This window comes from Anguilla rostrata, chromosome 1 (genome assembly GCF_018555375.3).
Source record: "Anguilla rostrata isolate EN2019 chromosome 1, ASM1855537v3, whole genome shotgun sequence".
Classification (NCBI taxonomy): Eukaryota; Metazoa; Chordata; class Actinopteri; order Anguilliformes; family Anguillidae; genus Anguilla; species Anguilla rostrata.
In genome coordinates, this window is record NC_057933.1 from 24900253 (window position 1) to 25022236 (window position 121984).

The window sequence follows — 121984 nt, forward strand, 5'->3', positions numbered from 1 at the left end:
AATTGCAGCGAATGCAGACCGCGCTGAAGAGAATCTTCTGAAAAGCGTAAATCTGTCTCCGCGGATTAGCGTCCAAGCGCGTCTCAGCGTATGTCAATATTTTCCACCGTTAGTTTTCAGGCTTGTTTTTTTTTCGAATAACTTGCACCTTTGTGTAACTGTATCGCATGTAATCATATTCACGCCTCCAAAGAGACAGACATGGGGCTGTTTTCTGTGCCATGTAATTAGATGTTTGTCAATACAGCTAATGCTGAATGTCTTCTGCAAGGATCTTACAAGTACAGAAAGAGACGCCGGGGAGCTCTGTGCGGCGCTTCGTAAAAAGAAAACACGTCACAAAGAGCTGACACCAGTACATTTCAATAAAAACCCATAATTTGTCTCATGTTTATTACATTACATTACATTACAGGCATTTAGCAGACGCTCTTATCCAGAGCGACTTACACAACTTTTACATAGCATTTTTACATTGTATCCATTTATACAGCTGGATATATACTGAAGCAATGCAGGTTAAGTACCTTGCTCAAGGGTACAATGGTAGTGTCCTTACCCGGGAATCGAACCTGCGACCTTTCGGTTACAAGTCTAGTTCCTTACCCACTGTGCTACACTCCGTCCTCCGTTTATGTACAGTCCTACACACACATGGACCCAGTAAGTGACTCAAGTGCAATTCATGTATTGCTCAAAATGCACACGTATTCACCTCATTGTTTCCCTCACTATGTCATCCTTGGAAGTGCAAAGATTGTATTATGGTGGTGCCTGGTGAACTAACGATCTAGTCAGACCAGTGTTAACTTCTCTTCATATAAAACAATATTTAAGAGACCGATATAAGGAATAGTGTAAGTGGTGATCCCCATCACTTCCTCTTTTGACATGCATGATTTTTTTTTTTTTGTGTTCAGGTTCTGCCCTTGATGTTCACGTTTTCACGGATGATGCACTGAATAAGCAGATTTACATCCGAGCAGACTGTATCCTTCAGCAGTCCAATATATTGGAGCAACCAACTCCATAGAGAGACCTGTAGATCTGAGATAAAGCTAATACTTCTTTATTGGGCAATAGAGAAAGTCACCATACCAGAACAAGCTACCCAAACTGGATAATGCCCGAAGGCCATTCTCTTGGCTGAACAAAGAACTTACGGTTACCCCCCTTTCAAACACACCCACACACACACGGGCAATATTTCTAAAACATCACAATAGCAACCAAACAACACGAGGCAGAACACAATTAGAATTTTGGTGGTAAGCTACCTAATTTAGCTAGTCCCCGTTACATTATTCCCCCTCCTCTAAAAAAACTTAGAGGAAAACAAAAAACAAAAATTACCTTGTTGAAGACATTACCAATGGCGGGCCTCAACACCACTGGGGTGGTGGGGTGCATCATCCTGCATGGCGTAGCGGTAGTTCAGGAGACCAAGGGTAGGTACAAGTCCCAGTCTTGCTGGTGGCAAGAGGTCAGCAATGTTAGCTAGGTTAGCTAAGGACATATTAAACCTTTCCACCAGGCTGTCACTTCAAGGGTGGTGCAGGTCTTCTTGATGGAGAGGATGCAGCAGACCTCTGAGAAGACCTGGCTCTCAAAGTTCCTCCCCTGATTGTTATAGTCCTCATCTGGTAAGCCAAATCTGGAGAGCATCCCTGACAGCAAGTACCATTGGCACCTGGAAACAGGTCCAGGATGTCCACCACCTCCCTCTCCATGGGAGCCTCGCTGCATGACTGCTGGAGTTGCGTTCTCATCTGGCCCCCTGATCCCTTCTTAGCCATGCAGGCATCACAGTGGTGGTAGTGGCTGTCCATGTCCCACCTACTCTGGCCCCAGTAAAACCACTACTGGTGCCAGTCCAAGGTCTTGTTCACCCTGAAATGCCTAACCCCTGGAGCACAATGGATCATCTGCAGGACCCTGGACTGGAAGCTATGTGGCATGAGGAGCTGTAAGAGATCTCCGCCCACCCTGGATTCCCTCTATCTCTGGTGCAGCAACCCCTAGTGCATTGTCAAGCAGTCCCACCTGCTCATTAATGCCTTGGTACCAGTGGAGAGGGGAGAGAGAACTTTGGTTGGGGGTCTCCACCCAACTTTCACCCACTGGAAAACCCGGGCCAACATCTGGGTGTTCTCTGAGTACCTGCTGCAGCTGGGAGGGCTACAGATAATCTAGGACAGGAGTAAACTTACCTGTGGAGGTTTATATCCCATATTTGAACTGTGACACTACTGTTCCTGAAGCCTAGTCAGCCTCTTGCTGTGAGGAGGATTCCAGCCACAATCACCAGTCCAGCTGTTGGCCTGGATTTTGTTTATGATGATTGGGTTTGTACATCTGTACTTTTTTAAGGAACCTCAGCAACAAATAAACAAGTGACAACAAGTGACAACATTCTCCAGAAAGACACACTGGAGACTAAATATCAACAGAGAGGCCAGATGGGGTTTTGCCCAGTGCAAGCGGTGGTTACCCTCAATTGATTTAGGTTGCCTCACTGATTAACCTTACCATTGCCATGCCGAAGAGGAGTTTGCCTCGCTGATATCAAGGAGTGCCTGCAATGCTTTCCCTTCCAGGGATGTGGCCAGGTTGATGCCCTTCTCTTGCCAGCTCCAGCCTGCTACTTCTGCGATGAAGTTAAACTGCGTCAGGTACACCTTCCAGCTCCCTTTGCCAGTGAGCCACTTTATGTTCAGGCATAGTGGTAAACTCCCCCATGTAGTGCAAGCTTGCGGAGGGCTCCCCTGGCCCATTGAGTTGTAGCTACTAGCATCCCACTAGCAATCTCAGAGCTAGCAGCCTAGCCCTGCAGCTCAAGCTCACTAGCTGGGTAAGTGTGATCTGTCGGAGGGGTCCTACAAAGAGCAGAAGGTAGCGGAGGATGTCCTAGGCCCACTGCATTGCAGCCAGGGGATCTGCTAGAGTCCCAAAGGCTAACAGCTTGGCTCTGCATCCCAGGCTTGATAGCAAGGTAAGTAGGGACTGAAGAAGGGTCTTCCCAACCTGTTGGGTATTAGTCGGAAGCTCCGCTGGTCATTGCAGCCTGGACTTTCTAGAGGACGCTACAAGATGTAGCGGAGAATTCTCCCAGTGCTAGGAGCTAGGACTGAGAGCTCCACTACCATCCCTGGGAATAGCAGCTGGGCCCCGCACCCCAGACTCACTATTCCCCATGACAAAGTAGGCTGCAGCAGGCTGGGAGGAAATGAAGTGGCCGCCTGGTTTGTCCATCAGTGGAATTCTATGCTCTATAAAGCCTAACCGCAATACCTTTATCCCTGCCCAGTAGTTAGCCCTCTCTCACCGTGGGGTGGCTGCCTGCATCATTTCCACTGTCTTCTGGTTAATCATCCCCACTCGTCATCTTTCTCAAAGTCTCACAAGTTCTTCTTTGATATGAAGGCCTACTTCTGGCACCAGTGAAGGGATCAACTCCATAGAAAGACCATGTAGAACTGGAATAATACTCATGCTTCTTTACTGAGCAATAAAGCAAGTCATCAGACCAGAACACGCTACCCAAACAGTGGAGAATGCCTGAAGGCCAATCTGTAGACTAAACGAAGAACCCACGGTTACCCCCCTCACAAACACACACACAGCCATTTGGGTGATATTGCTGTGATGTCACAACAGCAACAAAACAACATGGCGCAGGACACAATTCTGAAAGAAACAACCAGAGAAACAAGCCGTCATATTTTAACCTCTCTGTGTGGGTTAACAGCTCTTTACATACTGTATATGTCTGTTCCCGTCATATGGATATGTAAGCCTTGCCTGTATCATGATCTTGAAGATGCTTATTAGAAACACTCCACTCAAGCTGAGCTCTTGTGCACAACGGCAATTCAAAGAGCTTATAACGGCGATTTGCTGAAAGCACGTTGTACAAGAAGACAAAAAAGGGTAAAAAAAAGTAACTTGGATCTCAGACAAATGTCGGAAGAGAGGTTTATTTCTCAAAAGGACAAAACTGGCCAAGGCCAACATTAAAGCATGTCACAATCTACCGAAGGGAGGTAGAGAACCAAGGGGAGGTGATTCCATATAGAATCGTGTCTTTCAAGGCCGCCAGGTCTGAACCAAAGATACTCGGTATGCGAGGAAGAAAGAGGTAGTTACAGCTACAAAAAAGCTTGAAGCAGGGCATTGTGAAGTGCTGAAAGAACCTATCTGCAGTTTGCAAGGCACTCCCGCCGTGCTGAAGAAAGACGGCCGCATAAATAAAAGCCAAGGGTGAACTCACAACTTTGCACGCATGAATAAAATAAGATAAATGTATTTCATTAAAATCACACACAAACACACACACACACACACGCAAACAGGCACACACACACACATTTTACATTAGTACCTATTTCAGGATAGCACAGTTTAATGTTTACTATTTTCACTAAGCGTTGGCAACAAATGATCAAGGACATCAAGGAAGCCTATTTTCTGTTGAGGTCAGTGTATTGGAGAAAGGATCAAGATTGTCCTATCTGTTATGTCATTAATGTGGTCTTCTGTGAATTTTAATAGAAGAGTAGATTTTGTGTGAAATAAAAAAATTTGTGTCGTCCAACTTAAATAGAATGTCGTCACGATAACGAATGAACGAGAGGGAATTTTTATCCAATCCCTGCTGAGACGCACCCATTACTCGATTTGCAGTGGACTTGTGTGTGTATATATAATTATTTTTAATGATCTATGGTGGCTAAGCAGAAGTCCACCACAAACGATACATTCGCTGCATCGTAGGCCTATAATGTGACGGGGCTGGAGGAGGCTGTCTGACCGGATCAGGTCCTTAAGACCAGGGGAGTGCGGTTGACAGCCAGCACCACCCCGACCGTGAACCGTCTGCACTCGAGCGCGGCACCACTCGAGCCGGAATGTTGTTTCATCCACTTTTTTTTGAGTGATTCTCAAGTTGAACAGGGCCGTAAGCTCTTCCCCAAACAATTCGCCGAGGGACCATCTGCCCTGCCGTCGGTGTATTTACTTTTGGCGCTGTCCATTAGCTGTTATTCGATGGCTCGCTGTGATTGGAGTGTCACAGCATTCGGCATTCCGCCTTGGATCTTTGGTTTAAAAAAATATCAACAATAGCGTCTTAAATGCATTGCTTAAATATAAGCTATCTGAGGTTGCATGGCCGCTGTCTGCGAAATGGGGTATAGGCTAGCTATGATGGTTAAAATGCATACGCGTCGGAGCTGGAGTCGCAAACAGTGCTTGACCTGGAATTCTTTCGAAAGTTTAAAGCAAATTGAAACCGGAATTCCTTCGGTTCTGTCGTTTGTCTCTTTATGTTTTTGGTCTTCAATAAATAAGCGCGAGATGAATCCCATGTTCTTACTTTTACCACTCTATCGACACGGGATGAATGATGGCCGACTGTCCTGTCAATACCACTTCGTTGTTGCCTTTCGTTTTATTGTGGATTTGAATGAAAGAACAAGGAAACGTCTTCGTGTACCAGTTTCAATAGACGAACGGCACTTCCTCCGGCTTCATCAGACTACTCACACCACGAGCCTCCCGTCGAGAAAAATAAAATAGCCGGTTTTCAAAACAGAAAGAGAGAAGAAAGGCGACAAGAACAGAACGTAAAGTGTGGGGTTTTTCCCGGTAAAGGTTTTTTTTTTCTTTTCTTTTTTTTTTTCCGCCGTAATGCCGTTTTGAAGGTTTTGAAATTGGCCCATGCGCCCCCACAAAGAAGGACGCTGGCGCTTAAAAACGCAGAAAATCCATACTCTCCAGACACCCGCTTTGCTCCGGAGAATCGTGAGATATTGACCTTCAATTCAGCCGGCATTCAGAGTTGATGAAAAGAGATAAGCACTCTAATCTGCCCGTCGTGTCGGGCTGCGCTTTATTGACTAACTGACACGCACTTATTTTAGCTTGGGCTAGAGGCCTAGGCCTATTGCAGCAACCCAGCAGATGCGATACATAAACGTAATAGATGTTTATTTGGAAGGGCTAATATGAAAATTGCCACTAAAGACATCCGAATCAATTTTCAAAAGCAAACATAATTGGATATTCCTGTACAGTTATTAAATCTGAATTGGACCCGGTCTTCTTCACTGACAGGGAAGAATTCTCCCCCCCCCACCCCCCCTCCATTGCGTGACATGTTATTATGCTGCTTTTCGTCTGTCAGGCGCGTTGATTTAACAGATAACTCTGCGAAGGGATGTTTTAGGATGTATTCTCAGGTCGATAGAGCTGTGTGTTTGACACGAGCTCGAGAAACCCTACAGTGACTTTGCGAGTTCACCGAACGGCTCGCCCTTTCAGCTGTGTCTTCGCCCCACTCGTGGGCGTGACACTTGTTAGACGAGTAGCGGTAATGCTGGGAAGGGCTCTTTAAGTGGCCAGGATACTCACCGATCACAAGCCCGAGCTCGGAGAGGGAGCGACGGCACCTCTGTTTGCATAGCCGGGCGGCATCCATGCCGGCCGCCGTCTGTCGCCCACGTGGCTAGGAAGACCGGGCACAAAACCTAGGCCCTACAGGCTATCGAGAGCCCACCATCGGAGGAGGTCCAGGTTATTTTATTATTACATTTTTTTTTGTAGAATACAGGCCCGTGCGGTCCGGGCAGGAGGGGACTAATATTTAAATTCAGACGAATCCGTAAATACCGCGCTCCGAGGAGAGCGCTGGTATACGAGTTTGAGTGACATTGTCTAAATTGAAGTTTGACACTCCTCACCACTCTAACCTTTATGCAAATGCAAAAACATCTAAATGTGATGGACAGAATTCAATTAACTGAGATGACAGAGAATAATCTACTGAACGGAATACATCAGGCAGTTGAAAGGTAACATAATCATCGGGGTAGGATGGGTGGTGGTGGTGGTGGTGGTGGTGGAGGTGGGGGGGGGGGTGAGGAGGGAGATATAACCCATTTCCACCCGTCTTATCTAATGGCAGAAGCTCTATTTCTCCAAAGCGTAGTCTACAGTCCAGTAAACTCTTGATCTCAAATGAGAGGCCTGAAACACTGTTGCTAAGCAATTAGGGGGCTTTATTGAGCAGCTGATTCCCCTGTGCTCAGTGTCCATCATTACAATTCAGCCTCACCTAATAGACTTCCATGCTGATGAACAGCGGCTCATGATTCAGGCGAAAATGGGTTTAGATCGGACTGCAAATTAAAGCACTGGCTTGCCCATTATTTTTTTTTGACAATGCTTCAGATGCGCATGGCCCAAAACAACTGTTGCACCGTTGGGGTGTTCATAGCACAGCATCACAACATTGTGGGTGGTGAATGCTGAGGGTGACACGAATGGTGATTTTACATTTTGCATTATACATTACACATTACTATATATACATATATATATATATGTGTGTGTGTGTGTGTGTGTGTGTGTCTGATATTTGGTCCTTTTCCATGAAGATTGCAATTGCCATAATCTTAGAAAACATTTTTTATGGGGATCATTTGACCATTTGGCTGGGTCTCTCTTTCTAAAGAGACATGAAATTTAAGACATATTTTTAATAAGCATTACGAAGGCGTAATAATGCGTTCTTCCTAATCTCCCTTTTATACATTTTCTTCAAATAGTGAATTGTATCAAACACTACAAGCACACTAGACATGCAAGAAGCCTAACACACATGCAATGCACCAGTGGCCAGGTGGGGGCAGCATTAACTAATTTTTGATGCACGCTCTCAAGCAGTATTTGTCTTTCACTGTTTTATAGGAGTTCCATAAAAATCTAAAATAATTTCAGAAACATTATCAATGAAATTTCCCCACATACATTTTATACCTTCATGGATTTTATACCTTTATAGTATTTTACACGATTAGGACAAGACATTTTTAAGGTCATTTTCAGCAACATTTGGGTCCCCTGGTCCCATCCACTGCTATCTTTATTACATTTGAAGAAAAATAGCATTATACAGTTCTAAATAACCTCCACATGCACATGGATGTGACATAATAAAAGAGGCATGACTGATACTTAAAGTGGCCTTTTTTTAAAGTGGACGCATGCAAGACGGCAAAATATAGTTTGCTTTGTCAACGGGGCCCTTTGTTTACAAAGGAAAGTTCAGTTGATCGTATGACGTGTTCTGCTTCGTTTTGTCCTTCTCAAACCTAACTGGATGCTCACTTTTCAGTGTGTGGTGGGTTGTGTGTGGAGGGCAGCACGCTGCATACCCGCATTCAAACACTAGGTGGCTCTGTGGTGACGCTTCAGGAATAAAGGCTCCTGGCTACAGTGTTTATCTTGTTTGCTACAGTGTGTCTGTATTCCCCCGTTGGTTTTTCTGGATAGGGGGAGAGCGAAATCCTAAATGTACAAAGCACAGACACTGGATACAGTTAACTCTTTGTAATTGCGTATTGGATAATTGCATGCGTTCCTTTATTGCAGTGTGCAGCTGGACCCATTTGAATCCCACTGACTTTACATTTCGCATTGCCGGTTAGCTGCATAATGTCTCAACAGTCCTAGGCATAGGCCTTAATCAGAGGCTGACTGTATGTTATTATACCGACATTGGATTAGTCCTGTTTGGAAAATATACAAACCTATTATTCACTGGGGTATGTATATACGACTTCCACCCCCCCCAGAGTGGTCCATGACCACGAAAACCTTATTATCATTTGTCCAGACCGCAATAGTCATTGTGACCTGAATGGGTAGAAAGTGCTGTAATCATAAGAAGAAAAGGACATTTTTCAAAAATGAGTGACAAAACGGTAATCTATTGAGCTCTGGTTCAAAAGCTGTGGCTTTGGTATTTCGTCAATATACTCATCACTGGTACCCTACTATACTGCATGTATCTGGTGGGTGCAATGACACCTGACGGGTCTTCAGGATTTAACACACAAGGAATCTGGGAAAGAATCTGAGTTTTGGAATTTCCCACTCACTTTCAATTGTGCTATTACATTTAACGTACTAGTTCCAGCAGATTCTGACACCTAAAGTCCAGCGACTGGCTACCTGCTCTGTAGACATGAGTACAATGCAGCGGTACATTCTGCCAAGCAGAATAAACAGATCACCTTATCTTCAGTGATCATTTGTGTTTGTGCATTCCACTTCAGTCCTGTTTTGTAAAGCACCAATTTAATCTGCCTTTTTGGGACTGTTCAATTCTTTTAAATGCAAAACAAAGAAACGGAGCAGTGAAATCATAGCCACGATGGATTGCTAAGTGATTCCTCACTATATCTGTTACCTATAATGCAAGTTCCATTAGCCTTCAGACTGGCTACTGTATAGCATTTAACTAAATATAGCCTTTCAAAGAAACCCATTGCAGGCAATTTAGAGTGTAGTACATTTGAAGCTTGTGTGAGGTTACCAGTGCTTTTAACCATTGCTTAGAGTGCATAGACTGTTAATTAACATATTTAGAATTAAGTAGATTTGCCATGCACTAATCATTCTCTAATTCAGTAAGAACTATACCCCCTTCAAACACTGGACAGTAATCACAGTCGCAAGAGCAGGCATATTACATAATCACTAATTATATTCTGCAAAATGAATAAAGTAAAAAATAAATAAATAAATTAGCAGTGCCTCCTCAATATGAATTGCTAATGGCTATTCTGGCCTGTTATCAGGCTATGTTGGGTGGGGTGAGACATAAGCAAACCTCATGACCCTTTTGTGCAATTTTCAAGGTAAAATGAGGGGGAGCAAACTATCAATGATGGGGTTCAGGCCCCAATGTTGCACAAGGTAGATGGGCAACCATCATTTTAGTGAAAGAAAATCTGGGTACGGTCAGCAACCTGGACGAACAGGTCCATGAAGGGTACCACTCGTGTATTGTATCATTATTTCGTACATAATTCTGATAAAGAGCAGAACTTTCCTGATTTTTAACAAACACTTATCATTTTCCCCTTCAGATTTGAGCTCAGTGAAAGACATGAAACCATCGACTCAAAGTTCACGCATTTAGTATTTTACAAGTTTTCAAAAACCGCAATGATACTGCTGTTTTTGCTTCTGCAAGGATCAGTATCATAGTGCCATTTTCTACAGCTTCTCTTCATGAACTGGGTCATCTGTTTCTATTGGTAGAAAGGCTCCAGGTCAAGGAGGAGTATAGCCAGAATGTGAAATATCACAAACTAGAAAAAAAACTTGGGTTTTAAAGGGTCTTGTTTTGATCTGGATCATGCTTAACCAAATACACCAACGTTGTCCTTGTACACAAACCTGAACACATGAGTATGTTTTTGGCAGCCCTCTCATTTGAGTTTTGAACTTTGAATACATATTGGGACTATGCTGGTGGTGCGAATTATGGCGGAATGCATTACTGCGTTTTGATGGACTAATTTGCTGCTCTTCCTGCTCTTCCACCATACAGGTGACCCACGGACACTGGTCTCAAACTACAATGCTGTGGGGCATTGTGACAGTGATTTTGTGAGTCTCTTCTACTTAGGGAAACAAAAAACAAAACAAAAAAACAAAAACAGCAAAAAACAGTTGCCATGAAAAGCTTCACGAATGCTGTGGAGCATTCAGTTTATATTTTAATTTTGGCTGTGAAAAGATGTTTTGATGTGAGGGTTCCCCAAAGAGTGTTAGAACGTATTAGCATACATGTACCAGCCATACCTGTAACAGATTATTGAACTGAGGCTAAGGTCTATAGCCCACTCTGCTCTGTGTGATGATGAAACCTTGGAACAGTAAATCACCCAGGTTCACTGTGCACAAAATGTGGGTTTGTAGGTATCATGGAAGGGAGGTGGGGTTTCAGTCAGCAGGAATTCTATGAACCCATAGAATTCCATGTCTGTTTGAGGCTAAGTGTGTGTTTTGGTTACTGGTTTACTTGTATCATAAATGCTGATGCCACCATACCAATTTTCTTTTCTGGTGTGGTGTTGGGGGCCATTCAACACTCTCACACAGGGTGCTGGGAAGCCTTTTGTAGCTCTTTGTACCACTAACTCAGGAGAACACATGAGGAGGGCTGGTAATACGCCCGCAAACAATGATCATCACGCCCACATCACACAAGACTACAACAATGATGGGCCAAACACATCACACAAGACTACAACAATGATGGGCCAAACACATCACACAAGACTACAACAATGATGGGCCAAACACATCACACAAGACTACAACAATGATGGGCCAAACACATCACACAAGACTACAACAATGATGGGCCAAACACATCACACAAGACTACAACAATGATGGGCCAAACACATATCACACAAGACTACAACAATGATGGGCCAAACACATATCACACAAGACTACAACAATGATGGCCCAAACACATCACACAAGACTACAACATTGATGGGCCAAACACATCATACAAGACTACAACAATGATGGCCCAAACACATCACACAAGACTACAACAATGATGGGCCAAACACATATCACACAAGACTACAACAATGATGGGCCAAACACATCACACAAGACTACAACAATGATGGCCCAAACACATCACACAAGACTACAACAATGATGGCCCAAACACATCACACAAGACTACAACAATGATGGGCCAAACACATCACACAAGACTACAACAATGATGGCTCAAACAGAAAATGAACGAGTGACATTTTTCATTGAAGCAACAGGTACAGAGAATAATGTAAGAATACTTACTTAATTCAACAAATTTTGTCAATACATTTATACAAATTCATAACAAGCTATTTGTCCCTGGGAAGTCTGCATTTCCTCTGTCGTGTACTGTTTGAAATTGTCTACCCAGTATATATTATTTTAGACAACACTTGCCCAGATATGTACCATGATACCACCCCCCTTTAAGTAGCCTACATGTCTCTTCATGAAGTACACTTTAAGTCAATCCTCACATCAACACCTCTTAAGCGACCTACTGTAAATCAACCCTCTTAATTAAACACATCAGCCCCCTTAATTAAGCATGTCAAATCCCATACCGGTCCTCCTCAATTATGTAGTATATGGTCAATCAAACCCTTAATTAAGCATGCCAGCCCCCCTTTAATTGAGTAGCCTACTGTATATCAAACCTTTAATTAAGCACATCAATCCCACCAAATTAAGCACATCAACCTCTATCTTAATCAAACAGATCAATCCCCCAAAGTTCGGCAGATCTCTCTCTAAGTTTATTAAGCCCAGTTTATTAATTGTACCATCACCTGTCACAACACATATATATATATATATATACACGGATCAGCCACAACATTAAAACCACCTGCCTAATATTGTGTAGGTCCCCCTCGTGCTGCCAAAACAGCTCTGACCCATCAAGGCATGGACTCCACCTCTGAAGGTGTCCTCTGGTATATTTGTATCTACTGTATATTTGTATCTGATATTTTGTATCTACTGTAAATTTGTATCTGATTGTGTTACTTTGTTGTCCTTGATGCTGCAACAGTTCAAATTCCCCCCGTTGATCAATGAAGTACACTACTACTACTGCTACTACTACTTATTACATTATTGGTTTTTATTACATAACAAATTTGAAATGGATTACATTATCGGGAGTTATTACACTATTGGTAGTTTATTACTACTCATAGCTACAGGGCTATGAAAAGCTAAGATATTGTCAGAGGGTGAATTATTTCCACATGATTTTAAAAACTCTCGACGGGTCAGAGCTGTTTTGGCAGCACGAGGGGGACCTACACAATATTAGGCAGGTGGTTTTAATGTTGTGGCTGATCGGTGTATATACTCCTTTCGTTATATTAATATGAATCACACTTAAACAAGTTTATGCAACACCTTTTACTTATCAATGCCTTTTCATTATATGTAACAACAAATAGCCTAATTAGTAATTCCACAGTGAAATGACTGTCCCTGATTGAACTGTAGCTATTGACATGAGGCAATCACTTCTCTCAGTGTGTTTTAGACCTGGCTAAAGAAGCACATTGCTCTGAGCCAGTGCTCCGATTGGCCAGACTGTTCGGGCAGGGCAAAGTCCCAATACCAAGCCTCGACTGTATGTCTTTGCCAATCCTAACAGATTAGGGGAATTTGGGAGGCCAATTTTGGCCTTTGGCAATTCTCCATGACTATGACATGATGCAACAACTAGGATGAAGAGGCAAAGTATTCTGAAGGTTGTACATTGGACCTGTGTATACACCTGCTACACAAGAACTACGACTGTACCCACAATGCCCAAAAGACCTGAAAAACAAATGTTTCTTAAATTTGTAAAAAAAAAATAATATAGTTTGTAGTAACACAGCATTACTGAACAGTTCTTCAGAATGTCACAGAACCTTTTCACAAGAATCAGTGTTTATAAGAGTTTAATATGCATTGCATCATTTTACCTTTAAAAAAAAAAAACATCCTTACAAAATACAGGCCTCGTTGTGGCTCGATTTGAATTTCTATGCTTTAGGTCCAAGGGTTGGTTTTTATTGTCTTCCTCATTTTGGTGGCCTTTTGGCAGCATGCTTTTACAACATATTTGCTGCCTTGCTGCCTTGTGGTTGGGAGGCAAAGGGGGGACAAAGTGAAGGTGGAAATCTCCCTGGGAGATGGGGGATAAAGTTAGAAATACACCCTGTCACTATAAATCGGGCCTGAGACTGCAGAGACAAAATGGGGTCTCTTTAGCCGGCCAGCTCGGGTGCCTTCGGTATGGATATATCTTCGGTGTGTCATGCCCTTTGGCAACATATGGTACACTTCAACGCAACAACCAATCACAAACTGAGAAGCACAATGGAAAGGCAACAAAGGCTGTGTTGTTTTCAAATAAAATGTTTAAATTTTTAAAAATTTATATGAGGCTTTAAAGTTTTTCTCTGTGAAGAAAGCCTTAGTCCAAGTACCCTTACCAGGGCAAACTGCTCCCAGGCTTAATATAATAGGAGACTGTGACGTATCTGCTTCCTGGGGCAGTAATAAATTTCCTAGCCATGGTTACAAAACGGACCTGCTTAGCTCAGGTCTGGCTCCAATAAATGGCCATGTCACAATCTGCCTTTTTTTAAGGTACTGTAACCCTGTCAGGCTGCAGTAAGTGGACGGGTCACAGCTTGTATTAACCCTGGTGTCAAACTGGAAGTAAGCAGCTTCATTTATTTACATTGAACTTCTATTTGGACTCCAATGAGTGGTTACATCACAGCCTGGTGTAACCCTACTTTATTAACTCCAATTGGTCTCCCAGGCTGTGGGCGGGGCATACGACTGATGTAATATCCAGGGATTAGAGGAATTACGAGTTGGACCTCACGTGACTACGCCGTGGCGTTTTCAATGCAGCGCAACAATTGTATGGACAGGTGGTATCATTTCCCTCTGCATCTAGATAAATCACAATTCTCCTGACTTCTACAGAAATCGCACGCACATACACAACAAACACACACTGATTATAGCAAATTACAGCCCAGAACAAGCAACAGAGCATCCTGGGCTCCAATACGCTGAGCTCCATTGCTACATCAACGTGCCATAAAAACAGATTGAAGCCTCTATGCTGTGAATTAGTGGCACAGGAAGCTCTAAATCTTCTGTTTTATTCATGAGCATGAATGACTATCTGGGCGACAGAAACCCCTGCGGTCTCTCCCGCCACATCAAGGTTACGCGTGACATCGACGGGAGATTCGGGAGGCCGTTCTCTTCGACACGCCGCAATAACACCACGTTAAAAAAAAAAAAAAAGCAGCCGGGATTAGCGGCCGAAGTAATTCGGAGATTGACAAACAAACTGTGTACAGTACGGCGCCCGTGGATGCTGCCCGCCACTGGGGCCCGGGCCTGCGTAATGAAAGATCCCGCATTCATCTCATGAATCGCTGCTTTAAAAAAATAAAAATAAATACGGGCCCAAGTTACATTTTCGGGAGAAAAGGGGAGATGGAAAGTTTGCACATCTGCTCGAGAAAGGCATTGTGGTTGATAATCCTTGGGAAATTGAAAGGGAGTGGGGGGGGTATGGGCGAGTGGAGTGGAGTCCTTAAGGGACGGCAATGCCGCCGACTCGGACTGCTCACATCAAGGCCGTCGCGTCGGCCGTCTTGACGGACAGCTTGAGAAAAGCGGTGGGGGGTACCGGGGGGCTGGAGACTCTGAAAAGGGGGCCGTGCAGATGTGTGGGTAAGAGGCCGCGATTCGGAGCCGATTCGTAACGTTCTGCTAAAAAGAAACGGTGTAGTTCTGCTTCCTGTTCATATAAAAGAATCGCACCTGTTCGTCTGATCAGAACTGCCTTGCAAGGAAAGTCTGTTAGTGCTTTAATTTGAGGTAATTTCCACAGTGCTTTGACAATTATCTTACTTTAAAACAGTGAACCCTAATGTGAAATAACAGGTATAGACAGTGAGTTTGGCATTGCACTGGCACACACATGGATGCACAAACATGTACACACACATACTCACATATGCACAAACAAAAAGACGTACACACGTTCACTCGCACAGACGCATGCACACACACACACACACACACACAGATGAAGATGTTAAAGCAGGTCTGACAAGCCTGAGACTCTTAATAAGCGGGGAGACAAACACAAATGAGTCACTTTGCCAGGGAGAGGTGAAATAATTGGTCTACTTCCCATTATGCTAATAAACAAGCAATAATGACAAACACAAGTCCTGGCGCAGATACAGTCTGCCCTCCTTGGTGGGGGGGGGAGCATTTCATTGCACTTTTTTCTTCTTTTTTTATTCCTTCGAAGTGATTAGATGCATTCCGCAATGCAAAAACAACAACAACAATTTCTGAGGTGTAAATCTGAGTTTCGGTTCTTCGGGGCAGGGGAGGGAAGGGGGGGGGGGCGCGATGGTGAGGGTGTCTGTAATTGCCTCAGGCGAATTTAGCGGGGCTTGGGGCTCCCGTCATTACACCGGCATTGAAGTCCTAATGAGTGGAATTGTTATCTGAAAGATGGCCTTTCCCCACCGCGAAACTGCATTAGATCCAGACGGCTCATTTCCATTCCCCCTGTCATCTCTCTGGAAATGACGCGCGGTGCTTGAAACTGTTTATTTCCAAATTCAGACCTCCTCCGCGGCAGCCATCGGCTTCAATTACCAGCTTTCCTGAGCGAAGCCATCATGCAGTCTGACACTGAGGTCCAACCTAATTCCCACCTTCTCCAAAGTCAAGAGCATAATGTGCAGATAAAAAAGGTGGAAAATAGCCTGGCCCTCATTAGCATGCAGAGACCGGCTGTTCATTTGCTTGCCGCGAATGAAAGTTCTGACACTCAGCGCCTTTTCCCCGCAATATAAGAACAGTCCTCTTCAGACTATACGATGTCCTTACTGCTTGGCAAAGGTCACCGGAAAAGCCAGACGGCAACCTTGCTACCTGCTCCTCTGCGGTTGAGGGGGGAAGGAGGGGGGGGGGGGGGGGCAGCGGTGGCGATGTTGATTCTAGGAACACCTCATTACCTTTGCTGAATCAACATATTATTGCCATGTTCGCCCCCGGCGATGAATTGTTTACAAGTGTCTTTACCGGGGGCGGGCAAAAGCCTCCGCCGGCAGGGCACGGCCGCACTCATTAGCCGCTGACCCGCCAATTACGTGTTATCCGATACGCGGCGATCCGGCTGGCTGGTGTGACCGGGTCCGCTGGCCTGCATGGGCCCGGGTGCATTACTTCCTCCCTCTCCCATTTCTCCCTCTGAATGCCTCCATTAGCCTTCCCATGTGTAAATTGTTGTCACCTGCGCGGCAAGCAGACCGGGGGGGGTGGGGGGGATGGGGGTTGGGGGAGGGGTGGGGAGGGAGTTGGTGCTGCAATGAGGAGGGTGTGGGGGTGTGGGGGTGTGGGGGGGGGGATTGGGTGGGGGAACCATCGTCTCCCTGATTTCCTATGCATGAGCTTTTCTAATCAGCCCGAGAGAAACGCGATTCCCTTGCTACCCTGCAAAAAAAAAAAAAAGAGGGAAAAAAAAAAACCCCACTCCCTGAAAATCTGCAATCAATATGCAGGCCGTATTATTATTGGAATATTGGAACTGGTGGCCACCGGGTTCATTATATAAGTGACTCGCCTTACACGACAGTAATGGCTTAATGCAGAAATATGTTTGGGGGGATGCGGAAAGGATCCCTATTCTTGCTCGGGCCCCACGGACCGGGGTTCAAAGTGTGAATTCCCCTTTTGATTTCGTGGCAGGATGATAATTTGACCTCTGAGACTAGACCCCAGCGAGTACGATTTCACGCGTCGGTGTCAGCTGAGTTTGACCCCCTGGCGCACCCCGCCCCTCGCCAGATGAAAAACGCGTTGACTGTCGCGCGCAAACAAATAAACCTTTCATGCTGCTTTCTTGCCATTTGACCCATGTATTTACTCTCCTTTTCCCTTTATCAATTTTTTTTTTTAGGACGGGGTGAAAATGTCAAATGGGCAGTGCTGAATTGGACAATTTAATTCAAATGTGCATTCAGGTTTGGGAATCAATGGATAAACAGTCTCAACAGGTCTAAATGCATGGAGGGAGAAAGCTAACAGAACCAAGGTTGGACATACACAGTATGATAGTAAAATGGATACAATTGCCAATAGCATACACCTGCCCCATTCTAATGAATAGTATGATCATGGATATTTGAGGAACATTAGACGCTGAGGGGTGTTGGTTTGCGTCCATCTACATGTTGAGGGGTGTTGGTTTGCATTCATCTAAAAGACACCTAACATTAGCTATAATATCAGCGATGACAGAAACAGCTACATATAAATGGCTTGCATTTTGAATGCATTTAGAGTACATGCAATTCTTATGGGTGCCACATTCCACGAAGAAGGAAGAATACCCACCATTTTCATGGCCACTGTCACCATTTTCATCATTATTTTCTTATGAATCATAATCGTAAACACAGGCCTCTTGTCAAGGCTTTGTTGACCTGTGCTTTGGGAACGAGAAATACATTTTTTTTTTTACAACCTGTTCTTCTTGATGCAGTGCTCTCTTCTCATAAAATATGAAGACAGGCCTTTCTGTGCCTCAGAGACAAAGCTAGCGAAGAGCTGCATGTGAGTCTGAGCGGGATGGAGCCGTTTCCGCTCGCTGCCAAACATCAATTCACTTTTCAGGGGAACCATCAGGCGACGCCGGCACACGCGCCCCGGCGTCGCGAGGCCAGATTTCTTTCCCTCACGCCGTCACCTCTTCCTGCTCCCCGACCAACCGGGGGCCGCCGTCTGCCGGCGGCGTCCATCGCCTCTGCTTCGGCGGGCCGGATTTCATCCGCTGGCCTCTGTTCCCGGCACGTCCCCCGCTCTCCACGCTGACGTCACCGTTGGCTGTCACGCGAAGCCCGGGCTCCGGCACCTGTCTGCGAAAGGTGACACTTCGCCCACCTCACACACAGACGCACATGGTGCGCCAAAGTTCAGCATATATCCCAGTTCTGATATGCCAGGGAAACTATGACATCTTTAAAACATTAAACAAGCCATTGTTTGGGTTTTGCTTTTTTGTTTTAAAAAACATGACCTTTTGCCCTCTGTGCCCTCTGGACAGCAACCCACGATGCAAGGTCCCTGTTGTTTATGATCAGTAGCAGGGGTGTAGCACAAAATTCTGGGCCTTATACATAAGCAGTCTCTGTGGTACCCCTTCCTCTCTTGATCCATGTCTCTCACACATCATTCCAGGCTTTTTGAGGGCCCTCCCCCCATTTGGGCCCTGGGACACTTTCCCCCCACTACAAATATGGGGTGCCTCAAATGTACCCTGGGCGAGGTGGTCTCTTGGGCATACATGCTAATGCCAATGTTGTAAAATAGTTTTTTCAGACAACGCACCGCTGTACTGAACAGTTCTGGATCATTATTTGAGTTACTTTTGCATATAGATGTTCAGAAGGCCAAACTACCATCTCTTTGCTTCTCTGACCTTAACCATAGACATCTCAGTGCATTTTTCCCCATCTTTGCTCAGAACATGTATTAAAGCACCAAGAGGTTCCTGGTTATGTACAGGTTAATTTAGTTCTGTGTACAATGCAAAATAAAATTCAAAATAAGCACACTTGGGTTATGTTCACAGAATAACCTATTAATATGCCTTTGCTTAACATCACATCTTTACTGACAATATAACATGAGAATGTGTGCAATAGTCCATGTTGGACTTCTCTTTCTAGAAAAGAACAGTCATTTTAAAAACATCCTATGATGAGTGAATGTGGGCAATTTTGAATAATCCACGTAGGGAGTAGGGGTTGGGGTGTACCCCCCTTAGGTTTTTGTACTCTTAAAACCAGCATCCTAAAACTAGAAATGCTGAAGGTACAGGAGCAAAGGGGAATGAGCAAGTAGTGGAGGAACAGTGGAAACAAATAAATGATAATTTGGGTCATCAGTATTACTTCGTGCCAAAACCAGGAGCCAATTTAATTCCCTCTATCCTATTAACATTATGATGGTTCTTTCATCATTATGGGTAGTGAATTAATGACAAGTAATGTATCTGATACGCTAGCTGACCAGTATATGGATTATTCTACATAAATGGTTCAAATTGCGTCCCCACATGGAAATTGACCCTTTAAGTACCTGCCGAAACTTTATTAAGGCTGCCATAAATTACAGCAAGAAAAAAATAAAAATAAAAATAAATTTCAGCAATGTATTCACTAAATTCAATTATGCAAATGAGCACAGCCATGCAATATTCCTTTACAAAGAAATAGGCCATTGCTGGGACTATTAAAAGTTGGTCTTGTGCACATGGTGTTCATAATAATGGACAGCACAAAACAATCTGTCCATTAATGATGACAATAATGTTTATGACAAGTGTTACAGCCATTATTTACAGGTGCTATAGGCATCACCCAGGGTTACTTAAAAAAAAGCATAATCAAAAAAACTGTGTGGATACATTTGTTATTTGCATTACATGGCAAACCATGAATAAAAATGCAACGAGTGATTTAAAAAAGCAAAAGCTCTGGTCATACAGAATAGTTTAGACCAGAATCATCCATGAGCAGTCAACCTGAAAGTATGGAGGCAGTTGCTTCTACTTTGATCATTTTGGTTTCATATCTTCCTTATCTGTTGTAGGGGATATGCGTCTTAATCTCAAGAAGTTTATGTTCTACTTTGCTGAAACCTGCACTACAAGGGACATTCAATAAAAATAAAATAAATAATATTTTTGAAAATGTTTTCACTGTAACATGTTTTCATTGTTGAAGACGATGAATTCTTTGTTGCTGGGTATCAGGAGGATATTGTGGCATTTTTCATGTCCAGCTCTGGAAAATCATGAAGTAAATCAAATGTCTTACTTGCTCAGGGCTACTTTATTTACCAGAAGGTTTAAAGCAGTTGCATTACTATGAATGGGGAAAAAATGCCTTTCTGTTTCATCTACAGCTGGCAATGTACAAAGCCCTTTGACAACTCACTCTGCACACAGAAGGTCACGGTATTCTGCATCTAGGTAACCATATGTACGGCTGGAAACCTAGTGATTTAAATGTAATTGATGTGTACACAGACAAATGCAAACACCATAGACACATGAATCCACAATGACAGGAAATAATTAAATCAGTGCCCACTCACACAGATTTTTAGCAAAACATGTTTTGCTATTAAAAAAAAAAAAAATCTTCATCTTGAATATTTATTTCCATATTTCCTTATTAATGGTCAGGTATGGGCCATTTCACACTTGAGCGTTACCAGGCAGAACTCCGAGATAGGCCACCTCCCTGCTTCACCCTATGCTTTTAACAGAGTACTCTCAATTCATATCAATCTAGGACAATTAAACTGCTTTACACCCACTGAAGCGTGTTATTGAAGAGCATCAGAAAATTATGCTTTACAATTAGGTACGATGAAAAGATCCGCCCGTTTCGGATCCTTTTGTGCTTAAATTAGATTTAAACCTCCGCTGTTCACAATTCACAGAAGGCGCCATCGTCCGTCGTCTGTAAGGGCCCCTCTTCACCATCAACATCTTTGGATCGTCTGGCTAAAAAGGATACGTATAATAAATGAGCGATTGATGGCGCACACCACCACCACCACCACGCGCGCTGGTTTGGCACGCGGTTCTGAGCCACGGTCTAAGTCCAATACCTAATTCCTTCGATCTTATCCGTTTTTTTCTGGAAAATTTCCTGCTTGTCAACATCCACTCCATTTTTACTTTATTAACTTTACTTGCCACGAAATTACAAAAAATGGGATTTTGCACCTTTTTATCCACTTGACAGCACTTATCTAATTGCTTTCCTCCCCACTAGACTGTAGAGGAACTGTTTGTGTATTGCTTTCAGGACGATGAGGGCTATGGTGTCTGTTGCTCCATTTACATGGAGGGACAAAACCGCCCCTCTGACCTGAATTTAAACATCAAACACTCACTCAAGCTCAAAACAAGCCTCGAACATGAGTCACCCATGTATGCAAAGCGCTTGATTACTTATTTAAAGCTGGGAGGAGCTGTCGGCCACATCCTTCCACCGGCTGCCAATAAATCATCGCAGACTCCATTACTCTGAAGTGTTTGGCTGCAATTTGGTGTGCGCTATTCATTTAAATTTTTACGTTTAAAAAGTTCTAAAAATAATCAGACTTTGTGACGGTTTTCTTATATTTTTATCGCTCATCGACTAACCTATTTGTTTAACAATAGATTTAAATGGTTCAAAGTGAATGGCACATTGTAAGACCACCCTTTACCTAAAGCATGGTTCAGTCTTAATGTGAAATATTTTTGGAGCATCACCAAGGCTGTCCAAGGCCCGACGGAATTGGAGGTTTGTCTAATTTAATTTCCCTATCACACATCCACTGCCTGAAGGCTTCATCTCTGATCACTACAAGTTAACACCCCAATATATACTCAAAATCTTTTGTACTGAGGATGTATATTCAGTTGGTGATGGGTCCATAATTTAACATGCAAGTTCAATAGAAACAGCTGTTTTACACAAAGAGTCAAAATTAAGTCATATTCTACTATAAGTCGACACAGACGCTCAACAATTATGTTTCTTTATTGTTCAAATTTTCTGTCTATAAGAATGACTTCTGATTCAGATTTGTATTAATGAAAACAGAACATGGTCTTTTATAATGCAATTTCCCCACAAATACATGTATGTTTTATACTTATTATGAAAAACAGAATAACGATTTGAATTAAACCAGGAACACATTAGTCAAATAGTGAGGAAACCATGAAAACCAATGACAGAAAGAATAGCAACAAAAAGACAGATAAAGCCAGCCAAGCTACACAATAAAAACGGCATCAGACGTTGCAAGTTTCTAAAGGGGGAAAAGGAGGTCTACAGCTGATAATTCCAACAGTATTAGTATTAGCTGTTTATCAAATTATTAACTGAACAGATGTTTGGCTGCAGAGCAGCCGAATCCTGGATCTGCCAAGCAAAGAAACAAAGGTCTGAAGGAGCAATTTGAGATGTGCGTGGAATATTAAATTAATTTACTGCCATTAATTCTCATGCAAATTCTGACCTCTTTTTAGCGCATATCAATTACCCCGCATACTGTATCTAAAGGACAAATTGAAAAAAGCAGAGGAATGGCATTTAAAAAAATGGGAAAAAAGCAGAACAAAGGAACATTTCCCGCTTCGTATTTTACTATTCCAACCTCACACAAACTCCCGTGTTTTCAGATGCATTTTCCTGTCTGGCATTCAGCCGTGTGTGTTGCATTCTCACATTGTAGCATTAATTGTTTCATTTTCTGGCTATAATATGTTGCTATAACGTTGTTAAAAAGGATTGCACTCACTTGTGGCTCATTCTGGCAACTGGAAAACTGGAATGTAGCCATTTGAGATGATCCATTTTTTAACATGTCACATATTTACTTACAATGGTGAACATGCTGAATCTCTCTTAACGGAAGAATTTACAGGCCTAACACCTGGGTTGCATTGCACAGAATATGAATTTATCATGCCAACAGTGCATTCACAACAATGCAGAGTTTTTGGCATGGTTTTACAACAACAACAACAACAATAATAATAATAATAATAATAATAATAATAATAATAATAATAATTCTGCCAATTTCTCCAGGAGTATCCAAGGCACAGTATCCAGACCCATTCCCCAAATCCTGATATTGGTAAACAATCTGGCAATTTTTTCTGATATTCTACAGTTCCTCTTTATAAATCAAGAATTATGTTCTGAATAAACTCACTCCTTGACTCCAAAACTTTGTTGACAAGTGGCCTTGAATTTTGTTTTTTATCAGTTTTTAGTCTCGACCTTTCTCATAAACTACACGCACTCATTTTGAGAGTGTTCAGGGTTCAAGCAAATTGACACACCAGTTCAGAATTCAAAGTAAAACCGAATAAACTTAATTTTTTTTTTTTTTTTAAATCAATAAAAGGAGTAATGTTTCCTCTTGTGAAGATTCAATGAAAGAGATAATCAAGTAAGATTGATCCAAAAAGCTGTGAAAGGATGCTGGGAATCTGTAACCCACATCACCTCCAAATTACTGCCTTTCCGGCACTCCTTCGCACAAACAAACTGCTAAGCAACAATACAAATTAAACATGCAGGGGAAAAACAAGGGGATTTATACCACAACAAATAGCCTCAGAGGGGGATGGTGAATAAGGATGATTATCATGTGAAAAGGAGAGCAAAACTCCCCAGTTCGACAGCTAAAGAGCAATTTAATGGGGCTGGGATAGGGGAAATTGCTTGATTTAGGGTCTGCCATTGGGGGTGCCGGCAACTGCGGCACCTCAGCTGTGGAGCGTGGCAGCCCAACAAGAACATGGAGCCGCGGAAATAGAAACACAATGTCGGAGGCCGAAGAACCGAAAATCCGACCAAGACGGACCTGGGAAAGTCGGCGAGCTCTGTCCTTTCACTATCAGGAGGCTGATGCCAGCTCAATGGCCTTCCAAATAAATATACGGTGAGGGCATTATGTTACATTACATTACATTTATTCAGCAGACACTTTTATCCAAAGCGACGTACAATGCCAAGTGCATACTGAAGGTCATTGGGTCATGAGGGCGATGAATGAAACCACAACATGGTGAAATCTTGTGGTGAAATGCAACCGAGCTGTAACGGCATACAGTATCTTCCCAGCATGCATCTTTCTTTCAAGAGGCATGCATCTTTCTTTCAAGAGGCTCTTAGAAATTGATGTGTCGTTTTATTATTTTCATAGGGACAGATGTATTTAGCTACCCGGTTATTCAGTTCCCAGCTGCCTAGTGGTTGACTAAGGCACAACACTCCAACATAAAATTTTACATAGCTTCCAGTCTTTGATTTATTTGTCATCTAATTTGTCACCTAATTTTTCTGCAAATTCGTGAGAGCACACAATATCAACTGCAAGTACTCAGTTCACCGGAGGAGTGACTTGCAGTCGATACTGACAATTCCACCAGCTGAAAGGCTCCTTCCCTGGGGAATGCTAAGACCAATTATGTACTGTGATGCATGGCTGTAGGATACAGTTAGGGGGACACTGGGCAGGCATCGATATCCGAACATGGAGTACACCCACACGCTGGAACAGTGTTTTAGCAGTTTTCCTAAGTTTGTTTGCTAGCTTTTGTTAATAGTTGCACTGAAAGCTGGTGGAACACACATATTTATTCGAGAAATTCACTGTTTTAAGTTGAATGTGTATTCGCTGTAATAAGTACACCCTTCACATTATCTAATGTAGCATGAAGAAGGAGAATGCTGCAGCATGAGAAAAGATTATGAGAATGTTTTGTGATGACTAGGGATAATTGAAATGCTTGTTGATGTCGACAAACAAACATGAACAGGTTGAAACCACTGGTCAGATTAAAGGTAAGATCTGTTTGAGGCTCATGAGCCACAACTTACTCTTGTGGATCAGTAGTAAATAAATAGCCTTCAATATGCAATGGATACACTATATGCAAAGAAGATATATTATATGCAGGTGCATTGTATCAATTCTTTACCATGCAGTTATGTTGTCAGTCATCCAATCATTGAAAGATTTTGAATATTTGAGCCACTGTCAATAAAGTTTATTTGATACATACATACATACACATCAGTGAAACAAACAAATGGCCTTTGTGTGCTGGAGCTCATAAACACCAATGGGACTGAAACACTGGTGCATAGATGCTGATGTTGCATGGCTACTTGTGAAGGTACTTGAGGTGTGTGACTGGGCTGCAGTAAGGGAACAGGTGAAATCCCGATACATTTGATCAGAAAGAACAGTTTATTCATGCCACCCCAATTATTAGTAACTTTACAGTGGCCTGTACTGGCATACGTTACATGCTGCATATGTAGAAGTTCACATGGATTGTAATAATTAGTCAAATGACCCACAGGCTTATTCCCCTTAAGAGTTTGAAAAAAGAGTTTAAATATATAAATATACAAAAAACATAATACACATAAATATAGCTGCAAAGCGGCGGTTCTAGGATCCAAGCAGCTAGTACAACACAATGCTGCAATCAGCTATGTTGACGATTACTGAATAGAGAGTTGATGTTCTAAATGTAATATGGTTAGACTTATGCTTCAGGAGAAGAAGATTTGAATGTATTTTCTAATGCATTTTAAAGTTCTTCAGGGAATCAGCACTTCAAGTTTTGCCTTTATTTAAGTCAACCATGTCAATCTAACAACACCATTAATTGTCATCGATTTATACTTTAAAGCTCAGCAAGCCACATCCTTGAACCATCCACAACACAAATGAATGTAAAATGTTAAAACCCTACTGGCAGCCATATTGTTCATATTATTGGCACTATTCAAGTTTTGCCTTGTTCAGAAGAATGTGCTCTTCAATTGAGAACAATTTTTAAGGCCGAAATTTCAAGGCCAAATTAATAAGACCAGAAATTAGTGCTGTAGCTTAGCATCATATGCCAATGTTCATGTATTGAAAAATGGTTGGCTGTCAATTCACCATCCTTGAACATAAAAACTTCTCCTTTGCAATTTAGTTGCAGTTGAACAAAGTGTTCATGTTCAAAATGTCATGTCCATTGGCCTTATGTCATTGTTGCATTGGCCAACAATTCTAAACATTACATCTTTATACAGCAGGGATGTTTTTAAGCTATTGACACCATTCAAGTTTTGCCTTGTTCAAAATGACATGCCCTTCAATTCAGAACGTGTATCAAAGCCGAAGATCAGGTCTGGAATGAAACAGACGAAGAATTATAGTCGTGGTTTAGCATTGTAGGCTAATTTTCATATATGATTGGCTGTTATTTTGCCATCTTTCATAAAGTTTCATAACTTTATGTCAAATGGTTGTATAAAGACACAGGAGAGGAGATTTTTGGCAAATTGATTAATTTTTGTAGGAGGACTGACATTTTAAGTGTTTTTCAGTTATGCTGCCCTATGTTCAGAAATGTCCCACCTATGCCCTACACAAAAGATTAATTAGCTTTTTACTGGGATACAGTTTGGATTACCAAAAATTGTAAAAGTCTGGCAGCTTACTTTGAAGTTGGCAGCTGCCAACATTTACAGAACTAGCCTATATTATTGGGTCAAGAAAGTCATTTTTGGGATTTGCATGCAGGTGTGGCTGATCAAAGTTATGAAGATCCCCGAGGCTTTTGGACGTGAAAGGAAGTTCTATCAGTTCTATCAGCCACAGGGAAGGCAGAGACATCTCTGTTCCTCCCCTGATGTCACAGGGAAGTTTCATAGTAGCTACTGACCATACAAAGGGGTCACGGGATGACATCAGAGAAGATGAAGACCTGATTGGCCAGCTAAAACTTGCAAGCAGCACCGAGTGAAACAAGGCACCAATTTGAGTTTGCTTTGAACCATACTCAGCAAATACAAACATAAAATAAAAAATAACAGTGTACCCGAAGGGCACGCCATCTTCAGCACAGCAGTCTAAGGAAACTGCACTTTTGTGGCCCGTTAAAAAATGAAGGAGTTTCAGTGTACATTGCTGACACACAAGATGCCGTTGTGTGCAGCCGGTAGGTGATTCCAAAGGACAACCAGTGCCAGAGGGCTCATTTTAAGGTATAACGCTTACCTGGCTCTCCAGTGCCCATAAGAACTGCCACCATGGGTGCATAATGGCTCTAATAATCTCACAGCTGCAAGTTCTCTGGTACCACAGAGGAGGAGGATGGCTCAGGACCCCTTTACTTGCATGGTTTTCATCCAATAATATTTTGCTTATGGTTCCATTTCACTCCATTGCATTCCATTGTGCCTCTCCATAATTCAAATTTCCACCGAGTATGCATGTTGTGACTTGAATAGCTAGCTAACCCTAAAAAAAAGTCTGCTGTCATCACGACGGAGACAGATAATCAGTAAGGACCTTTGAGCAGAATGTTTATTTTTATTTGTTTGCATATGGTTTAAGGTATAAGCAGGATATTTGAATAACACATGACCTGTGTGGAAGTCATATGTTAATCCATCAATCCATGTGGGTAGCCCTCTAATCCCATAGTTCCCAAACACTGGTCCATGGACCGGTGCCAGTCCGACAACCGCCAGTCCCCAGAAATTACAGGTAGTCATAATGAAATGCATGATGTTGTTGTCTTTACAAAGTGTGGCGGTCCCTAAGACTTTGAGACTTAGATTTGCTGGTCCACAGGCTGAAAATGTTTGGGGACCACTGCTCTAGGCTACCAAGAAGCCAAATCTGGCAGCTCAGCCCAATCGTTTGTAGCTCAGGTGTATATTAGTATACTGCAATATACATGTGTAAATCTAAGTCAGATTTGCTACATCCTTTATCCTATTTAGCATTTGATGAACATTGTAATGTATTGAAAAAAGGACAGAAGTCATTTTCTCAAGATGTTATGCTCCTCATCATGTGATAACTTAAAAAGATTTAAAGAAAGACAGCTATTCACTTCGTCATGAAAATCACATCACAGATTGCTCCATGCGTTTCTCTACCTTTTTAGCTAGGGACTGAGTCTGCAAAAATAAGTGCATAAGTATGATTACATCACATGATTGCATCATAAAATACAAAATTTTTGAGGATTTTTGCAAACAGCACAGTCTTTCAGCCATTGAACTGAACTGAAATATCATTTATATGACACAAGAATAATACAGGGGCATGTGTTTCAAGGCTGTATTCTGTTTTACAGTATGTGTAAAAATGGAAACACTTGGTACAATGTAAAAAGTTTAGCAATTACCTACAGTAGTTTAGAGAAACCCACAACTCCATTAATTACTCGATTTAATGTTGATAATTATATCTACCTTATGCTAAAATCTGTTAATTGAACAAAATGGCAACTTTGAACTTCAAAAAAGGGAAATTTTGTTTTGGTGGGCAAACGTTTAAGAAAACGAGATGATTACTGGTCTCATTTTTGTGTTTTAGTATTCTAATTGGCTATATTGATGCTCACTAATATATTACATTGCATAGAAAGGAAGCCTGTTTCAGCTGCCAAATACATTTACACTAATATCTGAACAATTATCAACTGCTATGCTCCATTTGAAAAAAAAACAAAACAAAAAAAAACCCCAATAATTAAAATTAATTATCAATTTAACCCTTTAGAATATGAAGGTACAGACAGCAGTGATGGCTGTCAAACAAAGTTCATGTTGAAAATATCAGTTACACGCAGGATTACGCGACAGCATTTTCTGTGAATAGTTCTAAATCTGTTCAATGAAAAACAAGGATGACTGAATGTAGCTAATCACTGGTAACTTTGCATGTTAAAAGAAACAACCTAACATTATTCTCAATGGACAAAAACGGAAATATCCTCTTACGGTTTCGAGCACATGATTTCTAACAACTTTAGTCTAACCTGTTTTATATTTGGTGATTCATTTTTATTGCTCTTCATGATAATCCACATTATAGTGCATTACTATTTGTGATTACGAAAACCTGCATTCACATTACAAATCCATCCATTATCTATTCCTGCTTATTCCTGGGCGGGGTCACGTGGGGAACTGCAATAAAAGCAACAGCCTAACACGCTGGAGTGCTGGAGCCAAGAGTCAGGAACACACCCTGGACAGGTCGCCAATCTATCGCAGCGCACACACCATTCGCTCACACACTAATGCCTATGGGCAATTTAGAGTCTCCAATTAGCCTAACCTAATTAGTCTTTGGACTGTGGGAGGAAACCGGAGCACTCAGAGGAAACCCGCACAGACAGGGGGAGAACATGCAAGCGCCACACAGAAAGGCCCAGGTTGGGATTCGAATCGAGGGCCTTCTTGCTAGGTGACAGTGCCATTGTCATTAGTAAAAACGTTTGGGTTCAGTCCATTTTGACCAATACATAAATGGTAGAAACACGGTTGTATAATCCTGAATTCATAGTACATTGCCAGGTAATGAAACAATTAAGTTACCTTTCATAGTAACTGTGATTTTGCTATTAGAAAACCAAACCAGTCAAATAGCCAAATTGCTTCACAACAGTTCCATAAAAAGCATGTCCTTGGTTAGAATGTAGAAACATCCAGTGCAATGTTTAGCAATGTATAAGCCTAATTGTATTTCTAATTTGAACTGACAATTCTCCTCAGCTGTGAGAACTGCATGGGAGCAATACATCAATAGGACACTTCCAGATGATGAGAATCTGTCACGCAGAGTTCACTCCTCCTCTATCTGCATGCATCACATTCTTATTCCATTTAGAAGTTCTAGAACAAAGTTGTCAAAAATGAACATAAAGGTGGATATGGTGGAAGTAAGACTGCTCTAGCTTCTCTTTTTCACATTTTGGTTGTGCCTCGGAATTACCTGAATTCTGGAGTTCATTTTGTTTCCTTTGAATCTCTTTCGCAAATAATTAAATGCCCTACTGAGTCTACTCTGCTCTTGGCACTTTTTGGGATTGTCCCAATGGCCCAAGTACCAAAGCCACAGTTGGATTATCTGGCCTTTGCCTTACTGCTGGGCCGTGGCTTAGTGTTGTTCAGCTGCCTCAGTGTCTCACAGCCGTTGGATAAGACATATTATGCATTACCTTAAGTTAGAGAAAATTCTATCCTCCTACAGAGGGTATAGCTCTCAAAGCAGCCCCCACTCTGGCATTTATGTATCCAGAGGCTGCACATATAAACAGAATAACTTTATAGTTTTCACTCACACAATTATGCACAAATATCAGTTAAAATCCTGCCACTAGTCCTTTCCTTAAACACAGCAGTTTTGCATGTGCCATAGCAAATATGCAAAACTGAAAATAATGGTAAATGTAATTGCTTTAAGAATAATATAGAGACATACAGAATGTAATACACATAGGCCTACATCCAACCTCTGAAGCCATAAACTCCCTGTACAAGCTGCTTTTGAGTTACCTCAGGGACATTTTCTTGCTTTGAATCCCTGAATACCCTTTACCTGCAACTGTGAATGTGCATTATCTAATTCACAAAGCCAAGTAATGAGAGCTATTCTTAATCCAAGTTCAAATTCACAAATGTTTTAGAGTACAAATTCCAAAAAATCGTGGCATTATGAAATGTCACGCTGATCAAATGTTCTGCTTAACCCTGCAGACTTGATTTTTCCTTTCCCTAAATGGAAAACCAGATAATTAATTGCCCCCGCTGTCATCTTCAGATAACCTTGTGTTTCATTGTCGAGGAGAGCCCACGCAACTCTGAAACAGATGCTATTCATTGAAAAGCCGTGTTTGCCCGGGGTCAGAGCAGCACATATAGAGAAACGTAGGCATACAAAGATAGAGTGGTCTCTGAAATTCAACAGATTGTGTGCCATACGCATTTTCCTGCTTTATTGAGCCCTCGTGAAACACTGTGGGCCCTTTTGTTATGCAGAATGTCTCTTGGTTCAAAGAGCGAGCCAAACACAATGCAAGATTCAGGCCAACCCCTTCCCTAGTCCTCTCACGACACTGATCCCTTTTCTTCAAAGTTGCGGAAATGTGAAATAAATCAATTAACATGGGATTCACAATAGACCTGTTTTCATTACAGGTCTCTCTCTTTTGAAAAGATTTTGAAAAGTCTTATTTTAGACTCATGCCAACCAAACTAAAGATGGGGTTGAGCGATCTACATCGTCTGTGAAAAATTCATAATTGGGACACTGAAAAAAGTCATTCATAAGCCTTAACTGAAAACTGTAATACCACCATAACCTTCTGAGACATACAAACACTAAAATCTGTCTTAACATCAAATAATAATCAAATAATTACAAGTGCGTCTTTGTAAAAAATCATTGCATTAATAATATAAGAAACATTAAACATGATTAATAACATTCAACTTATAGAAATATATTAAATGTCTATGCATAACGCACTTGGTTCACCACTTGTCTTAAGGTTCTGAAATTGTATTTGCAGTTATGTTTTTATCAGCATCGTAGGTAATGTGCTATGTGACACACCACAGTCTCCTTGTTAGGTAAATCCATGTCTAGGGTACTCGTGTGAAATGGTGCCCTCGCATTGCCTGTTCAGATTAGTGGTCATAAGAATTCCATCTCTGTGCTAGGATAAATTCACATTCTTAAGGCAGGGAGAATGGCAGGCATTTTATTGCAAAGCCCTTATGTGTTGGAGACTTATCATTGTTTCCCTGTTTACACTGACCCTGGGGGGATAAAGTTTTATTGAATTTAATTACATTTAATTTAACTACTCCTGGTGCACTGCTGTAAGCATAAGTCAACGTTGCAACACAATATGACAAGTAGGCGACTTGTGCATGAACAAGGTCACAGAGCAGTCCTATAATATTTCGGAATATACGACATGAAGAAAATGACTTTATATGCTTTTATTTGGCAGTTTCATTATGTGCATGCATGGCACTCTGCACGTGTACAGCAGACTGCTGTAATTCAATTACTCCTTTGCTACATATTTGAATGGGTGTCCAGCTGGCTTTGTGAAAAGGATTACTAGACCATGCGTTGTACTATACAACTACTATCACAGATACTGGTCTATAAAAACAGCAAAACCTCTCTGATCAATGGTACCTTTCTTAGGGGAACATTTTCTGTTAGTTGGATGGCAAGATCATTTTTTGAAATATATTATTTACGCTAATTGTTGTGAACGGTCAAACCGTTAGCAAGTCAATAACATCACCTCCCAATGCAGACATTTTCATTGTGCATTACATCACCTATCCTTGACCTTTCCACTGTAGAATATTTCAGCTGTAGTACACGACTGTACACTCACACTGTGGCTCAAAATACCACTAAGCCATTGTGATTGAGAATATGTATCTTTGTATGATCTGTAATAGTACTGTGTATAGGGAATCACAAATGTACAAAAAACAGAAGAAAAAAAAACACAAACATTGTACATCATGTGCCATTTTCTTTGCCAGGGTCAGTAGTGTACCGGCAATTTCTTAAGACTTCAAAAATCAATTGATATATTAATCTATTTTTTTACATTTAAACTAAACATATCCATCAACATGACACGTGGGCATACATGGAAGACAGTCAAACACTGAAGACAGTCTAAACTACGCTATGTCAAATAAAATGTTAACCAGGAAGCTTTCATTTCTAGATTCCCCGCAGGAAGCTTCAATTTCTGGATTCCTCGTGATGCAGCAATATTAAAGGTCACAATCTCAGTAGGAATGTTTGGCATGGGATAAATCAGTTTTCTTGAATTACATTTTTAAAGGTCCGTAAGATTCAAGACACTCAAAGCCTTAATCCTTGCTCCACGCATGTTCGCCTAGCAAAGCTGTCCTAGCTAGATCTAACCAAAAGCTGGAGGACCACACACCCTACAGCAGGAAGAACAAGTGTGGCAGAATTTCAGCTGTAGCCCTCTCCCGCGTGGTTGGACTGTTTACTAATGGTGCTTCCTGGGGAAGCGGTGCTTATGACAACCAGTGTAAACACTCACCACCCGGCCTCGGAGCAGGACTCTGGTCATGGCTTTCTGTGATAAAGAGTACTTTGAGAAAATCGGGGAGCTTCAACAGAATATGCACAAAAGGTAGGCTCAGATTGTTTTCTTGTTTTGCGGGTCTCGCTTTAAAAATGACGAAGAAAGGTACGTTTTAACTGCACGAAGTAGGCCCAGATGAAGACCGCGGGCAAGAGTTGTCCAAGCAGTCACAGCGCACATCGTTAGCCTGCTTAGCCGTACTAGAACATTGTCACGCCTCGCCTGTAGCTTAATAGTTATACACAGCACTCCATCTGTATTTACAGAACATATAATAATAACAGCGAGTTGCTTTCATATGAATGATCATTAGCAGCAATTATACTTACTGATAGAATCAGAGTTTGCTAACGTTTGCTGTCAACTCTGCTGAGCCTGGTAAACATGCTAGTAGCACAGCCGTTCATCTTGACAGGCTTGCATGCGGCAAATGCTGAGTGTTGCTAACAAGACTGTGCTCAAATAGACACCGTTTATGCTAGCTAGCTATACTAATGCATCTACTGGCAGCTAACTAGTTAGTTTCGCGAATTTCTTGACACTACGAAAGAAATGGTGCTAACTGTCATCTAAGGCAGCTATCTCCGTAGCTAACCTGCCGGTTACAAGTTATCCGGCTTGAACGTTTGCGTTTGCAACGCCGTGTAGCTAAAGTAACGCTTTGCGGGGATGGATGCACGTTGGGCTAGCAATGCGACATTAGGCAGCTAGGCTGTCAAACCAGCAATGTTATTAGCAATCAAGACATTTCTTGCAAATACACCGTGACGTTATTTAGACAAAAAAGGCTTAAAATGTTTCTCCCTGTGCGATGTACAGACTTGTGTAAAGTGTACTTGAACAAGGAGCACAGAGACTGACAGAGAAGAAAGTGCAACACAAAGCGAAACATAATTAACTTAATTGTACGTTACATCTCTTGATTATACTTTTGATATTTGCCTGTACTAACCTTAGCTCAGGAATGTTGCACAGAAACCCGCTAACTAGCATTCGCCTGGTTACTTGTAGCGTTTGCCAGATTCAATCCGATGTGGGTACGATGAACCGATGTCTAGTAACTATCTAGCATAAATTAACGAATCAAAAGTTATCGAGTTTTTTTCTGAGTCATCTATATGTTACTGTTCATAGTGAAAAGAGAAGATTTCAGTTGGAAAGAGAACTGTTAGCCATCTGCACGTCTGGCAAGCAAGGGTAAGTGTGCTTTCAGTTCTTGTATGAAATGCTAATTGCTAATAAACCAGTTCCCTTATTCTAGATTACATGACTCATTTAAATTATTTCGAAACATGAACATAATAATAATATATATTTTTAAATAACGGAAAAGAGTGAACAATTCTAAGACGTTATCTTATTGCACGTTCAGAATATTATTTATAATGGACAAAATACTATTATTCTAAAATACTGTCTGAACTCAAAAGTACTTTCCGTTGTTGTCACTTTTGTAATGGTATTGATATCACAGTTTGTAGCCATTCAGATTAAATAATTAACCTACCTGCAAAAATTAAGGTTGTCACATGTCAGGTTTATAGATATCTAGTATTGTTTAGACGTAAATATTAATAAACTACTCTGAAATTGTAAGATTAAGCCAGAAAAAGAAGAACTATTATGATAAATATTCAGGTTCAGGAATTCTGTTTTTGTACCACTGTCTGTGCACAAAGTGTACGTGTTGTTTCAATAACACTTGACCTTAGGAACTTTTCTATTAAAACAATTAGGGAAGTAACTTTCAGAAATCCTGTTTGCATCTCATTAAATGTTGATATGATGGTACTTGCCACAAGTGCTCTAAAACCTTTGTTTTAAATGTGATGGGCATGTTGGTTTCTTTTAATTTGTGGTGTAAACAAACAAACTTTCATAGATGTTTTGCCAGGTAAGTGAATGATTTTCCACAAATGTGACAGGTCAGTGAAACCGTTTGCACCTTGCAGATTCAAATGCGGCACATTTTTTATTATCAAAACGTTTGTGAAACTATTAACTTTTTTTGCAGGTTTTGTTTGCAGATGTTTTGTATTACTGCATTATGAACAACATGCTGATCTGATGGCACCAGTAATCTTTGGAATTAATACGGGCTCAGTGTACGGTACAGTAGATCAACCCCTTTAAATGAAAGAATGCATCTTTCAAAGTTTTTTTTTTTTTTTTGGCTTTCAGTTCCGAGATGAAGAATACCAAACTGCGGTGTTATCTGAAGCAGATATGCGAAAGAGAAAACCGGGCTAAAGCAAGAAACCTTGAGCTCCTAAGAAATATGGAGATCATAGAATTTAACATGAAGGCATTGTGTTCTAACCACAGTGCGCTGCGTCAGAAAAAGGTAATGTGTTAATGTGTCAACATTGGGTTACATTTCAGCCAGTGTTAAGCGCATTCATCCACATTCTCAGGGCAATTAGGATTGATTCTGTGTTGTTTGCTGAAACAAAGATTCTTAGATTAAAAGCTGATAAGAAGTAGTATATATTTCATAGTTAAATGACATAAAGGCCTATACAATTAACTGCATGTGATCATAAGCTGTGCATGCATGTGCATTGCTGTATTTTACATTCATTTATTTAGCAGATGCTCTTAGCCAGAGTGATTTGCAGTGCACGCGGCTTGACATAGTCCTTTGCCCTCTTACCTCGATTTCATTGTTTTAAACTTCAAAATCAGAGTAGAAGGCACTTATCCAACCTCAAGAGCGCAGGTTGCGGTTGTGGGTAAAGGGAAGAGGAGGGCGGCACTGGCAGCTGGCCGCAGAGATATCGGAGCGGCTCAGCGCTTCTGGCGCAATAAAGGCCGCCGCGTGAATGGCCGCGGACTCTGGAGCCGCTCCTCGCTGCATCCCGGCGCGTTCGCGGGGGTCGTAAAAACACGACCCTCTGTGGTGCCTTCGTAGCCCTCCTACCAAACTCTGTTTACGCTGACGCGACAAGACATTCCTCTCAATGTTTTTTTTTTGTTCTTTCTTTTTTTCCCTTCCTCTTCCCCGGAACGACGTGCTACTCAGCCACCCAGGGAAAGTCCGTGCTCGAAAATCAATTTTCTGTCAAGCGGCTGTTGCCATGCAAGCTGTTCAGTAACCTTTTGTAAGAAATACGGTGACCCAGCAATGAATGCGGTATTCATGGGTGAAGGTGTGTGTGCCGTGCAGCTCAGGAATGAATTTTAGGAGCTTTCCGGCAAAATAACTTCTTTTCATAATGTTTTTTTGGACGTTGATATGCTGTGTATATGTTTAACATAAATGACTGCTTATAAAAACGTGATATCAAAGAAATTCTAGATGAAGGAGTACAGATGGCATTTTCACATGCTTGAAGGATTGGAGTGTAATGCTTTGTATGGTTTTTACCCAATAATTAACCCAAATGCTAATTAAGTAGGAAGAATCTCAGTGCTTATCATGCTCTTTTATTAATTTGTCTTTGACATCAATGAAGATAGTCATGCTTGAGACAAATTTTTTACAAAAATCTGGTGTGTGATATAGGCCTAGTAGCCTCATCTTTTTACTATAAATATAATGATAATGGATTCAACATATTCTTACCTCACTGTTCTTCAGTTTAGAATTTTTTAACAGTTGCCACTTCAAATAACTGCACAGGTTCGACCGGTATGTAAGGATAAGCTAATTATTACATTGTAGAGGTCATAATGATGTTTCCTGATCCATATTAAAAAAAAAAAAAGAAATCAAAATGCTATTAACTCAGAGAATTGGCTTTCTTTTTCTGTGTAGCAACAGAAAAACATAGCAATTTTACATGGTGGGAAAACAGAAAGAACAATGGTGAGCTTATCATATGCCATTATGGAGTCAGCTTATCCCTCAGTACTGAATAACAGTGCTCAAAATCTTTATATCTAATTTATGGAGTCAGTTAATTATGCCCTACCAAATTAATTGGCCAATACATATAAATTGAAGTGCCACATGGATTAAGATTTTTTTCTTTGTCTGTTAGCTTGTTGCTGGCTTTTTCCATTGTCACTCTATTTAGATATTCTATATTTTTATTGCATAGCATTTTACAGAACTCCCCTGAGAAAAAGATTACAATACTGCCTATATTCCTGTGTTGCAACATACATTTGAAATTAAAGTTGAAAGTTTTTAATTTTTTCACCACATTAGCAGTAACTAAATGAAATGTGTTTTATTTATGCTATATGTATATAATTTATTTGTAGATTCAAGGTAAATGGTCATGGTTATAAAAAAAAAGACTGTACAACCAATATCTCGTTGAGGCTGAATACATTCCTCCAATGAAAAATAAAAACATAATTTAGCCTGTTCCTGTTTAAACAAACGTACTCGTACTCCTAATAAGAATGTAGCTGTTATTTGCTGATGAAACAGTGAAAATAAATAACATTTTGCAATACTAATGAATTCAGCGCTTAATTTCGCTCGTTAGTACTGTCCTCGATAAATGGCGTGGCGTGTTGGAGTTAATCCCACTGATTTTAACTGTGCCATTACACTGTTTAATTGGAGCTGGGATTAGGACAGCCAGTCTGGCTACTCTGATAATTGATTAAAAGGGCTGGCAGTCGATGTGTAGGCAACTCAGTGGGGAATACTCATGATGCCTCGTATATGACCACGGTGAATATCGCACGTTTGGTATTTATAATGTTTTTTTTATGGTGATCTTTTTTCTTTGTCTCTTTGTCGCTGGTTGGCTTTTTCCATTGTCATTGGGATTAACTGTAACACACCATAGCATTTATCAAGGACAGTGCTAACATGCTTCTGACATTTTTATTAGCTTAAAATTTTGAAGAAATGTCCAGGATTAATTTTTAAAAAGTGTCTGTTGGAAAAAGTCCTTGCCCCTCTATCATCCTTGTTTTATGAAAATATGCAAAACAGAATTTTAGAAAAAGAAAACAAGGCCCTTTTCTGTATCTTAATAGTAGATGTTTCCAATTTTTTAATACCTGTCCTAGGCAGTCGAGATGATGATTAACATCGTCTGGAATATCAAGTAGAGTAAAATGAGTAAATGTACGCAATCATATTACTGCTTTGTTTCATTTATCTTAGTTCTGCTGTGAATGTTCAAAAGTGGCAAATATTCAATATGAAAATGAACTGGGATATTCGAGCTGAAGTACCGGAAGGAAGAATTGTACAGTGCCGGAACAGGTATCACAGAGACCGTGACCTGGAGTCACTGAATGTTCATGCAGAAGCTGCCCTGCAATTGCATTGCCTGCCATACTGCCCTCCTTAGTTTTTTTTTTTTCTTCGCTTAATTCCAAGTGTCTCATTATATCACTGTCAAAGAAAGTAAAAATCACTTTGTCGTGCAAGCAAGCTGTACTTAACCACTTCCCTCTCTGATGTTTTCCATTTTGAATCCAGGAACTGCTATTAAGCACATGAGGCGTTTTTAAACAATGCACGTAATCTATTGTACTTAGAAGACCACTCGTGTGGCCTAATTGCTGTGTGATCGTCTTTGAACATTAAAGGGGTGTATTTCCCTTTTAAAAGTGTAGGAGTCTCCTGCAGCAGAAAGCATTTTGGTCACCATGTATAGGCTTGTTTTAACCCTGAGAACACAAAAATGTGTATTTATTTATTTATTTATTTATTTATTTATTTTTGGGGGTTGAGGGGGCATGATGTGCAATGTCACGACATTTAAATTCTGTGGGAAGAATATTTTCCATCACTGTCACATTAGCTTGCCGCCCATAAATGCATGTCATTGGTTATTTTGTTACGATAATTTGGACACGAAAACAAAGAACAACAATATGTCTTCACTCTTTTGCTCTCTGCATTTTTCTCAGCTTATGGTAAACAACAAAAAAAATTCGAAGTTAATGCACTGCAGAGCTATCTTCAGTGCGCCCCCTTCCCCCCCCAAAAAAGGTATACATTTAGCGTGTATCTGTAATAATGCAGGTGTCTAATCCCGACTGTTGCATCTGTGTAAATGATGTAGTTCAAGCCCATAGCTGCTTATTCCTTCACTTAAAGCAGCTAAAGCTCTTTTAGATGAAATGTCGAAGACATCTCATAATAACTTGGAGCATGCTGTCTAGAGCAGTCACTTGTGACTACGAGCAAAAACCCCCCTCAGCTTGCAGATATTGTAATGAGCAAACCGGTACCATCACTCCATTATGCATACAGCCCATTGCTGGCAGTGTGCATGTCCCCAAGGCTGCAGCATTCATTAAGGAAAGCTTACCGGGCTGAAAGCTGGAAACAGATGATAACGGGATATGATTTTCATATTTAATACATTCCTTGGAAGAGCACGCGCGTGCCACAGATTGATAGAAGAATCAATTGCTACTTTAGTGAAACACTTTCTACATTGCCCCGCAGCCACCGATGGAATCACTCAGCCAAGAAATTAACTTTTCCTCTTTTTTTTTTTTTACCTACTTTGTGGATCTGGTGGGCAGACTGCATGGTTTACAGTGAATGTTATTAAGCAGCTAACTGTTTGGTATTTAAGACTCTTATCAGAAAAGAAACAGAAGCCCTGCTTTTTGTTATTATGTTTGGTGGAAGGTTTTTTTTACGTTTTTTTCTCTCCCCCTCGGTGCCATAGCAGACATAAATCAGAACTTACGTAAAGGATTGTTAATAAGATTAAAAGTTAAAACATTGATCTTGTAACATTCTTCTGAAAGGTGGTTTAAAAAAAATGAAATCCAACCTTGACCCACATAAAACTGTAGATGTCCTTTAACAGAAAAAGTGACACTTTCAAACACTGTAGAGCTGAATTTTTTTATGAGAATCACTATAACCTGTGTTGTGAGTGTTGAATTCCAGCAGATACTTAGCTTGTGTGTGGGAGAATAGGCAAACTATTTGTAAGCTAAAGCACTAAGGGAATATTATTAGGTATGGAGAAAGCATGTCTGATAAAGCTAGTATTAACAAAATATGCCATTGCCTATAGTGAAGGATGTCCTTGACTGTTTGACAGTTTTTCTTTTTTTTACTTTTTGCCTAACTATTATTATATAAATGACTCCAGTTATATTCTAATAGGACATTATAGCATTGCCTGTAGTCATAGTAACCTTTCTCATTCAATTGTATTAATCTGTGACAGAGTAACGTTAGTGGCTTGGAATTGTGGTGTATTTGCTGATTTTATGCATACTAGAACTATTGCTGAAACCCGAATACAAGACAAATACTCTGGTATTCCTCCCATTTAGAACATTATTAACTTTCTAATTCTGCTCATTTTTATGGAGAATGTCACACCAGTTTTTTGTTTTTCCCCACCTCAGCAGATTGAAATGCAGGGAAAGGCGTTACAAGGATCCACGGCCAGTGACCACTCTCCACATCTCGCTAAGGGTCTCTACCAACCTGCCGCCATCTTCATGAGTCACCATACTTCCAGCTGTCTGCCTGTGGAGGCTGAGGGAAGGGAAGCTTCTGTCCAGCAGTGGAGTGTAGAGCACGATGGGCTGGCCCGTCGTCCGGAGCTGTCGGAAAGCGGCACGTCGAAAAACCCGAGACTTTCGAGGAAGGGCACCGGCGGTCCCCCGCGTTCGTCCGCCGACTCCTCAGCTGTCGGCGATGTCCCCGCTCGCCGAGATGCGAGCGGCGGAGACGCGGGGACGGTGGCGAGGGCACCCTCCTCGCTCGACATCGCGTCGCTGGCCCCCGGGCCGCACGTAAACCCCGGGCAGCTTTCACCTCGCGCGGCCTTGACGGCGTCGGAGCAAGAGGCACCGCCCCCGGTCGGTGTCGGTCACGAGGGGGCCAGGACGCCGCCTGCAGAAAGCCTTCCGGGGGGTCTCTCGAACGATGGAGTCGCGGAGGGTGGTGACGAAAGTACCTCTCGGGCGTGCTCCCCTGAATTTGGGTCTGGAGAAAAACGGCAAGATGCTCTAGGTTTGTGTTTCGATTCTAAGACAGGGTTTTATTCCCTTAAAAAATGTCTTCATTAGTCAATCAGATAGTCTGGGGGTCGTACGTGTTGTCAGGGAAGCTTTGACTATTTGGAATAGCCCTGAAGGAACTTTTTGCTGCTTGCTAGGTTCCGTGTGTTTTTCTGCAGTCTGCAATAACTTTGCGCGGTTTGCGTTTCAGACAGCGAGAGCCTCCCGAGTCGGAGCACTGAAAGGAGCGTGGACCTCACCCTCAGCTCGGGGAGTGACCTTCCTCCCTCTCTGAGCGAGGGCAAGGACCCGGGTGGGCTTCGCAAGGGCACGGCCCTCCCGAGCGCTCGCAGCTTAAAGACCAGCAGGCCCGAGGGCGCCGCCGATGGAAGCGACGAGCTTGTGGCTGCCGGCTACCGCGCCGCCGACGCGCGTCGGGAGTCGCAGGTCACTGAAGAGTCTCAGGTCGGAAGAGAATCTTGGCGTGGCAAAACGAAATCAACATCAAAAGCGACCGCGCCGATGTGAGTATTGAGCGTGTTTGGTAAAGTGAATTATAAAATGTATTAACTGACCGTCAAGCACCCTTTATAAACTTGCTTCTCGAGGTTATAAAGCAAATTCCTATTTTTATAGGATAGTCAATGCAATGGTGAAAGGCTAAGTGCTTCTTACATAACTTCTTAGCTTCTTACATTTCTTTTGAATGCTGCCCAGAGGTGTTTGATTTGTCTGTTTGGCGATTTCTTCCCTACAAATGTTAGATTTCATTTGTTCTGGGCCTCCTGGGTTGGTGTCCTGCTGAAGCACATGTCTTTGTAGCAGTGATGTGCTCCTTGGTCTGGAATTGAATTCTGACCATGGTGGTGCCACCAGACAGACACGTGATTGACTAGCAACCTGTAGTGCCTGTAGTGTTGGCCAAGTAGCTCAATGGACGGATGGACAGCAGAGTGAAAATAAATACCTGGAGATGCATGCTGTTGTTTGTACCCTTCCAGTTTGAAAAGACTGTTCTGGTGTAGGCTTAATAATCTGATTCACTATTCCATATTTGAAGATGATGAAATAGCTTTACTATTTATTATGGCTGAATAATTCATCGGGAGCCTTACAGACAAACCCTGCATTGGGTGTGCTATGCAACTTCAGCATTGAAACGCAGTGCCACCACAAATGAGTTTATGCGTGCAAACCTTTTATTTGGTAGCCATACAAGAAGCAAGGAGTATCAGTAAGCTGTAGCATGCTTGAATGACAATGATGTATCCTGATAAATCAGGGAAGATTGAAACATCTTACACTTCCTGCCTACGTTTCTTAGGAGATCAATTGAACTGGATATGTTACTTTGTCCTCTGTATACCCAGTAAAAGCCATCACTCAGTGAGGTCATCAGTCTACGAGGAGGGGTTTTGTAGACGATCTGGTAAAAAGGCATTAGGCAGTGATATTCATTCCTGGCAGGCTGCAATGGGTTGCTGCTGGATTTTGTTGATACTCGGCACTTAATTAATCAAAGAAAGCAGTTGATTACACTGTTATCTGACCTCACCTGGTTTCTTGGGTCCGAACTGGTTGCTGATATTAAGGAGAAAACAAAAATCAACAGACCCTACTGCCTGCCAGAACCAGGAATGAAGATCATTGTAATTAGGTGTGAAAGAGGATATAAGCACTTGATTGCCATTATTTAATTTGATCTTGCTGCCATTTGTGAGCTTTGTGCTTCCTCACTGATGTCTTGTCTTGTACCCATGTGTTAATACTTGCAGGTTTTATGATCTGCCCCTACATGACCTTTGCTCGATGGCCTTGCATAGTATGTCACCTGCTACAAGAGCCTCCACCAGTCAACAATAATAATGTCCCGGGACCTGACTCCTAGACATAAGAATAATAATAATAATAATAACAATAATACAACTACTATCACTACTAATAATAATAATCAAACCCCACTGTGCAAACATATGTTTCTATTTACTTGCTTATTTTTATTTGTTGTTTTATTTTTAGCGCTGTGTCCTATACAGAGAAACTGGTAATGAGGTCAGCCGATGTGTCTGAGCGACAGAGCCGTAGCAGTGAACTGGCCAGGCCTGTTAGTGTCCCTCGGTGATAGGCACGCTGGGGACCTACAGGCGTCAGTCCAAACACGAGATCCGCAGCTGGCCGCTCCTAACAAGGTGGCGGTGCGGGCTGGGGATGTAGGGAGGGGGGGCGTGGCAGTTTGTTATTCCGTTCACCGCCGGATCCAGCACAGTACCTTGCAGGAAGGGGCTAATATCTGACTGTGCTGGCGCAGAGGGGACCTAGGCTTGAGCCGAGAGGGCGTACAGTGCGGGGGACGTGGACAGTGCAAACAGCTGGACCCAAAGTTACATGCCGTTCGGAACACAGTGGCGTCGTAACTACTGGCTGAAATAAGTAGTCGCACTGATGTTTTTTTGGCATATGGTTCGGTTAAGTAAGTTTTCGTTAAAAATGTTATGTATTGAATTTTTTTGGGGTTATTTTTTAACTGTTTTTAAAAATTGTGCTTCTTCTCCTGTGAGCTTCTCATCTCTTGCTTGAATGAGCTACAGGTCATGAGTGATTTGGCACAGACGATCCACGCTTGGATTAAAGCTAGAGACCGGAGGCGGCCATGTTTTTGACTGTTTTTTCCATGTGGGAAAAGATCTTTATTGCATAGGAACAGTTTTCAGATGTTTTTGCAAGTTCATTTATTTATTTATTTATTTATTTATTTATTTATTTACTGTAATTAAAAAGATTGCTGTTTGGAAATTATATGCTTAGCCTACCTGGCAAATGTTAGTGTGTTTATTCACCAGTTGGATGGTTAATCATGAAGTGGAAGATCAAAGAAAATATGCTGATGGGCTCATTTTTATGAAATGGCATTAAAATTAGATTAAATATTCACAAGAATTTTTTCCCCTAATTAAATTTATTTATAATGTCACTGTGTTTTTGTTATTATCTTTCAGTTGGCATTTGTTGTCCAATTGGAAATGATTTAGCAGGAGTTGGATATATATATTTGTTTTTTTCTTCTTTTCTTTTAGTTCTTTTAGAACAATATAATTATCACTCGTGGGGTGAGAGTACCTTTCAACTCGAAACAAAAGTGCATTTATGAAACTATTCAGTGCTACCACTGCCCTCTGAGTCCACAAAATCAACAGTATTTAAGGGCTGCGTTGATATTTTTAACGTAAACTATTAAATTAACTATCGAGAGACGCTTATTTTTAGATGGTTGTAATTATTTTCTTTACGTTACAGCAAGCGGCCTAAATGTGAAAATGTGACCTTTACGCGACTCTTCTGGGGGAGAGCGCTGAGCTCCTCATTGTCGCCGCGGCGCTGTGTGTGGAGGCCCCGGGGCTTTGAAGTAAAGCCTCGCCAATCCGGCCCCGGCCCCGCGCCGCCGCGGCTTCACTGTACGCCGCTCTGTGGAGCGAGGTCAAGGTTAGCGTTTATATCGCTCCCTCCATTCAGCTCCGGGTGGGTGGGTGGGTGGGTGGGTGAGGAGGGGGGGCGCTGAGGGGAGGTTGGGGGTGGCCAGCAGCGAGGCCGGGAGATTCAGTCGCTTATTCCATTGTACCTCCTCGCGGCGCGAACCGGAGTGGTGGAAGCGAGGCGGCGCTGAACACTCCCCCCCCCCCCCCCCCAACCCCCTTTCTCAGCCCCTTTCAATAACTGCCCCCGAATCCAGGTTTTTTTTCTGACATGTAAGCCCATAACTCAGACTATTGATGTTAAGGGACGCCATAATGAAACCTTGTTACATTGTGGGATTTCAAATGAACGTTGACAAACGTTCGGTAATCGGCAACATTTAAAACCTATGTGATCCTTTGACCCAGGTGTTGAACACATTTGCTGACTAAATTGTGTGTACGGTTTATGTAGCGCAAGCTACATTTGCTGACTTGAAAGTGGGCAAATGAAAGGTGGCACAAGGTACATAACATATTTATAGACATGAATCTTAATCTGATTCATGTAGGCTAAGTAATGGCCATCACCCATGTTGTAGAGAAAGTCTTTGTGATTACAATAAGACCAAGATATTGCTTTTACCATTTACAGTTGTCAAGCTGTAGGTCTAAAAAATAGAGGTAGGTAAGCCAAAAGTAGAGTGAAAATGGACTATTTTTTTAAAGGTGTGTGTGTGTGTGTGCGTGTGTGTGTTTATGTTTTTTCCATCAAAAGTACACCAATGGTCAATACACCAAGGTTATGTTATGGGTGTCAAATGTCTGAAAGATTTGAGAGGTCATGATTGAAAATGAGCTATTTTTCCCCAGAATTACCAAAATAACTTGAATATAGAAAATTGCAGAATTAAGTTGTAGTCAAATTACTGTTTAATATAGGAAATGGCAGAATTAAGTTGTAGTCATACCCAAATTACTGTTTAATATAGGAAATGGCAGAATTAAGTTGTAGTCATGGATAACTAGCTGTCCATGATGTTGTGAAAAACGCCTACATCACCAAGATGGATGTACGCACAAGCAAAGAAACTGCGAATTGGGGATGCTCTGATCGATTGGCTGTGGATAGGACCCGTTTTTGCTCCATAACACTCGATCGGTGACCGGCAGGTTTATTTTTATTTTGGCCGATCTGTATTCTGGTTTTATGATGTAGGAAATGTGCCAGCTGCATTGGCGTGTCCATTTGCTAGCTGCATTGGCCGTGCTGCTATCTCTTTCCCAAAATGTCAGCCGTCTGGAAGCAATACAAAGTGTGTGGACATTGAAGGTCTGTTTTTTTTCAACCTGGGACTTATTTTTGTAATATTGTTCATCAATCCCAATGGTTCTGATAGTATTTTACATAATGGCTTCATTGTCAAGTTTCGGCTTTTTAGACGTTTTTGCAATCAGGCACATTTACGTGTAGGCTCATTTTCATCCATAATCCCTGGACAAGTTAAAACAGAAATTGCTTGTTAATGTTACTAGCTAATGTTACTGTGAGCTAAGTAGCTAGATATCAAGATTAACATATTTTCATTTTAATGTTTCGTTAACATTAACTCAGTTAATGGAGTGAGTCAATAAAGGTAGCGACAAATATTACTGTAATTGACTTACCTGGAAGGAAATGACATGAAATGCATTAACATTGCTTGCACTTCATGCCAATTTGCTATGCTTCATTAGTTTAGCCTCATCCTTAAAAATTGATAAGTTGTCATATGAACTAACATGAGGTGCCGTTGTTTATGCTATGTATGCTACTACATCAGTGACGCTGCACTTTCATGACATATTGGTCTAGAGTCTGCTGTACCAGAGAAGCTAATACTACAAGTCCACATTCTTAGGGGAATGCTAAGCAGTGTTAGCTACTGTCTCTGATGCTATTAACATTCCGATTTTATGACTGGCCAGTGGTCTCTGTAACCAATGAGATCCCCTGCCCCAGAAACTTTCTTGCTTCTGCTCGAGCTTTGACTCTCAAACACAAAGCTTAAACAAACTGAATTCTGAATTAGCCCTGCAATGTCACTGTCCTAACCGGGCAAGTGCCTGACCAGTTTCACATTCCAACAACTGGTTTTGCTTGCCCTTGGGCAAGCAGACAAATGTAGTTGTTCAGTCCTGTTTGTTGATTTTGATTTGTGAAGTGCATGTGTGCATTGAATGCAGGAAGAGAAGTGTGTCACATACGGTAGCTCGCTGTGCTAGAGTGATTTCCTGTCAAATGCCAATCCTGCTGAATGTGTTATGATGGTTTTGGGATATCTCTGTACTCTCTGTATCATTATCAGCTACTGTAAGCCACAATTCAGTAAAAAAAAAAAGAGGAAAATGCTTATAATCTTTGAGCTGACAGTGAGCACCTGGGACTGTTAGCTTTTATCCTTCCTAGCCTCTTGCCTGTCATCACGACGAAGAGCTACTTCACAACTGGCCCCTTCACTGCTGCAAAATGTATTTGTCTAGAGTCAACAAATGTTATCACGGGCAATTCCCCTTTGCACATTCCAACTAATACTATTTTCTGTTTGTTTGGAAATGTAATCACCCTATAACCAACAATCCTTGCTTTTTGTTATTGTCATTATAGCTTGATATCAGCAGCACTGGTCACTAATGACATGTTTGTGTATCAGCAGCTGAGAGACGGACATTGATACCAGGAGGTCTGTCAAATGTGCAGATGTCAGTGGGGTTCACTGAAAGAATGCGTGAGGCGTGTAAATTTAACTTGCGGTAATGCGACTGACGTTGCATGATGGCATTGCATGATGGAGTTTCTATTATCTTGTGTCGATGTTTGTTTCTGAGATGGCATTTTTTTGGGGGGTAGGGGATGGTTTGGGGGTGGATGGACTCGCGCCCTTGAACCGAACTCGCCAGCAAAATGCGCCAGCAAAAAAACATGCGGCTGTAGACCCAAACCATGGCCACAATGCATGCAACACAGTCACTTTTTTTTCTTTAAAGGTCTCTTTTTGAAGAGCACTGACAAATAAAGTGGAGAGAAAGATGATGACTATTTCAAGGCCCACGCTGGAGGGAAAAAAAGGCAGCGCTTTTGCCCATGCTACTTCAGCTGCATTGAAGAGGACTTAGCGCAGATGGATTGTGCACTACAGAATGTCATGGATATAATTCAAGCTGCCAGCTTAATCAGGATGTTACCAGGAAACAACCTGCAAAAGAGAAGGACCAATTGTTTGTTGACCTATGACCTCCCCCCCACCCCATGCCCATTACAGATTGTCATAAATTCTTTTTTTTTCTTTTATGTTGGGGGGCTCAGCATCTCTGCTGGGTTTTTTCGGGGGGTGTGTGTGGGGGGGTGTATTCAATGAGGGCCACCCAGAGCTTAATACACAAGAAAGAGATAGGTTCTCAAAATCCTCATGTGTCTGCCGTACATTTCTCATTTTCGGAACCACAAATGACTTGGTTAGAAGTAACTATAAATACCCCAAACCCTTCCCCCCAGCTCAAGAAACAAGAGTATTTTCTGTGATTGTGAGGCTCTTGTGCAGCCGGTGGAAATTGGCATTTTTGGAAGAACTGTGCAGGAAAGTTGTTGCTGAACTGTGCGTTGCTTGCTGTCATTCCTCAGAGGGTATTGCACTCATTCTTTATTGGAGGTCAACCAATATGAATTTCTCAAGGCTGATAATCTGTGCCAGTGTTTCACTGATCAGGAAAGCCGATCGGCTAATGCCTGCTAATATTGCTTGTATGACCACGAAAAAGTTGGACAGTTGTCCCAATTTATCATGCTTACAGAGGTCGATTTGCAACCTTGAATAACCACCGATGCTTTATCAGAATGCAAACAAATCAATAATAGCTAAATGCTAACTGCTGTGACACACGTGATATAGAACAACGTTTTGTATAGATTTGTGTTCTAAATGTAACTTCTAATGTAACATTCCAAAAAAATCCACCATGTTAAGACCATTAAAGTGGCCAGAGCATGGTGACACACTTGCAGGAAAGGCATGTTGCAATTAGTATAGCTTGAATTACAACATCTGAACTTGACAAATTAATGTGGGCAATATTTGTCCACCAAAGGGTAACTTGATGTCAGTGTTATAGGACACTGAAAAGATTAAGAATTGCATTCATTAACATTTCAGAAGTGTTAAAACTGGAATGTTTAAGTGGGGGTTACATATATACCGTACCATTTCTGTGACACAACTTTGATTCCTCAGACAACGCTTAACAATCTGAGAGGTTGCAAGTAGCATCAGGGAGAACCATTTCAATACTACTTTCTTGCACAAAAAATTATATAATTGCTGGCCACATGTACCAAATGCATGCAATGTTCAATATGATTGGCCAAGTCTGGAGTATCATTCAACACTATTTACTCATGCTTCTATGTCCTGATGATGGCGAGATGAGAAACCTTACAGACCAAATTCCTCCTCTATCATTTACCTGAATTTCACTTTTCAGGGGTGGACAGATCGTTAGTATTATTTTGTCACGGGCTACCAATCTGTGACACTCCCAGTTCCAGTTTTTTTTTTTACTATGGATTAAATCGGTTTGTTAAGAAGGGGTAAAACAAAAATCTGAATGGCTGAGATCACTGGTCATTTTTGAAGGCTTCTCACTTGATTAGACCGGTTAGCCGGATGCTGATTCCTGAATGCTGATTGGTATCTTGACAGTGGAACTCCACTTCAATTTCAGCAGTTTCATTCTTTACCAGCTCACTCATGCTAATAGGCCGTGGGCTGCAGCGCATATGGAATGATGACCATTAGCATGAAGAGGAACCACGTAAAATAAATGTTATTTTACAAACTAGATGTGCAGTGCTATGCCATATAATTTAAGCATGCAGACTAAGTTCATTTGATTAATATCGCAAGCTAATGATTAGCTTCTAGAATCCAAATGAATTGCTTCCTTGCAATCTTAATTTCTTAACTAACGTTAACAAACTAAGTTGCCTAGCTTATAGTTGTACCTTGCCAGTAGATGGGAAGAGTACAAGGTGCGTTACAGCTAACTTAACAAGGTAATTAACTCAACATTAGCTACATGTGGCTGGTGAAATTGCTGTTGTATTAGAAAACAGGTTAGAAAGCTCCCTTGCCATACATTTGTTCACAGCATTTTTTAATGGGATATTAGCGAAAACCTTTTCAGCTTCTTATTTAGTCTAGGAGATGCCACAGTCTGTATAGTGCACAGCAGACAGTGCTATTGGACAGGCACCCATTCTTCACCATCGAGTCACATTTAGGCTATTTCAGTGCATTAAAAATGGTTTGTTTTGCTTTTAATAAAACGTTCAGAAAGTGTAAAAAGTAAAGTTAGGTTGAATTAAGTTTATCTTCCTGAGAAAGGGTAGAAGTGCTAGCCTACATATTGTGCGGGTGCCATCCATTAGTCATACCTCTTAATTATTACTTTAGGAAGTAAATGTAGGTTGTATTACTGAAATAATAATCCAGATGGTCTGTTATATTTAATCAGCAGTGTGTGTATTTGCAGTTCTGTGCATACAGTAGTTTTTATTTTTTTGTTCTGATATCCATCATGGCTTGCTTTGATCTATTGTATTAGTGCGTGAGTGCATGTTCCTCCCATCAAAGAGCCTTGAGATCACGAGAACAATAAGAGAGGATTTTCTTGTAACTGAAGGATGTTGGCTTTTCTGATGATGGGGGAGGGTGGGGGGTGCACATCAGTCAGCATCACATCAGTTGTTATTTTTTATATATTAGCATTTTGTGCCATTAGCTCAATGAATGCATTTTGAAAACCTACCTTTGTGCCCTCCTGCCAGGCTATTTATTTATATACACAAAAAATTCATCTTCAGCAAAGAGTCCTCAATTAAATGCATCTCATCATCCCTGAACTCAAAACCTTATTTTGTTTGTAGCAAGTACACCATTCAGGTTGGAAATGTCTGCGATGAAAGCATTTTGCAATTGGTTCAACCGGGCTCTTCTTTTTCTGCTTGTAATTATTCGCTTAATAGTCCTCCTATCCCAAGGGCTTCTGCTTCCACTGGGAGGTAGGCTGACCCAGGGTCTCCTGAGGTGGTTGGAAGACTTTGAGCTAGTGTTCCCAAACTGGGGCGGGGGACCCTGGGATCCAATAATAAGACATTTGCCCCCTGAAGAATAGGGAATAAATCCTGTTGTTGTTTCTGTATGGGGTCCAAGCAATGGAGGTGCTGGAAGGATTTGCTATTGTTTTCCCTGAAGGGCTCACTGAATATATTTGTTCACTCATGAAACTTTGTGTGTATACTGCAATGACCCGTTGCAAGTATGGTAGCATCCAGACTGTAGGCGCACAACAACATTTGTCTGAAATGGCAAACTTTTGGATACATTTGTCAACGGGGCTTTGCATTCTGAGTCTCTAATTTTTTTACATAGATGTGCATCCTCACAAATTTGCCTCAACAATTCATTATATCCACCATGTTAAACTTTGCTCCATTCTTTATTTTCTGAAAATATTTAGTTAAAAATAATTTTCTTTTGTTTGCTAAGTTGTGTATCAATGTGAAAACATTAATGAAGAACTCATATGTCTCATATGTTCTTTAGTCTTATGACAACGTAAAAGTTGCTATGATAAATAATGGTAGAATGTCAAGCTAATGAACTTACTTGGGGGATTACAAATGTTTATAATTGGCGACATAATATGACGTAACTTGGTAATCACGTTGACACCCACGATACAAAATTGAGCATCAAGCCAAGTGACAGTACAGAGGTCCAAATGCTTACAAATATATATATTTCTTAATCAGGAAAAAATAGACATTGTGGCCCTATAGATTGGCAGATGGCCCTCTGTGCTTGGACCCTATAATTGCTGCTTGCAGCTATTAGTTGTTTGGTTCTGTATTTCATAAATAGCATTTTTTAGAGTCAGATTATGGATCCTAAGTATATTAGTACCATCATAATTTCCAGCTTGTTATGCCAGTTTCATATCTTTTATTCATTCATAGTGTATGTGCATAAATGTCTCTAGAGATTTTGAGAGAGTGGCCTCAAGGGTTCCTCCCCAAAAAAGTTTCCAAAGTCTTGATTTCACTTCACTCAGACGTAACGCTTATGGAACGATTGCAACGCTTGCTTGCCAACGTTCCAGCGACTAATATGGCATCCAGTGGACTGCACTTCTCAATCTCCTGTAGACTATAATGGAGAAACTCCTACAACTCCTGGCTCCTCCCTCCTCTCCAGTTCCTATATACGCTCTGTGCCTGAGTCAGAGCTTTGCTTTGTGTGGATGTTGTGTACTCAAACTCAAAGGCCCTTATTATCATCTTGCCTGTCTAGAGGGGCTTGTGCAATATGAAAAGATTCACTTGATTTTGGTGAATTTAAGATTTTCCTTAGCCGGAAAACATTTGTCGGGACAGCCTCAGCTTCAAACCTAGCCCTCTAAGCAAAAAGACTAAAAGCCTTTTAAAGAAAAGTCTAGTTAATGCAAAATATTGAGGGTCTACACTGTCAATATAACACCTCCCTCCCCCCATGTTTAGGTCATGGCAGTACAAGGCCCAACCTCAAAATGGGGTCATCATCCCTAAAAAAATTTGTGGGATAATGGAAAATTTCAAAAATCTGATAAATCTTAAAATTCTTTTCAAGAATAACTTGGTTTACATTACATGGCAAATTGTGTTACATAAGGGAATCAAAAGCAAGTGTAGGTGGGAGAAATACTTGGTAAGATGCTCTGTGTCACAGGGGCAATATACACTATTTATATCAGCGAAGAGAAATTGCATTGTTTTCTTGCGATGTGTTTTCAGGCTGTCGCTGGAGGGATTCTTTCATTTACTGGAGTGCATTGAAGAAAGGCTAGATGAAAGGGAAAAAAAGGTGTATAGAATCTCATCTGTCAGCGAGCAGCATCTCAGCTATTTGATAAGGTAAGCTTTTTTCGCCTCACCCTTATTTGCCTTAGAGTGAAAATCCTTTCACTTCAGCACGGTTACTATTGATATTAACCCGCAACAAAGTAAACTATCTGGTGTTTAGAGGGCTCTCAATCAAGTGTCATTATTTAGCACCAGCAACTCTTGCAATCCTCCTTCAGGTCTTTGGTTCTAATTATTCTTTGCTTTTTTCCTTGTAAATGCTTGTTTACATGGGAGAAATTGCTTGCTTGTAAATGACAGCTGTAAACTTAACCTTTTCCTGTTTTTTTGTGGTTAACTGTTTAACTGTACATTTTTATAGAAATGTTTTTCTTTTAAGCCGTAAGATTTCCCAGACTTGTTTAAGTTTATGTATGTTATATACAAAATGGTGTTTTGTAACCTTGAGAAAGGATCACAGGATGCGAAAATCTGGGGGGAAGGAAACAAAGGTTTCCAGCTGTTGCCTGATTATGCCTCTTTATTAAGGCAAAATGGGGGAAATGCTCATTGGCGTGTGCTGTTGTTTCATAGCCATTTAGCCGTGGCCTTTGCCTTGTGTACCCCCCTTACCCCCAAAGGCTAATCGAGACCAGTCGCGGTGCGTGAGGAGGAATTCCGTGGCTACCGTGGCGACCCAAAATATTGACCGGCTGACTGTGGAAACGGCTCACGTGGTTGTGTGTGTGTGTGTGTGTGTGTTCGGCAGCCTTTGCAACGGGAACGCTGCCCTGAATGACGAGGACCTTGAAGCCTGTGGAGCCGTTGCCCTTCACCAGCTTCAGAGGCTGTCGTGGAACACGTCGAAGGGGTGCCTGTTGCCCCGAGAGGCGGTTAGCGCTAGCTGGACAGTGGCGGCAGAGGAGGGCAGAATCAGGTGAGTCGAGCTCTCGTGTTAAGCTGCAGTCTGATGTGTGGTTGGGTTTTTGTTATTTTTAGAATTTTTTTCCCCCCGTTCGTGGCTTCCGCTTGCCTTACGACACACTCTTAAAATTAAGGACAGCCAACGGTTGCAGAAGCACATATTACTGTATCTGTTTGGATAACTGGTCTAGGATGCTGGTATTACTGGTGAAATTGAAATGATTCATGTAAAAAAAAAAGACAATCTCTTGGTGCCAGTTGTAATTTGTAACTGTAACTTTTTTTTTTTGAGATACATTAGTGGCATTGTGTACTTGGGCACTTAAATTATTGTGAATGTTTTATTGCCATCAAATAGCAAGGATGATGTTTTTAATTGTTTTTAATGTTTTTGAATGGATGTTTTTAAATGATAAAATGGGTCTTAAAAAGCAACTTCTTTTATGCGAAAAGTGTTCATTTTTAAATATCGTATAGAGCATCAGATACACACATCTCACAGGGCTAATGGAGTCCCATATACTGTGGCTTCGGTGACTTCCCCCTATTTGTCCACACTGTAAAATCCAATCTCCAGTGGCGAGTAATTTAAAGCAGATATATCTGTGTTTCACAAGAGTTCAACACACTGATCTCTGAAAGTGTCTAAATGAAAGGTTGAAAAGATAGAAAGGTGAAATACCCTTTTCAGGCACCAGAGAGATGAGTTTTTTTTTTTTTCCTTTTTCTCTTTCTGTCCATTTTGTCAGCAAAGAGGAAAGGACAGGAAATAGCGAGGAATTTCCATTGTTGAGCTGGCGGTGCGTGTGTTTCCAGCCACCTCAGATATAAAGGTCACATGGGCAACCTTAACACCATAGCTTGCGTGTCATAGATGAATGAGGTGACCTATCCGTGACTCTCGTCCTTGATTACAAGGACACTGACCCCGATCTGGAGGACCGATGGGCATAATTATACCATTGATTTTCCCGGTCCTCCGGTGACCGTCTTCTAGAGAATTCTGAACTCGCTTGTGTTGCCCTGTAGTTTGTTCATAGAAAGACCTGAGACTCTCAGAACCATTACTGCATATAGGATAGAGTACTGTGTGCTGCATTTTTTTCATGTCTAGCTTATGCTATAAGTTATGGAGTCATCGAGGTCATGGATGTCACGAATTGAAAGCGTGCTTGAAAAAAAATCTAAAATGTATGCTTGTCCTATAAGCCTACTTGCAAATGTCGGCCCACAGTGAGAAACCGTTATTAAGTTGCAAAATAGATGTGAAATTGTGGGGTTTTGTAAATTATCTAAAAAGATTTTTTTAAACTTGGAAAATTTAAACAGCATGTTGCATGTGCAAATCCAGGCACGGCCGACACCTTGGAAGAGCTGTTAATTGCTTTTCAAGTTTGGCAGAGTAAATCTTTTAAGTGCTGCCTCCAACACCTGTTTGCAATGAAAACTGTAGAAATTACTATAAAATAAAAATAACGACATAGAAGTATAAACATTTCTTATTTTAAAACTCAGCTTGTTTTGAAGGCTTTGGGTTGTATAGGCCTCCTGCTGAAGGTGTTTGAAGTCATTCCTACAATGTGTTTGGAGAACAAGGCTAGGACAACCAACGTTTTACCAGTGCTTGTGCAGAGAATTGACTGCAAACTTTTTTTTAGCGCAAAAGATGTGATGACGGATAAAATTCAGATTATAACGATGAGGATGTTTCATGCAGTGAAAAACACAATGCTAAAAAACCATTGTTTTGATCGTCTTGCGAATTAGAGGTGCGTGTCTTGTCGTATTGCGTTGTGTGACCAGGCCGTATTGGCTGTAAATGTTCCAGTGCGAAAAATCGCAACCTTAACTGCGGGGTTCTAAAACTTGAAAGGGGGCGGGGCGCTCCTTCCTCATTAGTTTTCCTCGACAGATTAGCTGGAAATGGCCAAGCTCGAAAAATCTGTGTTTCGCTTTGAACTGGCCTTCAGTTGCTCTGTAGCATCACTGTCCTTTCGGTGTTGCGCACAGTAAATGTAAGCAGCGCTGGATTAGCGCTGGGGCTAATCATTGGGGGGAGCCACGGCCAGACAGAAAATGATCACAGGGGGGCCTTGAACTTTAAAGTTTGAGGAACTGCTGCAGAAATAACTGATAAATAACTTGGTTGACTTTGAACTTAGTTACTCCTTAACTAACTACAGAATTTTCTGAACAAAAGGCTTTGCTTTACAGTAATTATTGGTCATATATACAATATCACATATAAAATGCTGTGTTTGATGTTTTATATTTATTTTTACATGAAAGAGATAGTGTTCACATTCTGCAGTTTTTAATGTCTATGTTTAGTATGTTTCCAATTGGCTAATACACTTTTAATATGTGATGAAGGGTAGTATAGATATTTTACAGCTTTACAGTGGCTAGTATTGGGGCACTTGGGGGTTTGTGGCACAGAAAAGACACTTCGGTAACTCCAGTGTATTGATAGTGTATTTTCTTGCATTAGACTGCAAACACTTTAATGCCCCTATACCAGCCACTGTAACGCCAGCAGGTCATCAGAAACTATACATATCTCAAATACCCTTCATCACACACCCACAGCCTGGCTGAAAACATACTCTGAAATGAATCACCGAAAGTGAACTAAAGTGGCATCACCTTAAAGACTAATAAATGATGATTGCGAACATTGTAATCGAACGTGGCGTAATCTGTCCATTTTGTGATCACAGGGAATGGAATTTGAAACCGCTTGACAGGTTTTGCTCGCCTAAACAGTGTGCAACACTGTTTGTTAATATGTTGTTTCCTCCAAAATAATAAAAAATAATAAAACAAACAAAAAATAGTTTCTTACGGTCTTGATTGTTTTAATATTTCAATTGCGTATTGTATTACTAGTGCAATCTTTGCTGTTTGAAGCTGAGCTGGATTCTCCAAAAGTTTAATTTTAGTAGTTGTACATAATTTGTTTAGGAATCCATAACTGTTAAACTTTCTTTATTTTAAAAATTTCTCTTCTAATATTCATTGAAGTAAAAAGTGAATGCTGCTGGTGTGTGCAGCTAGAAAGCAGTAGATGAAGGAGCTTTCCACACAGAAGTTCTAGCAATTTAAATTTTATTACGCTTACCTGCTGAAAAATAAATGTTCAAAGTGGAAAAAGTATGGAAAAATGCAGCGAATGTTTAGGCAAGAGCCTTCATTTCCCCAAGGAATGAACTGGGTCGATAATTTTCTGCTGCTTTAATCGCACATTTTTGTACTTTTTGCATATTTCCACCTGTTAAGCGCAATAAAATAAAATCATTTATATGCACATTTAAGTGTCAAACAAATAAGAGCACCTTCCTCTGTATCACATTAAATTGAATTGTGTATTGAATGTCTTGATTAACTTATGAATATAAACCACTGCGCTGACCTGTTTTCAGACAAATATTAGCACTGAAAATTAATCCAGGTGTAGTTGGCACCTACAGATACATTGCTGCAGCTGAATGTGTGATCGAAATGATAAAAATCAAAGGTTGAGTGTCCTCTTTGACTTAACAATGAAGGTTTGAATAGGATTTTAACAAGTCAGTATGACAGCTTGCTTTTTTTGGTTAGTTTTAACAAATAACCCACAGGTTTCACCCTCTTCTACTTACACATTTTAAGTATTCAAATGTTGGAGCCTCTCTTTAAAATGGGCACGTTTGACTGGGAGATTCCTTACCACATTTGAATCTATTGTTTGGAGCAAGTGTAATCTGGCTTATTCTTGGACATTGCCTGTCATGCTGTTAGTTAACCCACATCATTTAAACGCTCACAGAAAAACAAATGAAACATTTTTTTAAATCGGTTGGATGAATCGTGCTTGTGCGAGAGTACTTGATGGACGCCAGGTATGTCCAAGCAACACTCTCTCAGGACTACTTTTCGGAGAACCGTTGTGGTTCCCTTGAATAAATCTGTCGGTTGCCTTAATGCGTTCGAGGAGCCGCGGTTCACTCGCGCGCTGCTTTCTCCGCAGGTCCTGCCTGTCCGCCGACGGAGCCAGGTTGTGGGACCGCTGGTTCAGACACGCCGTCGCGCTGCGGGACCGCGGCGCGCTCGCCGCCGACGGCATCGCGAAGCTGTTCGCGCCGTTGCTGGTGGAGGAAGGCGCCTCTTACGCTGACGAGGTAGTCTATTTTTACGTTCGGCTGCATCGAGCTACCTGACCGCATCCGCGCGAAGTCGAGTTTTCGCCCAACTGAAAAGCAGCCGTTAAAAAAAAAAAAAAAAAAAAAGCGCATTCACCAGCGTGAGCGGACGTCACCTCCTTTGCGTCACGCCGGAACGGGGGACCGCCCATTCATCAGATCGCTACGCACGGAGACCGTGACCAAAGCAAAACTTTGACCCTGCTAATCACAAATGGCAAGGCTCTGCCTGATACCTTTAAAAAAAAATAAAAAAAATCCATAGCATTTTCTCTTAAAGGAGGGGGGGGGGGCACCCGCTGTTTTCCTTATTTGTTCAGAAGCAAAGTGTTTGTTTGATCCAGGCCTGCGTAAAAAAAAGAAACAAACTTTTACAGATATTGTATATGGCACAAGTCTTCAGTATTATTCTTTCATTGCCTTTCCAGTGTAGAATGTCCAATTAACTGAACAGAAAATGATAGTGAATATGTAAGGCAAAGGCCTGCTGAAGGAAAGGTCAAACAGATCGTTAGGGCCTTCCATAACATGAACGTTATATAATGCCGGCCATCTTCTCCATTACGAACCATTATAAGCTATTTTCTGTTGGGCAGAAAACCCGCAATGCCATCTGATAATTATGGATCCCATCAACATTGTTATAACAATACAATTCCGTAATGGCGAAAATGTATTTTTAGACAGTTTGGCCAATTTGAACGGATACATTGAGCGTATAAATATATACAAAGCTTTGCATTTTGCCTGCAAGTGGCATCTCATGAACCGTCATGCTTATAAATTAGACTAGTTTTGCCGTCTTGGAAGGAAGGAAGGGGGAAAAAAAGATGATTTTCTTATTTGCGAAAACCTCCCCCCCTTTTCATTTAAGAAGTGACAGAGCCGTAATGGCGGAAGTCCTAAGTGAGCTTCCTGCTGCTAGGGGACTGTCTGCACTGGCTCGGGTCTGGAGCTCCAGAGTGGCTGTAGTGCTCTCCAGATTTAAGCAGACAATGGAAAGAGCACAGCATAAGTCCCCCTGTCGTCGTGCTCAGGCCTGTGAGGAGAACCTGAGCCGAACACCTCGTCTCTCAGCCATGTTGTCTACGTACCACACCGTGTGGGAGAGGACCAGTCCAGCGCGGGGGTGACGTACGATAGCGTGTGCGGTATCGTGGCAACAGCAAATAGGAGCATGCCATCATTAGGGTGTTTCGATGTTTATGACTGTGATCGTGAACTGTGTAAATGCATAGAAGGTTGCTGTGCTACAGTGCATTTCTGGAAGTGTACTATCACAAATGTGTTTTTGTATCTGATCAATCAGCCATTATAGATTAGTGAGAGCCTGGGGGCCCACAGTAAATCTTTCGATGTGTGTTTTTCAGATTTAGCCCGTCCCTTAAGCCTCAAGAATATTCACTTTTTTCCAATTAGAAGATGGCACTCAATAGAGTGTATACTTCCACCAACACTATGCCCTATGTTAAGATTTGCCAGTTCCACATCTCGGATATTCACCAAATCATTTCTTCCATGCCCTTGGCATGAGGAGATGCACACGTTTTCATGACTGTTTCTCAAATTGAGATATGCCTGTGTAACTTCCAGCCACTCTTAAGCATTTTAGTCAGTTATTGTGGCGATATCATGTGGCCAATCAATACTATATTTGTCTGGAAAGTAGTTCTCCAGTTCCCCCCTGCTGATAGGCACACAAAGTTTCATGGTCTTAAATGAATTCGTTCTGCGGTTATATACCCTCCGAGAAGCCTCCACTGCTACATCCAACTTTGGCCAATCGGTGTAAAAACTGAAACCAAACTTTCCACAAAGTTTTGTGGTATTGCGTGAATGCTTTCAGAAGTTACATGCATTTCTGTGAAAAGCCACGCCCACAACCACTCCCCCCTTTGGCTGTAATACTACAAGTATTGTGGTATTACGTGAATCAGTTTGGAAGTTATATGCCTTTATGTGGATGCCACACCCCTCTTTGACCAGTCATTGTGAGAAGCTAATCAGTTTTTTGCCCCATGATGACTAAGCTTTCCACAAAGTTTCATGCAAATCCTTTCATATTTTTTGGAGATCTCCTGCTAACAGACAGACAGACAAATAGATGGACAGATTGAATGGGAAGAAAACATAACCCTCATCAACTCTGTTGGTTGAGGTAATAAAATGAAACTTCCTCAGAAGAATTGAAATAAAAGTGATTTGACCTGGTAACTTTGCGTGCTATTTTAGTAGTTTTACATATGCACGTTCATAGAATCCTGCGCAGAACATTTAATTTGGCTTCTTCCACTTAGGGGAACTCGGGGAATTATTCTTTTTTGTTGCTTGTGCAACTTTTTTAAATGAATTTTGTCTGCAGGAATTTTGCCGCCAGACTGTTGCAGAAGTAACAGAAAATCAAAAGAACCGCTCTCGATAATGCCTATTTTACAAAATGTCAGGGGCTTCGATTTTACCTTTTATGTCCTCCATTTGGAAGCGATGGAAAGTTATTTTTAATTTGTCCCCATTGTAGGCCGAAGCGCTCCTGAGCGTCATGCTGGAGGAAGCCGGCGGAGATGCCGCCTCCGTCGACAGCGATGAGTCGTCCGGCGGTCTGCCGTCTCTCCTTTTCGATGGCGGTGAAATCAAAGCGGCCAGGCCTGCTGCTGGCTGGCATGAAACCTACGCCCATGGTAAGAAAAGGTTTACGCGGCTTATGCCATCGCCATTGCTGTCTGTGCGATGACATAGTCCATACACAACAAATTAAAGGAGAAGGAGCATCTTGATCAATTTAATTTCATTGTATGTCTGCCAATTTCGAAGGTCATCGATCTGGTATTTCTGTCACTGTATCATTTCTATCTTGATACAAGCCATTGCAATGTAATGTCGCATTTGGGTTTTGATGCAGGGCACTTAGTCTGGTACAGTACGTACGTGTATTAACAAATAACTTAAAACGGAAACAACCCTTTTATCCTTAGTTACTTTGGAGCACTGGTAGATGAGACGAAGTATCATATTCCATGCCACAGATATATCTGTTTGTAGTTTCTTACACACAAATGTATCTTCACATTTGAACATCCACCTGATAAACTAGGTGCAAGGTGTGGTTTCAGACTCACATGAGAGCCAGTTTTGTTACCCCAAACTTAACCTCTCCTGTACTTGAAAATCCTATACTAGAAATGAGTACATTATCTATACATCACTCCAAAAAAGAAAATATTCATGTTGAATTCTTTAAGAGTACATTTCAACATTAATATTAGCTTTCAGGCTGATGTTTGTAAACTTTCTGGCTGACATATCTCACACTTCATAATGATATGTCTTTGTGTAAAACAACAAAAGCAAAAAAAAAAAAAACATTAATCTGTGTATAAGATCGAGGAACAGGCACAACTCATGGGCTGTAGCTTCCTGAGCGCATCCCCTTATCGGCTTTATCTATCGTGTGACCATTGCCATTCCCTGGGTGGGCCGCTCTCTCTCTAGGAACATTGAGTGGGCTAGCGCTAAGTTGCGGCCAAGAAAACTATCCATTTGTTAGTTTTCTTGCAGGTCACTTTGCTGCACAAGTAAAGAACACCACTGCACGAAATCATGAAAGGGAGAAGGAACGGGCATTGAAGTATAGTTCAGAAAACGTCTGGTGTTGCGTTATAGCCTCATTCTCTGCCCTGGCGAAATCCACTTAAAACGAATGCTGTTTCTGTGGCGTTTGCGTGCATACACACGTACACGCACGCGCACACACACACACACACACACACACACACACACGTATAGTACGAGACGGGACACAAAAGAAGCATACAAAGTCCCAACCTTCCCCTAGTCTTCTCTGAGCTCTTCTCTGGGGCCTTCTTTCTTACAGGACAACAAAGTGGTGAAGAGGACAGCCGGGAAGAAAGCTTTGTGGAAAGTATTCCTATTAGAGGTAAAAAGGCAGCGAGCGGCCTGCCGTTCCGGAGTTCTTGTGCTCCGCTCGTTTTCCTCCCACAGCACCGGATAATGGGGTCTTTTAAATGGATTGCTGTGGAAGGATGATCAAGGTGAATCTGGGGTCAGACTCCCACCTGAAGAGCTGCTCAGTCCCTCTAATTATCTTGGTAGAAAAACGGCACTTTTTTTTTTTTTCTTCTTTCTCTCCCTTATCCTTCTTCCTCCCTACAACCGGGCCCGGAGCGGAACCGAATTGATAATCCCCCCCCCCCCCCCCCTCCCCACGGCATAATGCACCGGGTTTAATTGTCGGGACAGCGAGTGCAGTAAAAGATCTGTCATTGGTTCTCATTATCTTCTAAACAATGCTGCGGCGGAGGAGACTTGAAAGAACCCGGCGCGATGCCTCCCCTGAAAAGGCCTTGGGTACCGCGTCCCCCCCCACACCCCCCACTCCCCCCCCGGCCCCCGCCAGAACCTTAGAAATGTAAAATCATCTATTATTACACTTGGCAATCTGATCTCATACTGAGCTTTTTAAGTAAAGGCATCCAAAGGTGGAGAAGAACAAAAAAAACAAACAAAAAAACGAATACTCTAGCTACAAATTGCAACTAATCAAAAGCAGCAGCAAAAAGAAAAAAGAGAGGGGTAAAAGAACTGTCTTATGGAACATCTGTAGGTCTGTATGTATAACTGAGCAAAGGATTGATTTCTGTAAGTGCGCTGCGAGCAGTGATGTTGGTCTACAGTACAGATTAAACGCGTTTTCGTTAAAGTAAATAACTTTTAAAAATGCATTTAAACGTCGATTCGTTTTACGCATAAAAACCCTGGCACTTTCCCCAAAACCCACTACGCTGTCGGCCCGGGGCTAAATTACTCACGGGGCACTCTCTGACCGAGCAGTTACGACGGCCATTTGCTTGATTGTGTTTAGTTATTGCCTCGTGACATTCATTTGCGGATCGAGCGATGTTTTCCGCGCTCGCCGCGAACCGAAGTGCGGTGCCAAAAGCCGAGTCCAAAACTCGGCCAGCGGTCAACGTGCTTCAGCTCGCGGCTCTCGCTCCGACAAATCGGAAGCCAGAGCTTTGGGGGGGGGGGGGGGGGACGCCAGTTTGTTCCGTTTGTTTTGCTTTAGCTTGGTGATTTTTTTGTTTTTTCTAATTTTTTTTTGGTGTTTGAAAGCAAGCGCTGGAAACGGAGTGTGGTGTGATAGCATGCAAGGGCATTCACAGCTAAGTGACTTTACGACTTTTACTCTACGTTACGAATCTTTCGCGGCCCCTCTTTATTCCTGACAAAAGACGCGCAGAGCGCCCTACTAGAGTGGACAGACGGCCTTTGTGAATGGTTGCAGAAAAAAAAATAGCCGGTCAGACCTTTTTTTCAAATCCTGGCTCTGCAGTGGCTTCTGAAGTAGAAATGAGAAGAGCAGCAAATCCAGACGGGAGCCATCGCATCCAGACACTGGTTTGTAGCATTGCATGGGGAACGGTTGCTTTTTATGGAAACCGATGCAGTAATGTGTGCGCTGCTTAAACTAACAGCCTGGCAGCCTTTCAGTGTGTTTTTTTTTCCACCTACCCCGTTCATCAAAAAGTCTCAGAGACCCGCGTATTGTCGCGCGTTGCCTCGTCAAACAGAGAGGCGCCCGAAAGTTGGAAACCGAGGCCCCCCGCGCAAATATTTGACTTTGGCATTTTGTGTGTTTTTTTTTTTTTTCGAAAAACAGAGACAAAAGCGTATCAGCTGCTCAAACAGTCGGCCACGCAGCCCCGACCGCAGAGCCCTCCGGAGGACGAGGACGAGCTCGACGCGTTTCCGTCAGGTACTGAGACGCGGGAGGGGGGCCCCCCGCGTTGCAGCGGGGCCCGACTGCGGGGGTGGGCGTGGGGCAGAGATGGGGGAGGAGTCGTTACATTTAACAGTCTAATAAAAGAAAATGCGCAACTTAAAAAGGACTCCTAAAAAAGGCTTTTTATGAAAAGTCCAACACGAATAGATAGGTCTTGCCCTAGGCTTGTCAAGGAGTGAAGCTGGCGTCATATTTCATTTTTTATATTTATTTTTTTATCATTTTTTTGTCGCATTGAAAAATCTGCAGTGCAGATGCAATTAACAGTGCAGTAAATATATATATTTTTTAAACTAAGCCAGGAATTAGATGTTTTATCAGGGTTTCTGAGCCATGTTACTCTTAATCTTTATTGTACTTTTGTACTTTTTAAATGGTGTGTGTGTATATATATATATATATATATATATATATATATATAATATATATATATATATACACTCACATACCTATCAATGTTTTTTTTATTTATTTTTTTGCCCTGAAAGGAGTGACACATGACCATCATATGGAGAATTCTGGGAAAGACGATAGGACAAGAACAAGTTCGTCTTCATTCAGTGAGCGCCTTCTTGTTGGGTAAGGAAAAAAAACTTGTCTTGATTGTCTGCCACCGAAATGCGCTTTTGGTTCAGTTTTGAGCTTAAAGCAGAATTGCATCGCACGTCCCGAAATGAAGCCCTGAGTTTGAGAGGCTGTCCAACTGTGCGGCTAAGCCGAGGAAGCTAGTCTAGCACAAAACTCTCGAGACAGCTGATGATGTCAAATGCCAGAGGTTTTCTACATCCCCCCGACCAGGTATCTACAGCTGCAGATGGACGAGTTTGAATATAACTGGGAAATTAGATTGAACCCTATAGACCCTGGATTATTTCCACATATGATTTTAAAAAATCTACATTACCCTACATGGCGTTTCAAATCAAACGCAGGCCTGACAGGTTAATTACTAAATTCGTAAATAAAATCCTTGGCCGACACACGACGAGACTTAATCTTTCCACCTACGTAATTGGCTCTCAAGGCTGAGGGCGGATCCGATTACGTCGCAATTGGTGCGGAATTTTGGTGACGCGGGGATCCAGTGCGCCGATTCAAGATGGACGTGGTCACGTGGAGAAAAACATTCAGGCCACCTGAGCATACCGGCAGCCTGAGTATACTGTGGATTTAAATATCACCAGTGCTTAGAGCCTTGTGCTTAAACACTTAAAAACCCTTATCCTCTGTCTGCATTTAATGAAATGCATTTAGTTTCTTTTGAAGGCATTTTGAGGTCAATATATTTTCGACGGCCTGAGTACTTCCGCCCCGTCTTTGACCCCGTAGTTTAACGTCTGGTGTTTGAAAAGGCGAACCGCTCAGGGAGTAAATGTTTTGTTAACGGTTCCTGCTGGCGGATAGCCGCTTTCAGACCGTTTTGTTCCGAGCCTGCTGAACCGCAGACGGTGTTTTGACAGATGAAGAAAAGCAGTGGCAGCCTAACCCAAACATGGTTTTTTTTTTTTTTGGGAGGTGAAATTATGCTGGAACTGCCGAAAGGATGGAGGAGACTTTTCTCAGCTTCTGTTGCCACTGATATCAGAGCTGGCTATTAGCAAAAGAAACATGCAGGCTGGGAACACAGTGTCACTGATGAGCTTAAATAAATTAGCGAGGCTATTTCACTACTTAACTTCTATCTTCCATTTTTAGATGCAAGGACATGAGGACTGATGTGATGCAAATAAGGGCTTTTACAAGTGTGCGTGTGTCTGTGTGTTTGAATTTAAAATACGCGAAGGTCAACACAACTTCGTCACCGTTTTTCAAACGTTGTGGCCTCAGCATTTCACAATTAAACGAAAAATTAAAAAAAAAGGGGAAATGTTAAAGTGATCTAACACAGCAGCAATTCACTGAGCAGGCTGTCACAGGGGAATCCATTTGCAAAGGTAATAGGTAGGCAAACCTCGCTGAGAATAATCTCCTTTGATTTCCTAGTGATTACCAGGCCCCACGCTGGCACAAGGGCGCGTGGCCTGATTCTTCTTCTCCTCCTAGCCCCTTCGCTCACTGAGGCAAGGGCACGGTGCGCGCGCGCTCGTGAAAAACACGGGTTCCCGACGCTACCTGCTGAACCAACACTCTTGTCTAACACGACCGCGATCCGTGTCATTTTTATATGCGGTGATATAGTGGCCAGCGGGGGGGTGGGAAGAAAATGTTTTGTGTTTATTGCTAGAGAGGTGCTAGAATTTATTTTTGTAGACGCAGCAAAAAAATTGTGTTGATCATCATGTAGATAAGGAGGGAGTTCAAGGAGGTGCTGATCATAAAAACGTTGCGTATATTTGTTTTATTTATACGCGGCGTACATCATCCTAAAAAGGATAATTAGGAAAGACGAATGTAGCAACGCTCCGGAGGAAAAAGTAGCGGTTACCTCTCGGGACCCGGCGCTGAATTTCGGCAGGGGAGCGGCGGGGAGCGCCACGCCCGGCTAGCGTAATCCCGTCCCCGTCCCCGCCCTCCTGGCGCAGAATTTTTTTTTTTGGAGCCTCCGTCGTTGGAAGCGCTCCACTTCGCCGCGCGGCCGCTCCCCCCCGCGCTTTTTGTCGCGTCCGCGAGTGGCGCGGAGAAGCCCCGCACTTGAGCCCGCGAGCGTTAGCGCGCCGCGGCCCCGGCGCCGCTTGGCTTCTGTTTTAATTATTTGCCTTATTTTTGTCAGCGAGCTGATGAGTGACATCAAAAGGGGAGCCTCTGCCCGGGCCCAAATATACAGGAAAAAAAAAAGAAAAATGGCCGCCTCTGTTGTCTTACAGACAATAATTATGATGGGCCAGTTAAGCCCGGACTACAGCTGAGGGGATTGTAGTTTAAAGCAGGAGGCTTTGGTGCAAAAAATGCATTTATAGCTCTTTGTGTGGCACCTCATTATGTGTGGGTCCCGATTCATTAAGTAATTGGTTTGCAGTTGTTTACATGAGTATTAAGGCTTTCTATTCAGAAGGCCTTTGAGAGATACATTGTGCAAATGTTGCATGTTATGAATGCAGAATGAGAGGCGGGGGGCCAGCTCTATTGGCCAAACAGTGCACTCGGCTGAAAGGCGAGAGAAAAGCACTGGGCGCTGCTTTGCATAGCAATGACTCCCGTCTTAATAAGCTCTACAGATTAAATACATGCAGTCTTTACAAGATGCAAAGAGATACTCTTAACACATTTATATGTGCTCATTTCACTATTATGGCATTGGAGAGAATCGAGGTCTTTCATATTCAGCTTTCTCTCTCCTCTCTCTCTCTCTCTCTCTCTGTCTCCGTCTCCCTCCCTCCCTCTCTCTCTCTCTCTCTGTCCTCCCAGCACAGATACTTTATAGAATGTGCTGTTTATTGTATTATAAATCACGGGGGGATGCGGACAGATCGGCAACAGTTTATTAAGGATTCATTCATTATAAATCTTTGGCCGCCATTGTGCGCGGCAAAGCAAAATCATTTTGTGGTTGAGTGGTGATGAAAGGCATGACGCGGGAAGGAGCGAGCCTTAATAAGCAGCTGTACTCCATGTAAAGACCACTTGTTCCCCATTGTGTGGAGGTGCATGCCACTGCTTCCTCTTGTCCAAGAATCATTGTCCTGTTTTTTTTTTTTTTTTTTTTTTTTTTTTACTGTAGGCATTCTCAGACTGTCTCTCTTCATCTTTTTTTTTTATTTTATTTTTTTTTTTTTTAACTACCCCTTTCATTTTTTTTCGGCTACTGCAGTTTCACTTTAGCTCTGCTTTAAAAAAAAAAAAAAGTGGCGTTGTAAACGGACGCTTTTTTTATCGATGATCAGTTTGCGGCGTTGCGTGTTCACGCGTACGTTTCCCCCGGAACCTGCTCGGCGAAAAAAAATAAAAAATAAATAAACAGGACGAGCTGAGCCTCTGGTGACGTCCTCTTCAAGAAATGGGATGTCTTCAGGCAATTGCCCTCCAATCACTTGTAGACAAAGTGTCATAATCAGAAGTTGGACCTCTGCGTTGAAGTGGTGTGTGTGTGTGTGCTTGCGAGCACGTGTGTATGCTTGTGCCTGTGTGTACGTATGTGTGTTGTGTGTGTGTGTGTGTGCACACGCATGTGTATGCATGTGTGTGTGTTCATGTGTGTGGTGTGGTGTGTGTGTGTGTGTGTCTGTGTGCTCGCGTGTATGCGTGTGTGTGTGCCTGTGTGTGTGTGTGTGTGGGCGGGTGCAGAGAGCGATGTGTGTGGCATTTTGAGGTAGGTAGCAGTGAGAGCCAGCAACCAGAGGAGGTCACTCTCTTTCTTTGTACTCTCCTCTCTTTGCAGTTCCCTCCATTAATTTCCACTGTAAAAAAAAACATACAAATATGTACATAAAAAACAAAAAAAAAATTGCATCCTTGTGTCTCTGTTCATATACATCAAACAATTGAATTCATGGTAATTATTCCATGATATTTAATTTAATCCAAAAAAAACTTTAAAAAGTGCTGAGCATAATGAAAGGCACTTTGTGTTTTTTTGTGGTTTTGTATAAAAAAGGGAAATGACAAATACACCCAGTTCCCAATCCTCAGTGCTGTTGAAGATTCCGTTTAAACCCCTCAGAACATATTTGTTATTGTTCCCCTCGTTATAAATTGCATATAATTCTTCTTCATTTGAGCTGATGAAGGGTTTTGATTAACACCAGGAAAATGGCTTGTGCCTCTCAAAGGTTCTTCGTATACATTCAACGAGAGCTACTTTGCGTGGAATATATTATGCAGAAAAAAAAAAAACTACCGGATTATGTGAATCAGTCATTAGGCATACTTTTGTTTCAGTAGTGAAGCCGAAAATTCACATTAGCAGGATTTGAGTTTTCAAATCTGTATCCTACCCTTGAATGAACGCTTGCTCCGATCAATGTCTTGTTCGCAAAAGCCGGTCTTTTTTGAATAAATTAGAACAAATTTGTAATGGCTGTCCCCGGCTCATCCAGAGCTCAGCAGAAGCTATAAGGCAGGCTCCTGGGGAAGATGCACGGCTTCGGCAGCGAATCGGCGCCTTATTTAAACAGAGTCGTGTGTACTCTTTGCAACCAGCAGAGGGCACTCACAGGTCGGAAAGCGGGATACCGGAGCGTGGCCATAAAAAGGAAGAGGGAAAAAAAGAGAAAAGCAGCGCCTCCGTTGCCAGAGCTCGCCTTTTTGATTACTTTGTGCGAATCAGTCCTGCGATCCGGCGTCGTTTAAATGTCTAAACAGTCCAAAACAATTTTGCGGTGGGTCACGGCGAGAACGGGAGTAGGAGTTTGATGGGAGTGACGGGGTGGCCCCTTTTTGCCTTCCACACAAGCATGGCGCTGGAGTGCCCGTGCTATTAGCATTGGTGCGTGGGCGTGAGAGGCTTAAAAAAGCCAAGGTAAATAAAGGCGCCATTTTCTACCTGGCCGCGCTAATTGTGCGTGAAGTGTTAGGCAAGTATTGTTTTAATAGATCTCAACCTTTCCAGCTTCTTAACTCCCATTCTTTTCGCATTTAACTGAATCACTATCTTGACATTGATCAAAGTCATACCTTATAATCATTTAGCATAAGGTGCAGTATTACAATATGTCTGCATTTAACATGTACAGTGTTTCAGACCCATGAGTCCCTATTAATTTTTCTCTGTGTATATGCCTATATGTTTGTGTGCATGTACATAAACACGCACACATGCGTGTATGTATGATTGCGAGCTTGTTTCAGTCCATAGTCATTATATGATAATATACACAGCAGCCTGCTTGTAAGCGTATTGTACGCTGTAATAACATTTTTGAGGTAATGGAACTCCATAGGACGGAATCATCCATATTCAGATGCTGTTTAAATGCTTCTTTTCAGCTCAGTCAAAGCATGGCCTATTCATAGAATGCCCCATGTATTAATGCCACGGAAATATATATATATCTTTTTCCCTTTCAGCAGAACACGAGCTAATAAAAGGAATTATAGTTGTCAATTAAGGGATTGAATAGCCCGCACAATATCTTGCTTCTTCACATTGAAGGTAGACATGATGACAAGAGGCAAGTCCCTGGTCTTCAGCATGGCGACTTTAAAAAGGTTTTCTTCTGCTGCCTAATTGGATGTCAGGTGTTAAAATTTACCAAATTAAAGTCATCGAGGTTCTGAGCATTCCACGGCCCTGCACTCTTAAAACTTCTCAAATACGGGGACAAAATCATGCAAATATGTGTGCATATTAGATATGTTACAAAAGTAATGTTCCTATGCGATTTCTGCCAAATATAATGGTGTGAGCTTACTGGTTCATTTAGTTTTGAAAGTTCAGTTTGGCAGTGGTTCATTTCTCGTCATACGTTTAGCTCGTCAAACGTATACAAGGTCCAAATAAAATACGGTAACTTCATGGTCCAGTTGTATAGTCTTTGCTGCCATGTGGCCAGTACATTGAGCGTAAGTTAAGATGCAGCATTTTGTTTTTGTTAGCGTGTAAGAAATTTGAATTCTTGAAAATTTTTTGCAAAGTTTCTTCAGTCTCTTCAGTGTTGCAACCTCTGTACTGTATCTGTATTACACAAGCATGGTTCACTGAGGTTCTGTTTCTAAAGCATGGCAATAATTTATCATTTTCTTTGCACCAATTTGCTCATTTTATGCTTTTGTACGTAGTCCACTTCTGATATACCGCTTGTCAGATGTTATTCTTACAAGCAGGTATTACTATATTGCCTTAAGTAGGTGATAACTAAAGGTAAAACTGTTGTCTAAAATAAAATGACCAGCAATCCTCTTTCTTTTTCCAAAGACACATATCCACTCATGATAGATTCTGGATGAAATGTCACCATTTTGGTTTTGGTTTTTGCCTCCAGAGGGCAGATACGTTTTACACGCTCGCTCGCTGTCTGAAATTTTGCATTTGAAAAGATATTTTGATTTTGGAATCTATTATTTTTATTTTTATTATTGTTAAAGAATTCTGTCTGCGTGACTTCACACACCACCACTGAAATACAGACGTGTGCTCAACAAGTACTTCCATTAACAACTGTTTACATTAAGTACTTTATTGAAGTGAGTGGTGTGTCTCAAAAAAAATCATAAATTTTCCTCTGAAATAACGATAAAAAAAAAAAAACCGTCAAACACGCGCGTGGGGACGTGGTTGATGGGCACAAAAAAGAAAAGAACCAGCCTTGTTAAAGGTGCAATTTGCATCATATTACAGATCACATTTTCCTCTGTGTATTAGATTTCTAGAGAAAAAAAAAAAAACAGTCACCGTCGCAGTCTTACATATTCAGATCATTGCCTCAATTAAGTCAAACTCGGCACAAGATGAACTGGCATAAATGTTTATGGAAATGGAGTATTAGATTGAAAGGGTCAATGCCATCTACAGCTTTCTATGGTAATAGCACAGTCTTGAAATCAGCCACGTCTGAGTCTGAAGTGGATACAGCTGATAGATCATTCGCATGAGGTGAAAGTTATATAGAAGAATAGCCCAATTTGCTGTTGGAAACATGTATTTATTATTGTTATTATTACAGTGGTTAAAAAAGTAAAATTGTTGTAAATGTGCATCTTTAACGGCAGAGGGAAAGCAAATTGCCAAAGCTTTTGCCATTTTTTTTTTTTCTTTTAAATGTAGTGTTGTGCATTCTCATGTAACCAACTGTTAAATTCATATGCCCACACATTTCGATGTTTTCGAAACCCTTCAGCTGTCGGCAGGCTGCCGCACAGAGGCATAAGATCTGTGTGAGTGGAAGAATTGCAGACACTCTTCAAAATAATTTCTTTCAAAGTACAGAATAGCAGCGGTGGTAATTGTAAACAGCGGAAGGCATCGCTCTGAATTTGCTCAAACCTCGGCGGAGTCGGGATCATTTCCGAAGTGAATATCGTCCTAGCCGCTGCATGAAACAGGAGGGACCAGTACCCCGAAGAGGCGGGACTTCACACCGGTGGTCTCGTATCCACTGCATGGAAGCTGCAAGGCCTTGCTTGGGTCAGGGCTGCTAACTCAGAGTCCGTTCACAGTCAACACGATCCATTTAAACAATGACCTCGTAGGAATGTGGGAGTTATTCGCTTTCAGAATGTGCAAATATGCAGGCCGCAGTAGCTGTCTCCTGAGTCTATTGACGTAAGAAGAATCCACACTCACTGAAAATGAATTGTACAGTTGAACCAGGAACAGTTCTCTATGGAGCATTGTCATTTTCAGTTATTATTGTTTTGAAAATGATGGATGTTGCCTGTTGTCAGAGATATTTTACTGTCTTCAAAAAGTTGAAGTTGCGTGCAGTTTCCAAAATAATTGAAGAAAAGCATATTTTTAGACCGGTGAGCAAATAAGTTGGTGTTCAGATGGGATTTGTTTCGTGGTATGCCACTTTTGTATTGTATGTCTTTCATGATGCCTGGAACCTTAGAAATGACGGATATCGGCTAATTGCCAGAATGAATAGGCAGTATAGCACTGCTTGGTTTCTGAACTGCGATGGACTTTAGAGAAAGGTGTCAGGATGTTTTCAAACATGGCTGTTCATCTGAATGGTCCCCCTGTAGGAAATGCACAGGCGATGATGTGAGTTTACCTCAGAATGACGGTCAAGGTCAACCATAGTTCCATCTGTAAAAACTGACTTTTGGTGGGCAGTCCAAGGTAATTCCTCCTCTAGGGAGGTGCAGGCACTATGTTGAATACCTCAAGTCAAATGTTTCATGACCTAGAATCCCTTCAGGATATGATATCTAGGAAGATGACTTGAGGCGATGATTTAGGATGATGATGCAAATTAGGATCGCTTTTCAAATTGTGGTATAATCACTTTCTATGTTATGATTTTTATTATTATTGGTATTCAGACCCAGTCGAACTCACAGATATAGAGGTTATTACTATGAACTTTAAGCAATTGGTAGCTAATAGAGGATAATATAGATGCTAAATGAGTGAAGGGGAGCCTTGTAGCTCTAAGAACTACATTTGAGAAAATAGGAAATTAATCCATGCAGAACAGGGGAAAAATTTAAACGATGATTAAAGAAACCCTCTATTACCAATAGAGGATAATATAGATGCTAAATGAGTGAAGGGGAGCCTTGTAGCTTTAAGAACTACATTTGAGAAAATAGGAAATTAATCCATGCAGAACAGGGGAAAAAGAAAAAATTTAAACCATGATTAAGGACACCATCTATTGTTCTTTTTACAAAGTCTAGATCAGTGGTAACCAACCCTGTTCCTCTGATACCATCCTGTTTAAAGTTTTAATTTAAACCTTAATTTGACACACTTTACTGTACTAATAATCTCTAGCTGTTGAATGAGGTTTGCTTTGTCAGGGCTTGGGCGAAAACCTACAGGACCGGTAGATCTCCTGGAACAAAGTTGGTTACCATCAGTCTAGATGGATCCGGAGAACCAAAGGCAATGCCGAAAAGGGCTCTAGGCCCATCATCTTCGTCCTCAACAGGAACACGGAAAAGGGAAAGAATGCTGGGCTTCCGACTGCTACTGTGCTTCCTTACAAACATAGCTGGCTCTCAAACCAAGATCACAAGGACATTATGGGAGAGAATGGTCTTTTAAAAATGAGGCTTTGTTGCATTACTTTGTATTCCTAAAAATTAGGCCGAGGTTAGATTCTAGGAGGAAGGCCACGTGAATCTAGACACTTGCTTGTCTTGCATTCTGTCCAATACTGTAGGGGGCGGGGGTGGGGGGTGGGGGGGGAGGTCTGGTTTCCCAGCAGTGAAATTCAGTAGGCAGGTAAAATCATTAGGAATGTGCGAGCCAATAGGTTGAACCTGAGACAAAAATTCACAACGAGGACAACTTCAGGCCCTCTCTACGACGGCATGACCATCGGTAGGGAAGGCCAAGTGCCGTGTGAGACGTGAAGCCAGTTATTTGTTTTAGGCAAGCACGAATCAGTACTTGAGACTTGATTTGGGATTTCGAGGCTCAGACTAATCGCCGTCACTGTGATGACTGCACTGGCGGGTTAGAGCCTACCGTCCGCATCTAGAAAACAAAAACATATTGTACTCTGGTCACTGTGATCTTCTTTGCCATGGGGTGGTATTTATAGTGACTACCACCTATTCATAATTCATAGTATTGTAAAGCACATTCGATGCCATTGCTGTCTGTCAGGTGGTTCCGCCCCCTCAAAACTGTAGTGCTGGTGAATGGATAGATTTTTTGTGCATTCATTATTGTATGCAAGCTTTTTTTTCCAATTAGTAGTTTGGGTTACAAATATTAATACCTATTCTTTAAGTCCTGTTTGTATGAAAATATTTAAATTGAGTGAAACTGCCTACCATGAAGGATCCTGGACAGCAACGGCTAATCCGTTTCAGTGCCTACTTCTCTTATTTAATTAGCTCAATTGTATCTTGAACTGACATTTGTATAATCACCAGCTACAGCCACAGATTGCAATTGTAGCCTACAGGTTTTTCTATGAAGTACATATATAGAGCTGTCAATAAATCAAAACTAAGGTAATTGGTTGGAACACATAGCAGCACCCAGATCGGCCTGTAGGACTGGATTTGTGCACCCCAGCTGTACAGCTACAGGTTGAAATAATTATAGTCATTCAACTTTGTATGTTCATTTTGCACATGGATGGCAACAGCACCAAATAGATAAACTTTATGACTATTAAAAATTCCAAAATGTGAATAAAAGCTCTGATGAAGAGCAAAACGCAAGTAAAAGGGCTAGATTACAATATTTACTCTTTGTAATTGACTTGGAAGCACATCTTAGACCTCAAATACCATTATAGAGTCATGATCATCTTGTATTAACAGACATACACAGCCAACAACAAACGTGTAATTTGGGTTTGAGTATGGGTGATGGTGGAGGGGGGGAGGGGGGGTCACACACCATGTCGTAGAGAACCGAACACATACAAAGACGTATCGATTCCCTTAAAAAGAAAAAAGCCTGGCACCGATCTCCTGAATAGAATATCCATAGCAACAGATGAGTCCATGGACACAAAAGGCTTGCATGTTCTCCACATGCTGTTTTACCAGGGCCAGCAAAGAGATTATCCTCAGACTTGTATCTACAGCCCGCTTCGCTCAAAATGAAAATATACTACAGCACTCTTGTGGGTTACGTGCCAAGTCTCACAAATGCGTTTAATAGCCAAGCGTGTTGTACTCTGCAAACATTGGATTAAAACCTTGAAGGAAAAATGTCACTGTTGAAAAATATATATTGCTAAGTTCTACGTACCGCTGCAGCGTTGACCTTGCGGCATCCTGCCTGCGTATAGTTTTATTAAAGCAACTTGAGCATTTGACCCACAGCAGGTTTGTGGCTAGAATGCAGGTACTCTCTTGCTATACACTTGCCTGAGGATTGAAGGTTGACAGCTTGATCTTAGAGGGTAATTTGGCTCTTTTAAAAAGAGCAGTGGCGGTTTTTAAAATATGTTGTCATTTTAAGCTCAAATTCTGTTCAGTTTACCCACAAATAGGAAAAATGTATCACTGTTCGTTAAAGATCTTTAAAGGGAAGAAGACTATTATCCAATGGAAAGGGAAACATTATTTAAACAACCAGCTTCAATCCAGTAATTTTTGTTCTTGTCTCCAAATTTGGAACGTCCAGTCTTATTTGTATGGCCATTCTGTCACCAGTGTCCTCATCTGTTCAGGAGGGTACAGGCAGGCATACGTTCCCCTCAGAAATGTGTGCTGCCGCCGCCAACGCTTGTCCACCAGGGTGGGTTTCAATAGTTCTCTACGGTGTGCAATAGCTACGGCCCAGTGTTTTCAGCGACCCGGTCTAGTATCCTCTAATTTTGCTGAAATTTGTTATGTGCCTATGCCAGGTCTAGTTGGACACTTATCAGGACAATTTACATTGATAAAGCAGTAATTATTTTACTAAAGCAGGGAGTTTGGTTCAATCCCAACAAATTATCATATTAACTGGATGGAATAGACAGTGGACGAAGCAGCATTTGATAGCATGGCCTTGAACAAATGTCTGCAGTCATATTCACCTGGTGCATTGTGCAAGAATGGATATTGGTTGGCTATGGATTTTTTTTTTGTCTGCAAAAAAACTCCTCACTTGGTTTCTTGGGTTTAAATTGGTTGCCGAAGGCCAAAACAAAAACCAGCAGACCTTGCGGCTCTCCAGGACCAGGAATTACGATCACTGGTTTAATCGGTGAAATTATCTACTGCACACATTGGTACCTTTTTGTTTATGTTGTCATAGCATCGTAGCATTTGCATGTTTGTTGGTATGAGCCATAGAATTGGCATTATTTATGATTTATCATGTGCTTCAAGTGCCTTTTCAATTTTAAAAATTTGGAACTTCACTTTTTTTTTTAAATAACTTTTTTTTTCTTCTTACGAACAGGAAGGGGATAGGCCAGTTCTTGTTTGTGGATTACATCAGTACACAGGAAGCACATAAGGCAATGCAAAATGAGGTCAAAGCTTAGATAATCATGGGGATGAGGGCAGGTTCTAGACAGATGTGGGTGTGTGTACGTGTGTGTGTGTCTACACTTGCACACATCGCATTCATGTGTGCACAAATTGGAAGTTCTTATATTTATTTCGATTTTTTTCTCTCTTTCCTCTCCACCCCCTCCCCTCCGACGGCGAAACCTCTTTATTATAGTGCATTCACGTAAGAAAGAACAGTCCATATGGATAAAAGATAAAGCGCAGGATGATGGGGACACATTGTGGCGGACTGAAAGGGCCCTGTGATGATGTAAATTGAAGAGGAGGTCGGTAAAAAAAGTGGAGCAGTCTATTGCATATGCATCGAGGCAGATCAAAGCCTTCTCCGGGGTCACGCATTTACATAGTGATTTCACTGATGCTATGGGAACCCGGTAACCCCTTCCTTAGATCACTTACCGGTGAAAAGGGGCTTGTGGAAGTCCTTCACTTGCATTAGAAGGAGAAGTCAAGCAAGCTAGCTTTGGTGTTCCGTCCCCTGCAAAATGGACTCAACTGGCCAAATCTCTTGCGTCCCCCCGAGGACCGGTCACGTCTTCCTTCTTATTCCTAACTAGCATTTCAGCGTTTTGGTTCGAGTGTAGAGAACTGGAGTCACGAGGAAGGCTTGCTTGCTTGCTTGTTTGAAGTGAGTGTTTTTTTCTTGGGTGCCTTTTTCTGAAGTGCTGTGTTTATTTTTTCTTTAAAGGGCTGGAAAGGTGGCAAAGAGTGCAGTCCCTGCTGTGCAGTCAAAAGGTGAGATGGTTACAGATCCCATGATGATACTTATTGTTGCACGCGTTATTATTATTATTATTATTATTATAATAACAATAATAATAATAATAATAATAATAATAATAATATTGTGTTGTTGTTCTCATTATTATTATTATTATTATTGAGCTATAATTATAGAGTTATGTCATAATTGACAATGAACAGAGGTGTTGTGATGCAAAAACGACCTACTTTTTGTGGTCCCAGGCAAACAGCTAGTGTGGTTAGAGACCGCAAGGACCATGTGGGTGTTGGGTGTTGCACGGTTCCTATATGTACAAGGCCACAAGCACAGGCATTGAGCTAACACCTTGCAGGGAAGGACTGGTATTGAATTGTGGGGGGCGGGGGGTGGGGGGTGGGGGGGGGTAGACATAAGGTGAAGACGTGGCCATCGGATGGTCAGTCGACTGTGCTTTCACACTGACGTTAAGGGCTTAAAATGTGTCAGAGTGCCTACTGTGTTTCAAAGACATGCGCACTGAGCAATGGTGTGTCCTTTTCAGTCATTTTTATTGTTGGTCCGCTGACCTTCATCAGTTCATGCAGCACACTCAGTGCAGTACTGAATATGGTGACTTTATTTAATATTGTTAATTTGTCCAATCACTCTCGGTCCTCTAAATGGGGGGGGGCTGTGTATAAAAGGGCTGTAATTCCAACACAGTTCACCCGATAAGGATTTACAGTTAATAGCCGCAAATTAAAGCTGACAGCCTGCACTGTAACCTCATATTCACTGTTTAATTTCAAATCCAATGTTTTGTAGTACAGAGGCAAAACAGAAATGTTACTGTCCAAATGCTTACCGATGGCACTGTAGCTGTTCACATTATTATTATTATCATTATTATCATTACTCAACACTGCATTTTTGTTTTGTGCTTAATTTTTTTTTGAGAAGCTACATGTTATTGAAAACCAGACCACGGTGTTAAAAACAGATAACAGCAGTGACATTGCATATTTTATAAGGAGGCCTTTGAGTCTTCTTACCCGTACTACTATATTTCTGTGCCCCTTCTACCATCTGCCATACAGTGAAGCAGGAGGAATGCCTTTGTAGTTTTGCTATCCAGCTTTGTTGTCCTCTGTCGATGTGTGAGGGCATCGACTATCACCCCTGATGGTGTTCAGTTCATGTACTGCTGGAGGAGCCCAACTGCGGGCGTCCAGGTGGTCCAGGGAAGTCCCCCTTCTGGGATTAGGCCCAGAAAAACCTGCCTACTGAAACTCGGCCTTTCTGAGAAACACAGCCAACTGCGATTTTACTCCCGGCCAGAGTAGGCGCTATGTATGAATCCAGACTATGAGGGAACAGTGGTCATTCAGTCAGTCACGGTCACACGTCGTCCAAGAGGCTTCCGTTATTGTTATTATTACTTGGAGTAATACTATTGTATAATAAGTAATACTATTATTGCTTATTACTTATTAGCTTGCAGGTCTTCTCCGAGTTTCACGTTTGACCTTCGTTTGATGCGTTTGCTTTCAGCTTTTTGGGGGGAATCGGACGACAGCAACTCGGAGATCGAAGCGGCCCTGCGCCCCCAGGCTCACGGCACGGCTGTTGACGACTTCGATTATTTCGACGATTAATTAAATGATCCACATAGAAGACTGGAGTGCTACCAACATTGAAATGTACATAATTAAAGCATGTGTCATTACAACCACAAAATTGTCTGTATGTGGTGCCCTTTGTAAAAGCATTGTTTGTTTTGTTTTTTTTTTCTCTATGTACAAGATAATCTTTCTGCACTGGTAGACACCCCTACCCCCCATTATATATTTTCAGAAAAATAAAATCAAATAGCTCTTATTGTAGGGAAAAAAATATCTGAAGAGTTTTCTAACATGCTGTTGTTAACCCTGCTTGAATCTCTTTATTTGAACAATGCTCAGAACTCTTCAAAACAGGTTGAAATAGTTTAAACTTAATTTTTAAAGAGATTTGTTTGCATTGTGGCGAATATTATACATTTTAAAATCTGCACACATTTCAGAAATGCTTTGCATTCAGAATGCGGCAATATAATGAAGAGAGTCAACCCCCCTGTGAAATTATTTAGAACAATGGATATCCCGGCTATTACCAAGCCACCTTTGAACTCCGTGAAGTGGCTTCATTTATCAGAATAAAATGCGTGGTTTTATTAACTAACTAAACCTGCGGAGATGGAAATCAGTGCCAGCGATTGGTCAGAAGAACTGATTTTCAGATGCGCGGTATCCATGTGAAATTAAACAACCGCTCGGTTCACACGGACAGAGTGCCTTTTTTCCTGAGCGCTCATAAATTATGCATTCTACTTAAAATAATTGCTTGTACACCACTTCTGCGCAGATCCCCCCATTACAGTATGTTTAAAAACAGACGTGGAACCAAACCGAACGCTTCTTCCATGCTGACACGAAGAGCTTCACTCTCCTATTCCTGTTCATTTGTGTCTTTACACTGGCCCGAGAAATGTTTTTCTTTCTTAAATCTTCTTTCTTACCTTGGTTGTAAGTTCTCAAAACTGTGTGCGTTGATTCATTAAATTCTTAGTTTCATTATGAAGTGTACTGAAGTCCATATGCTGTCTATGTATAACCTCTTGATTAATGCCAGAAAGCTGTTTAATCCCACTAATGTTTGGTGTTCACTCTCTGCACACAGGCTAGGCCCCCAGGCTCCCACACCTCGTTCATTTTGAAGCGTACCTAAATTAGCTCGCCAACCTATAGTTTTCTTAAGCTTTCTTCCCTGTTATTTTTTTATCATTTGCAATGGCATGTTATCATCTAATATTGCTAAAGCGCTAGTATTCAGCACATCCCCATGAATCCATTAGTCAGCTTTTAGGTGACTTCATGTGCCTGAACCCTCTAAAGTAGGACTCCACACTCATTACCCGTAATGGCTACGGTCTACCTTGACCTAACACGGAAAGTGAATGCGTCTGAATAATTTGGAGTTTGCTAAAAAGCTCCCTCACATAATATCTATGTTAAGGAGCGTGTCAACAGACACTTGTATGCTGCAGATCGCTGTGAGAGCGGAGTTATATTTCACTAATATGTAACAACACAATAAACATTTTTTAAGAGAACTTTTTTCTCATTCACCGGGCTATAGCTCAGCTTTTCATGACATCCAGCAAATCATTAAATCCGCAGTTAAGAATGCGGTTCCAATTGCCTGCCGTTTTCTCTGTAGACAAAAATTTCTCAGGTACTTTGCTCAAAAATATCAGAGCGCAAGCCTGGTTAATTGATGCTGCAATTCTACAAGTCATAGCCGCGACACTGTCGTTGTACCCTTGAGCAAGGTACTTAACCTGCATTGCTTCTGTATATATCCAGCTGTATAATTGGATACAATGTGAATGCTAAGTAAAAAAAAAAAGTTGTGTAAGTTGCTCTGGATAAGAGCGTCTGCTAATTGCCTGTAATGTAATGCACAAATCAGGAAATGAAATTAATCAAAGAATAAGATCAGTGTCTCTGAAAAGGAGCGGGCAAATGTGGGGTTATTCAGTGTAAACAACCACGCAATAATTGATACAGTTATCCGGTGATGCTACCTTCTGCAACAGTAAAGAACTTCAGTCGATGTTTCATGGATTTATCGATTCTTCACTCACCTGAAGTTACATGACATTGGATCAACCTTTTTTGTAAATCTGCAAAAAAATACTTTTGCCCATTATAACAGTTATTGGTGTGCAAGCGTTCTATTGACAGAAAATGTGTTTGCCACTACTCTGAATGAATTAAAGCAGGTCACACCATATGCAGTGGCATCCTTTGTTCATACAAACTTTTTTAGAATGCTGAATGGTTAATGGATATATTCTCAGAATCTGAGCTGCTATTCACAGTGATTGGCCATTATTTATGATGGTGAAAGCAGGCGCGTTTAACTTCTCATATGGATGTGAAACGAGGCAGCTTTCATGAATGTGATCTTGAGGTCAGAGTCGGTGCCATCCAATAGAAATTGTGGGAGCATACAGACAGCTCTGGAGGTGCCACAATGCCGGACAACTGGCCACCATATACTCTGTGTAGTTTGTAGCAAGGCAGCCAGTCGTGTATCATTAGGAGTGACTAAGATGGGTGCCCAAAACTGGTCCCAGGAAAGTTTTTTTTTTTAACTTTATGGTAAGCAACTAATTTATACCATAGAAACAGAGTGGGGTGATCTGTGTAATCAGCAGCTTTAATTGATTAATTCATTGAAAAGCTAATGTTATTAATGAATATCAAAATGGTGGATTTTTGGAATACCTGCACTGCTGAATGTAATCGGCTTCCGAGATTAGGCAAGAAAAGTTTTCTAATACTGTGACTTTGTATCAATGCCTCTGATCTACAGTTGGGGTGGCACTCAGCCACTATTCGGTGCATATTTCTGCATAAGGGCGTTTGCCATTGGCTTAAGCCAATGCATTTTAGCGAACGGCTCACACCCACAGCACGCTTGTATCCCCAAGCCGAGCGTCTGACCACAGTTTAAGTGACAGTACACTTTCTTGGGTTTGCTGGTATTGCATTTGATGATATTTGCATGTTCGATTTAAAAAAAATAAAATAAAATAAATAAAAAAATCTATTAAAACCTACGGAGCATGCAACCACAAAAGGAAAGAAGTACCGGCACAATCTGAAAACTGATGTTTTGATTATAATTGTGAGTAAATGCAATTGCATGAGTCTGTTCATATGTTCAACCCCTGGGAACATAACATTTGCTGGAAAATCACATTTTTGGACGAGCTTGAAATAATTTTTTTTTGCTTTAGACAATATGTCACAAATCCCCCATGCCAGCCCTTCAATTTAAAGCCTTTTAACTTGGCTAAGTTTCAATGATTCAAAATTTTATTTATTTTAGTGGATTTTTTGTGTCAAAATTATATGGATTATATATAAAATTATATATAAGTTCTGTGAACTTTTTTTTTATTCACACCTAGTATTGCAGGCTTTCACTGTAGCCACAAAGTAAAGGTAAAGGTATGTTGGGCCGGGTTCTGAATCAGTTTAATTCTTAGTTTGGCTCATAGTGGTCATTGTTAAAGTAGAGGGAGTTTGCATTAGTGCTTTGGAGCACTTTGTACTAGGCGTGCATAAGCAAAGCATAATTCTCTGTGTTTGTGGAAACTTGGGATGCACGTCACACACTTGGAATATTTGTGATGTGTGTGTCTGTGTCTGTGTGTGTGTACTTATGCCTCTAGCAACACATTTCCTGTGCAAAGGACCCATTGCATAGCAGTACTCAAGCAATAGCCTTTTCAAACGCAACACAATTTCAGTGGGAAGCAAAACTCCAGGCTGTTCAGTGGGTTCCGCTGAGCTAAATGTCATAATAACAACAGGGACGGTGTGTACCTGTTCACAGATGTAGACAACGGCCTTTGCTACTTTATGATGTGACTGAGATGCATTAGATATCCTTAAGACTAATCTGATACAGTCTGTCAAAGAGAGAATTGTGATGATAAAGGTTTCCTCTTGAAGGAACGAAATCACAAATCCAGTCCCCTCCTTATCTTTTGAAGTATCTCACGACTCTAAATGTTCTCCCCAATCAGGTCCGCAATCAGATTAGAATGAAATTACATCAGATGACACAAATATTTTCTTATCAGACAAGAATGCACAGGTGTTAGCTGTCTTTGAATTCAGAGTTGATTGAAGTAGATCTTTGCTTTAAAGCAAATGGTCTACCAGCAAATACTTTAACAAATGTAAAAAAAAAAAAAACAAATTAAAAAAAACATGCACTATAGTATCTGCACAAATCAAAAGGTGTTCAAATTCGAATGATAATATCTCCATTATCCAATTATTCAAGTTTCTGAGGCTTTATTATAAAAACAGTGAATGAATAAGATTCCACATAATTTTGTCGTAAATTTGTTTTCTTTGATCTTAAAATATAATTTTGAATTTAAACCACGGGATTGTTTAGCAAGCCACAAGGTCTGAAAGAAATGCCCGCACATTACCTAGTTTTCTGTTCTGTGTTTGAAGTAACTTAACTGCTAGTTTGTATTTTTATTTAAAAAATAAATAAAATTATTCTTCAGACATTTCCAAACATAGCAGAGTTTGGAGATGCAACTGAGCATGTGCGCAAAGCTACAGAATGAGTCACATTGGAAAATCACAAAGACCATTTGAATTTAGCTCACTGGGTATATATAATACCAATAAAAGTGGTAGATCTCCAGGAACAGGGTTGGTTACCCCTGCCTTATGGGATCTGGGATCATGTCTCTTGACTATTGTAGGTCACTAACTGTGATTGGCTTATTGAAATCCCATTGTCTGCCAAGTTACAAATCTGATTGAATCATGTGGGTGGTGCTACAACACCTCCAGTGAGTCTTGCCTTTTCAAAGTCTAGAAAGGCACTGTCAGTGCACCTCATTACAATGCTCTGAGGAAGACATTTGTCGAAACGTGTCAAAATTGTAATTATTGCTCTGCACAATAAATAACAATAAAGTTGCGGGCCACTTTTTTGTCTTTTATGAATATATCCAGGGACTGGCACCGCAACCCACTAACTGAGGAAGGGCTACTAGTGGTGGCAGCAGTTCCTTTTACACTTTGGAATATACTATTTATATATATGTAGTTTTTGTCTTTTGCTGCTCTAACAACCACCACTCTTCTGGTTAGACTTTATACTAGATGTTGGATCATTGTTGCAGGGATTTGCTTCCATTCAGCCCAAAGAACATTAGTGAGGTCAGGCATTGATTGGGCGATTGGGCCTGGCTCGCAGTTGGCTTTCCAATTGATCCCAAAGGTGTTGGATGGGGTTGAGGTCAGGACTCTGTGTAGGCCAGTCAAGTTCTTTCACACCATTCTTGACAAAACAATTTTTGTATGGACCTTGCTGTGTGCTCGGGGGCACTGTCATGCTGAAACAGGTTGGGGAAGCACATAATCACCCAGAATGTGATTGTATGGTATAGAATTTAGATTTCCCTTCATTGGAACTAGAGGGCCTAGCCCAAACCATGAAAAACAGCCCCAGATCAAGATATTTTCAGATAATTGTGGTCATATGGTGTTTTACTGCGCATGTGTACAGCTTACCTATGTGTGTTTGTGCGTTTGTGTGTGCGTACATGTGCAATGTTACTATAAAAACTGCTTTGGGGTTACTGCATCACCTTTCTGTATTACCTTAATACTCTTAACACTTCTAATGTGTGCTCTTTCTTCTGTTGTTGTTTCTTGGAGCCATTTGCATCTGTAAAATGTATTCAAAACACTTATCTTCTTGGTAACAGTAACAACTTTGTGTGACCATCAGTAATTTGGAATAAATACATACTGTGTATACAAACCCCCCCCCCAAAAAAAAGTAAAAAGGTTTTCTTAGCATTATTTATTATCATGCATGAATATTGCCCTTTTTCTATTGCATTTAGTTTGACAATGAATGGTGTTCTCATCCGGTGGTGCTGTCAATCAAGTGATTCTTCTTGTAGAGGGCTGTGTGCTGCTGTGAGTTCTGTTGTCTGCGTTGTATGCATGGCTCACCTCTTGCCATTTAGCCACCCACACAGACATGCATACTTTCTGTGTCCTTGGCCTTAGGCCGCTGTGTCTCTTGTGTTGCGCATCGAGCTTGTGTGTGAGGAGACTTTCATTTAGCACTACAGGGTGGAAATTGTGGCTGTCAGCCAGCAGCCCTCTATCTGAGAGTAACCTGTTGTTGACAGCTGCAATTGGGTGGGTGAGTCAGGATTGTTCTTGAAATGCGGTTATTTTATTTGAACGTCGTTTTGCTTGAAAGATTTGTGAATGCCTTCCTGTTTTTCTCCAAAATCTGAAGCACCAGTTGTAATGCACTCTCGCATCTCCGCTGTGCCGCCTGTACAGGGGAGAACTGTGGCTGAAGTGCATGCACTTCCCCGATATACTCACCTGACATACTCATCTGAAACTATACTGACCTGATATATTCACCCGAAGCTATATTTACTTGATGTACTCCACTGAAACTATACTTAACTGAAACGATACTCGCCTCATATGCTCACCTGAAACTATACTCAACTAACAAACTCATCTGAAACTATACTCACCTGATAGCTAGTGACTATCTTCTATACTACAAACACCACAGGAGAGAGCCAGCACTGATTGGAAAGGTTGTTAAATCTCTTTTGACGAACACTTGTTGCCCCTAGGCATCAGGTAAGTACCTTCAGTCGCAATAGGATGCTGATGCAGTGATGACATGGGGAGCCCTGGCCAGTTGCTGTCCATTGCACCCAGTCAAGGTGGAAACGGTTTACCATCACTGTCAGTTGCTGGTCCAAGGTAGCTACGAAGTTAGCCCAAACTGAAGCGTGAAGTGTTAAGGCTAATAGGGCATAGTTTGCATTTATGGTGAGCAAAACATGAAAACATGTTTGTTGAACATTTCCCATCTGAGCTGATTTCAGTGAAGTTATATAGCAATTACAGCATCTTTATAAGACACTTATGTGTGCTACTCTGATTCTAATTTTGCATCTGTGAAAGATTCTGTAGGCTTCCTTATGCATTTCCGAAATGTGAAAAACAGCCACCATGAGAGGTTGATCTCTCTTGGAAAAAAAGCGATATCCATTCCAATAGCAATTGGAAACTGAAAGCAAAACGATTTGTCTAACTTAAAAGAGTGTGGAGGCTATGTTGAGTTTTAATGAGTATCTACAGTGAATATGAAACCTTAAATGGCTTTGAGGTCACTTCCAATTCGCTGATACCAATTCACTGATCCATTGTACAGTAAGGATCATTACATTTATCCTCAGTACTGTCTTTTATATTTCAAGGGTGCTGAGTTCATGGACTGTTTTATAAAATTTATCAGGTACTACATTCAGAACAGGCTAAGCACTGACCCAGTTTGGTGCAACATTACTGAAAGTGTAACAGTTATTGTCCCATATTTTCTGAAGAGAGAAAGGGGCTTCCAAAACAGCCTTTGTCATAGACTGAAGGTATTTATTGCTTTTTTCTGATTTGCTGTGTCATGAGGTCTTGATGCCACAGTTTTCTCCTAAGACCCTGTCCTTTCATTTTTAAGTTGGAATTAAAATGTTTATGCCTTAGTACTTTTTTTGAGATTAACAGAAGTATTTGCTCTTCCAGTTGTTTTTGTTAATGTCAGACAAATCGTAGGCTGCACTTGTAAGTGGTTCATATACACTCACAGGCCACTTTATTAGGCACACCTGTTTAGTACAGGTTAGGACCCCCTTTTGCCTTCAGAACAGCCTGAATTCTTAGCAGCATGGATTCAACAAGGTGATGGAAACCATCCTTTGGGATTTCGGTCCCTGCTGACTCAATAGCATCACACAGGCCCTGCAGATGTTTTGGCCACACATTCATAGTATGAACCTCCTGTTCAACCTCATCCCAAAGGTGCTATATTGAATTGAGATCTGGGGACCGTGCAAGCCATTGGTGTAAAATGAAGTTCATGGAGATGATCTGTGCTTTGTCACATGGTGCATTGTCCTACTGGAAGTATCCATTTGAAACAGGGTAGACTCACTGGGACCAAATGCTATCTGTTAGTGTTGAATTAAAACTGTTAGAGCTAAATTAACACTGGAAATTTTTACTGCCTACAGTGTACATAGCAACCGATAAAATTTCATCAATGATGTGTGTATGTTGTTTATTTGAGCCATTAACTAAACTAACATTAGATTAGCTAGCTATCAATAGCTATATCCTGCAAAGATCATGGCAAGAGCAGAGCGTACAATGCTGAAGGAGGTCAAAAGGAACGCTAGAGTAAAAGCAAAGGACCTGCTGAAATCTCTTGAACTAGCTAAAGTCTCTGTTCATGTGTCTGCTATAAGAAAAACACTAAACAAGAATGGCATTCATGGAAGAACACCATGGAGAAAACCACTGCTCTCCAAAAAAACATTGATTCACATCTCAAGTTTGCAAAAGACCACCTGGATGTTCCATGCTTCTAGGACAATGTTCTGTGGACGGATGAGACAAAAGTTGAACTTTTATTCAGAAATGCACAACGCTATGTTTGGAGAGAAGAAGCACTGCTCACAAACATCAAAACCTCATCCCAACATCATGCTTTGGGGCTGCTTTGCTGCCTCAGGGTCCGAACAGCTTGACGTCATTGAGGGAACAAAGAATTCAGAATTGTATCAAGAAATTTTACAGGAGAATGTCAGGGTAGCAGTCCATCACCTGAAGCTTAATATAAGTAGTGTGATGCCACAAGACAATGACCCAAAACACATGAGTAAATAAACAACAGAATGGTTAAAACAGAAGAAAATCGATGTTTTGCACAGACTTAAACCCAGTGTATATGTTGTGCCCTGAAGAGGGCTGTTCAGGCAAGCAATCTGAGAAATATCTTGAACTGAAGCAGTTTGCGTAAGGAGGAATGGTCTAAAACGCCTCCTAACCATTGTGCAAGTCTGATTAGTAGCTATAGGAAACATTTGGTGAAAACATTTGAAAGTTCTTGCTGCTAAAGAGGTCCTACCAGTTACTAGATAAAAGGGTTCACATATTTTTCTAGCCTGAACTGTGAATGTTTAGACAGTGTGTTAAAAAAAGACATGAAATATGCAATTGATTGAGTGTTATTAGTTTAAGCAGAATGTGTTTGTCTATTATTGTAACTTAAATGAAGATCAGACCACATTCAATGATTAATTCATGCAGAAATCCAGGTAATTCCAAAGGGTTCAAAAACTTTTTCTTGCAACATTAGGCGTTCCCTTTTTCGATGTTATTGTTTTTGCACCCAGGTGATTGGTTGCCAGGTCTGGATGTGAATGTGGAGTTCCTAAAAACAGTGAAAGATTATGAAACATTTATTTTATTAATGGTAACCAAACAATGAAAATCATACAGTTAGATAGAGGAAAACAGCTATTCTTTGTAATGGACAAGCTCACTTGCTTTAAAAATAAATAAATACATAAATAAATCTCCCTCTTCCAGCCCAGGCACTACAATTTTCAGGCCACGCCTTTTCCCCTTTCTTGGATTGCATCTTACCATATCTCCTATATATATATAGTTGCCATGTTCCCCTCTTATTATGGCTTGTATTGCAATGCAGCGCCCATATCTCAATATGTGTCCTGACATGATACATGTCATTATACAGAAATTATCACAATAAATATGACTATTTTCTTCCTTGTGCAAATATAAGCACATAAACTTTGGAGTATTGCTTTTATTGGCTGGATATAAAATAGCTGTCTGTTAACTATTGTTATGTTTTGATAGTTTTGTGGGTGGCACGGTGGTGCAGTGGGTAGCACTGTTACCTCACAGCAAGAGGGTGTGGGGTCCACATCCTGCATGTTCTCCCTGTGTCTCTGTGGGTTTCCTGGGTGCTCCCACAGTCCAAAGACATGCAGGTAGGCTAATTGGAGACTCTAAGTTGCACATCGGTGTGATTGAATTGTGTGGGCCCTGCAATAGATTGGTGTCCTGCCCAGGGTGTATTCCAACCTCTCAGCCAATGCATGCTGGGATAAGCTCCAGCAGTGTGAAAGCAGCGAAGCAGTCAGCATCCATTAGAAATTATTCAGTCCTTTTCTCATTACATTCTACAACTTCTGTCTTAACAGTGTCTTTTCAATCCAGTATTATTTGTAAGCTAATGTTAAATTATGTAGCAACATTCCAGTGATTGCCGGTTCTAGGTCATTGACTTGTATGGCCTGCTTTGCTTTAATGATATTTTTGAGGCAAGCAATTTGTATGCATTTATTATGCAGCACTACAAGGCAGAATCTAATGCTTGGGTGAGTTATAGTCCACAGATATTCAAGGAACTGTTGATGGCAAAAGCAACTTCAAATAAGGGTGATAAATTAGCCCATGCAGTCTTTCTTGACCTATTTGTCTTTCTCGGGAAGTAATGATGACCTTTTTAACCAGGCACAACTAGTAGATACATATATGACAATTAATATTTTGAACTCATAACTCATCATCAGACACATTAGAATACAAATGACTATGAAATACCTAAACTTTTGACTCATTGTGTGGAATACTAATAGCAAATTTTACTGTTAGCTGTCAAAATAACGATTAATACTATGGACAACATGAGTTAGCAATGTTTGTTTCCCTCCTCTACAGTATTACATTAAAACATTATTTTCTATGTACTATATCCCCCAAATATCAGAGTCGACAGTGGGCAACAGCAATATTATTGAACTACTGTTCCCTAAAGTAAAGTATTAGGATATTTAGTTCACTCTTTAAAAAAAACAAATGTGTTTATGTTTTATTTTATTAATGGAATTTAAACAGTAAATATTATAAATGTGGAGATGCAATGGGAGTTGCAAGCTCACTTCTAAAATCTTACCATACCCCCCCCCCCCCCCCCCACCAACATTCAGTTAGACAGGGTAGTGCTTTTCATGGATGTTGAGTTACTGAAAACAGATCATGGAGCCTTGGAGAAACGGAAATGATTTATTGTATAACCTTTTTAGAGGAGTGCTGTTTTTTTGTTGTTGCCCTCATGAAGGCTACTCCTTCTTCCATACTTTATATCTGTGCACAATCAGAGAAAAGCTATTTTTACACATTGTTAACCTTAATGAGAAATGTATTGTGACCCTTTCATAATGTCTGCAGCGCTACAGACCAAGGCTTGTATTAAGCAAACTGCAGTGATCTCGAGAGGTATAAAGAGAGTTGGCCGCTAAGGCCTTGAACGAATGCAGACAGCGTCTTCCTGAGTATTTGTACCAACTCCATTTCCACTGATCTAATAATGCTGACGTTAGTTGCACAGAGGCCACATTTCTCCACTGCACGGTTGTGGTTGAGTCCTTTAAAATGGCATCTTTTGTCCCCTCATCTCCCTGTCATCTGGCAAAGGATAAGCAGCTCCTATGATGAGAAACCTCAAAATTATTTCAAAAACAGAGGAAGGCAATTTCATTAAACACGAGTGAATTTGTTATCACACATTTAATTTATTTATGTAAAGTAATCGTTATAAAGAACTATCAACAAGTGAAGTTAAAGTTGTTAGTTAGAACATATTGGAGATGAAACATATGCTCTTTCGTGTCTTTATTGCTCATGGATGGTGTGCCCTTAAAATGATACTGTAGTGGTCAAGGATTCTGATGAATGCTTTCTTCTGTTCTTGTTCCCATGTATTTTAATTTTTTATTTCCTTATGATATATCCATAAGCAATAAAAGACAGGAAGCAATGTAAAGTCACAAGAACACAAACTTAAAGGAATTCAAATGGAAGCTAACATATGATGTGAGACCCCTTGGGGAAAAAAAGAAAAAAAATTCACGAGGCCTTGCAACCTGTCTGAGCCAGTTTGTTTATTCCGAGGTCTGTTTGGACAGTTGGCCTGGTGCCACTGAAGACGGCATATGGTCAAGAAGAGGGCCATTTCATTTTCAATTTCTTAATATGGCTGTTTTTTCTTATAGACCCAATTCCATTAAGTATTCTAAATATGTTAACACTGACGTGACCGCATTTCTCTGTTCGACAGCGGTCCTCTCATTTCCTGGTCATTGTCATTTTGTATTTGATTTGCGGTTTTGTATGCAAAAAGGTACGTGCTTTACACATGAAATGACTGGAAGAAATCGCATTTTTACTATCTGCAGATGATATAACTAACACCCATAATGGTACAATGTGCATAATGACCTGCTTTATAAGACATAATGCAAAAGACTAAAGCTAAATTAAAAACAATATCAAGCAGTGTGCTCCACGATTCTTGTAAAATACAAAACAGACCACTCAGTAATACTAAAACATGACATCCCACACCATATCCCAAAGATGTTGGATGGGGTTGAGGTCAGGGATCTGTTTAGGCCAGTCAAGTTCCTTCACACTGTTCTTGACAAAACCATTTCTATATAGACCTCGTTGTGTACCTGGGGGCATTGTCATGCTGAAACAGGAAAGGGCCTTCCCAAAACTGTTGGGGTAGCACAGAATTGTCTAGAATGTGATTGTATGATGTAGCATTCAGATTTGCTTCACTGGAACCAAGGGGTGTTCAGATAGTTTTGGTCCTATAGTTTATCTCACCACAGGCAGACATTGATTTATTTAAATACCTATATGACTCCCACTCACCACAGGTTGTCCACAAATAATTATGGTATCTTAAAAAGTTCTAAAGGATATGAAGGAGCCCTGATTTGTCTGGAAATAACCATTATCCTTCCTTAACTGTGCATTTAATCTCTCAAGAGGGACATAAAAAAATATCACTATACCAGTGATTTTTTAACAGTTAGTCTTTGCTCCAGTTTAGCAAAATGGACTTTCAGGCCATGACAATGAAGGAGAAGAATTGCATCTCCCATCATCCCCATAAGAAAGAACCATAGGTTATTTTTTCCCCCAAAAAAATAAAATGAATGGATAGAGCTAAAATAAGTGTAGGAGTGTGCCTTTTTCCTATTTGCACTGAAATATTGCTGAGAATTGCAAGTTCATGTTATTGAATATTACAGTTCTGTGGATCCACTGCATTATATTACATTGGATTTCCCTGGTTTTCTTCCACACAAGGATGTTACCAACATCTAGCATGGCACTTGTCCAGGATTTAATATCAGGGTTTCCCACTTATAAAGCTTCAAAATCAAATTGTAAAAGAAATAAAAACATTACTTTATAACTGGAAAATAAAGTTATGAATCTTATGAATACAATTCCCTACTTCAACACCTTAGTAATGACAAGAATTTGAATGGTTTCAGCAAGTGGTTAGAATACTACTGCAGAAGGGGCAATCTAGCCAGTTTAAATGAGAGCGAGTGCATGCAATTTGTGAGAACAGAGACTTGAGGTGCATGGTAAATAATTTGCATCAACTTGATGACATTTTCCCCTAACCCAAAACAATGAAGAATCTTAAACAAACAATCAAGCTCTACTCGCTCAAATGCCTTCTCCATATTTAATGACATAATGATCACTCTGTGCAGCGATTGATCACAGTACTGAATGATGCTGAGAAGGCGTATAATAGCAAAGCATAGCAGGAAATCAGTAAAATAGATCTGGTCTTAAGGCACCATGCGGTGGTGCATGAATGAGCCTCATGGCCTAGTATCAAATCCAGACAGTGCCAGTTGTGGTCAGTAGTGTCGCAGGACACTGGGTAGTTAGAAATTGTGTTGACCAGGGTATGGAATGGTTCAATTGGTTAAGGGTCCATGTTCATCACTATCTAGTGGTCCCCACTGGTCGATTGGCCACCTGTGGACTCCATGCCAAAGCCACATAAGAAAGGCCTTTCTCCAGATCCACTCAAGCTAAGCTGTAGCTAAGCTAAGCAGTGTTAAAAGAAACTTCTGGCAAGACCACATGTTTCAGAGCAGACCTGCACACCTGCTTGCAGTACTTTTGTCAAACATGTTGGATGTTCCTTCAGCAAAGTTCAAGCTGCTAAGCTATGGAATACCTTAACTTATGTCATTAGAACTGCCCAAAGGCACACAGGTTTTTAATATTGTTTTAGGACAATATTTTAGACTTTCTTTTTGTAAACTCATATTTAATTAAATTATATTGTCCCTTTTATGCATTGCATGTCTTAAACTTAATTTTGTTTTTGTGGTCTCTGTATCTGTACACTGTATTAGCTTGTCAATTGCGGCTCTAATAACTTTTTTTTGAAAGTGCTGTAAGCACACTGCACAAAGTGCTGTATATACAAAGATTAGGGACATGCTAGCCTTTCAATTAATTGTTTCAGCAAATTCAATTTGTGTTACATATGACAGAGAGAACTCCAACTGGTTAGATATATGAAAACATTGATTGGTTTTCATAACCATTTTCTTTCAGTACATTGACAATCCCGTATTCTTCGGACATGTTTGATCCCTTTCTCCATTGCTGTCCTTGGTAGTTTTTTTTTGTAGCGCAGCCAGGATACACTAATGGCACATTTTATACCTCTGTTTACAGGAGAATTTCAAAAGGACAGTAGAAGAAAAGGATGGATTAGATGAAAGTAAGTGGGTGGAAGTTAATCACTTGCAATAACAATGATATAGTTACGGTATATGATTTGCATTCTGGATGTTGTCTTTTAAACGTGTTCCTGTTCGACGAGATGAAGTTTGGAGTGTGCACCTTCCGTTCGATCCCCACTCACCCTTCTCTTTTTACTCGTTGAATAATGATTATAAGCAAGGTCATTTGATCTTCTAATTCAATAGACCACAATTAAATATTCATTCATACTGGTGTCAGTGCCGTGGCAGCTCTCCTGGGAATGTGTGCCGAGAAGACAAAGGCTGTGTTCTTGATCATACAAGCCCCTGAGTCTGTTTGAAAGAAATGTTGCACAATTATGGAGCGTTAAATAGCCCATTTCTGATTTTTAAAAGGAAACAAAGTGCTTGTTTTTGGTGGTGGCTTTAGTTTTGTATATGATCGAGGTGCCCCTGATTTTTTATTTCGTCTTTCTCGTGGTGAGAGAAAAAACATTCAGTCCTTTGAGGCAGGAGTCTGTGTTGCCCTTCAGGGTGAGTGACCACCACATTCAAGGTGTAGATACATGTTAAGGGCTTGTTAGAAGTATATAAAGTATTCTACAACCTGGGAAGGCTTTAAATGAGAATGCTTTGTTTAAAATAATTGAAGAACCAAGGTTTTTTTGTAATTTGCCAAGAGCATGAATTCTATTGGATGAGAATGTTGTGAAAACTTATTGGTTGTGAGAAATCAATCCATGCTTGCGGGCTCAGGTGATGGACTGTCAGGAGGAGCTCATACGGGTGTGTAGGGTCAGGGGATTATCTAGAGATCATAAAGGTGTGTAGGAAGATGCGATTATCTGTAAGGAGGAGCTTAAACAGGTGGGTCAGGTCAAGTGACTATATGTAAGGAAGAGTGTATACAAGTGTTTGAGGTCACGTGATTATCTCTTAGGAAGAGCTTATACAGGTGTATAAGGTCAGATGGCTATATGTAAGGAAGAGCTTATACAGGTGTGTAAGCAAGGTCAAATGACTATCTGTAAGGAAGAGCGTATACAGGTGTGTAAGGTCATGTGATTATACATAAGGAAGAGCTTATACAGGTGTGTAAGGTCATGTGATTATCTGTAAGGAAGAGCTTATACAGGTGTGTAAGGTCAGGTGACTAAATGTAAGGAAGAGCTTATAGAGGTGCGTAAGGTCAGGTGACTATATGTAAGGAAGAGCTCATACAGGTATACATGGTCAAATGATTATCTGTAATGAGGAGATCATACAAGCATGCAGGGTCAGGGGATGGACTGTAGGATTGGATCTCATCAGTTTGGAAACTTGACTCTGATTAAATGTATATACTATATAAGCATACCTATTTAAGAAACATAGTACATGTATACTATACACAACTACCGTTCGCTAGATGACTAACTTACCAAAAAATATGCTACCTAGTCCTTAAGTTATCTATCATCTATTTTGCACAGTTGTGTACTTTGTTGACCACACAGAAAACACACAACTGAAAGAGGTCCCAGAAATATGAAACAGACAATTATCGTAACAGCTTTAGCATCTAACTCCCATTTGATTTATACGTGACCTTTATCCTTCAGTAATTTGCTCTCAGATCTCACAAATGTTAAGACAACATAAAGAAACGAAGCACTGAAGTGCACTCAGAGATTTCTACCACCTTGTATTAATACTGTAACTCAGGAGTCTCCAACTGCAGACCTAGAGGACCACAGGGTCTGTTGGTTTTTGTTGTTCATCAGCACTTAATTGATTAGCTAAAGAAGTTAATTACACTGCTAACACACCTCACTTGGTTTCTTGGGTCTAAATTGGTTGCTGATATTGAACGTGAAAACAAAAAACCAGCAGCCTATGTGGCCATCCAAGACCAGGGCTGGTAACCCCTGATCTACCTCAGTATAACTCACATTTATAAAATGCCAAGAGCATTGTATAGTAAGAGATTTAACTTCAAACTACTTCTGACGGTCTACTTCAGCCTTTTAGACACTATTTAATTCATAGAAAAAGCTCTACTTGTGATGTTTCAGTGTAACATTTTTGAGTCAGCTTTTATGGTTGTCAAACACAAATTGCATGAGGCTGTGTTCTGTCTAAACACCAGACCACAGCTATAATTATTGCCTCAAAAAGTTAATTCCCTACAGATTATTTTATTTTATTTTTAATTTAGGCTATTGCCATTATATTATTGCTCTGCGGCAAGTATCTGAAAGTGCTGGGGGGACACTGGGGGAGGTGGAAATTTGCACATGAATATTGTCTGTGAATGAAGAGTGTGGGCTACAGAGGAAGGCCCGATCCATGAACGTTAGCAGAGAGGGCCGGACATAGAATTTGCATTCCATACTGAATTTTATTGCACGACTGCACTCAGTTTTTCTTATCTGGTAGGATTGTACTGGATCTTATTTCATTATTTAAATAAAGTAAGGTGAGAGCTTGAGGTGTATTCTGCCGTATGGTGTTCTTATTTAAGAATATCCAAGGTAGCTTGCTGTTATGCTTATCTGTTTCCTGTAGGGAGAGCTTTGGTGGCAATGTGGTCATGTTACAGTTGACCAATATTCTGGGATGCAGTTCATCGATAGAAAACTGGGTAAAACACGCCCAGGTGCATGTTTCATTCTCATCTCTCTGATATAACGGTCTGTTTTAAATAGAGGTTGATGATACAGTAAGTGATTTGAGGAAAACAGTGTGGTGCACTGAGTATTTGTCATTGGGTGATTTGGAGCACCTTTGCAATGCTCAGTTCTTCAATAACCCCCCACCGCTCCCTGAATGCCTGTGTTATTATTTTCTTGACTCGTTAGTGCTATTTGTCCTGCACCCAAACTAGATTGCTAGCTATCGGACTAACAACAGCTCTTTGCTGTTGGCCTAACTATCTTAGAGTAGGCTAGCTCCCACTCAGCTAAATGAAAACATAACATAAACATGGCTAGCAACCTATGTTGGTTATTATTTTTATTATGCATTTATAGATTTGTAACATTAGATTCTAACCAACTTGCTAGCTGGGTTTTAAATTTCACAAGCTAACTTGTCAGTTACTGTACTCATGGGTTCGTGCACTGGATAGGTTGCTGATCTCATACACCACTTCTCATCAGGAGCAACGTTTGAACTTTTGTTCATCGTCTGAAATTTCAAATGTGTTACTGTGTTACAATGCAATTTTAGTATTATTATTATTATTATTATTATAGCAGTAATCTCCTTTAAAATAAATATAACTTGCAATGAAACATTTTGTTAATGAGTCATTTTTGTTTCAATAAAATATTAGTAAAAGTTTGCATTCTGTGAAAATGACTGACATTCTAGAATTCTACTGGGTTCTAAAAGAGTAATTATTATTAAAGAGTTTTATTGTGGCTACTTACAGATGCAAGAAGTTAAGTGTTAGACAGGATATGCGTCCATTTAATTGTGCAACGTTATATAACCAACTTCATGCGAAGGTTAGGAATCAAGTATTTGTCTCCTACCTGATGAAATTGGCGGTGGCAACACTGCATCATTGGTGGGGGGACAACATGTTTGTTTTTTTTCTGCGTTTGATGTGCACAGTGTCTGAAGCTGGAAAATGTAACTGTGAGAGCTTTGGGCCATAAGGCATTTTGTTGCTCAGCTTAGAAAATGCAATGTGTGAATATGCTCCATGAATTGACACCAATTGAATCAAGGCTGCTTTTGCCCCCGCCAGCGTATATTTTAGTGCACAGAAAAATCCAGCCCTTGCGTGAACCCGGTTTATTCTTGGCGCTTCTGCGTAAGAAAGCATATCTTGCACCGTGCCATTATATTATTGCTCTGCGGCAAGTATCTGAAAGTGCTGGGGGGACACTGGGGGAGGTGGAAATTTGCACATGAATATTGTCTGTGAATGAAGAGTGTGGGCTACAGAGGAAGGCCCGATCCATGAACGTTAGCAGAGAGGCCTGGGCATCAGGCGTAGAATTAGCATGGATTTCATACTGAATCTTATCGTGCGACTCCACCCAGTTATCTTTACATGGTGGGATTGTACATCTTATTTCATTATTCAAATAATGAAATCAGACGTATACGTGGAATTAGCAGTAAAACACTGCTAAATAACTGTAGTTAAACATAAGAATACATAACGGCAGAAAGCGAGTAAAAAAGAAGAATTGTCTGAATGCTAGGTTGCTCTTGGCGGGGGTGCAGGCAAGAGTACACCTATTGTTAGGACCTGTCAGCAGTGCTGTATCCAGCAAAACTAAATATGTTGTAAGCTGTGACCGGATGGCACTAGGTAAACAGTGTGGACACATAAGACATTCATCCTCGTGTGCAAGAAAATATACCCGGTCCCTAAAAACATGCTCACAGTCCATCGCTCTGTTCATGAGGTCTTCCAACAGGACTAGTGCAGCATGGTCCTTTGAATGTCAGTATGCTCACACGTAGGTTTTTTATAGTTACGTCTATAGTGAGTTAATATTTCACAACTCTAAAGCAATTTGCATATTGTTTCTTCTAGTTGCTAGTGCTGTCATGTGCCATTGATTTCAAACATGTTTTTAGGCCTACTTTGTCGTGTAGCTGTACACCCTCTGTGTCTCATGTCATATACAGATTTTGACCTTACCAACGAACAAATTAAGAAAAGAAAAAAAAAAAACGATGAATGCTGAAATGTTTGTGGGAAAGTTCATGAGCACAGTTAACAATCATATTTGTTTGTATGGATGTTTCATGAATGAGGCCCAAAGCCCTCATCCTTGATTTACATTATTTAATTATTTCCCGATTGCTTTTACAATTCATCTGAAATAAATACTTTTAATGCCAACTAACCAGTCAAGTGTTGGTTACAGTGACTTTCAAACACTTAACTGTGCCAATGATGGGGTCCACACTTTGTACTCTGTGCTCGTTTGTAGGTAAGTGTATAGGAAACTTGACATTGGCTGGTTTCATAGTGAATTCTGGGATCTGTAGGCAGAAAGGACCGTGGAATGTGAATTTTTCTCACAGTTTCACCCAATTTTAAGAAATATCATTATTTCAGTAAAAAAAACAAACAAAGGAAAAACATTGCAGGTTACATGCTGGCCAATGCCAAGTAAAGCCTCATCTGTACCAAGGGATAAATCCAGGTAACACATGAAACCAGAAATAATGGCAGAAACATCCGAACCCCAGGATAATGCCGGGTAATGCATGGCTTGAATCCTTAGCGACCTCGGCGCGTAAAATCACACACCAAAAAAAAAAAAGAAACATTTAAATTGCATTATTATTAAGCACAGTTAATTTGGGACCCCAAGTCCTCCCGTTAAGGGTTTGCCTGTGATCCCTCATTTTCACCAACAAGTAATTAATGTGGAAAGCCAGAATTTTCTGCAAATTCCTATGAGATGGGGCCAGCCAAATCTAGTAAATCCAAGTAGTTGAATTAGTATTCAGGCAGGTATTCCGGTTATAAGTCGGATTTCCCAGTGGGACCAAGTAGTAGATTGGGTAGACAGACAGCGCTCATCCTTGATTATGTGAGCAGAATTTTTCTGTATTGCCACAGCACAGCAAAAGCCATTCCTTAGGCAGCAAATCAGTTTCTGTGACCTGCTAAATGGATGCGACTACAGTGTAATTCTTTAACCCTGTACATCAGAGGGAACGAAAAAAAAAAAAAAAACACATATATTCCAGATTGGAATGATTGCGAGTCATTACATATGTGCAGTTTCTCTATGAGTTAATAACCATTTGCCGGCAAATTATACATACCCTCTGATTCAACTGCAGTAAACAATTGCTTTAATGCAGGAAAGTCATGTCTTTGTTTAGCTAATTAACCAATTCTCAGAGCCCATCTGTTTTTCAAACTAAAATGGTAAAGAGTAAAGAGTTTGTGCTTTTAGATAGAAAAAAAAAAATTGTGAATATAAATTGTGAATTAAATAATAGTCTGGGAAGAGGAAATAGCTCTAATTGGGCAATGCTTTGTTGCTCTATGGTTCTATAGCTGTAATGTTGAACTGTGAGTACATTTTCATTTTTCATGTTTGCATTGATATTTGGAGGTCTTTACTTCACCTTTCCTGCTGGATTCTTTTAAACTCAGAATAATGATGTATTATACACCACCATCACACACACACACACACACATATACACACACACTCACTCACATATAGTATGTGTGTGTGTGTGTGTGTGTGTGTGTTTTTAAACAGTAACATTACGACTGTTTTAATAAATAAATGCTTGCACATTTAAGGTGAATTGGTCTTGATTAGCATGTACCCTCACCTACGCTCACACATTCACACACACTAAAACTTTTATTTCTGAATACCATATGTGGTCCTAACTACAGGTGCAACAAATGCTGCTGCTGAAACTGATATAACACACCCCTAAATTACTCGTATACATATAACGTACCATTTATTGGACAGGTAGAGTTATTCAACCACAGTGTGCACAAAACACAGGCCTTCATTTTTACCAAGTGCAGTATCTCCCAATGATGTCTGTTATTTAAGTACGAATACGTTGATCTGTGATTTACATTTTAGTGGTTCTAACATACTCAGGACTTTTCACACAGGGACTGTATGAAATTATTAAGTCTGGACTTTTGGTTAGTTCAGTACATATACAGTGAGCTCCATAGTGTTAGAGACATTTTTTATTCTTGATTTGGCTCTGTACTCATCAATTTTAGATTTTAAATCAAATGTGATTAGAATGCTGATTCTCAGCTTTTATAAGGGGTATTATTATACATTTTGGTTTCACCTTGTAGGATTCACAGCACTTTTTATGTTCGGGACAAATGGCTTCACAGGTGGTTCTGATTAGTCAGGTATGCTTCCTTAGTGCAGGTATGCAAACTTTCAGAAACTAGTCTTGATTCTAGGCTTGTGATTGCCTTTGGAGTCTGTTTTTGGCATTTGTGAAGATGAGGACCAGAGTTGGGCTAATGAATGTCAAGGAAGACATCATGAGGCTGTGAAATAAGAAAAAAATATGGTGAGAGACATCGACCAACTATCAGGCTTACCAAAATCAACTGTTCAGAACTTCATTTAAGAAGAAAGAGCATTGGTGAGCGCAGTAATCGCAAAGGGCCTGGTACAAACCAAATTATGAAATACAGACCCAAATCAAGAAAACAATTTGGCTTTGACATACAGTCCATGGGTGCCTGATCGACCAGCAGGGGTCACAATAGATAATGACTAAACACAGACCCGTAACCAAATGAACCTTCCCATATCCTGTTCGACTCCAATTGCACATTCTCCATGGAGCTACTGGCCACAGTTGGCACTGGCACGGTCCGGTTTTGATCAGAGACCGTTGGGCTCAGCTATGACCCACAGAGTGATGCTTTAACAGGATGAGCCACTCACCAACCACAAATGCAGAATTCTTAAGGGAAAGAAATTCTTATATCCTGCTGAGTATGTCCTGGAATTTTTATATAAGACCCCTGAGTTTCCTCTGCTTGGGAACCTCATCCTCAGGCTATAGGTTAGGTTTGTTGACGTGAAAGTGATCAATGGGTAAAATGTTATCTGTATCTGTGGTGGGTCAGCCGCATCAAATCTGGGACTGGATGCCAATCTCTGTTGTCTGTTTTTCAGTTCCATTTCCATAACATTATCATACTCCAGACCCAGACCTAGTAGGCACATGGAAAAGATTATTGTCACCCACTAACCAAGGTCTATAAAACCATATTAACATTTCCATGCATCACTGCCAAGCCGTAACTAAGCTGCTCTGCGTATTTTGCTAGCTGCTTTACTTCTGGTCGGACTCCGGCATGCAGATATGCCCCCTTCTGTCCCAACCCCGGCTGCTTACCCGGACAACGTATTTTTGGGCTGTGGGAGGCAGAGGGCGTGGCACAGAGAAGGCCATGCAAAAACAGGCAAGATAAATGGTGACACAGATGGAGAGTACGGACAATACATCATCCCAAATAAAATCTCCAGATTATTATCAGCTCTACGTTTTAAGAAATATAGGTCTTCACTAGTGGATATATTGTTACGTTATATTGTTAAGTAGAAATGTAATAATAATAATAATAATAATAATAATAATAATAATAATAAGATGAACTGTTGTGGTGACCTCACCAACAAATGCAATTGTGACTGAGGAAAGTTGCTATTGTGTAGCCTCTTTTATTCAATGAGAGCTAATTTTTTTTCAGAAGAGCGAGCACTCAAGGTTATAAGACAAGGTCACAGCAGTATGAAACGGCTTAGATTTTCATTTAAGCGAATATTTTTTGGTTTTGGAATAGAATGTGATTTGCCCAAAAAGAAGAAAAAAAAGGGGGAGATGGTGTTTGCGACAAAGTGGAAGGAATTATCGTCGTGCTGCAGAGGCACGGGAGATTTTCGACGAACGCCCCTGTACCACTTTAAGAAAACTGCGGATCTTGAGCTTTGACATTATGTTCGGTAATTAGGAGTCCTCTGTGTCCTGCCATTCCTTGTATCTTATTAAACAGAGCTCAGCAATCTCTGGGAAGGTAATTCGGTGCTCCGCGCTCACCGGCTGCAGCGTTGACACCTTATGTTCCGTGATTGGCGGCAATCTCGGGGGACCCGCGGAATTTATTCAACACGAGGTCCCGCGGTTGGCGGAGACGTGTCTCTTCCCGGCTGCCACACATCCACAGATTTGCCGCAGCGCAGCTTTTCTGAATGCACAAGTAATGCCATATGATTGAGGAAGGGGGGGAAAAAAATCTCATTTTGGCCCAGTATAGAGGACAGTCTCAATCTTACCAGATCACTATTACACTATACTTAAAAAAAAACTGATTCAAATGTTTGTTTAGGATTGCCGGAGATACCCAATGTCTGGTATAGTTTGTTAAGCTGTAAAACATTTATGTAAAATATTCCCATGAAAAGATAATTCCGCTTTCCAGACTACGCAGGGAATAATAATGTTTACGTACAAGTTATTGCAAAGTGCATTGGGGTTACAGGAAGTCATATTAAAGTAATGTCTCAGAATGAAAGCTGTTGATAATAGACATGTTAACAGAGATGATAAAATGAGATTAGCTAAGACATATTGGGGATTGGGAAACTGCTCATTATTAATATGCTCCATGCTCTGGGAGCAAAGCATGCTAAATTGTCTTTGCCAGGGGAATAAGGGTTCATACATTAGCATGAATGGGAAATGGTAATGAGATATGGGAGCATTGTGGTTAGAGGTTCTGGCGGTCATGTGTATTTACAAGAAACCCTCCCTACCTCTCCCCCCTCCCTCCCATCCACACATACACACACACACGCACAAACAAAACAATAAATAAATAAATAACAGCCCTATTAACTATGATGGTAAAGCTGAAGGATAATCTTTGTTGGTATGTGAATATGCATTCAATAATACAGAACTGAAGCAAAACTCAAGTGTGATGTCATAGCGTGGGCTTTGCATTACATTATATGATAACTATAATACCACAATAAGTATGTATTGAATGGTAAATCAGAACTGGATAGGCAAACACAGTAAGGGATGATATTATTATACTATGGTATAAATAAGTAGTATTATGTATGTTAAGGGTGATAAGGCCAATAGTTAACTAGAGAGGGCAAGATTCTGAAAGGTTTTGTTGATATAGCTTGGAGGTAGGTACGGTAAATATTTGTGTTATTGGTTCTCAATGTCATTAGCTTGGTAGCAATTTGTAAATTAAAACTGCTTGCACATTTGAAAATATATGCAATTTTGAAGTACTCTGAGATGCAGAACACAATGTTTAGCACAGAACCATTCCCATAATACAGAAAACAGAGCTGCCCCAAATTATCCACTGTTTATCAGCCTGGGAGTTCACATACCACGCATTTGTGGGACACAATTTGTCTTGTCCCTCGTCCAGTATTCCTCAGATTATGCAGTAACATGTTTAGAGTTAAATTAACTCTTACAGTACACATGTGATCCCTATTGGATTCATTTTGAGTCCGTTAGAGTTGAATAATACTGGACACATTGTATTGTGTACTGCCACATAGCTTCTACCAGTAGCACTCCTGCGGTGCAGTGGTGAACCCTGTGGTACTGATTGAAGCTTGACTGTACCCACAAGGAATCCCTTGCTTCATTGTTCAACAGTGGGCAGACTTGCTTGACGCAGCTCGGTCAGCAGGTCATGGCTCAGGAATGAAGCCTATGCTGTTGACTGGTCATTAATGTTTGCCTAGCAGAAAGATTTGATGTATAGATTCTCTGAGCTGAATGTTTCTTATTTGCAAAAGGGAAATACTTTAAAATTGCTATTAATTGCTTGAAAACTAGCCTTCATTGAAATGTGTTTTCCAAATAAACAATGGATGTATAATTGACACAGAGGGGTAATTCTAATGGAATAATCAAGTGCGTTTGTTCCCTCAAACTTTAAAACAAATCTACAAGTAGTGCAAAATCAGAGATATATATTTAATAAATGAGGGACACAATATATTGAAAACAGGTGCTTCCACACCGGTGTGGTTCCTGAGTTTTTTATGCCTTTTTATTCTTACCCCACAAAACACAATAAGTTGGCCCTGTGTAAAATTTTTAATTACATGAACTTGGTAATTTTGGTTTTGTATTTCAATGGAGAAATAAAGTGTAGTTCACAAAACTACAAATATTTAATGGACCTGTTAGTCTTGTTAGCTGAACAGCATAATATGAGTTAATCCATCTTATTTATGGTTGCTGTACCAACATAAAAGGCTTGTCACCTTAGCTTGCAATTTGTAATCCAAAGAACCTAAATTGAGCCATTGCAATCATTTGCTTACAATTATGTGGTTGGAGAAGCCTTGCAATTTATACAGTGTGCTGAATGTCATGATGTTTCATGAGGGATAGTGTCTAAGGTGATGTTGGCATGGACATCCAGGGTAAATACGTCATCAACTAGGGGCAATTGTGGTTGAAAGCTCATAGTCCTTGACCATGTGATGTCCATGCATTGGTTTGAGATGCCAGGCTAAGCAGACAAGCAACTCAGTCAGTTGACTACAAATATGAATCTCGGGCATGAGCTGGTGGTTTAATCAAGAACAGCCCATTGAGAGCTTTACAGAGAGAGAAACTATGGTTGGTGTTCTTTTATTTTGGCAGTTTCCTGTATAAATTAATTGCTATCAAATATATTGTGTTTAATTTACTTTATATGAAATATTAAAAATCAGTATTTGACGCAAGTCTGGTTTTAGTGGTACAGAGGTATATTCGTTCAGTTGTCTATGTTCACTTCCTGTAAAAGTATCACATTACCAGTGCTTGTGTATGAGCACTGGTGGAGACGCACACTGATATATTGACCTTGCTCCTCATGAACGTTCACTTAAGTATACTTCAGTGTGTCCCATGAGCGGTCTCTCACTTTCTGGGGATTTACTTTTTTAGCTGAAAGAGACTGCTTCTTTTAGTTGTACTCAAAATAATTCCAGTCTTTGATTCCCATTAGAATTATGTATCAATGGTTGACTTCAGTGTACCCACAACAACTACACAATCCGTGGATCTGCCTTGACCAAACTCGACACCAGCATATGTTGCTTTATGTCCGTTCTGTCACCTTTTTTAAAACCACGTTTACGTTGAGAGCCAAGAAATAACAGTGTAGAACCGTAACCTTTCAGGCAACCTTAAGCAGCACACTTACAATAAAAGTTAACAAGATGAGCAAGGAGCAAGGAGACACTTGTTCTGTGAAAAGTCAGTCTTTAAGTGTCTTCCGTTACTGTGGTTACCTGCTTCTGAGCAAGAAGGACCAGTTATAGATGTCATGTGAAACCTGTATTTAAAAAAATATATATTATTTTCCACCCTTTTTTCGTGACCCAAGGCAATCTGTACAATGAAATGTAGAGAAGCAAAGGAATGGGTATTTTGTGCTGGCAGAGCATTTTTTTGTTTGTTTTTTTTTTTTTTTTTTTTTTCTTCTCACCAAGGCATTGAATTAACTCCCGAACCGTACAATGGATTCCAAAGGACACTCATGAAGACCTTGCTTTGCCTGAAAAGTCAAGACATTGCGTTTCTCAAATTTACCCTTCAACAAATCCATGATAGAAACACAATTTAAAATGTTTGGTTTGAATACAGTTGAGTTGAAAAGATATTTCTCACGTCCTCTGCAATCCTCAGCTACAATGCATTCAGATATTTTTAAAGCACCATAAAGTTTAGAATAAATGTGTTTTTAATGAATTTTTGCACATCTACTGAAGGCAGATCTGTTTGAGAGAAGAGTACATGGCTCTTTTTTTCCAGATTTTCTTCACCTTGTTAATTTAGACATGCATTATCTCTCTCCCCCAGTCAGTTCGTAATACGTGGAACACCTGAGCACGCTCAAGTCTGAAAATAATTTTCTTGTCTTTCAGATTACTGTTCATTCCATACACATAAATGAAATTGCAATGGAAACTTGAACTGATTGAATGTAATGCATTTACATTTTAATGCCAATCACATGAACAGGAGTTTGCTGGCATTTGGCCAAGAAGAGGAAGAAAATTTCTTTCTGCAGAACCCTATGACCTCAAAATATTTCACAAATGTCAGAGATGTGTTGTAGTGCTGCAGCATGTGCTATTAAACTAGCAATTCTGCTTGTGGGCAAGACCAGGAATGTTTGGGCAAATTCAGAGGTCCTTGCTAGAGTAGTTATCTGTTCCCTTGTTGTGCAGAAATATACAATTTATCCTGTTCAACCACTGAGCACTGGGTCTTTGTTTAGCTAAATGTGCACATCCTGCTCCTGCATTCATTTATATGCTGTTAAAAGTATTTAAAGCAATCCCAAGATGATCACATGACCCCCCCACCTCCCCTTCCCCCCAAAAGACTCTTTGCGGAATCATAGGAAAGAGCCAATTCTACCATGCACCTTGTTGATCAAGACTCACCCCTCACCACCATGTCTCAATGGAGTTAGAACGCCGGTGCTGCAAATGAGATAAATGAAGGGCTCTAAAAAGAACACAGTTATGTCCTTGAAATTCTAAACCTCAGGTTAAGGATGTTACCCCCCCCCTCTCCCCGGTGCCTGGGAAGACAATGGAAGCTCACCGGTGTGGGATTTCTGTACAAAACTGTGCACAGCTGGCTTTGTCAATGCTCAAGCGCATGCCAGCCCCCCCCCCCCCCCCTTCCAAGACTGTTTGTCCTTGTAATATTCATACATAAACTAAATTGTCTAAACTAAGGGCACAATTCAGTAAACATATGAAATAAATTGTGGGATTTGTGCCCATGGTGTTGCATGGCAGACCTCTAAAATACAAGGAAATTTATCAGAGAGACCCTAAGTGAAGTCTGTGCATTGAAGTCCTAAAAGAAATAGTCTTTGAGACTAACTTTTCAATGCGGTGTATGCACACTAACTTTGAGGATGTGCTTTGCTTATAGACTTATACAGTCAGTTACTATTTTGGATTAATCACATTGTTGTGTCAGTGGGATTGCGGTTGCAGGTGACGATTCAAACCTGCAGCTTGCTATATTCCGATAAATGCTGATACTTCTCGAGCATATAATTGTACAGGTTCCAAAACGTGCATTTCTGCTGAAAAGTTGGTAAGACTATTTAGCAAGCACCATTTAATGAAAGGAGAGTTGGCAGTGAACCAAAAAAAAAAAAAAAAAAAACTGACAAACCCATTTTCCTCAAAAATTGCATAAAAATAAAGAACATGTAACTAAAATGACAGTAATCTGAGAATTGCTAATAATTATTTGATTACCAGCTGCATACTGTAGGCCAGACTTGGTAGGTAAAGCCAGATTCAATCAGCAAGCTGGCATGACGTCTCAATTATAAATACCAGTGTCAGGGTAGTGAGGGCGATCATGTGGTGCACTCTTTAGAGGTGGTATACACTCAACCTAAACTGCCTCCCAAAAGTATGGGAACAGTAGAGTGAAATATGTTAATCTACTATATACTTATGACATTTGGATTTGAGGTCAAAGAATGAGCATGAGACAAATGTTCAGACAATCAGCTTTTATTTATTTTTATTTCATTGTATTAACATGTGCATATGTTTTACCATTTCACAAAAACCTCCCAGTCAAAGTCAAAGCAATAAAGTCTAATATATGGTTATATTGCCTTTTAATGCATAGCCCTCCTGTGCTAAATTCCCTGGCAGGCACATTCAAGGGAGCACTCATGTACTTTTGGTCCATTCCGTAATTAAGTGAAAACGTTGATGTGTACATTCATTTTGATTCAAGCATATTAAGTAGATAATAAAGAAACTATAAATACTGCATGTACATACATATGTACAATCTTGATTTTCTGCAGTAAACAAATTAACGGGACCTCAGTGTCCCTGTCCATGTCTACATATAATCGAAGCCTTGTGGTGAGTCAGCATCACTAACCAGTCAACTCTCCAGAGAAAATTGAATATGGTCCTTCGAGCCAGATACTGAATACATTTGGACAACATGGAACATAACCGGCAGAGGCAGTTAACAGGAGTCCCACATTGCACAATTCTAGTATTGATGATTAGAAAATGACAGATCCCATCACACCTGTAACCCTATCAGGTGACACATTCACAAGCCTTACTGCCACCTGCTGTCCCTCTTGGCATTCTAGGCAGAGTACAGGGAGACATACTGTTCACCAGCACAGCTAAACAGCTGGTTCCCAGCCAAGCTGAGCCAGTCTTGACTGTAGAACAGCTATACCCAGTGTCCAGGCTATCTCCAAAGCAGTGTGAATGAGATGTCATGAGCTATGGTGCACATGGTGGTAACCAACATGACACAGAAATAGATGAGGATAATCAGTCAGAACATGAATATGGCACAGTTGTGTCATGTGCCTCCCAACACATCTGGAACCTGCCACCACTGATAGCAGGCAGTCTCCCTCTCTCCTAATCAGTGGTTAGACCAATAGTTACCTATTCCATTTCTCACAGTGCTCCCTGCTATGCTGCAGCACTGGACACACATTGTACAGAGACCTTCCTTTTTCTATGGCAAACCACAACAGCATCATTGGTCACTGCTGCCTATCAGGTCACTGGCCAGAGTCACCGTATGTCAGCGCCCTCAATAGCAATGGTGTCCAAAGTAGTGCACCCTAGGAAGTGAGGCCTTCAAGCCCCCTCGGCATACATACATGCTAACAGCATCAGGCCCACTTATTTTTATTCACAGGATTATTATTTTGCCAGCCAGCACAACAACCCCCTGGTCAGCATATCCACCACATTCTGCGGCACCAGCTCAGTCGAGCTATGCACCACTTCCCGCTGCACTGGACCTGACAGGCTACATGCTCCTGCCCACAGCACTGATCCAGCCAGACTATCCACTTGCCTGCAGCTCCAGCCCAGCAAGGCTATATTATTGTCTGCAGCTCCAGCCAAGCAAGGTTATCCATTATTGTCTGAGGCTATAGCCCAGCAAGGCTATCCATTATTGTCTGCAGCTGCAGCCCAACAAGGCTATCCACCATCTCCTGCAACTGTAGCCCAGCAAGGCTGTCAGCTGCTAGTTGCTCAGCCACAGCTCCAACATGGTCCTGCATTTTCCAACCTCAAAACAGATAATGAAAGAGAGTTCGCTAATATTAAGATGGCTCTCTTAACCTCTTTACCTCTTAACCCAGCCTTCTGCTCTTACAGAGCTCTCTGAGCATCACAAATACAGAGTTCCGCTGGGACAACTCATCTTGGAGGAAGTATGACTAATTGCACAGTCCTGTCACCATTGCCCACAGCCCAACACCGCAGCCATGCAAGCTCTGCAGCGCCAATATGGCCAGCCGCACCTATTGGCCCAGCGTGAAAACTGTAGCCATTCTCGACATGCCTGATGGGAAATCTGGGGATGTAAAAGCCTTTCAGAGCTTGAATGTTGACCTCCTTGTTAACATGCTGCTGCGTGAGGGACCCCAGGGTATGGAACTGACATGTACTGGTCATGTTGATGCAGTATTAAGTAAACTGCCTAAACAATACAGAGATAGTTTTCTTGAACATCGGCAGGTCCGGGGCAGACTTAAAAAGGCCAGTCTTAATCCCTATAATTTAGTTGACCTAACAAATGAAGCACAGTGGCTGTCAGCTAAGATGGTACAGCATTACCAGGGGGACAAGCAGCAGAACTCGTAAGCAATGCCCACCTATCACCAGTGTCAGCCAGCAGTCATCTACCATGGTATCAACTGGTCAGAAGTATAGGACTGGACTAATTCCAGTGACCCTTCCAAGTCTCGAAAAATCTCCCAAGATGCTCAAACAGCTCTGCCTCTACTGTGAGTCAGGAACACTGCCTCTCCCAGTGTGAAGAGATAAGAAAGTGCCTACCACAGCAAATTATGAAATGGGTTAAGGATGGGGAGTGGTGCTGGAAGTGTGGGTGCACCAGCTATGACTGCAATGGGATCCATCTCCAGGTTTTTCATAGTATTGCAGAACATGACCCTAGCATCCTGCTTGTCTCCTCTCCAGGGAATGAAGTTTACCTAGCACACCCATATCAGTCCGGTCGGATCTTCCTGAAGATCGTACCTCCACTGCGATGTTTGGACCAGAAGTCAGCACAGACTTATGTGATCCTTGATGGTGAGGCACAAAGGACCATCATCCTTCTTGCTGCAATGCGGCACCTTGAGCTCTAGGGAAGAGAAGAGTCTCTAGCATTGAGAACAATGTGTTATAACATTGCATATCTCACTGACTCTCCAGTAGATTTCCAGATGTTGCCCTTAATCAGGGCAGATGTTTACTACCACATGAAAGGGGCCTTCACATCCAGTTGTCTCTTGCTTAGTGAGCAGTCATCTCCAGTGGAAACATTGCAACGGTGCTGCCATCACTTCAGAGGTATCCCATTACATTCCTTTGAAACAACCCACACTTTTCTAAAGATTGGGTCTGACTACACAAATTTAATCATCACCAAATAACCTCTCCATCTTGGCCCAGCTGGAGAACCAGCAACTGTGCATACCGAGATCATTTGGGCACTCCAGGGATGAGATGAGCCTCTGCACCACAAGCTACCAGTAAGACAGTGCTTGTCAGGTTAACCTGACCCCAGACGACATCTACGAACCAGTAGAATGGCTGTGGCAGCTTGATCTCCTTCCATATCATGATGAGAAGCTAATCACAAGATCACAATTAAATCAATAAGCAGTGCGCACCCTTGAGGCTAAAACAGAGTGAATGAACATCAGTGATGTTTCACAGTATGCCACTTCTCTCCTGTGAGTAAGGGATGCACTTTGCAGGCTTCAAAGGAGGTGGCCTTGCCCAACCTTAGGCGTGCTGATAAGTGGTTCAGTAAGGATCCTGTGAAAGCCAAGGTTAACAACGCAGAAATGCCTTGAAGCTGCTAAGCCTTGCCAACATCACCTTACCACAATGGTATGCCCCCACCAGGGATGGACATTGAAAAGGCGAAGTACGAATTCTACAGATTTCTGTAATGCCTTTGAGGTAGTATGTTGCTCTGTGGTCTACCTCTCAATAGAGTGGAACAGCATTGTCCAAACTGCATTTGTCATGGCAAGGTCTCAGGTGGCACCAAAACTGTCAACGCCATGTTTGGAACTGTGCACTGCTCTGACAGGTGCCTGACCAGTCAACCTCAGGCCAAAGAGCTGACCCTTACCATCCACTGGTTGAAGACCAAGCCAAGAAGATTTAAGTTCTTTGTCAGCACTAGGGTGGCCAAAATCTAGGACTTGACTGATCCACAGACTTGTTGGTATGTAGATTCTCTAAATAACCCCACAGATGATCTTACAAGATGGAAAACCTATTCTTGTAATGTAAGATGATATGTCTGAGCTGACACATTTGGTTTTGGAGATATACTCAAGTGAACACATTTTTTAATAAGAAAAATGATTTTTTTCCTCCTATAACAGGGCTTACAAACTAATCTATATCCAGGCCTAACCTTTGGTTGTGTATTGGATAAACCTGTTTAATCTGTAACAATAACCTTAGGGTTCAAAGAGCTTGTCAAGCCTAGCTGCTGGAGCCAGGGCCCAGAGGGATCAGTGGCCCTATGCACCTACATTTGAAGGCATTTGAGGAACCAACTGAGCTAAAGAAAACAGCCTTTTGTGGTGTCATCTCACAAAATCTCAGCCCTGGCCTGCTTTATGTCACCCAGTTCACCTCCTGGGCAGCAATAGTTGAGCAACCTAACACGCTCTTTATGGGGTGGCAGCCTCAAAAGGTGAGATGCCCAAGCCTGATGTCCAAGCAGCAGAGGCCTTTCACCTCGGAAAATGGAAAATGTCTGGAAGACTGTTTACCAGAGGAGATAAAAAGCCCTTACAGCCAGAAAGCCTGTCTTGTTATCCTAGCTCCAGATGTGGACAGAGCTTTAAATCTCATCCCAATAGGAGGATGATTCAGATGAATGGATGGCCCAAGCACAACTGACATTCACCAAGTTGTACTTGATCTGCTTCATGCAATAACGAAACTACACTGTCAAAAAAGTGCCTGTAAATTTACTGTAAATTAATGGCAAAAAAAACTACTTTCAGAGTGAGCGTCTCTGTGATTTACTGTTAATCTATTCACAGTAATTTACTGCAACATATTCACAGTAAATTACATTTAAATGACAACTATATACTGTGATTTCACTGTAAACAAGACCAGGGATCACAGTAATATAGCTGAATGCAGCTGTAAAATTTCAGCAATCACTGATATTTTCAGATATCGACCGTAAAAACAATGCCAGCAATTTACCGTAAAATTACAGTTAATATTGTTAAATGCTGTAAATTTGACCATTTAATGTCCTTTTACAACACCTTTTCAAATCAGGTAAATTAAAATAAAAACAAAAACAATATCCATTTTACATATTAAGCTTTTTTATGCTACCAAAAAAACACCATGACAAATGTATTATAAATGTATAATGGCAACTGAATGCGAACAGTTTCTTTTTAACATTTCTATTACACAAAATGATGCAAACATCTGCTTTAAATGTAAATGTACAGTTGCAAAAACACTGAAACCTTCAGTGAAGATTTTTAGCGCAAATTTTTTTTAAAATGGAAAAACTGCTGATGAATGAATGAATGAATGAATGAAACATTCTTTCATTTTAATGCATTTATATAGCACTTTTCCAGGTGCTCAGAACAATACTGTGAAGGAGGGCAACTCGCTTCAACCACCAATGTGTAGTACTCTCCTGGGTGATGCATGGCAGCCATTTTGCACCAGAATGTTCACCACAAATCAGCTAATGTGGAGAGGGAGTGAATAAACAACAATGCAGTTGTAAAATGTCTATATTGACATCCACTCAAAATCAACTCATTTTCTTAGAAAAGTGCTAATTCTCTGCTTGAAATCCCCTTATTATTTAATTTTGAGTCCTTCTCTGTGTTAATACCCGATAAGCACCTGTAAACAAAAGGCCAAGGCAAAAGCTTTCAGTTTTATAGATAGACATTTCTGGAATTGTTTCTGTCTGTGTATATATGTGAGCTCCATAATGTTTAGGACAGAGACATGTTTTATCCTTTACTTTGGTTCTGTATTCCAGTTTTCTATTTAATAATAATTCAAATAATTCACATGCAGTTTAAGTGCAGATTCTCAGCTTTTATTAAATGGTATTTTTCTACATTTTGGTTTCACCATGTGGAAATTACAGAACTTTTTATACATAGTCCCCCAAGTTATACAGGAACGGCCTTTTAAATTATAGTATTGACAAGTCCTAAGAATTTCATTTTTCAAAACTGCAGTGATTTTGTCTTTTTGATAACTTGTGCATGAATGCTACTGCTCTCCTCACCTCTTTCAATTATACAAAAATAGAACGTTATGATTTCTTTCTTCTGTGTAGTTCCTGGACTCTTTTTCTGGTTTTCAGAAGCACACCTGCACCCCTGTTAAAAATAATATTTTTTGTTAATGCACTATTCTAATACCAGACACTTGTTCAATGGTCCAAGGGTTTTGATTGTCTAATTGACTGCTTTATCCATTGGAAGTTCAGTTGCTACTGAAGATGGCCATATTTCCCAGAAACAAAATTTTATATTCTGCATTAATGAGCTCTTTTAATACCAGATTAATGCTTGTCCAGCAGTCTAAGGGTTGTAGTATAGGGAATGAGTATGGTAATCTGAGGCCAACCGTTGTGGAAGGGCATTGCGGTCAATCAAAGGCTACCTTTCGTCTCTCAGTCTTAGCTTTGGGTGTTTCCGACAGTAATTCTCTGATTTGACTTTGATGTTCCAATTTGCGGTTGATGAATAATTGTTCGGTTTCTGATAACTTGTGGGAGTCAAGTGCATTCTGGTGGCACTCAATGCAAATGGGATATTTGGTTTCTGCAAATCAGAGTAGTGTCTTCTGTGTGTCCGCCTTTCATTTCTGTGGGTAAACTCACCAATTAACTGTGTTTGAAGAAGCCATTTTTGATTAGTGCAATCAGTAAACAGCAAGGCCTCTCAATGATTGTCCTCCTGATTAGATGAGTTGTCACTTGAGAAGTTGTTGGAGATTTTAATTTATGGCCTCATAGTCCTGGAAAGTACAGTAATTACCTTATCCATTTTCTGCAGTTCAGCACTTAGATTAAAATTCACCCTCATTGTAGATTTTGTCAACTAAATTTTTACCCCCCCCCCCCCCCTTCAAAGTGCCTAAGTAGTGTTTCTCCCCTTTGTAAAGCAAATGTCATATGCTTGCTTAGGCAGTGAAAAAGAAAATTAACATAAACCATCCATTTGTGACATGAAGCTGGAGACATAGCCTACATGACTAAACTGCAAATCAAACAACACACTGTTTTTGCCAGATGTTGCTGATGTAAGTATCAGAATATTTGTGAAACAGAAGATTTACTTGTAAATACTTATCCCCTTTTCATGAAAATTAAACTTGATTGTGCCAATGGAACAATACTGCTTTACTAATGGCATTTATTATATAGAAGTCATTTCACAGCAAAATGGTGAATATGTTCTTTAATAGATTTTTTAATCTTTCTCATTTGTGGCGGGTTGTCATTATAGCTTATAAAATGGGCTTTTGTTACAAAGTACAGCTTCTTATCTGAATGATCACTTCAGACCAATTTGTGCCACAAAGCTGTATCTTTTTTTAGTCTTTTCAATCTGTGAGTGTTTTTACATTGGCAATTAACACTAGGCTGGTTTTAATGAATAAAAGAGACTTGGAAAAGCCATGAAGTAGGATGTTTGGAAAAAGCTGTGGATGAGAAAGTAGCTACTGTTTTTATTCTGAAAATAAGTTTCTCCATCAGATATGCATTAAACACTGGGAGGAATTAACTGGCAGAATTCCAATTTATGGTTTTAAGTTGTATATTATTGAAAAACAAACGAACAAACATGACCAAACGAACAATAGCACTGCAAGCATTATCTATTACACAGCCAGTATTACATAAACACAATGGCAATATTGCAGACTTTTAATTCACCAGTATATTTGTCCATGGTCTAATGCATTAAATCACAAGTAAGGTTTTTTTTACGTGTCAAATAATAATATACCTTGACTTTAATAAATCATCCGCACTAAGTTCTACTGTGGAAATGTGTCTTTCTGAAAGCCATCTGAATGCAGCTTTAGTGTATGAAGATACTCTAAGGCAGAAAATAAATTTCAGGTGTCGTTGTTTGTATAAAAAAGTAAACAAATGGCTGCTCTTCGAGGGATTAAATCTTCACGTTGATCTGGTATTTTGTGATTGGATGGTGGCATAGTCTGAGAAGCAGCTTGTCCACTGGTTTTGACAGAATGCAAGTTTATCACACCTAGAAGGATGTGACTTCTATATTTTGCGAAAGCTTTACTGCTTTTGTGTAGAATCGTTGAACCGTTGAATACAATGTTTGATCCATAAGGTCTACCTTAATCAGCACATGCTGAGGAGAGCCAGCGCGGAGCTTTGTCTGGGAGGAAGCGGATGGATCGTGGACCCACGTCTCGAAGCGGGTTTTAAGGGAGCTGCGAATATTGGCACTAATGAGCTGCTGAGTGCGACGAGGCCGGGGCGTGACAGTGAGACAGCAGGCACGGACAAGGGCTTACAGCAGGACTCTTTGATTGGCCGTGGAGCGCCAGAGAGAGAGAGAGAGAGAGAGAGAGAGTGTTTAAGCGAAGTTAACTTTCCCTTTCACGGACCCGCTACCCCCTGCGGGGCAGAGTCAATACCCCCCTTTCTCTCCTTTACATGACATCGCCTCTGCAACCAGCTGTTTAAACCAGGGCAAACAAACACTCCAGCTCATGCTAAAGGATAGCGTCAACCAAAATAATACCCGTGTCGCCACGCTTGTTGGCTCTAATTACCTGAATAGCCATTCCAAATGTGGTCTTCCTTGTCTTCTTCATTTGGCTCTCATTGTAGACTACCTTGTAGTCTAAAACCCTTGCTATTACAAAATCCATGACGTTGCAACACCAAAATCTTTAGAAATTGTTAATGTGGAGGTTTTAAATTAGACACTTAAAGAGCCAAGGTGTATCAGTGATGTAGCTTTTTTATTATTGTAAATTTTCAGGACGGCAGGGGTTGTTTTGTTTTGTTTATATATCACTACATATAGCTTCAGCTGTCTACATTAAAACCTCAAAATAAACATTTTAATTAATTAAAGTAATTACAATAGGAGTAACTTAAAATACTTAATTAAGTTCTCTTTGAGCAAGCCATTTCAGCTGTATCTTCCATACACGTAAACATGTGGGTACACAGTTTTTTTTGTCCTTTGTGTTGGAAGCACTGGTTGTTGCCTTTAAAGATGAGTGAGAACAGAAGCAGGATTTTAGGTGTAATCCTGTTTGTTCATCAAGTCACATGTACTTCAGACAGCTGATTGGTGACAATGAACAATCTGGAAGTTTACTGAGGGGAATAACAGGAGTCAAATTGTAATTCCTGTTTTTGGTGTGCAGTATGTTGTGTTGAATGCTTGAGGTGGGGGGATAGCACTGGAATATAATTGGGAAGAAAGTGGGTGGTCTCTCTATGCTTTTTGGCCTTCAGTGTCTGATGAACATTTCATTAGAAGGCCCTCCACTTTCCTATTGAATGAAGAGATTATTAAATGTCAAATTTGCTTAAATGCTTAAGTACGAATAAACTTAATCTGTCGGACCATTCTTTAGAAAGTACGTTTTTCTGTAAATCAAGTTAATCTAACTTCCACAATGCTGTCTTTCCTGTTATGGGGCCTCTGTGACATCAGTACTCAGTCTCTACCAGAACTTGTACCCACACATAGATCTATTTCATTTGGAACTACGTATATATACTATTTGACAACAAAATGCAAATTTGGAATATCGCAAGATGGCTTGCTCTAAGTAGAAAATACAAAACAAAACTTCCAAGTAACAGAAAATTAGCCAGGCATTATGTTGCTATTGTCATACTTATGTGACTGATTTTACCTGCTCAAAGGCAGTTAGGCAGTTAGCTAACAAGCAAGACTTGAACCAGTTTTCATTTAAAAATTAACTGAAAAATGATATGAACAACAGCAAAATCATGAAAAATGGACACCTATCATTTTTCCCGTTATTATGATACTTCTAAACTTCTAAAAAAACTGAAAAAGGAATTTATTTTTAATGAAGAGCTGTGTTGGCATGTATCAGAGAAACTGTTGCATATTTGGCTCATTACCAATACATTTAACTATGGATTTTTGTTCAGGACAGGAAATAAATGCAACTTTTTCTGTCCTATTTTCATTCATCCTGCTAATGCCTCCACATAAGTCCCCCACCCCCAGCTTTTCCCAGTAGTACTTGCACTGCTATCACCCCCCTCTACCGCCTTCATTTGAGCCACTCTCCAGCCCTGCCCCTATAAACAAACAGGTCCAGGCTCGCAGCTGGCCATCGCCTTGGCAACCTCAGATTGGGAAGAAGCCGTTTGCTAGTTAAAAAAGTGCAGCTTTATGAATGCTGTGGAAGGGGGGGGGACCCAGAATACTTCAGCAATTCACAATGTAGCCTATTCAATGGTTATTTCTTTTTTTCTCTTTTCCCTTTTTAGGGGGGGTGGGGGCGGGGGGGCAGCATACAATCCACATGCAGCACACTTGCGTCTGAAAATCCTATTGTGACCTGAAGGGTTTCTCAGTGTCACGTGGTCACAATTTTATCATTTCTTTCCCAACCGCAATCAGTTCATGGAAGAGGAAAAAAGCATCTTAATGGTAGACGAGGTAGTGGGCCTTGAGGGCTGAAACATATGTGGGTCGCATGGTAGGTGCTCTTGCTCAACTTCCTGTGTGATGCCTCTCCATCTTTAAATGGGTTCCTTCTCGTGCAGGGAGCAGCACTGCTATAATGGGTTTCCCTCTGCTGAACCGATTCCAGGAATATGAGCATTCATACTTCTACCCTTCTGAGCTCCTAACTGACGAGTGTCTGTCCCCGTGATGTACAGGCCCTGGACGTACATTTGCTGATACTGACGCCCCAACCCCCACTTCTCCAAAAAACAGAGTCTTTTTTTTTTGTCACGGACAAATGGTTACAAGGGTCCAGAATGACGGGTCAGTGATCTGCGTGGATGAGGTTCAAGTGGATCGAGGGTGCCTCAAAGTATGTTTTGCAACAGAGCTTCTGCTGAAATAGCTTGCATGACGGAGAGCGGACTGGATTAGCTGCCAGTATTTTTCTCTCATGGAGCATTCCCTCATTTAACATTGAATCGCAGGGGTTTGCAACTAGGTTCATCAAAAAGGCTTTGTTTAATGTATGTTTTCTTCCACTGATGGTTTCTCGTGCATCTTTGCATTAAGATCATGTCCTGGCTCAAGGTTGACACAGGCTTTCTCAAGCTATGTTTATTTGGCTCAGTTTTCTTTTCTGAAATGTGACATTCACTGATATATGGAGATTGTTAGGGTTGGGCAAAAAAAGGCTTTTTTAGAAAAAGACTAGTTGTGCACTAGCCGTTCATGCCACAATCAAGCCTAGTCAAATGCCACCGTCTGGAAGTGTGAGGACAAAGGTATCAGAATAAAAGTGTGTTGTTGACGGGTCTTATTGTTCTTCAAATGTCAGTGAGTCTCTCTTCAAAGAATGCCTCCACCATACACTCAGTAGCTGTAGTGAAGGTAAGACAGTATTGTGCCCATTTTTAGGGATGGTTAGAGTGCACTGTAAAAGCCTTCATTACAAAGATGAGAATTTTTTGTGCTACAATGTTTTCCTAGAGGTTACTTTCTGCAAGCACATGTATTTGCACTTTGAGAGTACACTGTGCTGCTGCAGTTAGACAAAAATCTATTCCTGGTAGAGAGTTTATTTTCTTATATTGAAATTGTCAGTTGCTTTGGATTTAACGACATGCTGCCCAATTGCTAGCAGAAGCATGTAATTTGGTGCTAAATCAATCTCCATCTCAAATAAAGTAATACACAAACTGAAGTGAGCTAACAGACTTTATCAGTGACAAAAGGAAACATCATAAAATGCATCTCTATTTGTTTCAGCTAGTCTTCATTTGGAGAATAACAGGCTTAATAATATGTTTATTTTTGTAAAATGTGGTCTTTGTCATTAGCCTACAATTGGTCAAACAGAGATAATTAAACTTTTTTATAATGTTAAAGTCTGTTCAATTTGTTAGTGTTGCTTTGATCTTTCATCCTTTTTTTAAGGTGTTAGTTGTTGTTGTTAGTGGTGGTGGGGGGAGTATTTTAAAGAGCACGAAGAGTAATAATGAAGAGCAGCATCCAGTTTAACATTTGTTTTATGTTTTTATATCATTCACCCGGCTCTCAAACGTAATAATTTGTCAGTTTCGGGTTAACTGACCTTGTTAATGAATGTGAGATACCTATAGTCACTGCAGGCTCCAGTTCGATTTATGGTCAACTGGATGTGATGGACAGCAATCTTTATTTATCTAACATTGTTTTATTAATTTGTCACAGTTTCTATACAGTGCATGCTTTTAATGAAGTTGTTGCATAATGGTACAATCCATGGTTAAAGAAGGGGAGGGGTGGGGGCTGTTGGGGATGGGGGTGGGCTAAAAAACCAGCATTAGATTTTGAGCCGGGCTAAATAAATTTTGCTGAAGGAGGTTCGCAGAACTTAATGAGGCATAACTAATGGTGTTCCACCATGATTATGTCCATGCTGGAACCACTGGGCACCGCACAGACTCCCCATTGATTCTTGGTTCAGACCTCTTGAAGTACTAATCAGCGTCTTTGGTTCAACTTTTCAGGCCTGACAAATCTATTGTGGGCCTGTGTCACTTTAGGTCAGTAGTTATTAGTGGCGACTGAAAACAGTTTCTTTAACTACTTATGAGCGAGCTCAATGAAATGCATAGGGAACTTGGAGGGGGGATTAGAGCTTCCACAGTTGGACAGCAGCAAGACATTGGGAAGAATGTGACATGGTTTGGTAATAAGGGATGGTCCCCCACCCCCCACTCCCCCACCCACCCACCCTCGTATCATAGGAAAAGAAGACTTCATAAGGTTGCTTTGGTTTTATAATACCACATATTGCTAAAATCTTATTCATGGCAAGCTGCAGAATTAGACAGTTTGAGCCCCAGAAAGTGCATTATTGCAGGTTTTTTTGTTTTTTCTGTTATCTTCAAAAAACCAAAGGCAACAGTAGAATGCGCTTTTCATTTATTTAATTTCATGGAAATCTATTAGAATGAGAATTGCTTTTCTGAGTCCTATGACCCCCTTGAAAATGGTTTCATTCTGACCGGGGATGATTATTTGGGCTGGCTGTGGTTTTTTTTCACCCCAGTTTAAAATTACTGGAATTAGAAAAGTTTCTGGTTTCCTGGGGCACCGTTTCCTTTGATCCTGAAAGCTGACAGTTTTTTTTTTTTTTGCAGTCTGTAAAAAAAAAGAAAAAAAAAAGGTGTTAACTGTGTCTGTGATGGCAGAGCATTTTGGAAATGATAGATACATTTAGAATGTGGAAGTGTGTGTGGGGGGGAGGGGGAGGGTGGGGAGGGGGGGGGGGCTGAGGATGGGAGTGAAATCTTTTGTTTTTTGGCCTTGCTTTGCCAGAATGATAAGGCATTATACTAATTAAAATTGTTCACAGCACTTGTCAATCCAAAGCATGCTTTTACTATACACTGAAAAGCGATGCTTGTCTTTTAATCGTTCTACATGAAGCAAGACCGAGGGAGCATCCTTGACAAGATTTTAACAAACAAAAAAAATTGGGAGGGGAGAGGGTATGGATGAAAAATGCTCATGGCAGCTTTTTTGAATTTATGGTGCGCTTGCCTGTCAAGAATGGGTGTATTTATTATCAAGAAGTAGTCTTGAGGTTACCCTGCAAGACGGGTTGGCGTCAAGTAAAGCTTTCATCCACTCGCAATCTGAAGCCATACTGTGCTTGACACTTAGTGGATGGCACAATATAAGTAATTCAAGCCAGGTCTGTAGTAACAGGTAAATAATTATAGCTAAACATGCATCTCCTTGAATCTCATCTGATTCCATGTTAAACAATTAGCAAGACGCCACTGGAATGAGAGTTGTAATTTTTTAACCTCTCGTGTAAAATGGATACAAATAACTTTAATGAAAATGTGTGAATGCGTTTAATATGCATTTATAGGTAGTTTTAATACGATTTATAAATAGGTTTCATGTTTATTCCCTACTGCGTGCATGTAAGAGAAAGGTACCAGGAGCACAAGTAATTTCTATGGACAAATACACAGCATTACTAAATTATTTTCCTGCCAATATTTAGTGTGTAATTGCTGAATTTGTGCCTCTATATGAACTGTACTGGCAGCGTCTGTCGGTCTATGCCAATTAGGACTTGTGTTGCTAGGTCACCGTGGTCAATTGAAATCCGCATCAATGGAACTTGAAAAGGTTTCTCTCCGATCAGACCTTCTGACATATTAAGCAGAATAATGGGATGGGAGAATACAAGCAAGGCCCCCTAGCCCAAGATTCAAATTGCTCCACGGTAAGAATTCATTTGTAACCGGCAATTAACTGGAAAGAATAGACTCCCCCCCCAAGAAATTCTGTGCATTATTGAAAATAAAGCGTCTCCTTTACTCGGGAACATTTACTTTCTGTTTTGGCCTTTGCTGAAAGGAAAAGCCTCTCTCTCCTTCTTCGTAGCTTTAATGTTTGTATGTTCCGACTGTTCAGGAAAATCTTTGCTTCCTCCATTGTACACATTCATGACATGCTAGTGGTAAGCCTACATGTGGCGTTTTGTCTGTGTGTTTGTGTGTGCATGTGTTTATATCTGTGTGTATGTTTGAGGGTTGGGGTGAAGGGGGTGGAGTGGGTGGAGTGTTGGTGGGTGGGTGGTGGGGTGGGGGTGGGTTGCCAAGGTTCCAAACGTGTTGAGCGAGCAAGCAATTTTTCAAACTTGCCCTCGTCTTGCCGCACCTGTGTTTGGGACCCCGTCAGTGCTTTCCTTGGGCTAAGCAAGCCTGACCATGACCACGACCTGAACCAAAGAGGGCTGAATGCCGCCGTTGCCCGGCTACAGCAGCTGGGGACAGGGTGGGCTGAGGAGGCTGCCGCCATCACAACAATCATCACCGTGATGATTTCCGCAACTATCATTGTAATGGCCAGGGGAGAAAAAACAGGTAACCCGTGACCCTCCCACCTTGTGGGGCAGATGATCAACCTCCCCCCTCCCCCCCCCCCCCCCTCCATCCCCACACGCCCCCCTCCCTCACCTCATGAGGCAGACATTCTACACCAAGAGATGCTTCTTGCCAGCACAGACACCCTCCCCCCATCCCCCTAAAACGCACATTCCTCGTTATTTATTTCATACACTGGGAGCATTTCAGAATGTTATTATCTTATTGAGTCACTGCTTGAACCCCTCTCCCTCCTGAATGGCTATGGTCGAGGTGTAAGCCTAGGTCTTGGTGCGGACTACATTTCAGGAAAGCTTCTAGAATCACGGTCTTGTGACGGCCATGACTGAAAATGGACTCCAAGTCAGGAAGAGACATTTGATTGGTTAAACACATCCAGAGATGAGTGTCTCCATTGAGTGTGTATATATATATATATATATATATATATATATATATATATACATATATATATATGTATGTATGTATGTAAATATATACATTTTCTTATTGAACTAATCTAAGTATAAGTAGCAATGGCTAATTGCCAAATGCCCACAAGAGTTTGGATAGAATTTTTTTATTTTTTATTTTGAGTAAAACACACAGCATAAGTTGGCCGTCTTTCACTCACCAGATATCAGGGCAGTTTTAAAATTTTTATTTATTTTTGGTTACAATTTTATCCAAAGGGAACCCCCCAACACACACACACACAGATATATAACCAAATAATGGCTTCCATGGTTTGTAGTGGAGCATGCAAAAGAATTAAGTTTGT

The 121984-nt window shown here is 41.0% G+C and overlaps 1 protein-coding gene and 1 long non-coding RNA gene across 4 annotated transcripts; one reads left to right on the forward strand and one right to left on the reverse strand.

Moving 5' to 3' along the window:
- Positions 1 to 17440: 17440 nt before the first annotated feature.
- Positions 17441 to 33765, reverse strand: LOC135252863 (uncharacterized). The gene is made up of 2 exons (XR_010329483.1): positions 33337 to 33765; positions 17441 to 18393 (listed from the first exon to the last, which is right to left on the reverse strand). It is a non-coding gene; the product is annotated as an uncharacterized LOC135252863 (long non-coding RNA).
- Positions 32604 to 79006, forward strand: kiz (kizuna centrosomal protein). Of its 3 annotated transcripts, none has more exons than XM_064331449.1 (14): positions 32604 to 33055; positions 34142 to 34204; positions 35189 to 35351; positions 40307 to 40916; positions 41115 to 41427; positions 52220 to 52339; positions 53037 to 53204; positions 57201 to 57351; positions 59891 to 60050; positions 61244 to 61306; positions 63050 to 63145; positions 63661 to 63751; positions 76377 to 76423; positions 77943 to 79006. In XM_064331449.1, the coding sequence occupies exons 1-14, from the start codon at positions 32991 to 32993 to the stop codon at positions 78044 to 78046; spliced, it is 2214 nt and encodes a 737-aa protein (XP_064187519.1). In that variant the 5' UTR covers positions 32604 to 32990; the 3' UTR covers positions 78047 to 79006. The 3 variants fall into 3 exon arrangements, with proteins under 3 accessions (XP_064187519.1, XP_064187509.1, XP_064187528.1); XM_064331439.1 differs by having other exon boundaries at positions 32605 to 33055; positions 40304 to 40916; XM_064331458.1 differs by lacking the exon at positions 61244 to 61306 and having other exon boundaries at positions 32606 to 33055; positions 40304 to 40916.
- The last annotated feature ends 42978 nt before the right edge of the window (positions 79007 to 121984 follow it).

Coding starts and splice junctions, on each gene's coding strand:
- kiz (XM_064331439.1), top strand. CDS start 32,991: ATGGCTTTCTGTGATAAAGAGTACTTTGAGAAAATCGGGGAGCTTCAA. Junction 34,205..35,188: donor TGCACGTCTGGCAAGCAAGG/GTAAGTGTGCTT, acceptor TTTGGCTTTCAG/TTCCGAGATGAAGAATACCA. Junction 35,352..40,303: donor GTGCGCTGCGTCAGAAAAAG/GTAATGTGTTAA, acceptor TCCCCACCTCAG/CAGATTGAAATGCAGGGAAA.